This window comes from Haemaphysalis longicornis, unplaced genomic scaffold (assembly GCF_048455015.1).
Source record: "Haemaphysalis longicornis isolate Haplotype H1 unplaced genomic scaffold, Haemaphysalis longicornis Haplotype H1 scaffold_8, whole genome shotgun sequence".
Lineage (NCBI taxonomy): Eukaryota > Metazoa > Arthropoda > Arachnida > Ixodida > Ixodidae > Haemaphysalis > Haemaphysalis longicornis.
The window spans coordinates 148,280,542-148,424,720 of record NW_027526445.1 but is presented as its reverse complement, the minus strand read 5'-3'; the positions used below and the strand labels follow the sequence as shown (position 1 = coordinate 148,424,720).

The following is a 144,179-nucleotide window of genomic DNA, read 5'->3' as shown; positions in this document are numbered from 1 at the left end:
TGCACTGCGTAGGTTTCGGCTAGTGAATGCTACGATTCCAAGCCGTCCTAGGAGGCTTATCTTTATGCATTTTTACAGCTGACAACATGGCAGAAGCGCGGTACGATGACTACTGAGTTATTGAGAAGGCCCATCCAACAACGCCAACGGTTGTGTTTTACAGAACCGAAACCGAAACCGAAACTTGTTTGGTTGCTCACCTTGGGCATCGTCCAATCACGGTGCCCGCTCCTCCTAACGTCACAGCTTTAGTTGGTGCGGCCGCCGCAAACCGCGCAGGGTAGTTTTTCTTCTTTCGCGCTTTGTAAAATAATTACCGATTTGTCAATCGTAAAAACGATGAAAAGTGTGCTAATTTGAGCCAGTCTACGCAGTGCAAGCAAAAACGGGAGCTTGACAAATTCACTTCAGTGTCCCTTTAAGAATTCGGATGGACATACCTGGTGCCTCTCCTCTTCGCTTGCCGTGAAGTTCCCGAAGCTGGCTTAGGCTTCTCGCCCTTTGACTGATACGCCTTTGGCTGATAAGTCAGAGGTCAGAAACTATGAAAGCGCCAGTAAACGTAGAATTTGTTTCCTCACCTGCTTTCCCAGTTTCTGATCGTCTGCTACACCATTTGGCTCCTCCCTACCGTGAATCCTAAACGTGCGTTTCGTTCTGCATACCCCAGGTGGCGCCGTCATTCCAAGAACAACTTGCGCTGGCTGGCAAGTACGAATAGGCCGCCATTTTCCGATAAGCGGAAATCGTTTTTATTTATTTTTGGAATAAGCAGGTAAGTACCGTCGTTGTTCCCGGAGTCAAACAAAATATACCACGAAATTCGACCTTCGTGTGAAGTTTGTGCAAACAGAGGGCCGGTTCGCTCAGGAGAAAATTTTAAAGTGTTCCAAATATCATCGCACCATCCTTTAGAGTAGGACAGTATCTTCCACGCTGTAATTTATTAAGTCGGTCCGAGTTATCCAGTCAAAGCGTTTGCTTGTGTTGAAGGGAAGCGTAGGGAAGGAGACGCCAATATGCCTGGATGCTCGGTGATAGTGGTTCAGCGCACTGAACTAGGAGCTCATGCGAAGAAATAAGCTGTAGCAAATGCGCATCTGTCACGCTGCAACTGAAACCGAAACCAACACATCGGAAATACTTTGGCGCAGTAACACAAAGCAGTTATCCCCTCCCCCGCCCCCACCCCCGCCCCGTAGCTTTCTCTCCATTTCGGCGGAAAGTTGTCCTGGAGTTTATTTGTATAGGTGTTATTGTACGAAACTCTATGGTACCAAGGACTTTGGCGTGAAGTAGGGTGCCTTGATTCACTCGCTCCCCCTTGATTCACTCGCTCCAATCAGCGCTGGCATCGAGGCACCCAGCGTGGAGCAATGGGACGCGGCAAATGTAAAGTGGCTTGGGCAAACCTCTAGCGGGTTTTTTTTGGGGAGCTGGAGCGAGATGGAGAACAGCGACATGAGAGGTGAGCGGAAAGGAGGAGGGAGGCATTTACTTGGCAAAGGCGCCAGACGACGATCGTCTTTCGACGACATATGCAACAAAGTGAGCACATACGCGGCAGATTTCTTTAATTACGTACGACCATCTTTCCCACCTTCCCCCCGACCAAACGGATTGGTTTTAGTCTTATTAACTAATTAGGATGCCTAAAGTCCAGGCCAATCCCCCTATGTGGGTAGGAGCCTCTCCATTAAGAAGAAGAAGCATGCGACACGCTCTGTCGTAGCGCAGCCCGCAGTGGTCCACAGGCCGCCTCTGTTGGAGTTCAACGGGGTGGCCGAGCTAGAGCCGGAACAAATTCTAGGTGCTCTATGTTGCCCCTCGGAATGGCCCGCTACCGTGGCTCAAGTTATCTCTCGGCGGAAGAAGCCACGCTTGCTGGCCATCGCAAAAATACTCTGTAGTCCTTGGACGAGACCGACTGGGTTCGTACATGTTTTGCCCTCATAATTGAACGCGCGTCTTGCGTGTCGCACTTCCCATTGATGGCGTATTTTACGACACGACCTTTTGACCGCCACTGATAGGATTTCCGGACAGTACTTATGCAACTCGGATTACGGCGCAGTTATCTCGACCGTGGTGGTACTGCCGTATTCAGAACTCAAGCTCTACCGGTTTCCGTTCAGCTTTTTTTTTTTTTTTGAGGGGGGAGGGGGTTCGGTAAACTCGCGTTAAAATATTCAGGTTTATCTATCCGCCTATGGTATTTTACCGTCCTGCAGATATTTCCCTAAATGTACCCGCCGCTGTAGCTCAGTGGCCAAAGCGTTGTGCTGCTGGGCCGAAAAACTCGGGTTCGTTCCCGGCCGCGGTGGACGTTTCTGTGACGGAGGTGAAAAGCGAAAACGTCCGTGTGTCGAGATTTCGGCCGACGTTAGGGAACTCCAAGTAGTCAAAATTAATTCGGAGCCCTCCGCTACGGCACGCCTCATAGCAATCAATCGATTATTGATCGATATCACTAAATGAAGGAACGGAGACGTTGAACGTAACTAAATACTAAAAGGATGGCAGCCTCTATAAGAAGATAACGATGACAAGTTGCTTTTTTGGAACGTGCTAACCGAGGATAAAATGGAGCTACATTGAAGGCGCTCTTTCTGTCTGCCGATGCGTCATACACTGGCTTTACAAATAACCAAAAAGACAATATCATGCTATATAAACCCACACGGGGCATGACTACTTCGTTTATTGTTGTCAACAAAAGTTCACCTTAGTTAAATTACTGGGCTGTGAGACTGGTTATCGAAACAGCATCAACCGCACCAAACAAAGAACCCTACGTCAAACGATACCTTCAGTATTTGATGATTCTAAAGTGTTAACCGCAGCGTTGCGGAGACAGGCGTTGTTTACTTAGTTCCCCGCTTCCGACACTGGGATATTATCAAATCATCTTTTTATAGACCCAATTAGATATTAATTCTGGCCGATTACAATTTTTTATAGAGACATAGCCTTTGCTCTCAAGAGCAACAGGTGCATAAATACATGCTCCTATTTAAAGAAAAGGGTTGCTCTGGGACAAACCCATTTTGAGGTAGTGCCGCCAGAAATGATTGGACCAAAAAAAAAATTGCCAGGAAAATCCTGCTTCAACTGTCACTCCTTAACCGGGTGATTTTTTCAAGCAATAGTGGCATAATTCAATACTTCATGGCTTGACCTTCTTGTAAAGCGCAAGCATATCGCAAATGAATCACGCCGGGAGCGTCGATTTTTCAGTTATCATGACAGTATGTATGTTAAACGACGCTCAACGCCCGCACGCTAGCACTCAGGCACTCCCGCACTCGCACATTGATCTTAAAGGTGTTGTGCCACCAAATTTTAAGTCTGTAAAAAGCCTGCTGTAGGCTTCCTCTGCATGCAACGACCCTCAACACGAAGTGCTGGGTACAGCAAGCGCTTAATATATATTTTAATTCGCTTCTAAAAATTACCTAAATGCTCTTCTGGAAATCGGGACCCATCGCTAGCGCCACTAACCATGACGTCAGTGAATTGCCAGCGCAGCAAAGTTTGTGACGTCATACAACGCTAGCTACTCGAGCGACGTGAACGTGAACTCCAGTTACCACAGTTTGTTTGGTCGCTTGGTCGTATCGACGCACTATACCGATACGACGGCGACGACGACGCGACGCCGACGAGTCAACATCGGCCAACTGCCGAATTGCCAGACCGCGTTGTCACACCACGCCGACGGCGACACAAACACGTCGGCCGATGGAAAGTCGCCGTAGTGTGACTGACTCGCCGACCGAAGACGCGAACAAAACCGGTCGCCTGACTGGTCGCACGACGCGTCGTCAATCGACCGAGAAGCGAAAGCTGCGCCCCGACAACATTCGTGCCGCAATGAACGCGGCTCTATTTTGTTAGTTTCTGGAGGGTAATAAACTCAGTAAGTTCCATGAAGCCCATACAACTCAACACTAGCGCTAATGCGATCCGTATTTTGGCGTTCGACGCTTCGGCCGTGCTCTTCGGCGACGCCGCTACCCCGGAATCCGTGTGCGATCGGCTCGCCTGTAGAAAATATAAGGTCAGTTTCGTGCAGAAGAACAGTTACGTAGGGTAATTTGGGTAATAAGAGATCAGTATCGGCAAAGGTTTTTAACGTAAAACGTAAAACCAAAGTACGGCAAGCACTATCCCTTCAGTGCAAAATCGCAGTCGCAGCCGGGCACACTTATTTTTGCGAGCGCTTTCGCAGAAGAGCAGAGTTGATGGCGATAAGCTGTCGCGGGGGCTTCGCGGAACCTTGCTGCGCAAGCGCTATTTAAAAAATGTGAGTTTGCAAGCCAGGAATTCTGTAAACTAGCTAGTAAACACCGACGTAAGACTCCAAGGATGGGCCTCCATTTAGTACACGGGCTATGTCGCGGAGTGGAATCGTTTGTTCGCTGGCTCAGTGGTCTCGCGCGTTCCGCCCATCCGGTCAACGTTGCCGGTTCGATTCGCGGCGGGGGCACCTTTTTTTTTTTTTTTTTTTGAGCGTTTTTTTAGCATTTTTATGGTTTGCAAATCCATGGTTTTCATTTGTCTGCATCCGAGGATGCAGACACAGAATCCGCGTCGGAGCTGTCGCGGCTTGACGTGACGAGTCGGCGTGTTTACTTCCGTGGTGAAGCACGTATGTGGGGGAGCAGACGCCGCAGTAAAGTCGCAACGTACCGCAGCGCCGCATGGTAGACACGCGTGGCAGAGCGTCCGCGCAACCATAGCCTCCAATATAACCTACTAAAGGAGGCTATGGCGCAACGCTGTGACGTCACTGCTTGAATCGGCGCCCAGAAACCGAAACCGAATCCTGTTCACATGAATCGTGCGATAATAAATTCTTTACTCAGAATATGTGCATGTGAGAGCATGTATCATGCTTTCTAATGAAATATAAAACGTTTGCAACAAAGAATGCACAAGCAACAAATTTGGTGGCACAACACCTTTAAGAGCAACAATAACACAATGCGTCAGTAGGGGTGTGAGTCAGTGATTGATTGATTGTCGGGTTTAACGCGCCGACGCAACGCAGGCGATGAGGCGCGCCGTAGTGGAGGGCTCCGGATTAATTTTGACCACCTGTGGATCTTTATCGTGCGCCGAAATCTCGTACACACGGGCGTTTTTGCTTTTCGCCTCCATCAGAAAAGCGGCCGCCGCGGCCGGGAATCGAACCCGCGACCTCGTGCTCAGCAGGGCAACGCCTGCGTGAGTCAGTGAGAAGTTCATGTAATTTCCATTACGAACCCGCCACGGTGGCTCAATGGCTAAGGCGTTGCGCTGCTGGGCACGAGGTCGCGGGCTCGATTCCCGGCCGCGGAGGCCATTCTCCTGGTGGAGGCGAAAAACAAAAACACCCCTGTGTACGAGATTCGGCGCAGGTTAAAGATTCCCAAGTGGTCAAAATTAATCCGGAGCCCTCCACTGCGGAGCGCCTCCTCGCCTGCGTCACATCAGCACGTCAAACGCCCCAATCAATCAATTTCCATTACGAAACGCAGCAATACATGGGCGTGCCCTAGAGCCAACGTTGTGCTATCATTCCTTACAGCGAAGCACCCCCGGACCGCGAGCACTTCTACCATCACGGCCACGTAGGAGCGTGCTTGTTCAATATTCATCAGGAGTCATCAGGACCATATGGCCGCCAACCGCGCAAGGAGGAGCTCGCCCGGCGCCTACCGCGGGGGCAGGGGCCTCAACGCCGCTTCCGGCTTCTTCAACAGAGAATCCGCCAGGCCTCCCTACGTAGGCGACGCGGGGTATCCGAGTCGGAAGCGCTACGCCAACACGAAGCCGAGACTCCTCAAGCGGGAAGATATGAGGCAGCAGGAATTACGCGAGCAGCGGGCGTCAGGCTCCCTCTCCCCATCGGAGCTGACTCCGCTCAGCCGCGAAGGCGGAGGCCAGGTTCAGCACTGTGCCAGAGCCAGCGACGAAGCGAGAGGCGCAGACGGGCCGAGTGGCGGCGAGCAACCGGCCGCTACGCCGAGGAAGGAGGAGCGGTGGCCGCACTGTAGGCTGGTGCACGTGGATCTGACGGACTGCGACACCCTGTACCTTCTCAGCCAACGCGAACGCCTCGGCCGACTCGACCCGAAGAGGAAGAGCATTGCAATGAAGCGGATTCAAGAATTGATGCACGAAATTGAGTTCGACATGGCAGCCTCCTCGCCAACCTGGCATGCCGACGAAGAATAAAACATCACTGAAGCATGGGAGGTAATCAAATACGAATTAAAATATGCTCTGATTGGGTTGAGATTTTGCTATAAAATATGGGGGAATAAAAGGTGTGCGCAGCGTATAGCATTGCGCCGCAGTACCTGCGGTTTCCGAGCGATCACTTGACAACCATATTTTGTTCGCCTGTGAATTAGAAAATTGGGCGCTGAGAAGAACAATTAGGACTTATTTGTTATACGTTGTGGGCCCCACACATGCATCAAAGCAGGTATTGCTGAAAGTTAAAATTACCTAAACACTGTGGTGTGGGTCATACTCCGACGATCCTCCGCACGCGGCTGCCGTGTAGACGGCGCCGGCGTGAGAGGCAGGCAAGACACAAAGGCAACCGACGCCCCCCTCCAAGGGGGGTTTATTCCAAAAACCTCCCTTAGCTGGCCCCATCTTCTCGGTCATCGATGGGTCCCGCGTTGCTCGAGCGGCCGGAGTCGTTTGACTCCGCCGCTACCGGTGGACGATGGTCGGTCCAGGCTCGAAGGGGAAGTCGCCAGGTCGCTCCGCCGCCGCCGTCTCGTCCTCGCTCGGCGCGGCCGCCCGCCGCCGCCGTGCTCGCCGAGCGCCGCAGACCAAGTCACAGAACAGGGAGGATTTTAGAGAAGCAAAGGTCTAGCTTAGAGTTCCTGTATATAGCTCCCGCAGGGAGCTAAGAGTTGCGCGACCCTTTTCCACGCGCCGCCGTGATTGCGACACTCCGGTTATCCATGCCGCGCAGAGAAGCCCCCACTACGGCTGCGCCGCAGCCACCAACGCGGGCGGCACCGCGCCCCGGCGCCCCGCCCAGGAATCCAGCGTAGCCGCCGTAAGGCGACGCCGACCGAAGCGCCCCCACCGCGCGTCGGCCGCCGTCGGAAGCGTGGCGGCGAGGCTCCTTCACTCGCGACGGGCGGCTTTCCCGCAGCAATCCGGATAACAAAGATGGCGGTCGGTCGCGCAACTCTTAGCTCCCTGCGGGAGCTATATACAGGAACTCTAGTCTAGCTTTGCCTGTAGTGCCAGAAAAAGCATAGTGGCGGCGTCGTGAACTACCCAGTACGCCCGCTTGATGGCGCTGTAAACACGGCTTTGTAAACATGGCGGATGCTTTTTGCACAGGCCGCTTGAGCTCCTTAATAACATGGCTGCCCTCGCACGGCGGCCGCCGGCTCGCTGCTCCACGGCCGGACTCGACTCTCCTCCTCCCGCGCGCGAAAGGGGCGTCGAGTCCGGCCGTGGCTGCTCCTGCTGGCTCCTGGCTGGCACGCTGGTCGCGTGTTTACTTGCGCCGCGCTAGTGAAGTGATGTTACGCCAGGTGACCAGATGGCCTCGACTGGCACAGACCACAGTGAGCAGCAAGTGAGAACAAATCGTTTATTGACATCCGCAAGTTTACAGAGGCCAGGACATCATTTCATTTCGATCGCTGCAATTGTACGTCGCTTTCGTGACAACATTTTTTTTTTTTTTGCCATAACAACTCGTTCACTTGCGCTAAGATTTCGAACGAAGGGCACAAATGAAGTATTGACGGCGACAACGGTTTCCTTTGCACCGTCTTTCTAGCGGAGTGCATAACACTCACCTTCTGTTGGAAGAATCGAATATTCTGGCCTCGACAGCTGCCTTCCGATGCGGAATTTCCCACATTTGTCATTCCACAAGCACTCAATTCCCGTGTTTTGCCAGTCCTCTCAACAACTGATGGACGCAAAAGCACATAACAGCAATAACAGTCACGAAACCGGTGCTCCGCGCACATTGAAACGGTCGGCCGTTGCAGCGGTTTCAATTTGAATTGGCGGCTTTGTGGTTGCGAATTCAGAAACGAGGTGGTGCACCAGTCGGCTGTTCGTAAAAAGTTGCGTACATTTTTGCTCAACGGATGTTTGATGCGGAACTTGTTAATAGTATTTTTAAATAACACATTGTAAGCGAACTGTGTGGGCTCTTTGAGTCACGGAATGAATGTTTTGTATTCTATACCAAAAGTAACATTTTGCCTGCGCCGTCTGGTGGGCTTGATGGTCGAAAACAGCGCTTTAGGTTGATCACGTGGGGCGTTGATTTTTACGCCGCCTATTGGCGGGGAGCGCGACCACGGGTGGCGCTGCGAAGCGCGCCTCCGTGACGTCGGCTTAGGGATTCTCGTATTTGTCGTCTGCTTCACTCGGGCTCGCTATCCCTGCTGCTTCTTTGCGCTCGGTTGACGTGTGATGGTTGTCCGCGCAAGATTTTGCGTGTGCATAACTTTTTATCATAATGATAGCCTTAAAATCGCATACACTAGCTCAAAGCGTGACTTAAAGTATAGTTTTTGATTTTTGATGCCTCTACGGAAGAAACATTGACGGCGTCGCCCCGTTCCTTGCGAAGCGGGTGCTGTGTGGAGCTCGAAGAGTCGGAGCTAGGCGTCAGCTTCTGTATTAAGCAATCTTTCGAGCCAGCTGCTAGTAACCGACTACATAGAGAATACAAAACCAAAATCAATTCCCGGCCTTTGGAGCTGTCGGCTTTGCCAGAAGGCATTCCGATTCCCGGTTATCACATGTAAGGTAAAACAGTTTTTGCGACCTTGCCGAGCGCTCGAAAGTATTGTATCACATCAATTTACGTTGTCATGGCATGAAAGTGTGCCGTCATGCACTATAGGCTGCAGAAACTGTAGGTTGAGTTCCAAATAACCCACTGTGTGTATAGCTAGGCACGTGCTGGTTTTATACCACGCTTCTAACCACCATGGAGATATATTGAGCAAAACGAGCAACGTCTACGGTAAATATACGGTAACACTATGTTTGCTCAGACCTGGACGGATATTTCGGTACATTTTCCATAGCCAAATCTTCCCAATATGCAGATATGCGTTATAGGAAAACTGCACTAAAGAGGGGGAGGCGGAGGAGGAGGAAACTTTACTTAACAAAAAAATCGACGTGGTTTTTGGGCCGGCTCCTCAGAAGAGCAGTAATTTTCCTCAATTCATGGAATATTCCATCCCAAATAGACCAGGATTTGTTCTTTAAACCTGGAAGTGTTGGAAAACAATGAAAAGCATCTTATAAATATTCATCCGTTTCGATTCTACGAATATGCGGGCGTATACTATTTATTGCGTTCGTTGGCGAGTATATCAAGCCTTCAACACCGCAATCACGTTATAATTGTTCGGGTTGATAGTCAGTTCGTCATGATAACGATGGTTGCGATAGAAATACTGAGCACAAAAGCCGCCTTCGAGTACTGTGGACAACGTTGTTTTGGGTGCGATCGCGATGGCGTAGCACAAACCTTTTCATTGTATTTGGATGTAAATAAACAACGCACGCTGTGGATATGCCATACAGCCTGCAAAAAATACCCACACGATCTTTGTGAGCCTCCCAAACATCCCCAAACGTAGTAATAGGACGTTTGTGACGGTGCAGAAAAATCAATGCGTTGGGCACACACACACAAAAAAACATTCATTTGATACCAGTCAACAACAACGAAATAAAAGGAAGACATCTGCTTTTTTCCTGCTGTGCCATGTGCGCGTAGGGGCCCGCTGCTTGCTACGTAGCATGAGGATGTTGAGTCGCCATAAGAGCATCTCAAAAGTACGGTAGGGAAGCCTACGCATTTTGAACACTTATCTAGGAGCTCTGAGCGCTGAACCTCGCGAATAAGCTCGAAAGGACGATTTACACACAATCTTTTCACCGATGCTCTGAAGAAAGTTGTTCTCGCTCTTTTCGTGCGTTGCAAACTTGTAGGGGATACAGCTTGAAATTATTCAGATGTGTCAGAAGGTGGCAAAAATCACTGAAAATAACTGAATTACTATAAATGCGCTTTTTAATGCACTAGAGCATCAAAGCGGGCGATTTCTAGCACAGGCACTGCTGCCCTTCGCAAGCGCAGGGTAGCAGACGACAGCGGCGCGAGTCCCTAAGCCGACGTCAGAGCCAGGGGGCGCCACTCAAACATCTCACCGCCAATTGGCCGCGAGGCCCACCACTGGAGAGGCCGGCGCTGCGATCGTTTTGACGTCACTTGTAGGATCACCGTTTCTATCTAATTGCTGCGTAGTTGGCTTGCAGCGCGTGACGCTTCGCTTAGGAAGCGCGTTCTAAAAGTATTTTCGTGTTAATTTCCTTCGTTTGAAGTTAATTCTCAGTGCGTCAAGCGCAGTTCGACCTAATGTTGACTGTATAACCGTATCAACTGTGGTAGATTATCCGCAAACACCATCAGCGTGGTGGTGTATTACGCATGCGACCGAAGCGTAAGCAGCGCCTTGTTTCCCCGATCAACAATGTGGACTACGACGATCGCCCAGTGAAGTTTCTAGATTTGCTTTGTTTGCAAGAAATGTATAAAACAGGAAATCGTAAAGCGTTAACTGCTCGCAGAAGCACACGCACCCGCCGTGCCTGCCCGCACAGCCGACGGTGCGGCTCGAACCGAGGTCGCGGCAGCAACAACTTGTCGCCGCTTTTTAAAATCACACAAGTCGTGGAAAAGAAGTCCCAGATTGGTTCAAGTGGATGTTAGTGTGATGAAAAATTCTGATAGGTAGTGTCATCAGCTGTGGTTTTCAAAGCGATGCTCAAATATCTGCCGCGATTTACGCCGACCGGCCGCGGAGGTCGGTCCCGGCAGCGCCGGCCCGTTCACGCACGGTGCGGCGGGCGGCCGAAGGATGGCTATGCATGCGCGCAAGAATCGACCGAGGCCGTGCAGGTATCTTGATCGTCGATCGCTTTAACGGAAATCACCGCGCTTACAGAGTTCCCAGCGCGGTGAAACGTTCTGTTAGGGACTGTCACTCGCAACTCTAACGGCGATGAAATATCTGCTGCGACGCCAATCCTGAAGTTCCCAACATACGATTACGTGCATCCTAAGCCGGCTGCGAGCTGTTGGCGAAGGCCCTCTCGTCGCGCACTCGCGTGTTGCGTTTGGGTTCCTCTAACTTCTTGGGGGCCCCAAACGCTCGGTTCTCCTATTCTAAATATCCCCATTACCCGAAATCATTAACGACGTGTTTCGCCTCGTACGCAGCCTCGCCTTCTGTGAGAAGTCGTGAGTTTCGAAATTGATGCTTGAGAAATGCCGGCTTACTGTAAACATACAAAACACGCTGCAATTATAAATTACCACGCCGAACACCTAATGAAAACTAAATATAGCCTTGTCCGAACCCGCTCGAAGGTGTTAAAAACTCGCTTTCATACCGTTCATACATTGCGGACAAGTCGCGAAAAGTAAGCATCAGCCGTGCAGAGTACAGGCTACGGCAGTGATCGTTAAACAAATACGGGCATGACTATAAAAACATCGTAGGGGAAATGGGCACTGATTAAGCCAAACTGCAGACCATAACAATACTTTTAAGCATGTGCGGCGAAGCAATCTGGTCACCGTTCTCGCGTCATTCATTTACCAGGCAATACGAGCAGTTCGCGCGGTAAGATAAGTGATCGACGCGTTTCCGTCGCTGTTACAAGGTGTTTGCTTGCACACACATGTCCCGTCACCAGTATTTCATAATGAATTTACAGCGTACTTTTCTCGGCATCAGCTGCATCGTCCTTGGCGATAGCTGGCTGCGTATGTAAGAGCTGTGGGTCGCGATGGTAGCAACTACCTAAACGCGGTGGTGTCGCCGGGAACAAGCGAGTCGCTGATTGCTTGCCCGAATTGTATGGTTTACAGACAAATTTTTTGGTAATTTGCATCAAATCCACAAGGAGCGGGCGAGACGGTGGCCACAACAAAAAAACACGCTTCCGCATACGCACGGGAAATGTGTTGTAGCAGACGACAACACGATTCGGCGTCCTACAAGTGACGTCACTCGTAGGTGGCGCCACGGTATGTCCTCGAGGCCAATAGGGAAGACAGGGAACGTCCAAGCTTGAGAGGCCTGACCAAGTCCCCCGCTCTCCGCAGCCGCCTCTCCGCGCGCGCCGGTGGCGCCATCTCGCGACGCGCAAGCGAACCCCTCTATTCTTGCCGTGGCCGTGCCGAGCTTAGAGGTGCCGAGGCCACGTTCTTGCCGTCTTGTTGCGCAATCCCGCGCAAGCCGCGCGGCCCTTCGAGCGCTGCCGCGTACCGAGTCGGGATCGCGGGCAGCCACAATCCCCACACTCCTCCTCCCTAAATACTCGACGCCACTCGCATTGAAACGGCGCCGCGAAGCACAAGAGTCAATCCCAAAACCTCAAGTTACGAAATACGCCAACAAACGTCACCCCCATGCCAGTTCACCCCCAATGTTCGCCATATGATGCCGTAACCGCGAAGCTCGGCCTGATGAGCGTGCCACGCGTTGCACTGGTCCGAGTCTCTCACGGTTTGGAAGCACAGCAGGTTGGCAGGTCCAGAAGAAGCCGGCAGCCGCAGCCGAAGAATGCGGAGGTCGCTTGCTGACGCGACCTCTGCTCCCAGTGCAAGGCGTTCTCCCCAGTGGCGGGTCCCTCGGCCTCCTGGGCTCCGTGGCTGCTTCGGCGGCTGGTCCTCCCGAACGGCTGAATGGTTGCCCCGCAGGGCGCTCGCCCGGGGGGGCCGGAGCAGCAACTGGCGACAGCTCAACACGCTGCGCTCGGTGCCACCTTCACTGGCCGGCCCCGCCGGGTGGTTCAGCTGGTCCGCCCTCGCTGTCCATGGCGGTGGCGACTGGCAACTGGCGTGACTCCCGCCGCCGTCCGTGTGCCGAGGGCTCCGCTCTCACCCCTCAATGCGAGCGATTCCGACTACCGAGGAAGGGAGCAGCGGATTTCCGCCAACTCCTGTCACTGGCGAGACAGCCTACTCTGATACAGCTCGTCTGACATAACACGGGTGGTGGCTTAGAAATACCCGTTCAAGTTTTCTTTGCCTGGGTGCGTTACTCGGCAAAGCTGCGTTAGCGTCAAGCAGGCAGGGCTCCTACAACTCACTTGCAGCAATATCAGCTGCCGGCGCCAACCGCCATATTAGCGGCTTACAGGCGCGCACTCCCGCACGCATTCTCAAACACCCTAGGTCGCAACATTACCAGCTGCACTAGACCCAGCGCCCGCCGCAATCTGAGCGGCTTACGGGCGGTTGCACACACACGCACACATTCACTCCCACAGTAACGCTCGCCCACACACACGAACTATCCCCGATCGCAGCATACAGGCTGTCGTAACGCCAGCGCCCACCGCGTTACAAGCGGCTTACGGGCGCGGCTCTCCGGTGATAGTCGCCTGAGGTCCGTCTCTTACGAACACTGACGATCACCTCCCGAACAATAACGAGCCCCCTGCCGAGCCACGCGAAGTTCTTACTGCCTGAATGCAATCTCGGGCGGTACCTTCTCCACCTTTCCGACGAGACGCAAGCACCCACTAGCATGGAGACGGTTTCGTCTCCCTTCGCACCACCTGTAGCAAAAGGAAAAGACTGACCTTCAACGTCCTCCTCGCTCTTTGTCAACGTCGCATCGGCCAAGTCGAAGAAGCTGTAGTCACGGGTTTACGGTGCGCATTTGCGTACTCCCAACCGCTGCATCCTTGTAGGCTTAGTCCGCCGCACCATTCGGTGCTTGGGGGGTCAATTCATCGCTGCCGCCGGCGCGTGTGCGCGGGAACGGCGCGGCGGGGGAGCCAACCCGCCGCCATGTTGCCAGTAGGCCTACGTGCCTCCAGCCTCTTCCCGTCGCTCCGCTCGTTGCGTTGCTTGCCATCTTGCCTGCATGCGCCTCAACTGCGTTTGCAGTCGAGGCCCCACGTTGGTGCGCCAATTTGTGGTGTGGGTCATACTCCGACGATCCTCCGCACGCGGCTGCCGTGTAGACGGCGCCGGCGTGAGAGGCAGGCAAGACACAAAGGCAACCGACGCCAACCTCCAAGGGGGGGTTTATTCCCAAAGCCTCCCTTAGCTGGCTCCGTCTTCTCGGATCCCGCGTTGCTCGAGCGGCCGGAGTCGTTTGACTCCGCCGCTACCGGTGGACGATGGTCGGTCCAGGCTCGAAGGGGAAGTCGCCAGGTCGCTCCGCCGCCGCCGTCTCGTCCTCGCTCGGCGCGGCCGCCCGCCGCCGCCGTGCTCGCCGAGCGCCGCAGACCAAGTCCCCCGCTCTCCGCAGCCGCCTCTCCGCGCGCGCCGGTGGCGCCATCTCGCGACGCGCAAGCGAACCCCTCTATTCTTGCCGTGGCCGTGCCGAGCTTAGAGGTGCCGAGGCCACGTTCTTGCCGTCTTGTTGCGCAATCCCGCGCAAGCCGCGCGGCCCTTCGAGCGCTGCCGCGTACCGAGTCGGGATCGCGGGCAGCCACAATCCCCACAACACACAAGGCAAACGTGAAAGTTACTTCGCACAGGAGTCAAAGCAATACCTATAAGCGACCGGTTATCGGCTGTGTTACTCTCGACATCTTTACCCTAACACTAATTGCACAATTCTCCATAGACAGCAGATGTTGTGGTAAATTAGAACACGTGGTGCCGGGGCTTGCAGAGGGAACCATAAATTCTATTTATATAATGATGATGATAATCCCAGCATGCGCGGGAGTCGCAAAACTTCTGCTTTCACAACAGCCTCCCCGCCTCGATCGGGAGAGTAAACTATAGTTGGCAGATCCCCGTAGTCCGTTTCACAGTCACATTCACTTCCAAGTTTCATCCAACTCCGTTTTGGGACGGCTTGATCTTCCAGTGGTGTTTGTAGCGTCGATGGCACTTCCGGCAGACAGACTTGTGGACAACCACAGTTTGTTGGATGAAAGTAAGTTCCGTATGTTGTCCGCGGATTTCCTTCGGGATCAGTTGAAGCCATTGACCATGACACTTAGGTAGATTATGCCTGTTTAATTCACTGTCTTTTTCTGGCCTTGTGTGCTCGCAGAACAGACGACGAGGTTTCTGCCCAATTCCGAGGGTGCGTCTATTTGGTGCGCCTTATCAAAGGCTTGCCTGGACTCCGAAATTTTCCGCCTTCGTTTATTTCCCAATCTTTGGTACGCTTCCTCAGTTGGACTCTGAACATCGTCAACCGTCTATGAAAAGGCCTGGTAGTTGCACATGGCCTTTCTTGAAGGCCAAGGATTTGAGGCTGCTTATTGAGGCCTATGATTGTGGTGGTGGTGATGATTTTTATTAGCGGATGGATCTATCCTTGCGTGATATGCCGGCAATTGCACCCCCGATCTACACTTTTTTGCCGCTATGCGCGGGAAATCACCAGGAGTCACTGTGTCCCTTAAAAACCCGATGATCAGGCGCAAAATGTCTCTCCTGGTGATCCAATGGCCCATAGGAAAAATTATATCATCCAAAGAGGCATGCGGAGCGTCTAGCGTCACTAAATAAGCTACGCTGAAGAGTACCGCCACTTCGTGCACCCGGAAGCGTCTGGTGCATAGAGTTTCATACTAATATATACTAGAGGGAAATCTGGCGCCACTGTCTAGGGGAGCCGCGTTTCAGCGAGCGTGCCGTCATGTACCGGCACGCTCGTTCCACTTGTCCTTGGCATGGCTCATGAACAGGCTGAAACGTTGGCTTTGGCTGCAAAGATGCAACAATATTACTTCAAATAATGAATCAAATTTGTTCTGTTTATAAAACTAAAGCTCCCGAAAGATTTATTTGTCAGGGATTATTTAGAAGCTTCATGGAAGATGAACAAAAAAACGATATTACCCCTTTTGGCTTCAAGACGAAAAAGAAGCAATGTGGATAACCAAACCAAGGAGGCGAGGAACGTCGCAGCTGCAATGGCGCCGCCCACGGCGGCCCGCGAATGCAGCGCCAGATTTCCCTCTACACTCGGTGACAACTTAAAGGAGCCATGAAGACAAAATACAAGTTGGGTTTATTAGAAAGACTGCTTAGTCCCGATAACAATGATACCAATATCATCGCAATCTTCGAACAAATAACTGAGATATGAAAGAAAACGCGTGAAGCAGTCGCGACCCCCTAGCCAATTTCCCGCAACTTTTCTGTGACGTCACGGAACCTTGTTTGTGCGATTGGCGGCCACCTAACTGACCTGTCGCGACGACACATGACTGGACGTCTGTAATGGGGCCTCTAGTTCCATTTGACCGCATCACTTGAATGCTAACGGGCAGTTAACGCACTGAAAATTATGTTTTATTGTTGGCCCGTATGACGTCATTCTTGCTCATAACACGTCACTGTGGCGCGAAATTTGAAAGTTTTTAAATACTTCTTGCTTTTTTTTCGTTAAAAAAACATCTTTTGTGGCTGTAATGGAGCTGAGTGAGATACTGAATCCTAGTTCTTTCAAATGAAACGAAGTTGTATTTTCTCTTCATGGCTCCTTTAAGAACGGCACCGGAAGTTGCCGCTGTGCCTTATCACCGCAGCCGGATGTTCATCCGCGCGGCGAAAGTAGGGCGTTACTGGGAATATTTTGAACATGACGTGATCCGTTCCCGTGATTTTTTTGGACTTAATATGCTTATAAACGACTCCAGTGACGACAAACAAACTGCGTGAGACAAGGCAGACGATATCACGCATTAATAGCAAACCCCTTTCAAAACGCGCGCGCACTGACGTCACGGGTCCGGCGCTTTGGCGGAGTGATACACTACATGAGGTGGTGCCGTTCTTGAGTTGTAACCGGGTATAGTATATATTAGTATGAAACTCTATGATCTGGTGGCCATTTTTTTTTTTTTTTTTCTGGCTTGCAGTTTTGCCATTTCTCAAATGAAACCACCGCCGGTTGTGACGGGCAGAGTGCGACCGGCCACTCTAGCGTCCGCGAAGCAGAGAGAGAGAGAGAGAGAGAGAGAGAGGAGAGGCGCCCAGAAACAAAATGGCTCCGCACATATGTAAACAAATATCACGTGGCGCCGACCGATCCGTGAAAATCCTGGCGGCACATAAATATGAGAGAAGAGAGTGCCGACACTATAAAAGCCTTTTTAGCGACGCTAGGAGCGGCTCTCTTTCGAAGTTCTTTAGACAAAGCAAACCTCTCCGTGACATGCTCTCGTCAGGCCATAAGAAATGGTCCGATGTCACCTACTTGTAACACAACACGTTGCGCACAGAGGTGAGGAGATAATGTTCAGGTTATGAAGCCACGCTGGGGTCTGCGCTGAGTTTGTCCCCGGCGGCTTCATAAACTGAACCTTATCTCCTCACCTCTGTGCGCAGCGTGTTTGCCACGTGCAGGCTGAAGCGCGTCGCAATTCTTGTCCCGCGGCAGCTGCTTAAAGCGGACGTCTGGTGAAGGTGGCTCGCGTTCCGGTTGGTGGCTGTCATTAAGCGTCTTCTATAAGTGCTGCTGAAGAATGGATCCAGGCTTCACTGTTCGGAAATCGTCCGGTGAAGCTTCACCCCGGGTGGGCTTCATTAATGTAGCGTGCGATCAAATAAGGCGATGTCAGAATGGAATGATGTGGAGGCCACTTACCCATCAGTTCCTTCTCTGACTTCGGGATGACTGAAGAATCGGAGAGGTTGAATAAGACACAAATAGTACGCTGAGATTGTTCTCATTTTTTCTTCTAAAGCGCAGCGTAATCTGGCTCTGGTGCCGATAATTATCTCTTCCTATTCAAAGCATGTGGTAAATTCTTCAAGACATTCGGGGGCTACGTACGGCTCAAGCGTTTTGTCTAACTGCTTCAGCTTCGCTTCACGTTCTTGGAGTAGGTAAAGAAGGCTTTTGAGTCCCACGTAACTCGGATGCAGGCAGTTCACGGCGGAAAGAGCTTCGTCTCAAATTTTCTGTATTCACGCAGTGACTGTCGTTTTCTGGTAGTGTTTTGCCAGAGCGCCCGGCCCAAATTTGTTGCACGGGGCGACGCGCCGACAGCGGGGCCGATTCGCGCCTCGACCAAACCGACCAAACCGCTGCCTGGAGACGGCTTCTCTGAGGCGGCGACGGCGTCTTTCCCCATCATGGCGGCTCGGCTGATTCAAGCGCTTCGCCTTCATTCGTCGGATTCGAACTTCGGCCAGCGACAGTCCTAATTGGAGCGATTCAAACTTCTCGTGGCTGCAACGCGCTCCCGGGGGTATAAAACCCGCCCGGAAGCGCAGCGAGCCCGGCACTTTTCGGAGGCACCGAGTGGAGATGTGCTATCGCCTCTGTGTGAGCCATGTAACTCTTTTGTTACGCTTGTACATGCAGCATATAAATGTTGCTTCAGCTTTTCGTCGGCTCGGGAACTTCATCGTTCTGCTCTGCGCCACGTCGATAGCGGACTAAGCAAGGCAACGTCGTTACACCGGTGACTACGCTGGGATGGCTGATTCCCAGCACAGGTGACTGCGGTGGGATGCCCAGTCCCAACAGTAGACACTCTGATATCACGAAGATTCCATAAGCTGTTCTGTATTTCCGCGCCAGCCACCATATTTTTCCAAGGTGAAGATGTGGCTCTCGATTCACTCACCGGGATATCGCAGCGCGCGACGAGCGTATGCTGTGGTCAGCATTTTCATGGGCCCTTCAGTATGCAGGCACGTCCGTCGGCATCGGTGGGGGTGTCTGGCGTCCAACGTCTTTGAATCCAAGGTCACACACTCCCGAGTCGTCGAAAGGGTTTCGTTCCTGGGTTTCGACACCAATGCTGTGGAAATCCAGAAGAGTAGTAGTAGTAGTAGTAAACTTTATTTGGTGAAAAGGGGTGAGGGAAAAGGGGGAGAGATCAAGGGTGGGATCCAAATTCCAGGACCCCAGAAGCTATTTGGCCATCCCTGGCCCTACTAAGCAGCGCAAGCTGCTGTGCAGGGTCCGGGCTGGACAGGGCTTTCTCCCAGGACTCTAATGAGGTTTGGTGGGTATTTTTGTCCCAAGTAATTGGGCAATTCCAGACTGTGTGGAATAGATCGGCCTTCTGGTGACACTGCTTACAGTCCTCATTATACTTTTCTGGGAACATAAGTGATAGTCTGGAATCCAGAAGACAATGGGCCGGGACGTTGGTTGGTTGGTTGCCTCAGACCAAGGCACATACCCACGTGGGGGACTGGCCAAGAAGCTTTTTACCTAGTCAGGATGTGGCCTATAATATTTTAGATCCAGAAATTTAGAAAAGGAAATACAGAACAAAAAATGTGTTTTTATATATAATGTGAAAGTAGAGCCAGGAGACGTGCAGAGGGAACTGCGGATTCTTATTTACATAATGATGATGATAATGTCAGCATGCGCGGGAGTCGGGAAACTACTTCTTTCACTACGCCTGCACATACCACAAGAAAGACAACCGCAAAGACAGGCCTGAACAAACCACCCCAAGGCCTTTGTTTCCCGGAAAAGCCATGTGCATCAACAAGAAGGTTTCCCACGCGCTTTTTCGACGCGCGATAAAGATCCCCAGGAGGTCAAAATTAACTTGGAGCCCTACACTACGGCGCGCCTCATCGCCTGCGTTGCGTCGGCGCGTTAAACCTTGCAATCAATCATGCAATCCCACGCGCTTGACTCTTTTGACAGTCCAACCAAGCAAGTGCGTCGATCATTTAAACGTGCACGAAGAGTTTATCGAAACACTTAGGATACCACCGATGTCCTCGATTAGGAGCACCAAAAAGGCGCACTCTCGGAAGCGACAAAAACGCATCTGTTCAGCAAACACACAAGAGGACAAAAAGAGAGTGAACAGAACCGGTATGATCTACTCAAGCGTAATAAATGGTTTCAAGGTATTCCCAAGAAAATTGTCGCCCCTCAATGTACTTTCATTAAACAAGAAGTGGTTGTTGTTTGCAAGTCTGTATAACGGTACACAGGTCTGTCTGCCGGAAGCGCCATCGACGCGACAAACACCGCTGGAAGATCAAGCTGTCCCAAAACGGAGCTGGATGAAATCAGGAAGTGAATGTGCCAGTGAAACGGACAACAGTGGCGGGCCAACTTGTTTACTCACCCTATGGAGGCGGGAAGGGTGGTGTGAAAGAAGCTTCGCGACTCCCGCACTATCTCCCACTCTCCTACCGCTCTTCTCCTCCCCCTTCTCTCTTCCTATCCTTTGAAGCCCCAATCCCCTTCCCTGGACTGGGTCGTATGAGGGTGAACTCCCCGTTGAGTTCAACAATATCCCCAGGCCTTTTATCTTCCCTCCTTTGTTAATAAATCACCACCACCACCACCACCACCACCCACTCCCGCACGTTCTGACATTATCATCATCATTATGTAAATAGAATTCATGGCTCCCTCTGCAAGCCCCGGCCCTTTGGTTCCGATTTTCCACAACAGCTGCTATATATGGATAATTGTGCGATCCGTGTTAGTGTAAGGATGTCGACAGTAACAGCGGATAACGGATCACTTATAGGTATTGTTTTGGCTCTGGTGAGAAGCAACTTTCAGGTTTGGCTTGTGTGTTAAAGTAATTTTAACTTTCAGAGAAACCTGCATTGATACATCTGTGGCGCCCACAACGTATATTATTGCAAATAAGCCGTAATTGTTCTTCTCAGCACCCTATTTTCTAATTCACGGCGAACAAAATATGGTTGTAAAGTCATCTCTCGGAATTTGCTTTTGAAGGTAAGTTGCGCTTGTTGTGAACACAGAGACAGACACGGGAAAAAAAAGCGTACTTTCACGAGAAGGCGTCACAAGTTTTTTTTTTTTTTTTTTTTGGTGTCCGTCTCTGTGTTCACAACAAGCGCAACTTACCTAGCATGCTACACCAACTATCACGACATCAAGCTTTACTGATCGCTCGGAAACCACACGTAAAGCAGCGCAATGCTGCGCTGCTCAATCCTTTTATTCCCCCATATTTTATAGCAAAATCTCAACCCAATCAGCGTATATTTTAATTCGCATTTGATTACCCCATGCTTCAGTGATATTTTATTCTTCCCCGGCAGGCCAGGTTGGCGAGGAGGCTGCCATGTCGAACTCAATTTCGTGAATCAATTCTTGAATCCGCTTCATTGCAATGCTCTTCCTCTTCGGGTCGAGTCGGCCGAGGCGTTCGCGCTGGCTGAGAAGGTACAGGGTGTCGCAGTCCGTCAGATCCACGTGCACCAGCCTACAGTGCGGCCACTGCTCCTCCTCCTGTCTCGGCGTAGGGGCCGGTTGCTCGCCGCCACTCGGTCCGTCTGCGCTTCTCGCTTCGTCGCTGGCTCCGGCACAGTGCTGAACCTGGCCTCCGCCTTCGCGGCTGAGCGGAGGCACCTCCGAGGTGAAAAGGGAGGCTGACGCCCGCTGCTCGAGTAATTCCTGCTGCCTCATCTCTTCCCGCTTGAGCAGCCTCGGCTTCGTGTTGGCGTAGCGCTTCCGACTCGGATACCGCGCGTCGCCGTCGTGGGGAGGCCTGGTGGATTCTCTGTTGAAGAAGCCGGAAGCTGCGTTGAGGCCCCTGCCCCCGCGGTAGGCGCCGGGCGAGCGCCTCATGGCGCGGTTGGCGGCCATTTGGTCCTGATGACTCCGGATGAATATTGAAGAAGCACGCTCCTACGTGGCCGTGATGGTAGACGTGCTTCAGGTCCGGGGGTGCTTCGCTGTAAGGAATGATGGCACAACGTTTGCTGTAGGGCACCCCCATTTATTGCTGCGTTTCGTAATGAGCATTACACGAACTTCTCACTGACTCCCGCCCCCACTGACGCATTCTCTTATCGTTGCTCTTTAGATCAATGTGCGAGTCCGCGAGTGCCCCAGTCTTTTGGTGCCGGCGTTGAGCGTTGTTTCATATACATACGGTGATGATAACTGAAAAATCAGCGCTTCCGGCATGATTACTATTCGATATGCATGCGTCTTACAGGAAGCTCAAGCCATGAAGTTCTGAATTATTTCGAAGGTAACGTTAAGGCCGCTGTTTTAGACACTAAGGTTTGAAAACATCACCCGGTTGAGGAGTACAGTCAAGCAGGACTTCCTTCCAATTTTTGTTTTGTTTAACCATTTCGATGGCGACATCTCAACACCAGTTTGTCTGGGAGCAACGTTTTTTTTTTTCGTTTAATTAGGAGCAAGTATTTCTGCAGATGTTGCCACTGAGAGCAAAGATTATGGCTCCACAAAAAATAGTGTGCATGGCCAGAAGTGCTGTCTAGGCATGATGTTATAATTTACTCCCTGGTGTCCGTAGAGGCGAACTAAGTACATGTCTGTCTAGGCAGGGCTGCAATACATGTTGGAAATTGCCAAGTGGCCGAGGTTTCGTTTGGCGTAAGGTTTTTGCATTTGTGTTGTTGCGGCTGTTTTGATAGCCAGACTCACAGCCCAGGAATTGAACTAAGATTACCTGCAGCTGACAACAATATACTATTTAGCTTTAGACTCCCTGCGGGTATATATAGCATGATTTTGTCTCTTTGGACATTTGCGAAGTGGCTGTATGACGCATCGGTACACAAAACCAGCGCCTTCAATATAGGCGCCCTTTCGTCCCCCCTGTACGTGCAATAGCAACTTGCCGTGATCTTCTTATACAATCTGCAATTCTTGTGGTATTAGATTACGTTCAACGTTTCCGCTTCTTCATTTAGTCAAATTGATTGATCGATTGTAGTGTTTAACGCGCCGAAGCTACACCAGCTAGGGATATAAGGCGTGCCGTAGTGGCGGGCTCCGGATTAATTTTGACCCGTTGGAGTTCCCTAACGTCGGCCGAAATATGGACACACGTGCTAATTCGCTTATCGCCTCGATCAGAAAAGGCAGCCACTGCAGCCGGGATATCGAACCGGCGTCCTTGGGCTCAGCAGCACAACGCCTTAGCCACAGAGCCACCGCGGCGGGTAGATTTAGTCAAATCTCGGCAGGAGGTGGAAATACCATAGGTGATTAACAAACGTGAACATTTTAGGAACGGTTTCCTAAGAAACCAAAAAACCAAAAAAATGAAACGAGAGAAGAACTAAAGCCGGTGAAGAGTTCTGGACAGGACAGTTCCACCACGGTTGAGATAACAGTGCCGTAATCCGAGTGGCATAATTCCTGCGTGGCGATCCTACCACTTGCGGTAAAAAGATATTGTCGGTAAAATAAATCTTCAATGCAAAATACCACACGTAAGCCACGCGTTCGATTATGAGAGCAAACCACGTACTAACTCCGCCGGTCTTGTCCAAGGACTAAAGAGTCTTCTTGCTATGGCCAACTGGCGTATCTTCCCCCGACATGTAGTTTGAGCCACTGCAACGGGCCGTTCCGGAGGGCAACATACAGCTCCCAGAATTGTTCCGGTTCTTCTTCGGCCTCCCCGTTGTACTCCGTTAGAGGCGGCCTGTGGGCCGCTGCGGGCTGCGCTACCACAGAACGTGGTGCACTGCACGCTTCTTCTTCTTAAGGAGCTCATACCCACAACGGGGGATTGGCCGGGGCAGCCAGTGGACTACCAGGGTGACATAGTGGACACCGAGAGACGGGTCATGGGGACGAAATGGGGAATGGGGACGAAATAGGGAATTTCGGAGGCAAACAATGGACTCGAGCGGTACGTGGCAGGAGCGGTTGGAGGTCGGGGGGAAAGACCACCGGCCTGCAGTTGACCTATAGAGGCTATAGTTGACCTAGTGGGCTGTTGATGATGATGATGAGAAATAGAACCAATCACGAGGGGGGGGGGGTTGAGATGGCTGAGGAGTACGGTGGTGGGGGTGAACGTTTATTGGAGCAACAGGGGAAGGCGAAGGGGTGTGGGAGGCCTCCTTAGTCCAGAAGGCCTCGTGACCGCGCTGACTGGAGAGCGCGGGAGACCAGGGCCTGCTGGCGGGCTGGGTCCGGGCTGGTCAGCTCAGTCTCCCACTGCTCCAGGGAGGGTGAGGGGAGGGGGTTAGGTGAGTATGGGCAGGAGAATACTAGATGGTAAGTGGTGAGAGGGGTATTGCAGTGCTGGCAGTGGGAAGGGTAGATGGTGGGGGCGATATGGTGTACGATGGCGTAATAAGAAATTAAAGCCGTTCCACTTAACGTGAAAGCTGCCGGAAGTGCAGAGCAGTGATTCTCCACAATGGGCTGTAGCGCCGTTATCCTCTCACTACTACTCCCCCCCCCCCCCCCCCCCCCCCCAATGGAATTCAAATTTCTGGTCTCCGCAGTGCTCGCGCGCTCCCTGCCTGAAACTGCACCAGAGGGAGTTCTGCGTTTTTTGTAGCGTGAGCTACGCTGGCCGAGGTTGAGCACGTTTCGCGCGGCTCCTGGAGAACCGTACTGCGCATGCGCGAGGAGCAGTGACGCCTCACGGCGCACAGAACGTTGCTCGCTGCCCGGCGTCTCTCTCACACACCCCACGCGCCCAGCGTATTCGCCGACCTACATTCCGCACGTGGCGACCCGGTCCACTTGATGATCATGCGAGGGCTAGCTGGTTGTGGAATCGACGGCTTGCGCGTCGCAGCAACACCGCGTGCGCCTGTGGAACCATCTTACCTCTGGGGCGATTGGTGACGCTGCACCGGAGCCGCTCGATAAATATGCATGCGTCACTTAATGCAATTACCGTGTGTATGTCACTGAAGCAGCAGTAAGCATTATAAGCTAATTCCAGACAACCAAAGATTTTGGGCACGTGGGCTGACAACAGGAAGCAAAGCCTAGCCGTTAAAGCCCTGCTTACATTTCTTGGTGACTCCTCTTTGGAGTCTCGCCTCTAGGTCGCGACAAAATTGAACAGACTGCGAAATAATGTCTGAGCAGTTTCTCTTTTTTTATTTTCTTTTTCATGGATGATAGTCATGTGCTAAAAAGTGAACTGTAGTCATCTGAATCAGCGCTCCGTTGTACGTGAGACGTTTATTGGTTTTACTGCTTGTACTACATAGTTAATTTGTCGCTTTCATTGTCATTTCCCATACCTTCCATATTCATTCCTTTCTCTTTCTGTCCTCAGTACCCTCCCCCCAGAGGGAAGTAGCAGGCCCAAGATCAATTTCTCAGGCCGACCTCTTCTTTTCAATAAACATTTACTCTCTCTCTCTCTCTCTCTCTCTCTCTCTCTCTCTCTCTCTCTCTCTCTCTCTCTCTCTCTAGAATAACCAGATGAACCTTAGCTCACGCTACGTATATCCTGGCATAGCCGAGCTAACCCACTGCAAATTTTTTAACCTGCTTCCTTTAATAAACACAGAGGTAGCATTACCTCCAACAGAGCTTTTGTCTCAATTTCGGAGTGTCAGAATCTTAATGTCCACATGCTCTCATTCATTTGTTCGTTTTTCTCCTTTCAATCCCCCCCCACCCCCCATCCGGTCAATTCGAAACAAAATCCTGCGTGCGCCACTAGTACTTGCTCTTCGATTTTTGGGTTTAGCACTGATGCTACAAAGATGAGACACGCCGGGGTTCACGTGCCACCTGGGATTTTACCACCTGGGGATCACGTGCGCCGAGGAACACAGGTGTTTTTGCTTTTCACCTCCACCACAAAAGCGGCCGCCGCGGCCCGAAATCGAACCCGCGTGTTCGTGCTCAGCCTCAACCTCCTAGATTGAGTTTATTAGGTGGCCACCCTTTTTATTTACGGAAATAATACCCGCTACTCCTGAGACTCCGCTAAAACAAGCACGTGACACAGGGAGCCACTTACCCCAGTGAAACTTTATTACCAGTCCCAGTGTTCAAGACTCCGACAAGAACTCCACCTCGTGCAGTACCTCCTGCATCCTCACCATCATCATGCTCTTCTTCTTCGGAGAGAACCGGGCGATGCGCTCGCGAAGGCTCATCAAGTACATGGTCGCCGAGTCGGTGGGATCCACGTGCGGCAGCGGGCACTGGATCCACCGTTCAGCCTCAGCCTTTCTTCTCTCGCCGTCCACGGGCACGTTTCGGGGCAGGGGTACGGGAGGTTGCTCACGACGATCCGGGGCGCCGTCGCCGGGCGTCCCTGCGTTGCGGAACGCTCGTCTCGTGTTGGGCGTTTCGTCCGCGCCAGGTTTCCCTCCTTCTTGGTCCTCCTTAGTACTCCTGCGCCGTGCTCCTTTCTTCTGCGGGCTCCGCCTCGTCGAGCCGTTATCGGGGCCAAGCGAGTTGCCGCCGCTGCTTGCAATGCCACATGTCGCGGGGTTTCCGCCGGAGCGGTGAGCGACGCAGTCTTTCGGTCCTCGATCGGACGGCGCGAACACTCGGTCCCTTGCCCGCGGTGAGTACCTGGACAAGTTCGGCGTGCGGAACGGCGCCCATGATCGTGGCGGCGGCCGAGCTGGAGTGCCCCCGTTGCTTCCAGCAGGCTTCACAGAGGTGGAAGATGCTGCTTGTGCCGGTGAAGGTGGCTTCGGTGAAGTTCGGGGCCGAGCGCCACCGAATCGTCGCGGGTGGGCGGTCGGCTCTGACGACCTCGCTCGTCCCGGTGTGTTGTAGCTGGACGCCCCGATGGGCGCCGCTGAGGAGGGATTCAAAGGTTTTGACCTCTGCTCAGATGGGAAAGCAGCAGATTTCACTTGGTCGCCAGAAAGCTTTGAAGTGACATGGCAAGGTTGTGAAAAAAGCGCCTTAGCCTGTTCAACCTTGGATGAACCTTCCTCCGACGATGATGGCGACGTCGATTCAAAATGCGCTGTCGGTTCCGCGGGGCCAAGGCTGGTCGCATCGACTGAAGAAGGTGACTCAGGCTCCAATGCTGAAGGAAGTTGTGGTGAACCAGAGTGCGAGCTGTTTTCCAGGTCTTTAGAAGCACACTCAGCAGCTTCCACGAACTCTTCTTCCGACTGCTGGCTTGAGTAACGGTTGACCGTTGAAGACGTGTTGGCATCGTTGGTAAGCTCCAATGGCTTCGGCACTCCTAGTGCAGCAGCTTTGCATTCCGGTGGTTGTGTATCAACAGCAGTCGCTTCTTCCAGAGGTGAGGCACAACGAGGATCCTCCGGTTCCTCCTTCGACTGCAGATCTAAAGTGGTTGCTGGTTCCGACGGTTCGAAAGCGGCTGTGCTTCCTGTTGGCAGAGACGTTTGATGTGAGGGCAGTGTAGAACCCGGCGCTGTAAAGATACCCGCTGCCGCTGCTTCCTTCGACACAGGCTTCGAAGGCTCGGTCTCTTCCGGTGTTCCTGAAACAACCCCGTTTTCTGGCTCCGTTGTACCGAACTCTAAAGGCTTGGAGGGTGTTTCCTGTAAAGGGAAAAACAAGACATTGATTTACCGTCAAAGAAGGGTTGATTTCGTTAACGAATCACTGGTGGGTTTTTCGATCCATCAATAGATAAATTGACGAGGGGCCGTCGCATGTGTATAGGTAATTTGTTGGCTTTGATGACTTCGTGGTAGTGGCAAAATCACTCTGGTCATAGAAGTGGTCGTTTAAGGCAAAAATATTGGACAGCGAAGATTAGCGTATTCTGGTGTCTTTTGGTACCACTACACATTAGGACTCTGATTTCCGGTTGTTTTTTCCCGACGAAATTTACAAAGGTAAGTGAAGTATCTAACGGTTAAATATTGGTTAGTCCTTCGTGTAACAGCTTCGCGACTACATAAGGAGCTGTTATCCGCACAGTTATCGTGATATGACGAACGGGATACAAGCGAATAATGGGAATAGAACGCAGTGAAGATTTCCGCATGCCGCAAATCTGGTCTGAGTATCCCTGTATCGGTCAAAAACTCTGCTTTTCCTTGGGATGGCCGACGTGCCTTGTAAAGCCAATCCGCAGGTACTCGGAACCTCCGCCTTCACCTAATAATTTAACCCCTCCCCCCCTCAACCTTTCGGAAGAAGCCTGCAACATTCGTTATTTTACGCAATACTAGCCCCCCCCTTTCTCCTGCCCTTCAATCCTTACGCCGTATCGCTAAGCTCCGCGAGTATTCTTTCAGCTTAAGAGGTTGACGTAAGTAACTGTTTCTTACCCTTTTTTTCGAATTACATTATGCAAGAGTCATTCATATAAAGCAGCCTATTAGCTAACCCATGTGTTGGTGTCCGCTAAAACCAACCCAACAAGCATACGGAAAGAAAACCAAGGAAAGCGCCCTTCAGCGTTCACTGCCTGGCCGAAATTTGATGGTACTCGAAAGGAAATTACTGATATTCCGAAGAACTGACAAAATATTAAACAGCGCTTCATGCTTGCGGGCATATGAGTATGCTTTGAGCGGCGTCTCGCCTATGATGATAAACGTTTTCGTACCGATAATGGTGCATCGTATCGTTATCCTGTGCACTCTGCCAAAATGTCGGATCGTCGACACTTACTCAAGCGGCAATGCTCTCCGTTTTCCATATGTAAAAGCATCGCAAGCTTTGAACGGAACTATCTAAAACACCTCAACGCGCTTTCCATCGAACGCTGCATGCCGACATATTGCTCAGCCCCCCCACTATAGAGATGCCGGTCTCCCCTATACAGTTGCTTACTAATGTATACTAAAGGGAAGTCTGGCTTAAGCATGGGCGTGCCGTCATGTGCCGCAGGAAAGCGTTCCATTTTTATTTGGCGTGGCTCGCAAACAAGCTCAAATGTTGCCCCTAGCTGAGAAAACAATCATCGCTCTTCCAAGGACGCGGGTTCGATTTCCGGCCATGGTGGTCGCTACGTCAGTCTGCTCGAGATTTCGGCGCACATTAGAGATCCCCAAGCGGTCAAAATTGATCCGGGGCACTCCACTATACGGCGCACCTCATCGCCTGTGTAGCGTCGTGCGTTAAACCTCATCAATCAATCAATCAATCAATCAATCAATCAATCAATCAATCAATCAATCAATCAATCAATCAATCAATCAATCAATCAATCAATCAATCAATCAATCAATCAATCAATCAATCAATCAATCAATCAATCAATCAATTATTGCTCTTAGAGTACCCTTTGAAGTTTTTACGATAGTAAAAGCGCGGAGGATGGAGTATGAATTTAAAAGCTTCACGCAGCCTATACAAGAACAAATTTCGCCCCTGTTGCCGCTTTTGTCATTAGGGCACCTAAACAGTGTTGATGCAAGCCTGGTCGATTAGAAAGGAACGCTGCTATGGCGGCTTCCGTGATGTCACGTGACTGCATCGGCAGATTTGCTCATCGCTGTCCCACGGTCCATCCAAGGTCGCAAAAAAAATCGAAACAGGCTTTATGCTTAAACACACTTTAAAAGGAACCGATAACTACATAACTGCACGCGCGCACGCACACAGACACGCGCTCGCGCACACACGCGCACATCCCGTTGAGTGACCCTACAGCATTTCCCTGTCGTAACAGTTGATAACCTCGGATACCTGCGCACGTATTTAACTTTTTTTACACTTACAGGAGGAACACCTCTATAGTACTTCGTACTTTGACCACGACAGGCTTGGCAGCGGTGGTTTAGTGGCTACGGCGTTGCGCTTCTGCGCCCAAGGACACGGGTTTGATCGAGGTCGTGGTGGTCGCTTGTCGGAGTGAGGCGAAAAGCAACAACCCACTCGTCGCACTTTAGAGAACCCACGATGGTCAAAGCTAACCTCAACTACAAGGCGACATAGCCCAGGCGTATAGCTTCGGCACGATATACACCAAAATTTCATTTTGGACGACGGGCTCGCAACATACTACCCGAATCCAATCATAGGGACAGGGGATCGAGGTAGAAAGGTGATGTTTTGGGGGAAAAAAAATCGAAGGCAGGAAATACAGACTGATTCTCTGTGAATTTCGATAGCATTTAGTTGTGTGATAATCGCTTATCTAGGCATGCAGAGCATGTTTCCCTAAGCACATCCTGTGACTGCAAGGTATACACTAAGTATTTATTTTTCTCCACACACTATTTCGACGCTGTAGTTCAGCTCTATACCGCAGCGCACTCGAGTGCACCAAATCATGCTGCTGACAATGAAATTTCGGTGAATGACTGCGTTGAGCGCATGCTTTGCCCGAAAAATTCCGCTGCTCCGTGGCATCGCGTAATTCACGCACGACGTTCGGCAATGCATGGCGCAACGGCCCTCATGCTTTGCGCTGAAGCTGAACTACGCAATCGCCGATTGCAGCTCCAGTATTGAGCCCCGGGCACGGTGATTTTCAGAAACGTTGTAAACAACACACCCTCTGTTATTGTTCAATGCTTTGTGCCGGTTTGGTTGATACAGTCTCCGTCCTTCCTGTGGACGACATTGTAGACTTTCGCGCAGATGCTTTACACCCTGACGTAATCACTTGGTTCGTCTTCCCCACAGACCACTCCAGTGAGCAATCTATGCCGCGAACAAAGTAATTCTTCGACGGACGACCAAGCTCGTACTACTTTACTCAAAAAATATTCTCTGGTTATCCTGGCAATGCGTGATGTCACAGTACAAACAGAACCTCTGGAGTCAAATTGTGTTCTCGACATTATCATTCACCGAAATTTCGTTGTTGACTGCGTGAATCGATCAAGCAAGTACATTGCAGTGAACCTGAAACACGGAATTGTCCTAGAGAGCAGATGCTTACCGTTGATAGATGCACGACCGTAGGGCGGGCTTTATTTTTTTAATATTGAGAATAGTACGTCGGCGCGAGTAATCATTTCTTTTTCGACAGCAGTGAACACGCCTTATGTTTCTGAACCTCAAAAGTTCAACGCCAAAGACTAACCTTAGTGTTTAAGAGAAAGTGTGCCAGGAAGTTGGCGAAAGTATTTCTGATACTGGCATGAAAAATTTCACTTGCTGCGGAGACCTAAGCTTCTGCATTGAAACTCTTGCTGGCCTCGATATTTGTCTTCGGACAATGACTGTGCTTCTATGGAAAAAAACAGTTGCTATGAAGCAGGTTCGTAGCAGTTTATGTGAGCCCACACGTCGCGCTCATTATGCCCTGTCTGTTCTGTTGTGAATACAAACCTTCGTTTGCCGCTCGGTTTATTGTGCAATAGCAATTGTGCTCGGCTTCTCAATAGGCCTACGTTTGTGCAACGGAAGCAGGATACTAACTTAACATGCAGTAGTGACTGGCATAGGTGCGTGTCATCCCTGGTATTAAGCATGGACAAGACTGCAGCTTCATAGGCAGCACGGACCACGACCACAGTTAGACCGGTCGGCTCCAGGTAAGCGAAACCACAATCGCCTGACGATTACACCGCTCTTCGCTTTGTCAATCGCTGGCCTCGTTAAGATGTACTCGAAGATCTGGTCTCGAAGTGAACCACCTAGTTCACTTGCTATTGAGAAAGCCGATCTACTTGTTTTGGCAACAGAGCACATTGATGTTCCGTTTATCTGGCTTACGGAACGACGAGGAAGAGGAGGGGGTGGCAGGCGAGGACAAATTTAAGTTTAACTGCGCGGACGCCACCACTGCACACTCCCACTTTTTTTAACAGCAGAGATGTTTAAGTTTGAGTTTGGTCCGGTGGCGTTATACTCGGTGACAACTTAAGAACGGCACCGAAAGTTGCCGCTGTGCCTTATCACCGTAGCCGGATGTTTCTCCGCGCGGCGCAAGTAGGGCGTTACTGGGAATATTTTGAACATGGCGTGAGCCGTTCCCGTGATTTTGTGGACTTAATATGCTTCTAAACGACTCCAGTGACGACAAACAAACTGCGTGAGACAAGGCAGACGATATCACGCATTCATAGCAAACCCCCTTCAAAACGCGCGCGCACTGACGTGACTGGTCCGGCGCTTTGGCGGAGTGATACACTACATGAGGTGGTGCCGTTCTTGAGTTGTAACCGAGTATAGCAAGTAATACCAAGAAAAGATCTGCGCCGCTTGTGAAATGAGCACCACCGCAGATAGATTTTATAACAGGGAAGCCGACTTTCGCGCTTAATTGCTCGATGGTGAGCACAAGAGGCATTTTGGTGTGCTTTCACTACACCATTATAAAGGTGATAGTCTTTCTGGGCTACTCAAACGCAAAACATTTGGCTCAGCTTGTACTAGGGGTGCAAGGCTGGAGAAACAGCGGTGCTGGTGGTCGACCAAGCTTGTTTACCCCTGGGATCCGCTGTCAGTGTGGTGGACCGACTGGAACGGCTTTGTAAAATCCGGCTTAACTTCGGCTTTGTAAAATCCGGCTTAACTTGGCCTCACCCCTCAACACAGCCTAACAAAACTTTGCAAAACCGGAATAAGCTATGGGTCCACCCCCCCCCCCCCTTCCCTGTTTCTCCAGCCTTTTGCACCAGTAGTGCAAGCCGCGCCAATTTTTTTCGGCATGACGAAACGCTTCACGTAAAAATTGTCAGACATTGCATGTCAAGGAATATCCTCGGTACACCTAAGGGGGACAAAGACAAAATACAGCTGTGAGCAACTGGAAAGAACTACCCACTAAATCTGCCCGCCAGATACTGACTACACGATAATTATTTTTGCACCGCAAACTATGTCCCGCTGACAAGCGTCTTCGACGCACGCATGCTCTTACCACAACAATTAGCCATTTTAAAATTTTCCTGTGGAAAAATGAACAAAAGAAACGAAAAGTTATGGGGAATTAGGCATCGCCCCGAATTCTCTTTTGTTTAATTTCAATAATTTCTCAGCTTTCACCTTTTTTTTTCCGTTTGGTTTCTTAATTTGCATCCTTTCATTTCCTCCACCTTTTTCAGGTGCTTAGCTTTCGGAATTTTTTCGGTCATCGTGATTTTGTTAATGCTTTGTTTACTCTGGTTTTTCCTATATTTCAAGAGATCGACGCACAGTACTTCTAGAATGGGTTGAATTAGGTTTAATATAGGTTGTGCTCCGTGTCGTTGCGCTGGGTTAGACTAGGTTTGTTGTAGTTGGGCTGGATTTGGGTAAGTTTGAAGCGTTGGGTTAGGTTACGTTAGGTTCTGTGAGGTTATGCTACGTTAGGTTACATAGGGACGTAATAGTCAGCAAATGTTAGACCAGCCAGCTTTTATGGAAATTGCCGTGAGAATTTATCGAAGTTAATTCTCACGGCTGCCGTGAGATTAGACGCAACGTTTTTTTTTTTTTATATTAAGCAGTAGGCTACGCGGTAACACGTACCAAAAATTATCAATCACGTAAAAATAAAATTAATGCCTAATTGGCCTTCTGAGTCCCGAAGTCATTCTGCAGAAAAGAGCTCAATGGCCCGCACACGTTCGTCAAACGCCGGTTAAGACGCCGCTTTTAATATTCACCGGCCATCTCGTGCATTTAGCAGATTCATTTTTCTCCCTCGCGGTGCCCAGCACGAAAATCCTCGTGGGAAAACAAGCTTAACCAATTAAAAAAAAAAAAAAAAAAAAAAGACGCCGCTGTAAAAATGGGCCCACGGCCTCATGAATTTCGGCTTCTTTATTGTTTTGCACGGCTGCGTACAGCTTTAATGTTCGTGAACAATGCTCGAGCTAAGTAAAATCCCATACGGCACGCACGTGCCTTAACAAGCGCTCAAAATGGTGGTTCCAACGAAAACAAAACGCCGTTTTACTCAGCCGCGAGCCATCTCGTGCGTCTTGGCGTTTTACTTTTATTCATTCTCGATCGATGCGCCCTAGCACGCGCTCCAAACGTCGACTCTCACTTAAACGCGATCAACAAAAACACCGCTCCAAATATTCGCCGCCCGTCTCGTGCGCCTACGCATACTGGCTTCTTTTTCTTTCTGCGGCGGTGTTCATCGACTACCTTCGCGATCAACACTCGAAGTGAGTTAGCCGGATTCAGACTGTTGCCGCAACTGTCGTAATAACTTTAAAGAATGACGTCACTTCACATCTCAGCCAGCCGAACTGCGTGACGCGCCGTTTTTTTACGTTCATTGATCACGATATGCCTTTTACTTCGGTTGTCTAAACACGGCCTAAGGGTATGTTCAGACTACCGACGCAAAAGCCATATCGTGATCTACGGGCTTAAAAAACGGCGTGCCACGCAGTTCTGTTGGCTGACCCGTAAAATGACGTCATTCTTTAAAGTTGTTACGGCAGTTTCGGGAACAGTCTGAACCCGGCCTAACACGGCCCAACGAACGGAAAACAAACATTTAGAACACCGAAAACTAACCTAAGCTATGACAGGTAAACAAACCTCGATGTGCAAAAAAAAAAAAAACTAGAGAAAAGGCGGGCTCCAATCACCGCGCGCGATACCAGACAGTTAGGACATAGAGGTTAGGACGCAACCTTTACACCACAATGGCAGCTGCGCTGTGCCCTGTGCCAACCAAGGCTTGCAAATTCGAACGTCCTCGGACAGCAGCACTCTATAGCCACACCTTCCGCGCTGAGCAGGAACGCTGTGGGACGCCAGTCTAGAGCCTCCAGCCTCCGTTTGAAATAGAACTTGAGAACGCCGTCCGCACTCACCCCGCCCTCTGCGTTGTCGCGTGCCGGCGCCTCCTTCAGCAGCGGCTTGTCTGGGCCGTCGCCACGGGCTCCGTCATCGGCTCGCTGCGGTGGCTGTTCGCCTTCCATGTCCAGCTGGTAAGGACGTCCCAAGCAAACGCGGTTCTCGTAAGCAAGCGACGCAGCAGAGGCAGCAGCAGCAGCAGTCCGCGGCGAGAACTCGACGCCAGGCCCTTCACAACAGGCACGCCGAAGTGGACACTTCGGAACGACAGCCGCGACCAGCCACGACCTGCTTACTCCACACGCTGCTGACGTGTCCCCACGCGCTGGTTTGGTGATGATGATAGCGGCCCCCTTGGTCGTGTGAGCCACCTACGAAGAAGGAAATCGCTGAGAGCTCGATTTTCTTCATTCTGTCCTTCTTCGTCTTCCAGCTTCGATTTATTCTTGTCGCTGGCGGCTGGGCTCATTCTGACGGCTAGATTTGAGAAATAGATATCTTTCAAGTTCTACAAGGTTGTGGGAATTAGAAGGCGCGTGGTTATAGAGGAAGAGGAGAACGAAGCGTTGCTCGTCGGCTCAGAGCTTGCTTGTCACGTGACTGCCGCTGGAAGTCGGAAGTCACGAGAGAGAGAGAGAGAGTGGTGGCACGTGCTTGGCGGGCTGGAACCGGTTGCTCGCGCTATGGGCTTGAGAGCTGCTGGCACCGCTAGCCAGGACAGGCGCCGCCGGTAAACGGAGGCCGCGTGTCATATGCCGTTTCCTTCAGTTACGGCGTCCGGGCGTCAGAATTCCGGCCAGCCGTATGCAACGTTTATGGAACCAGAGGTGATGGATGGATGGAAAACTTTGTTTGGTCCAGCAAGTAGTGATTATTAAACACTAAGCGGGCCACGTCGGGACCGGAAGCCCAAGCCCCACAGCCACGTCGTGAGCCTTCTGGACAGCCCAGAGTCGATCGTCAAGGACCGGACTGCGAAGTGAAGCCTCCCACCTGGCCGCGTCCCTGATCGCCGAGTTTTCGATTCGGTCGCAAGACCAGAGCATGCGTTCGAGTGCGGCTAAAGCACCACAATTCTAGCAATAGGGCTCCGTATACGTTATCAGGATAAAACATGTTCAGCTTCCGCGAGCAAGGATAAGTACCAGTCTGCAGTAAGCGTAACGTAAGTGCCTGAGCCCTGTTTAGAATAGGATGCGGCAAACCGTAAACCCTGCGGCTAAAAAGATTATACATCGTGATCTCTTTGTATGTGAAAGAGAAGCCTCCTGACACGGGAGGTGGAGACGATGCACCCGGACCCAAGAGTCATCCGCGGCCAGGTTTCACAGGTCTGCCTGGCCGCATCAGCAGGGACGCCCGCTCCTTACTCCTCCGCATGCTGCTCGATTGCCGCAATGTGGCAGCCGGCTTGCACCGTCAAGGTTGCCGGTCGTCGCCCACATGGGTTGACTGCCCAGAACCCGAGACCCTGGAGCACCTGCTCTGCTCCTGCCGCAAGCACGACGCCCTGAGAGCAGAGCTTCGGTCCGCACTCCAGCGTCTCGGGCTGCCCAGCCACACACTGATGAACCTACTTTTCCCGACGGGCCCCAATTCCATCCGGCGGGAAGCCTTCCGACTTGTCCTGGCCTTCCTCGAGGAGACCAACTTCCTCCATCGGTTGTAGCCCAATGCCTGCCGGTCCGGCTTACGCACTCCTTATCTCTTTCTCTCCCTCTTTCTCTGTCCCCATTTTTTCTCACCTATCCCCCTTCATTCCCCTCTCCCCTTCTCCCGGACTGGGTTGTATGCTGGTGAACTCCCAAATGAGTTCACAATATCCCCAGTGCACTTATTTTCGACTTTATATTTCAATAAAGCACTTACCACTACTTACCATCTGTTTTCAGGGAGTACCACCACGCCCTGGTGCGGGGCGGAGCGGTGGGTAAGGGATCGCGCTGCCTCACTGAGATTCATAGGGGCTCCCTCTATCACCGCAAGATGAACAGGAAAACAACATAAGTACTGCTGAGAGATCTCACAGGCATGCATAATTCTGAAAGCAACCTTAGCCACCGAGCCCTTCTCGAAAGCCCTAACAGCCGACTTTGAATCAATATAGACAAACGTCATGCGCCTGTCAACCAGGGCGAGCGCAATAGCTGCCCTCTCCGCGACGTCCGGCCCATCAGTCCGAACGGAAGCAGCTTTGACGACCCTGCCCTCATAGTCCACGATAACTACAACGAACACCTTTCTCTCCTCGTTAAAAGAAGCATCGACGAAGCTGACCTTCTGATTATCATCGCCAATGAGCCTAAGCAGGAAAGCCCCTTCTTCTACCCACATTTCGCTCCGGATGCATGTTCCTGGGAACAAGCTTGACTTGATCCCGCTTACGGGCCTTCAAGGGAACATCCACGTGAAGCTGCCAAATCCTCTCCTGAGGTACACCTAACTCCTCAGAAGCTTCCAACACGTGCTAGTCGTAGAGAGACGCACCGTGCATCTGCGCCCACCTGAACCTGGGCTATCTCATCCAAGGTATTATGTAGGCCCATCTGGAGAAGCCGGTCATTGCTGGTGCACATCGGCACTCCCAACACCTTCTTGGTGATCTTCCAAATCTTCGTGTTAAGCTTCTCTTTCTCTGAAAACTTCCACTTGTGCATGGTCGCCACATGCGTGAAGTTTCACAACACAAAGGCCTGCATAAGCCTAATCAGACTATCCCCCTTCGCCCCCCCCCCCCCCCCCTCTGGATGTTGGACACCCTCTTAACCGCATTCTCTGTCTAGGCAATAATTTTCACGATTATCAGCGTGTTGGCGCCGTTCGACTCAATCGGCATCCCTAAAAACCCTGATCTTATCTACCCTAGGTATGAGATCACCATTCCTCGTGCGAAGATGAAGGCTCAGCGTGTCCACAGGAACCCACCCCCTGAGCTTGGCTACCCTTCTAGGGGGACTATACAGCAACAGCACCGACCTAGCTGGGGTGGACCTTAACCCCATTGGGACCAAAAAAAGTCTCAATTACACCTATTGGCTCCTAAAGAGCGTTCTCAATATAGCCCTCACTACCGCAGGACACCATATGGTCCCGTCATCTGCTTACATGGTGTGTTTAATCCCCTCAGTCTCCAAGAACTTCCTTGTGAATCCGACCATATCCAGATTGAACAATGTGGGCGAGATGACGGCCCCTTGAGGTTTGCTTCTGTACCCAAGATCCAGCGCCTTAGACTCGAGCTCCGCAACCCTCAGGGTAGCTTTCCCACCTGACAGGAAGTACCTGACATAGTCGTGAAAGCGCGCACCCAGCCCAAGATCCGAAATGAACTTAAAAGCAAAGCATACGAGTGTCGAACGTTGTCAAAAGCCTTCTGCATGTGCAGCCCTAGAGTGGCCTGATGCTTTATGAGCTTCATTGAGTCTTGAGTCGACAGCCCGGCCCGAATACCAATCGTAGTGTGGGGGTACACCTCATTCTCCTCAAGGTACCTCGTCAGCCAATTTCGCCCCGCATGCTCCGCCTCCTTGCCCACACGCGAAGTGAGCGAAACGGGCCTGCGACTGCAAGCCTGTGAAGGGAGCTGCGACTGCGATTTCTCATGGCCGGAATAGTGTTTGCCGCACTTTTATTCTACGCTTTGCGCCAAAAACTTTGACCGGTATTGACTCCTTATTACCTGAATGACCTTCCGTAACTCTTCATCGGCACTTAAGCGACCTCATATTTTCTACAAACGTGCCGGTTGCACACGCATATGCAGTTTTAAACGAATTAATCGCCGAAACGCACGGTCGAAGCATTGTAAGCCAAATACGCATCGCATTGGCGCTAGTGCTGAGTTGCATGGGCTTCATGGACCTTAGTAAGTTTATGGACCTTAGTATAGTTAGTAACTAACAAAACACAGCGGTATTCATTACGACATGAATGTTGCCTGAGCGTAGTTTTCGCTTCTCGATCGATTCCTGACGACCTGTAGGCCATCCGGTCCGCCGACCGGTTTCGTCTGCGTCTTCGGTAGGCGAGCCAGTCACACTACACCGACTTTCCATCCGTCGACGTGTTTGTGTCGCCATCGGCGTCGACAACGCTGTTTACCAACTCGGAAGTCGGCGTCGTCGTCGTGTCGGCCTAGTGCCGGCCTAGTGTGAGCGTGCCTCAACGAGGAACGTGGTGATAGAGTAAAAATGAAGGAAGCGCACACTAATGCGTGATACTTGAAGGTAGCGGAGCTGTACGCAATAGTAGCGCTTTAAATGCGGAGCATTTCTTAGGCTCGCGATGTCACTCGTCGATGTTGTCGGCACCGTCCACACGCTCATTGCGCATGCGCGTCGCGTCGAGGCGCAGGTGCGCGTCTCTCGCCCGTACCCTCCTCGCTCTCAACAACAGGTGCGGCAGTGCGGGAGGAGCGCGTGTACCCCGTGCGCTCCGTCGCTCTCAACAACAGCTGCGGCGGTGCGGGGTGAGCGCGTCTGTGCGCGCATGCGTCGTAGCTACCCGTGCGCTGCGTCGCGCTCAACAGTAACGGCGGCAGGGCGTGTACACGTGATAAAGGCGTGGTGGCTGCGTGGAAAGTTCGCGCGCTTGTGTACGGAAGTGTGCGCATGCGCGTCTCTCCTCCGTACTCATTTCCCTCGAACGCGGGCGGTGTGTATATAAGCGGCGGAGCGCGCGTTCGGAATTCAGTCAAGGGCGTCTTTGCTTGGCTTTCGCTTGACTTGACGCTTTGCTTGAGGGCACCAAGCAATAAAGACAGACTTTAACTTTACACTCCTTGCCTTCGCTTCTCCTTCATTCAATAAATAAGAATAATAAAGACGAAATAACAATTAAGCATTCCCAAACCATACCCAATTACGCAACATTCACGCAATACCCGCACCACTCTGCGACGCATTTACTCGAGTTCCCCCCGTGGGAAGATGCGGGCGGGTTTTTTTTTCCTCTTTTTCGCCTCACGTCGTTGACATGAAGACAAAATACAAGTTTGTTTTATCCGAAAGGTTTCGTGTTTTATAGCGTCCCCAGCACTTGCGCGGCAGCAAATGATGCCGTATTCACTGAGCAATTAATCAATTTAGGTTAAAATTTTGATTCTCCCGCCAAATCGAGTGTTTTGGTGACGTCTACAATAAGTTCATAACGGCGCGTATACAAACGACCTTCTACTGCGCCATCGACTCTGCAGCCGTGCTTGCCGTCAAACCTCCCAGATGGCGCTAGCATAGTCAGCCCTTCGCCGTTGCTTTGTTTTTGACAGTATTTACACCTGGCTTGTTTTTTGTTACGGTAGAAAGCAATCGCTTCGTGAAACATAGAGTATGCCTGACAAACAGGGTCACGTAAGGCGACGTTGCTTACGCCAATCGGCCAGCGTCGCTTAAGACAACTTAAAGAGTCGGACTGCTATTCAGCTAAAACAAGCATAGTGCGCCCACTACCAACAGCAGTGCGCATCGGTACTTCTATGTTTACGTGTATTTTCGTAACTTTTGTTATTTACCGCACCATTCTTACTGCTGTAACATGGATATGCATTGCATTCAGGAGTAAATAGCTCGTTCGGCAAGCTTATAAGCTCTGCCTAAATTGCGTTTGCTTTTGCCGGCTTCAGCCAATCGCACAGCTGGGCTCATATGACTTCATAGGTTCTGTTGCGGGAAAAGAGCTAGTGGGTCGCATGGCCATTCCCTTTTTTCCCAATTTTATAGCTTATTTGAGCGAAGAGTACGTTAAAAGTGGTGTCAGTATCATTCTAACGAGGCAACCTTTCGAATGAACCAAACTTGTGTTTTGTCTTCACGGCTCCTTTAAGCCTCGCATCTGTACGAGGGACCACAGCTTCGCCGCACGTGGCCTCGTGGCCTTCCTTCGTGGCGCGCGCTTATCGCTGCGGTGGCGGCCTCCTCGCCTTCCTCCGTTACGTCCCGCGCATGTCTCCTTTCCCTCATCGCCTATCTTTCCCCGCCATCGGGCCGCTTCTCCGTGCCGGGCGCTTGCGGAAGGGGGTGTGGTTTGACCTCTAGCGCTCTAGGGCAAAACTGGTCACCCCGCGAAGACTGCCCGAGGTAGCGTAGTGTAACTTGCACTACAAAAAGGTGAGTAAGACGAACACGATAGCTTGTACGCGGGCAGCAGGAACCGCTATTTAACCAAAGGTGCCGCTGCGACCTCTCGACGCTGAGCAGACGACGCTTCTCTTCGCCGTAAGTGCAAGAAAAAGCCGTTCAATAGCAGGATCTCTGCTACGTGACGCACGTGCGAGAAGGAATGATGTGCATGAGTTTTGATGGCGGTGTCCAAAAACACGCAGGAAAGGGTAGGATAGCGGCGACAAATTTTCCAACAAAAGTGAGCTTTTCGCTGCACGTAAAAAGTTATGCTTGGCACAGATGATGTGGACCACCCCACCTAACGACTGCGCTTGTTCTTTTAGTGAGCACAAAGTGCCTTTGAGGACCTGTTTAAATGCATGTAAGGCGCACCCGACGGTGCACTCCGGAAGTCGTATACCCTTTATAACTTAACACAACGCCACTTCATCTAGCCTGGAGGAATGCAATGATAAGGAATGTCGACTGTTAAAAGATCTTTGACGAGTGAAACGGGCGTGCAATGCCCCCTATAGTCCAACACGCAACCACATGGGCCTGGAGGCAATAGGGGGTGTCGATAAAGATAGGTCAGTTGGTCTGCTGCATTGGACGAATACTTTTTATACGCCCTAGAGGCCCGCTGTCGGTGGCATGTGGACGGTGCCGTATGGTGGTGGCTCAGCTGGACGTGATATTAGATGTGATGCGTGGTCATAGTTGCGCGCTAGTGCAGCCGTGGCAGGAATGGATTTCATTTTTAGAAGACAAGCCGATCGACGCTAGTGTATACAGTTCGTCCCATGTGTGAATTTGTGCCTCAGCTTGAAGGATCGGAATACAGGCCATGATGCGAGGAGGGCCGGTGATCACTATTGCTTCCCTGCTCACGGTTTCCAAACTATCACAGTAGCGCAAAGTTAGATGCAGGAACTGAGCTTGATACACGGTACGGGGCTGAAAGACCGCCCGCAGCAGTACACGCAGGACTCCAGAACGCGCCCCCTGACTTCTGGCCCATGCGGCGGAACAAGTGCATGCTGGAAGCCTTTTGTTGAGTTGAACGAAACCATGAAGCTGTGCTTATTTCCAACCTTAATAAATGCATATGAGCAGCAGCATCCAGGGGCTCACCATTCAAAGACAGGCGTATTGGTGTCTGCGACAACCGGCGTTGGCCCCTACGATTGGTGATTGACAGACTTCGTAGGTGACAGCTTCAATTCAACAATTGAGCACCATTGTGAAGTAATTTCCAAGGCAGCCTGCAGACTTGCTTGTTCCCGGTACAGTTTATGTGTACAGGCCACACAGTCACATCGACTGCATAGACGAGGAAGAAAGTGCCCGGTATTTCAGCCAGCTTCCATGTCCAAGGCCACATTGTCACGTTGAATAGCACCGGAGACAGCACAGAGCCCTAAGTCACACCTCGCTCCGAAACAAGGTGTCCCACACGTTCCTTTCCCATGCGGATGGAGAAAGAGCGGCTTTGCAAAAAAGACCCCACGAAGCGGCATACTGGTGGGGGAGGGTGGGGGAGGGAGGAAGAACTGCAGAATCCAGTTATCGCAAAGTGGCTCACGTTGTCATAGGCCTTTTTGGACATCCATAGCCAGGATCGTGCGGATTTCGTTGGATCTGCCACGCAAGAGATGAGTGGTGGTCTACGCCGTCTTCTGTACCCCTGCAGGTCCGTACGAAGCCCAGTCTAAGCCGGGTGGTGTCATCAGTAACGTCCCAGCCACGATGTAAGGCGCCTGGCTAACATCCGTTCTAGGAGCTTGCAGAGGGTCAATGTTAGTGCGACCGGGTGAAGATTGCTCAGGCGGTCAGGAGGCTGCCCAGGTTTTTGGGTAGGCGCAACTTCTGCTTCAATGTCGCCGGAACGTTACCAAAGGTCCAGAAGCGTTCAGCCAGTCGAATAGCCGCTGTAAACTGGGACCATCGATGTTTATGAACACATCGTAAGTCACACCGTCCGGGCATGGTGCTGTGCGTAATTTCGCCTTGTCAATCGCCGCCAGGGACTCAGCCATGTAAATGGTGCCAGAATCCCGTCCACCTCTTCCTGACTGGGAGGCGAACCAGCCTGTGGTGGTAGAGTGTACGTGAGCAGGCAAATGGTAGTGAAGCTTGGTAATACTTGGAAAAGAGCTCCTTAGCCACTTTTGGAGCGAAGGCACGGGGTACATCAAGACGTGAGGTATGCAGTAGCCGCCGGTTCTTGGGGGCGTCCACCGAGCTCCATACAACGCAAAGTGCGCCAGATAGGCGCAGTGGTAGAGGATGGCCTTAGTGAGGCACATTAATCCAGTCACCGTTGCCGAGATAGAGACTTCTTTCTCATGGCGGCGAACTGCAGCCTTAAGACGCTGCAACGAGATGCGTAATTCCGGATTTGATGGATCTCCATTGGCCGCCAGCTCTGCTCGGCGACAAGTTATAGCCCACAGATTTAATATGATTGATTGTAGGGTTTAACGCACCGCCGCAACGCAGGCGATGAGGCGCGCCGCAGTGGAGGGTTACGGATTAATTTTGACCACCGTGGGGCTCTTTAACGTGCGCCGAAATCTCGTACAGACGGGGGTTTTCGCTTTTCGCCTCCATCAGAAAAGCGGCCGCCGTGGCCGAGAAATTTAATATGAGATGTAGGTCTGTTGTTCGTTTGTTTTCTTCTACCCACGTCCGCGTGGCACCCTGAAGGGCGGCACGTAGCACATTCAGGGGAGCATGAACTGAGGTGTTCAGACCTTCTCGAAACAAGTCCCAGTCTGCGACACACCACCGGCGTCACTGCGGACTTTTTACAACGAAAGCCGAGCCGGTGCGGATGGGATAGTGATCACTGCCCCAGCAGTCCGGCTCCCGGTCCCAAGACGCACGCTGCGCTCCAAGCCACCCCGAAAGGACCGGGGAGTATGATGGGCTATTAAGATTGCGTAAGGCAGTGGGCAACCTGTCACCTTGTTGCTTTGCGCCGTGCAGGAAGGGCCGCCTCTATACGGCAGACGAAATGGTATGTCGCGTCTGGCATCGAAAATCGGAAAAGGGAAACAGCAGTTCGGGAGGAGTGTCGGTCGAGGGCTCTGAGGGAGGGTGACGCAGCGCGCACCAGAAATATCGATGGCTAGCGACCGGAACAAGCTTCGGCGATCTGGGTCCCGCCAACTCCTTCCCCTGAACGAGTCATGTATAATGGGGTTCTCTCTCGTTCTTTCTCAGACGGCGTTGTCTAGAAGACTGGTCAGGAGGTGTGGCGCGCTTCCGCCAAGTTCAACGGAAAGTTCAGCAGCGGGTCAACGGGTGGCTCCTGGTGATGACGAGCTAGCGGAGCAAGCTTCGGAGGGTGCTGTTTAGACCCGGGATGGTCAATTAATGACAAGCGTGGCCGCAAAGTACAACAGAAAGTTCTACAGAAGATCGACAAATGATCAACAGGAGGTCTAACCAGGCATTTACCTTCCGATTCTAAGAAAGTTTTAAGGATCCCTTCATCCCTTCAGATCGAGACAAGACGTTTTAATGGGACAGTAAGATCAATTTTTTTCTGGTCGAGGGAACGGCGAAATTCAAAAGACGTTGTGCGCTAGGAACTATACTTGGTTGGAAGTCATGCAAGCGTCTGCTGATTGCGATTCACACCTGCTTAAATACAAGTTTAATTTAGGAAGGCGGCATCGCTGGGCTGTCAGAGGCACTTCACAATAGCGGGAAAATAAAGGGGATGAGTTGCGTTTAAATTTTAAGTACCCATACCCCGCTCTATCCAGGATAGCGTCGGATTGGCCACTAACAAGACGTAATCGGGTCGAAGTAACTAGGTCAGATTTTGGCAGACATGAAATGCTGGGTCACGTAAAGCGAAACCAGCTAAAGAGCCGGCAATCTCATTGAGTACAAAATCCCCATGTCTAGGGACCCATAAATGGCCTCAGAGATTGTGTGATTTGGAAAAACTGCCGAAAAGGTTTTATATGAATAGATTTCTCAGGTTCATCACACCAAGTTCAAAGAGACAGGCAGTCTGTTCTGAAAATTACGTTTGAGGCGGAGCTAGGAATTATTTTCGTAACGAGAGCAATGACCAGAGGTACTGCTTCGAGGACTGGTGTATAGCCTGGTACAATCTAAAGTAGAAGATCCAATCCAGGTCCCAAGAGCACATTCTCCAGCAGCCTTAGGTTCTCTTTGCGAACCATCAGTGGCAATAAGAACATTACCAAGAAACTGCACAAGATGTTCATCTAATATACTCTGTACCATGCGTCCAGAAAGCAGCTTGGAATTCTCCAAAAATACGGCACCTGGGCCAACATTAGTGACACCCTGATTGTAATGGTTCTATAAAGAAAAGGTCAACGCCAATTCGGCAAAAGATCGAGTTCGCCCAACAAAACTGAGGGAGGTAGAACCGAGGCTAAAGAGGCGTCATGAACCCGAGGAGTCGTTGTAAGAATATAACCTGCAACAACCAACGTTGGCGTCGTCAGCTGCTGAAACACTGTCGCTAGTGATGGAATTTGTGCCTCGAGGTATACAGTACCGTGTCAGCAACAAACTTTGGTAACTCAAGGAGTAATCGAAGAGCACGCTTTCTGAGCACAAAAAGTACGAAGAGCACGCTTTTTGAGCCGCAGTTTCTAAGCGACGGTGCTTGAGAACAGTGCAGACGGAAACTCCAGGACGGGGCAAACATAAGCCTTGTGCAAGTTCAACAGATCGAGTCTCTCGGTGCATTTCTGATCTGCGGTGAGCGACTTTACTGAGCCGATCTAGCCTGTATGTTTGCAAGACAAGTCCCATCCCGTCCGTCCTGATGTCTGGCGTTAAGTTCTAGTCAGAGCTGAAAGTACAATCTTCCGACACACACTGAATAAGGAAGGATTGACTGTATATACGCTATGTACCGGAAGCACTTTCAATCTTCCGACATACATTGAATAAGGAAGGATTGACTGTATATTCGCTGTGCACCGGAAGCAAATGTCATGCAGAAAACAAAAAAAAAGAACGTATGCATTGTCCTGATAATTTATTCAATGCAAAAGGATCGTCGGCAACTGAACCACAACGCCAAAAAAGCGCAAACAAAAATTCTAGTAAGGTATATGGCATACTTTCAGCCAGACATGGAATCGCTCAACACCAGGCAGCATAAAATGAAGGTGTATACTGTGCCTAAATAAACATTTTAAATAGATTTCTAAGCTTCTAAACACACAAATGATTGATGTCAATGATAAGAAAAGACGCATAAACTTACGCACCCAACAGAAGAAAGTCAATATACAGGCATACGTTTTTCCCTTATGGACAGATTGCAAAGATAAAAGCAGTCAAACCTAGAGAAAATGGTTGCTGGTCCCTGCTGGTTTATGGCCAAATTCCCTGCTGGGCGCTGCTGGTCCCAGCTGGTCCCAACTGGACCAGCAGCGCTCAGTTGGGAATTTGGCCATAAACCAGCAAGGACCAGCAACCATTCGATTTCCCATTCTAGACGGATGACAGAGATAGCAGCTATCAGCTGTTCCCACCATGAGCAAATCGCTCCACTACACTATTTATGTAGTCCAAAATGTCCCGATGCGTATAGATACTAAAGCAAGTCCTAGCAATCTATCTTCGCACATGGTGGACCGAATCCACGTCTTCAGTCTGCGAAGACTTGAAAAGCGCCCTGCTGCTGTCCCAACGCTGTTCGGCAGCGTCACCAGGACCTGTAGGAGTGTGTGAGAACGGTCAGAAAAATGTCCCTGTCGCAAGCGCCGAAGGCCTCAATGGCTGTCGATGGAATGCACGCACCACATTCCTTTTCTCGGCGCCACTTCGCAAACCACAAGTCGTACTCAACGTGCAATTAACTCCGCTTCAGGATTAATCGGTGTCATGCGAGTGATTGAGCCGTACTTCATTGCAAGGCTACTGCAAATCGGGCTAGCTCCGAAAGCGCATCTAGTATGTTCTAAATTATAAGGCAACAAAGAAAAGAGCTGGAATATATCCAGCGTCTCAGATGGACATCTTTGGATGATGTACAGGATCACGTTCTCCAACAGAGGCATGTAGACAGTTTGTCTGAAGTAAGTGGCAACGTCACTCGTGGGCACATTTTGGGAGCAAGCCTGTTTTTTCCGTGCGTGCTTCAGGCGAAGATCTGTCCAGACCTCAGCAAGTGCAGTGGCCTCGTTAAAAATGTTAGAAAATCCACTTTTGCTAGAAAGTCGCTTTCCCCGCAGTACTGTGACGTGTCCTGTACAGCGTCTTGAGCCGTACGCGTTTTGACGTCTGTCGACGGCTTTCAAACACCTTGGAGAACGGATGCGTGTGTGTCGAGAGATCATTTAGGACCACCAAAGCAACAACAAAGTGGCTATCAGATATCGCAGCGAGAAGTATATATCGCCTCCAATGGGCAATTTTATCTAACGTTTCGGCAATCTTCGGGAGAGGGCTGCGGCACTGCTGAACACTTTCATGGCGGTCGACCCATTGGGGTTGGCAAAATCCTGTGAGTTGCCCTTTAAACATCTGCTTAAAAACTCCAACCCTCTAAGTCGAAGCTGTGAGGAATGGAGTTACTGCCTTTATCACACCGACAGCGTTACGGATCATCATCATCATCAGCAGCAGCAGCAGCCTATCTACGCCCACTGCAGGGAAAAGGGCTCTCCCATGGATCTCCATTTATGCCGGTCCTGTGCTAACTGCGTCCAAGTTATCCCCGCAAACTTCTTGATCTCATCTGCCCATCTAACTTTCTGCCGCCCCCTGCAACGCTTGCCTTCTCTCGGGAGCCACCCTGTTACCCTTAATGACCAACGGTTATCTTGCCTTCGCATTACATGCCCTGCCCATACCCATTTCTTCTTCTTAATTTCTACTATTATGTCCTTAACACGCGTCTGTACCCTGACCCACTCCGCTCTCTTATCATCTATTGCTCGCTGAGTCGTTCTCAATTGAAGTTGAGCCTCCAAGTTTCTGCCCCGTAGGTGCAGTACCGGTAACGTGCAGCTATCATACACTTTCTTATTCAAGTACATTGGTGGGCTGCCATTCATTATCTGAGAGTGCCTGCCGAATGCACCCCATCCCATTCTCATCCTTGTAATTATTTCTGTCTCATGGTTGGGATCCGGGGTCACTACTTGGCCTAAGCGTTCCGGATATCTTGCACTTGATTGAACTCGAAATTGATAAATTAAGCACGTTGTAGCATGAATACGGCGCCCTTCCTTCAATCTGTGCTACCATCCCCTTCATTTAAGACACCATAGATAGTGCTACCACCTCTCTCCTACTCCGACACAGTTCTTTAAATTCAGTCCATGCCTGTGCGCAATATATCTCTACCTGTAATTATTGGCTCGTAGACACTTTTGTTCATTGTCTCAGAGTTCTCGGCGAATTGCTATTTCAAAGATATAAATTCAAGGAAGTTCTCGCGGAGTACGCCATTGCGCTCGTAGCTAAACACCAGCACTAGTTGGGATTCACAGGCGCTATACGGAGTGACATCAAACATATGGCACTGTGTAAACCGCAGTGTTAGGTATTTCTGCGATGATAGAGTTCGTTCTGAATGGTCTTGCTGACGTACGTTTCCCGGCGTGACGATCGAGTAAGGTTTTTAGCGAGCTCCTTGTCTCCGCTTTCAATCCGGAAACGTAAAAGTTCCCTGAAATTTCCTTCGTTCGCAAAAGAATAAAAGTTCATTTCACCGTCCTTCAAAAGCACCCTATCACCTTTGTGTCCCCGTAGAGAAATATTGTGCCCCTCCTCTGGACCCGCCACTGCTTACAGCGCAGGAAAAAAGTTGTCTGAAGTCCCTATGCAGCTGATGAAGGAGCTGTTAATTTGTTCGCGTACAACAGCAGCGGGAATACTTAACCCGGAATTTTTAAAGCAACCGAGTCTCAGCGTCAACAGCTTTTGCCACAATCTATGTTTCCCGCGTCGGGCTGTGGGTTTTTGCCTACACATGCCTACACCACTCAATCGTTGCCGTCCGCGGCGCCGTCTATGTTTATAAAATTACGTTTGCAACTTATGTAAAATTGTAATCATACAAACAATAGTGTACACCTCTGTAAAATACTTTAAATATAAAGATTTTTTTAAAAATGAGTGTTACAGAAGATGAGAGAACATTTGTCTTAAAAGCTTTCGTACTTCGGAGCTTTGGAGTTGTCTGCATCTGCAGCAGTCTGTTTCCCGTGTTTCTCCCGTTCCGTGTGATCCAGCGTGCATCAGAGAAATTCGTGTGGACGTTGCAGTGGTTGCAGCGTCTAACCGACGCACGCAGCATCATGGACGAGTTTTTCAAGAATTTGTCTTTCAAAGTTTCAAAAGATGACGTTGAGGTCGAATGTGGGCAACCGTTTGATATCTTTGACACGCCGGTAAGTGGGACCATCTAGAGACGCGCTAAGGAATGCTCTGCGGTGGCAAGTTCGAACGAAACCACGCCTCTTCGATACAAAAATCGGGCCGAATCGTCAAAATGATGCCGATCGACATTGCCACAACTTTACTGCGAGTTTGGGGCAACCACCAACTACTTTTTCTCGCCTTGAAAACTTCGCGATAAAAGTAAAACGTAGTATCGATCTTGCAGGCGTCAACAAAACATTCGCTTCGGCCGTCCATAGCGGGATCCCTTGTGCAATTTTGCAGTGTGATGTTACCTTAAAAAGGACCTTGTTTCTTCAAGGAACTGATCGGCGTCGGTTACCCATGTGCGATTTCTGTAACATTTGGTCACTTCTATTTTCCTTTCTGTCCAGAACAGTTCACGGGCAGCCATAATCTGTTTTCGTAACAGAAATTTTATGGGCACATACAATACAGAGCTGCTGTGGAATAAAGAGGCACTGCACGTTTTGGCTCGTGCATTCGCATTTGTATGGCCCTTATTGCTGCATTGCCTCGTCAAGCAAACACTTCGCCTACTTGTGTATAGTAAAGCTGTCAAAGTGTGAACTTTCTCTTCCTTAATGCAGTTTCCGTTCGGAGTGCCGCCGTTACATAAGACGCCGAATGAAATACTCGACGAAATTTGGCTGGAGACTCTGGATGTCCATCCTTCTAAAAGGTAAAGTGTCTTTGGTTAAGGTATAGCACAACTTCTCAGTTTATAAAGCTTTCATTGACTTGTGCCGTGTTCAGCCAAGGGAGGTGCTTGATGTGAACTCGTTCCACGACTCCTTCACCTACCTTACGTAGTGTGTGCCTTGAACGACGTGAGCACCGTTTCATTCATTGATAAAATGTACACAAATGGCAATACAGGAGGAGGTCCCAAAGCCGGGTGGTCAAAGGGAACCTCCTGTAAGTAATGACATACACAATCCTACTCGAAGTATTGGCATAACATGGGCAAAAAAGTCAACAAAATTAAGCACATAGTTGTGGGTAACGAGGGAAAAGCTGTTACATATATGTATTAACAATAACTAGGGCAAATGTGGTTATGACTGTACAAGAAATGCAAGACTTTTTTAAATGCGTATAACGATGAAGGGTGTTTTAACGTTAGTTGGCAGAGAATTTTAAGACGTAAGAGTGGCAAAGTGTGGCAAGGTTTGTTTTCCATATTGTGAGCGTTAGTTTGGTAGTGGCAAATTATGAATAAAGGCAAACGTGGTAAAATTTGAGTTAGTGAGACTTGAGCTATTAAAAGCATATGAAGTTCTCTTTGAGTGTCGGCTTATGTACCGGGATCGGTGATGCTCTGAGTCAGTGGCTTTCAGTGCACCTTGTTCTTGCCACACTGATTTCATTTGGGTGTGCATACTTACAAGACGCGACCACTGTTTTGCCTAGCACCACTTGCCTCTGCTGAGCGGAGCCTGGTTGTAACCGGTTCCAACTGGTCTGAGTGGCATGCTGGGAAGGCTTTCACTGATGTCGTGTGCTCTCTGTTTTCAAAATATGTCAATAAACTCTGATCGTCTAGGCAGACGACGAGCGAGAACCTTTCTCAGAAGCCTGTTGTGTGTGCGGGCTTAAAGGGGCCATGCAGACAAAGCACAAGTTTGGTTAATTCGATAAATTGCCTCGTTAGAATCATACTGACACCACTTTTAATGCACACTCTTCTCAAATAAGCTATATAATTAGGAAAAAAGGGGTTGGCCATGCGACCGAGTAGCTCACTTCCTGCAACAGAACCTATGATATCATATGGCTATCTGTGCGTTTGGTTGAGGCCGGCAAAAGCGAATGCAAATTAGGCAGGGCTTATAAGCTTGCTGAATGAGCTATTTGCGCTTAAATGTAATGCTTATCCATTTTACAGCACTAAGAATGGTGGGGTAAACACTGAAAAATATGAAAATAGACGTAAAAATAGAAGTGCCGATGCACACTGCTGTTGGTACCGGGCGCTCTATGCTGTTTTAAGCTGCACAGCAGTCCGACGCTTTGGAGTTGTCTTATACGACGCTGGCCGATTGGAGTAAACGACGTTGCCTTACGTGACCTTGTTTGTCAAGCATACCCATGTTTAACAAAGCAATTACTTTCTGCCGTAACAAAAACAAGCCAGGTATAAATATGGTCAAAAACAAAGCAACGGTAGACAACGGTCTACGGGTGACTTTGGTAGCGCCATCTGGGAAGACTGACGGTAATCAAGGCTGAAGAGCCTAATGATCCACTGGGAGCTCGTTTGAATACCCGCCCTCATGACTTCATGGCAAACATCACGACAACACACAATTTGGGGGGAGAATGAAAATTTTAACCCAAATTTACTAATTTCTCATTGAAATATGGCATCGTTTGCTGCCGGACAAGCGCTAGGGGCACTACAAAACACGGAATCTTTTGAATAAACCAAACATGTATATTGTCTGCATGGCCCCTTAAAGGAGCCATGAAGACAAAATACAAGTTGTGTTTTTTAGAAAGACTGCTTAGTCCCGATAACAATGATACTAATACCATCGCAATCTTCGAACAAATAACGGAGATATTGTAACGTAGCGGCAGATGACACGAACCATGAGGCGATGAAGCGATGTATTTACACGACTATTTACAGGCAGCTATTCCGAGCCAGGGCTCACTGCGCCCTGCACCCATCTTCTTTCTTGTCGCCATTAGTGGTGGGCTATGCCGGCGCAGGTATTGTCCTGTCCCGTGACAGTATTAAAGAAAACGTGTGAAGCAGTCGCGGCCCCCTAGCCCATTTCCCGCAACTTTTCTATGACGTCACGGAACCTTTTTTGTGCGATTGGCGGCCGCCTAGGAGACCTGTCGCGACGACACATGACTGGACGTCTGTAATGGGGCCTCTAGTTCCATTTGACCGCATCACTTGAATGCTAACGTGCAGTTAACACACTGAAAATTATGTTTTATTGTTGGCCCGTATGACGTCATTCTTGCTCATAACACGTCACTGTGGCGCAAAATTTGAAAGTTTTTTAATAATTCTTGCTTTTTTTCCGTTAAAAAAACATCTTTTGTGGCTGTAATGGAGCGGAGTGAGATACCGAATCCTAGTTCTTTCAGATTAAATGAAGTTGTATTTTCTCTTCATGGCTCCTTTAAGGCATTTTTGCCATAGCATTAACTTTAGACCTGTGACACGTACTGCCTTGGTTTTAGTGCGCGAGGAAATGCCCCATGGTTTTTGCACAGAAATTGTAGTGTCTCTTTGTAATAGCATGGCAATGATGTGACGACTTCTCCAACACGTGTGCAGAGGTTGTGCAAATTAAACAGCGTATTATTTCTTTCATAGTCTGTGCCAAACTTTTTTAATTGTCAGAGATAACAGTGTTGCTCAATTATGCCTTCGTTGATGAAGGCAAGCCGTTAATTATCGAAAGACTATTTAAAAATTGGGTTTCTCCACTTTGCCCATACGAAAGTACATGATTCTCACGGCTGAATGCTATGCTGTGTGCATTCCTTTTCTGATTCGGTGGTTCCGCACTCAGCGTCTACAACCTGTGTGCTGTTCACTTAATGCAAAACAAGTGCCTCTTGTCATTGAATAGCATCGAGTTTTAACAGCATCTCTCTTCTTCAGGTGCTTTTCAGCCCCCCTGGATCCGATCCGCTTGTTTTCCATCGATGTTACGGAGGAGGACTTTGCCGTGCTGGAGATGCCTTCTTTTTCACAAACGACCAAAGTGCCCAACAGTAAAGGAATCCGAGAGGTAATTACCCATGCTTTTTTTTCTTTCTTTGTTCTTTTTCAACTTCCACAGTACCGTATTTTCCGGTCTATAAGTCGCACCTTTGTATAAGTCGCACCCCCCTCAAAATGTCAGTTTTTCTGAAAGAAAACGTATATAAGTCGCACCGGTGTATAAGACGCACCGGTATATAAGACGCACTTGTTAATTAGGTAAACTCACAGTGAATCAGATCGTTAAAAAGTGCGGCGAAAGTACATGGTTGCGGCAGCCGCTGCCTGTGAACGCATCCCCCGGTAAGGAGGGCTAGACACGGGCATATAACACCCAAAGTCTACACAGAACCAACTTCTCAAAAATGGTTTATTGATACACACAGATGGCATGTACTGACGGACAGGGTTTAGGCAAAACCATCGGAGTCTTTTTCCTCAGACTCACTAACAAATAATTCAGTATGTCTTCAGTGGGAGTTCCGCGTGCACATCACTGTCGTCCTCCGGCTCTCTGATGTCTTCTTCGGCAACATCGTTACCACTCGCGGACCGGATTACTCCGGCCTTTATCAACCCGGCTACAACTGCTTTTGTAGAAATGGACTCCCAAGAGTTGGAGACCCATTTGGCTACCTCTCCAAACATTGCGTGTATCTTGCATGCTGTCATAAATCAGCGCAATAAAGGTGTCATGGCGGATGGAAGTGACGCAACCGGAAGCGGCCCGAAAATCGAAACTTATCAGTAAGCTGTCATTTTAAAAATTAGCAGCACGTTTACCTCCTTCAGAGTAACTCTCTGTAATAATTCATAAGCTGCATTTTGTTTTTGCAACCCAGTGTGATGTTACTTTGAATTTATTCTGAACTGTAGTTACTGTGCATGGCATGAAGTGGCGCGCGGTTGTCGCAGGCCATTTATCATTGTTTTTGACTAGATAAAGCTGCAAATTGTTAGGTGTAACGTCCTGTAGCGACATATGGGCTATGAGAAACGCCGTAGCGGTGGGCTTGGGATTAATTTACATTATAGAGCTGTGTCTCAACGTGCGCTGGCAACGCGCGGCCGCCGCGAACTGGAATTATTCCATACATAAGTCGCACCGGTGGATAAGACGCACCAACGAAAATTTTTTTTACTGAAAAACTGCAAGAAATATTGACAAACTTTTAAAGGGACCATGTGGACAGAATACAAGTTTGTTTTATTCGAAAGATTTTGTGTTTTATAGTGCCCCTCTAGCCCTTGTCCAGCGGCAAATGATCCTGTATTCACTGAGAAATTAATCAATTACGGTACAATTTTAATTATCCCACCAAATAGTGTGTTCTCGGGATGTCAGCAATGAAGTCATAAGTGCGCGGATTCAAGCGAACTTACACTGTGTCATTCGGCTTTGAGCTTTGCTTGTCGTCAGTCCTCCCAAATGGTGCTACCATACTCAGCCACAGACCGTTGTCCGCCGTTGCTTTGTTTTTGACCGTATTTTCACTTGGCTTGTTTTTGTTACGGTAGAAAGTAATCGTTTCATGAAACATGGGGTACCCTCGACAAGCAGGGTCACGTGAGACAGCGTCGCTTACGCCAGTCGGCCAGTGCCGTGTAAGACAACTGCAAAGCGGCGGACTGCTGTGCAGCTAATACAAGCATAGTACGCCCAGTACCAACAACAGTGCGCATCGGTACTTCTATGTTTAGGTGTATTTTTTTTGCGACTTTAATTGTTTATCCCACCATTCAGGCTGCTGTAAAAGGGGTATTACTGCTCCAAAGTGAATGGGCATTACATTTAAGCATGAATAGCTTGTTCAGAAAGCTTGTAAGCTCAGCCTAATTTGCGTTTGCTTTTGCCGGCCTCAGCCAATCTCAGAGCTGCCTGGTATGACATCATAGGTTCTGTTGCGGGAAATGAGCTAGTGGGTCGCATGGCCATTCCCTTTTTTCCTAATTATATAGCTTATTCGAGCGAAGGGTGCGTTAAATGTAAAGTGGTGTCAGTATGATTCTAACGAGGCAGTCTTTCGAATCAACCAAACTGGTGTATGGCCCCTTTAAACTGGTACAATAGTTTAAGGACGCACTTACATGGAATAGAGTAGGAACAACTGTGCATCTTTGTGAGAGGCCAGAGGGCCTGTAGGGGAGACATCAGTAGGTCGACAAAGATGACAGTGATGGTGATAATGGTTTTGTAAGCTTCTTATCACGAATCGTTATCACTCATTATGTTTTTTCTAGTTGAGTCCTGCATGAGCACAAAACGGTTTTTTTTTTCCTAAATGTTTATGTAGGAAAATTTGTAAATTTCTTGCACAGCAGGTTCTACAATCTTCCTGCCTGCTTCAGTATTTGAGTTGGATATACAGTTGAGTCACTTATAACGATACTGTTTATAACAATATATCGGATATAACGATGAACAGCTATAGCACCGTCAACTTTTGTATTCTTTCTATGGTGAAATAAACCGCTTATTACAATGCTCCAGTGCCACGATATCGGATATAACGATTGAATCCGGTAACATTGTGCACCAAAAGTGCAACAGTGACGACTCTAATGACGTGGTTGCGCAGCCTACTGCGTGACACAGTCCCTCGGGGACTTTGTTTCCACCAAGGACATTTACCTCAGCTAGGTGAAGCACCCATAGATGCTATTGGAACAGATTTGCGCTAGCTTCACACGCGGCAAACAAAGGGGACCGACTGTGGCTTCTTTTCTGCAAATTAGTAGTAGTGCCACTTTGCTGGCATGCGAATAAAATGTTTTGAGATCTTTTCCATCTTTTTATGTCGCAACCCGCTTATAACAATTATCGGTTATAACGATGGGATTTCTCTGGCACTTGGATATTGTTATGTGGACTAGACTGTAGTCGCTTTTTACTTGCACTCAAATTGCATAACTTTTACCATGTTTGAGGGACCAGCATTTCAAAATGGCTTTTAGTTGCCTCACTTTCAGCCTGTGGTACATTTTCCTCCTTCCCGTCCCACCAGATTTTCTTGGAGAAAGAGGCGCCAGAAGACGTGTCTGGGGAAGACCTCTTCAAAGGTCAGTGGGATTTTTTTTTCCTTGTGCCTTTTATTCCTTACTTTCCGTTTGCAATGTTTACACCATCCTCACCTGACTTCTCCTTCTAGTGCTATTCTTGCTTCACTGCGTGCACATTCTTTTGTTCAACCTTTGAAATTCCCAACTCAAGACTTGCCCTGTGTGCTGATAGCCGGTCGTAACACTTAAAATGAAGCTTTCACACACATGCACACATTATCTGTATACATGTGTGGTAAAATATCACTTCCTGTAGTGCAAGTAATACCCGTGCTACACTTGTGTCTGAATGTCATTTGAACCAAATGTTATTTTACTCAAATGAAGGGCTTTGAATGCCATTCAGAATCCACCGTGCTCTCCACTACGATTTCGATAGCGTTTGAAAGCTTTCACAATCGCTCACCGTGCTGCATGGCACTGCTGCTGTCGAGTTCTGTTTTTACACAATAATGCACAGTCAAATTTAAAAGCAGTCTTTGGCATTAAAATGATATGAAAGTATAAATAACGTAAGCTTTGACGCGGTTTTTGCTTAATTCTGAATCGCAATCGAGGTTTTTGTGCTGTCTGGCCACACTGGTTTGTCACATGCTCACACTTGTGTTGAGAGTTTGAAATTATTACATCTTGATATCACGATTTAGGTGAACGAGAAGTAAACAAAGTCCTACAATTAAGAATATTTTGTTTATTTTAAGTACGCCAGTAATGTATTTGTTAGTGCTGACTTGGAATGCTTAGCATCCGAATGTCATTTGAACCAAATGTCATTTGACTCAAACGTGAAGTTCTGCTGCTCCACTGGGTTTTAAAATGCCATTTGGCTCAAATGACATTTGAGCCAAATGAGCACCGAGAGAGACATTTGGGGCTCTCGAATGCCATTTCTAGAACTCTCGCACGCAGCGTCTTCGATCAACAATAAAAAAATATAATACCGTACTTGCGTACGTAAAACAAACAAAATATTTTTGTTTGTGGAACTTTGTTCACTGTTAATTTACTTAAAATATGAAATCAACTATTTAAATTTCATACTCCAAAACCCCGGTGGGTCAGTTGCAAAACAAGAAAATAACACTACGCAAGACAGCCACCACATTAGAGTCAAAACTGGTGCATCTTCCAATTTGATATCATTCTACTCCCTTAGACTGCTTCTAGATTCGATTGTTGTTGTATTATTGTACGAAAACAGAACAGGGCGACAACAGTGCCACTATACAGCACGGCGAGCAATTGTGAAACCTTTCAAATGCCGTCGAAATTGTAGTGTAGCACGGCGGATTCTGAATGGCATTCGAAGCACCCCATTTGAGTCAGATGACATTTGCTTCAAATGACATGCGGATGCTAGTGTAGAAGGGGTATAACTCGACTCGCACTCATTGTTCTTTTTTCTTGTGCAGACCTACTCACTGTGCCTCCTGGGTTCGAGGAAGGCGCCGATTTCGGCAAGCCTCCCGCGGATGACACTCCTGCACGCCACGTGCTGAACTTTGCCGACTTGCTGTCCGGGGACCCGTTCCTCTTGGAAACCACGCCAGAGAGCAAGGTCTCCGCTTCCTCTTTGTCTCGCGGGCTGCGGTGTTATCTTATCGTATTCATATCGTATCATATTTCGTACCGTATTCATGTTATTACATCGTATTTTTCTTATCGTATTCATATCGTATCAAATTACTGTATCATAGTTCGTACCGTATTCATGTTATTACATCGTATTTTTCTTATCGTATTCATATCGTATCAAATTACTGTATCATATTTCATACCGTATTCAGGTTGTTACATCGTATTTTTCTTATCGTATTCAGTGTTGACCAAGGTGAGAGCGAATGGGGATTGTTCCCGTAGTAAAAGTTCAGTGCGTAGTAAAAGTTCTGAAGAAGGGTGGCCAGCGAAGCTGGGCGCTGTCTAAGCAGTGCACGAAACAAAACACGCTTGTTCGAATTTGCAATTGAGCGTAATTACTGGCTAATTGGCTAGAAAGGAGACTAGGAAGGACTAGTCTTTATTCAAGTCTTATTACTCATTAAACGTGGTGGCACCAGCAGCAACGAACCATTTCAAACGCCAATTAAAACACCAGAGCTTCATGAGTGGTAAAATTAGTTCCAAGCAGTGCATCGAAGAACCGATTCTCTTATTTCATTCACCAGGGTTCATAGCATTAGAAAACACGAAGATTACAGTTCTATGACTAACACTGTTCTGTCTATTGTTCCTTCAGAAATCGCTAATCACCTCTCATTATCTTGGGAACTAATTGACCGACTCAAAAAGTAACGGCATATTTGAAATCATGGGGGGAAAAGCAGCAAGTCTAACCAATGTCACAAAGTTTACCTAAAAATCAAAATAAATCGTGTTACAATTCATGTGCCCGCTTCCACCTGTCTGTGGATTGCTATTATGGCACTTTATGTGCCCCTGATGCTTGGCTTTCTGTTGCTCTCATTTTACACAGCCGGACAATGAGGAGGACCTGGCCACAACCACGGACGTCGCCAAACTTGCGGGGCAACGCTTCTCGGTGCGTTGGTATCGCCTCATTGCGGGAAAACATTGGGCTACCGTGGCTCTTGCTTTGAAGCTGGGCAGCTATTCTACCTTTTTCACCAGCATCTCTTTGGAGGTTCATTAAAGTCCTCCATGTGTGGGCTCAGATCATTTTTAGAAGAGCTCGTTTATTTGAGGTGTTTTTATGCTGCAGCATACATTTTTCAGGCTTGAGGACTACCCTTTCATGTGGTTGTATACTGTTCTTGGGGGCCACCATAAGGGAATGCTGGCGGCAGATATTCTTGTTTTCTGCGAGAACATTATCAACTGTAGGAAGGGGGAGCAAGGCCAAAAACCTGGTACAGCAAAACCTCGTCACAAGAGACGCTCAAGGGACCTGGAAAACATTTGTCTTTAAGCCGAGGCCTCTTGTATCTGAAAGTTCTAAAAACAATGAGCAGTAAGAATAGATTAACAGTATTATATGTCAGGTTCAAAGTGGGCTTAACTGCATTGACAGAGCATTACTCAGGATGGCTCAAGGAAGTCGTTCGTAGTAGTTTCAGTGACTACAGACTGTACTGGCTTCTTCGTAACACTTTGTAGGTAAAGCTGTTCACTTTGCAAGCCACCCTCTCACTGTAAAATGCTCTTAGAGGCTTGTCAGCCTCAACTGCTTACAATTTCTGCCCTGAAATGTCCTCGTTGTCATCCTCCTCCTCTGATTCATCCTCTGGGGCATCATTTACTTTTGCAAAGATTGCATGATCTGTAAGCTTTTTGGAGCATGCGTGGTCCACATCTGCAAGCACAAACTCCTCAATATGTTCTGAAACCCTTGTGGTCTTGTGAATGCAGGCCCAAGCTTTGTTTTTAGGGCTGTTTTTCACAGGACCTTGCATATAAGCCCCCTCTTCTATCATGTTTCTTCTAATCTACATAGTGAAGAAGTAAAAGAGCTGCCCTTTGTAACAGAGTGTCTCTTGTAACCATGTCTCCTGTGAGCAATGTTGCTAACATGGAAAACATAGTTAAGAGCCGTTTTTTTCTGAAGTGCGTTTTACGAGTTCATTGCTTGTGGAAAGGATAGCATGGCAACCACTGGGCGGATTTTGACCCTCTATATTTTGTTTCAATCCTTGAAGAGTTCTGCAGGTTGTGACATTCTAGGATTTTCATTTTAAGGCCTAGTTATTTTTTTATGTGATATTTACGGCCGTGTCAGTTGTATACTACCAGATATGAGTGAAAATAATGTTCTCTGTAAAAAAAAATGAAGGGGGTAAAAAAAAATTCTAAGAATGTCATACCCTGTAGTGTTCTTTTGACTCCTGTTGAAAAGTATTCAGAACTTCCTACCATGTGTCAATACCTTGCTAGGCTTTCCACAAGCAGGCAACATGTGAACCTCTATAACACAAAAACTACCAAAGGTATCATCATGAAATTTTAAATTTCACCGTTTGGAGTGTTTTCCAATGTGCCTACCAAATTTCAAATCACTCTACACCAAAAGACAAAAAGTTTGCGCCGATCCCCCCCCCCCCCCTTAAACCAGCCAAACTGTTTCCACGTCTCTCTTGCAAGTGAATGTCTCTTGTAGCAAGATTTTGCCGTATCACCAATCACAGGCCTTGCAGGAGAGGTGCATGCAAGCAGTGAAGGAGGTGTTTTGCAAAGCTGTCCTACAATGCCCCAGCCACTTTGCATGGTGCCAAATGTGGTCATTCAGTGTTCTCTGATATTCCCCCTCTTGGTGTGTGCTGTGCCATCCCTGTTCCATCTATATAGGATGTGCTGCACATCAGCGAAGTAGAGGATGGTTGCATCGAGCGGCTGGAATGGGCCGAGCAGGAGGACGTGACCAAGCCCATGCCCGACTTCGAGGACCGGGTGCCTTGCCCCGCACTCACGGTACGTGGCGTCCATGATTGTGTTCTTATTAAGTGCAGAGCCCTTTCGGGGCTCGCCTCGTCGTCGTAGCTCGCTCGCTGGACCCAAGTAACCACACGGCGTCTCATCATTGCGGTGTCCCATCGTAGCGGCGTCCCACAGAGGCTTCAAAAGCCAAGTGGTTTATATAGCCATAAGCGTTCGAAACTCGTGCATCGCTTGCACTTGTCATACATGTTCCCATTGTTTAGCGCAGAGAAAACTGCAGGTACATTTGAGGCAAAGTATACGTAATTAACCGGCAGTGCCCGTGTTCATTTAGTTAAGGACGCCGTTGGGTTGGTTTTTACGACAGTAAGCGAAAAAAAAAGGTGGTGGTGCAATGGCAGCACGTGTGGGAGGAAAATCAAGCAAAAAAAAAAAAAAAAAAACTCCCGCTGGTGTAGTTTCAGGCTGGGGGCCGCGCTAGCACTGTGGAGGCAGGAAATTTGAAATGCGTTGGACAAACCTCCGTTGAATTCATCGAGAGAGGAATGAGACAGGGCGGCGAAGAGCGTGATGGGTGGTAAGTGTAAGCGGATAACGGCGCCACCGCCCAGTATGGCGAATCACTTGCTCTGCACTTCCGACAGCTTTTTTCCCCTCTCACGCGGGCACTTTCAATCGCAATTGAGTCGGCACGGATTGAGCTCAATCCGGATTGGGTGCTGCTACACGGCCAGCTTCAATTGCGATCGAGCCCGATCCCGCTCGAACTCAGTCCTGGTTCCCAAAGCGCGATTGAGGCTTCCAAGCGCGATCGGACGAAAGCAGCGAGAGTAATGGCACCGAAGGTGACAACTTCAACTAACGCCACAAATTGTACCAAATAACTTGACTCAAATAAACGTGCGATAACATTTATATAGTTGTGTATACCTACGACCATGCAAAGTTATCGGGCGCCGGCCGCAAAATACATTTTCGGCACCATCTGGTGTAGGTGAGTGCAACGGGTGCAACTTCTCAATCGTGATTGTGCAGTGTAGCAGCGGTGATGCGTCTAGTGTGTTTGGAAAGTCAATCGTGCTTCGCTTCAATCCGGATTGAGAGTGCCCGTGTGGCAGGGGAATGTTAAACATAGCGTCTCTGTGCTGCGACGTGATCCTGTGTTCCGTGGCATCGCGTCTGTGCCCTGCCCTGCCTTTAACAGCCGATAAACTTCATTTTCCGAAAAGGTAAAGAGAGACTGGCACCACCAATTCCCCCCCGCGTTCGCAGGAATGTCAAGTTTGTGTTTCTGCAAAGGGCATTTCGTGTCAATGGTGAAGGCGAGAGAATAGTATGCATTGTCTTGCCAGTGTCAAAAGTGGACTGTAATTTCGCGCATCTTTTTCGTCCCACGCGCAAATCGGGGGGACGTGTTTTGGGACTCGTAGAGCCTTCTGCTGCTCCACTGGTCTCCAAAACTGGGGAATATGTGCGCTTATGTGCCAATGCCGCGTCATTTTTGAGTGACAGACGTTGTTCTGTAGAATTCAGCCACGGGAGTATGAAGCGAGGCAAGATTGCCGTTTTTCTAACATCGTGTATGGAAGAAAAAGGAACATTACGGGTAAAGAAAACATGAGATATTCCCTTTGGGCGTCACTAGATTTGAAAACTGGGGACTGTGCCAGTACAACGCTGGCTTTCTTGTCTAGGGAGTGTTGACTGGGATTGCCTGAGTGGACACCACATTACAAGGATGGGGAACGTGTTGTTCTCATGATTTTTAGGGCTTAATTTGCTTCGAAACTAATGCAGCAACAGCAAACAAAACACGCACGCCTGATGACATTCGGTAACGTCGCTTTGGTGGAGTGATACGCCACTTGAGCTGTTGCCATTCTCAATTTGTACCCAAGTATATTATTCACAGTTTTGCCAAACGAACACGATATTGCGTTATATTTGGTCGCACGAAAATTAATGAGAGAGAGGAAGGGGGGAAGGGGAGGGGGGCAGTAGGACAGACTGTCTAAATCTCGACTGTGCCACTCGAATATGCCTGTTTTGCGGAATCCCTGTTGCTAGTGAGAGATCGGGATGGGAGATTCATTGTGCTTAAGCAGGACGATTAACCAGCTGCGCTCTGTCCCTCCTTGCGTGTTCCAGTGGCCCTTTGAGCTGGACACCTTCCAGAAGAAGGCCATCATCCACATCGAAGCCGGGGACTCGGTGTTTGTGTCGGCGCACACCTCGGCGGGCAAGACGGTGGTCGCCGAATACGCTATCGCCCACGCGCGACAGCAGATGGGAAGGTTGGTATCACTGGCATCGGAATGGTCGTAACTGCAGTGCAGTCCATTTGTAGTGGTGTATGTGAAGCCGTAAAATCGATCATTGTAACCGATTGTTGTCTTAACTGCTGTGGCATAGCAAAAGAGCTTTCTGAAAATACTTTAATCATTTCAGGCCTACATTTGTTACACGAGTGCTGTACAAGCAATGTGAAAGGTAGTCTGTTAAATTTGGAGCTGAAAGTGTTCCTTTACTTCCAACAAAGGATGAATCAAGCAGCACGTTAGGCGACATTCTAAGACCTTCGCTGAAACTTTTGTGGCAGTTGTAGTCTTGAAGTTGCCACACGGTGGCCTGTTCCACAGCATTCGCACCACTGTACCTCTTCATCTTATCCCTCCTGGGATGTAGAGCAGTCTAGGGGCACATTTGACAGCAGATACCCACATAGCACTGTTTGAAAGCATCCTAAGTGAAATATGTGACAGGCAAAATGAACCCAGAGTTGGGAAAACAACCCTGATTGCGAAAGAGATGGAGGAACACGTTTTGTAGCTAGCAAAAGGACAGTTAAAACTGACCTAAAGAAGACAAAAACCATACAACCTCCGCGAAATTGTTTAACCAAAGCCAACTCAGAATGAATGAAATTGCGCTAATGTGCAAAGCAATCTAAAAAAAGAAGGCGAGACAAACATACAAGGAACAAAACTGCCCCCCAAAAAACAAAAACAAGCTAAAAAGACCTGAAGGGAACAAAGTGACCCAGAATTTTGTTCACAATGCACAGTGTCAGAAAAAGATTTCGCACAGGATAAAAAGAAGTGACTTCCAAGTAAAACAAATAATTAAAAAAAAAAAGAAGATGCCAGAAGTGGACTTGCACACCACAAGACCCACTGGCTCAGTTTGCTTAGACAAACGAAGCAAGAAAAATTAGGCCTTGCCTTCCCTCGGTGCATTTGGAGAAGTGTGGAGGAGAATTTGTGCTGCTTTTTTATGCTCCAAAGAGGTCACTGGCAACAGCATCGTATTAATGGCGGCCAAAGGCCGGCCCACCGGGGCCTCATGGCACAGCCCAGCCGATATCCAGTGGTCGACAGGTGCAGGCAGTCATAGAGTTTCATACTAATATACACTAGAGGGAAATCTGGCGCCACTGTCTAGGGGAGCCACGCTTTGGCGAGCGTTCCGTCATGTACCGAACAGGCACGTTCCACTTGTCCTTGGCATGGCTCACGAACAGGCTGGAAAGTTGCCTCTGGCTGCAAAAATGCAACAATATTACTGCAAGGAATTAATCGAATTTGTTTTGTTATTATAAAATTAAAGCTACAGAAAGATGGATCTGTCGGGTATTATTTAGAAGCTTCATGCAGGATGAACAAAAAAACAATGTTACCCGTTTTTATTAATTTTGGCATCAAGACGAAAAAGAGGCAATGTGGCTAACCAAGCCAAGGAGGCGAGGAACGTCACTAGCTGCAATGGCGCCGCGCACGGCGACCCACGAATGCAGTGCCATATTTCCCTCTGGTATATATTAGTATGAAACTCGATGCAGACAGTGGAGTGGGTGAAATGCAGAGGAAGGAGGTGGCAAGCGCACGCAAAATACAGGCAAAAAAAGAGGCCACTGAAAATGGTGTTTGTTGCTTCAGCAGAGGGGATGTCAGGGTCTCTCCTAAGCTTTTCGTTCCTCCATGGCTTAAACCAAGTGTCAGAGCACGTGGACAGGTGTTAAGGAGTAAATTACTCCACCTTGGAGTAAGTTAGTCCACCTTGGGGATTTCCCCTAAATCTTGTCAATTAATACCTGTACTTCTTTTCGAGTTCTTGATTAATTCGCTCTCATGCTACAAACTGCTAGCCTCCTGGTTAGCTCAGTTGGTAGAGCGACTGCTCCGGTTAAGTGGCATTTGTAGGTTCCAATCCTGTACCAGGACGAATTTTTCTTCAACTGCGATGTTTCTGAGAAAGCTGTACAGCTTCCCTTTGTAGCCGTACGGCTGCATTGAGGTGGATGTCAAACTTTCCTTCACAACTACAAATATTGTTGGTGAAACACAATTCTACAGTGATTAGTCTCTGTAATAGAAAAATTCATGCGTGCAAATAGTCAGAAATAACTGTGGTGACCGGTAGGCTCGTCTTTCTGTCAAATTTTCTTTGAGGGAAAAATGAACATTTCCGAGTGTTTGTGCAAGCTAACAACCGTGGATCTGATGTGGTGTTACATGTGGCATACATAGTAATAAGTGGATTGTGTAGTACTTGGCCGAGTTCTTCCCCAAGAAAGCCCCTTTTTGCCATGGGTCGCATCTCTCTCTCACGTGTCTGCCATGCCTCATGCCGAGTGTCCCTTGTGCACAGGGCCATCTACACATCCCCGGTGAAAGCGCTGTCCAACGAGAAGTACCGCGACTTCAAAGAGATCTTTGGAGATGTGGGCATCGTTACTGGTGACGTCCAAATCAACCAGAAGGCCCAGTGCGTCATCATGACCACCGAGATCCTCAGGTATTTCCCATGCATTTCATCTTTGTACGTAACTGCGCTTTTTTTTTCTTTTTAAGGGGGACTTACCTGATTGTGGGCTCGAGAACCATGGAGAACTGATAGGAAAACTTTTACAAACCCATAGAAATGTTCCTAATGGCCCAGTGTGCTTCTGTTCAAAATTTTATATCAGGTCTTTCATGAAATACAAAATAAACGAGAAACAACATTTTGGTTTGTCTAGCTTTACCAGATGGTGCTACCGGTCTAGCAAGTGCGAGTTCATTTCACTACATAAGGGACACATTTCTCAGAATAACCAAACTGGGCTGTTGTGAACATATCCAAGTATTTGTAAAACTTTTCGTAGTGGTTCCCGATGGTTCTTCAGCCCCTGGGTCATTAAGAAATAAGTTTTTACTATAAGTGCTGCGTGCACGATTTTTCATATTTCGCCTTAAACTGGAAAGGTGCTAACGATTAAGATCTGTTCAACTAGTCACCTCCTTTTGCCACCCTGACCTTTTTTTTTTCATTTTGGTGCCCTTTTGCAGGAATATGCTGTATGGCCAGTCGGATGTTCTGGAGAATCTCAGATGGGTCATATTCGATGAATGCCACTACATCAACGACCCTGAAGTGAGTTTTGCGTGTGTCTTACTTTTTCCAGAGTTGCTACTGCTAGTTTGAAAAAAAATTTGAAAAAATAACTTGCAATTTTGAAAAAAAAAAAAAAAAAAACGAATCTAGATTTTGGTTACCTGTGGGTGAGAAACGGCTTTTTTTGGCTTGTGTTCAGTATTATCGTGCTGCTTAGCATTTGCGTGCACTCAATTGTTGCTCTGGTTTGTCTGTTATTTGTTACTGAAAAGCCCAAAACAGTGAATGCTTAGTAAAGCGGTCATGAAAAGATTTGTAAAGAAGTTGTGTTATGTGGGTATTTAGAACTGTTGAACCTTGATAAACAAGCTATGCACACCATTCCATTGCGCGATGTCCGCAAATAGGTTAAAAAATGCAGTTTTGGTTTCATCGAGCCTTTTCTTCTCAACTCGTGAAGTGACGTCGTGTTAAATTCAAAGGCCTGGTATTTATATCGTTTTTTTTTTTTTTTTTCACATCAGCTGCTGCTGCAGGCTCTTACAGCGAGCACGGCTTTAACTTGCGTTGTGTTTGTGTTTCGGAGGATCGTGGCTGCGTCAGCTGCGTTTTTATCGTCTATGAACAGATGCCGCGGAACGTGATAAGAACGCCAGCGGGATTTTTTTTTTTTTTGCCCCACCTTGTGTTCACGATGCCGAAGGCGGCTGCTTATCAGCGCAACATAGTGGTGGTGGAAATCTTCGGCTTCACGCGGCTCGCTTGTTCGGAAAGGGAAAGAGCGGTGGCTAATCTGCACAACGTTCTAAAGCGTGAACCGCATGGAGCGATTTCTTCTCGCGAACCGCAGGCGCGGCGACGCCGGCCTGCTTGCAACTGTGTAGTGTGCGGCGCGGTAAGAGGCGGCAACATGGCGTCGGCCCTGGCCTTGAAGTGGTGCAGGCAGCTCCAGCGACTGCTTCTAACTGCTCGCTGAAATGCCGCACGAGGCGCAAGCGAGGATGCTCACGCAAGAAAAGAGCTGATAATATGGGCAAAAAGATATAAACTGCCATCCACATTGCGCCCATCAAAAAACACCGCGGTGGTAGGCCTAAACATCTCTGGCGCGGTCAGCCGGCTGGTCAGAGCGTTTCGGATCTCCCGTCATTAGGCGAGTGTCTCGCCATTGGTGCAAGTACTCAGGCTCCTCCCACTGCCACGCGAACAAGCCACCACGAGCGCAAAATCGTCGGCACGAGCGTGAAAAAAACACGCGCAATGCCGATGTTCACGAATCGTGTGCGAAAACGGGCCATGCGGTTCACGCTTAATAGAAACAACTTACCGCACGAGGACGGGGACGGGGGTCGCTATCTTCCGGGGTGCGTCAAGCAAGGTCAGTTGTGGTCATCACGTATGCGCGCATGAAAGTGTGGCTATTTTCTTGTGTGTCGAAGTTAAAGGAGAGCAAGGGGTGCGCGCAGCGTCAGATGGCCGATTTCATCCATTCTTTTTTCTTTTGCTACCCTAAAACGATTCCCCTGCGGCGCCGGCCGATCAGCAGTCCCGCCAGAAAACCGCACTATAAACGGTATTGTGCTTCGGCCAACCACATTCTAAGCGGTGTGCTTATGCATTGAATTCTATGGGAGGTGAACTGGTGGTCACAAAAAAAACGCGTTATATCCGGTCCCGCACTATAAGCGGTTACGTTATAAATGGTCTACACTGTATTTTCGAATCCCTTGAATCAATGCACGGCGCTGATGTAGGCACAGTCATATCACGTTCAGTACACTTCCGAACGTGCTGGTTCCCGCCGCGGTGGCTAAGGCGTTACGCTGCTGAGCTTGAGGTCGCGGGCTCGATTACCGGCCACGGTGGCCGCTTTTCTGATGGAGGCGAAAAGCAAAAACGCTTGTGTGTTGTACGAGATTTCGCTGCACGTTATACATCCCCAGGTGGTCAAAATTAATCCGGAGCCCTCTACTACGGCGCGCCTCATCGCCTGCGTTGCGTCGGCGCGTTAAACCCTATAATCAATCAATCAATCAACATGCTGGTGGAAGGTTAGCCGCTCTAGGTACGGTGGACATAGGGCACAGATCGGGAACGCCAACTTTCAATCGGCATCAGCTTTATTGCATTGTACGCAATGGTAAAGGCTACGCTTCGACCATAACCATAGAAATGAGGGTGTTACACTTTCCCCAGTTCGTAGCACCCCTTATTTCTCATTTCTCTTGCCGTAACAAGCAGCACAAAGTTTAATTTCGATTCAAAGTCAACCCCCCCCAACATTGGATTGTCAAACTTGAAAAAAAAAAAAAAAGGGTCGACCTATAATCGTGTAAATACGGTATTGCTAAAATATCTTGTTTACAGCTTTAGAAAATAATATGCACAAAGAGCGTTTAACTCATGAATGTTGGTAAAATGACGTCACTGCTAGTTGTGCTGCCAGACGACGACATCGCAGTATTGGCGCTTGCGATGCGCCCCAAAACAAGCCTTTCAGAGGCTTGTTTTGGGGCGAATCGCAATCTCAGAAACAATGTATTGTGAAACTGTCTTGGATTTATGTTCCTAGAAGGTTGTCCAGTCAGATAAAATTATGGAAAGGCAAATGTATTTTCTCCTTACGACCCCTTTAAATTTATTTGAAAGGTTCAGTAGTTCACAGTGCCAGCAACTGTGTGCAATGGGAAACAATGGTTCCCCTACGTGGGAATCTGCATTTGTGAGGACAGATTTCATATTGACGGCCTCTTTTCTGTTTCTTTGGCTCTGTCCTCTGAGCTGCTTTAGTTAAGAGGGGACACTGGTCTTGAAGACATTTTTGTTATTTTTGAACCAGTCTCCTTTAAATTTGCACATTTAGTGTGTTGTTTACCCTGGGTACGAAATATGTAGCGAGTTTTCGTCTAATATAGTCTAAGTTCAGAGTTGTGCAACATGTTATGTCATTCCACTTTGGGCAATCTTTTAATTATCTGCTTATGATATACTTCAATAATTTTTGTTCGTCTGTGCTCTTGAAGGACCGGGGAGTGCAACTATACCACAGCCGTAATTTTATCACTGTTTCTGCGATTGCTGTGAACTTATAAATGTCAGGTCATCAATTATCGGTTTTCCTAAAACAAAATGCATAGAAAATTGTACTAGTACAAAGAAATCTTATATTTTTCTGGTTTTATTGCACTGTTCAGTTCTTAAGCTTTCAAATGCAGCAAGAATGGCGCAAATCTGACTAGTACATCCCAAGATACCTACTGTACCCGACAGTTGACCTCATGGGAAAAAAAACTGGTTTTGAGAGAACAAGGCACAAAGTTTGGAGGAAATCCAGGGGAAAATGGCCATTTATTTAGCCAACTTCAAATGGTGAAAGTTTTGTAAATACTTATGGTACAGCTACAATATTTTGCAGATACATTTTCTGGGACGTATAGACTGCAAATAAAATTAATTCAGAAAATTGATTTTTTTGGCAAATTTTTTGGTCCTCAAGACCAGTGTCCCCCCTTAACCTCAGATTTACTACTACTATAAATGCTTCATCAGCCGATGCTATCGAGCAGGGTTCGCAAAGGTCCTTGAAAACCCTTGAATCTAGAAGTGCCAATTTCAAGGCCTGAAAAGTCCTGAAATTTTAAATGGTCCTTGAAAACCCTTGATTTTTCCAGAGAGGATCAATGGCCCTGTCTTTTCACAGGAATGGGGGGACGAGGGTCTTAAAACTAACTTTTTTATTTATGGGTAGAAACTTATGAAAATTTGCACACGGATGTGCTTTTCTCTGTAGATTTCAAATGTGCAATTATATTTGAGCTGGTGCTGTTAGTTCAAAAGTTATCATACTAAGTCTAAACCACAATTAGGTAATTTCTTACGCAGCTTTAATGAACTTTCGCATTGCATTTTGTCGCTTTTAATTACATGAATGGATAGCCAGAGAGTTCCCATACCCGATGACATTCTTCGTTTTTCTCTAGAGTCACGGCATCCTAAAAAAATATGTCAAGTACAAAAAATGGCAGTATTGGATATTTTGGCTCATCAAAATAACTGCAAGTCATTATTTATGCGTAGCCTAAACAGAAAAACTAAGAATGTCATCGGCTGCCTCAGGCTCTACTGAAAAAAAATGGTACCAAGATTGACCTTACGAAGCAAAAAGAAGTTTCCAAAAAGCTGCATAAGGCTGAGGGAAGTGACCAAAAATATGAAACTGAGAAAACTGCATTTGAAGTTTGGCCATGTGTTATGAGATGAACCGTCAGTAGTGTAGCTTCAAAATTTCCCAGTAACAAAGACATGTTCTTCCCATTTTCAAATCTGTCTTTGGATTCCAAAAATGCCAACTAGAACTGGAGATACAAAAGGCCAAGTAACGGACCCCATCAGGAATTTAGCAAAATTTATCGACTTCGAATCGGTTGGCATTTTGTTAGCGTTGTGAAATCTGGTGGCGTCTTGCTGGCGTCGTGAAAACTGCAACAGTCCTTCATGAAGTGCCATCATCTATTACAGTGCACTGTGGTACCCAGAATATTGTGTACGGCAAAAGTGTGAGGGTGAAACTTGCTTTAGGTGCCCCCCTTTTTTTTGTTCTTTGGTGAGGCTATTTCATTCGCGGTTTTTATGCTGGAAGTTTGAGAGGATACAGTGGTGGGACACTGCGCAGTGTGTTTTCCGCAAATGCATCATGTTGTTGGCCTCAAAAGGGTCTTTTGGGGAAAATAAATGTAGCCGAAAGGCAAACTTTCTTGGCCTATGGGGATAAACCCATAGACGCCTTTTTCCTTCAAGCCGTGCATGGTGCGGCTATCTCCATCGGACATCATGGTTGTGTACCGCAGCCCATTCTTGGAGAGCGAGCGCTTGAACATTATCAGGGCTGCCTCTACCTCCATGCGTCCTGCACCACAGTCAATGTTTCGCTGACACTCATGGTCTGCCAGCCACTCTTCGTAGCCCTCATCTGAAGCTTTGGGTCCGATGGCGCAACCTAAGCAAAAGTTAGAGAGGACTACATGATCAATCACCAAGCCGGTGTACACTTCAATGATGCAGCCCACTCCAATGTGTGACAACCATCCCCTTGTCATCCACGTGCCATCAAACATCACATCTATGTTGTTTGGCGGCTGACCAAGGTCCGAGTACAAGTCCTTGATGGCACGCACACTATCAGCTTCAGAGGCTGCTGCAGTGTCCTCGCAAACCTGAACCACTTTCCTCAAGCGCGCTTGGAATGAATGTCTTGTGGTGCAGGCCTCTGTGGGACAAGTTCATACCAGCACAAAAATCTGACAGAGCAGTCACCCCCTTCCCGATGCTTTGAATACTTTTCAAAGCCCTCATATTCACTTCAAAAAGAGTGATATTGCCAGATCCTTCGGTCGTTGGCGAGGAAAAACGTTCTACACGGTGTTCACAAACCGAGCACGTCACCTCGAGCTTCACGGCGAGGCCGTACTGCCGGTCAGGCTTCCTCAAATCCGGCGCCGCCAGCCCGCACTTGCCGCACCTGACGTGCGCAAAAAGGTCCTTCAGCATTGCAAAATCCACTAAGACAAAATCTGCGCCGGATTCTTCCTATGAGTGCGCCAAATCCACTTCAAGGAGGTAGAATTTCCGCTGCGTTGCTGACTTGGTCTCCATTCCGCGCTTGACCTCGTCCGCTTGTTCCGTACGCGCGGCGATCTCCTCCGCCGTGTAATACCTCGTGTCAAGCCGGCAGGACGTGCTTGGACCAGGTATGGATTCCGGAGGTGGTTGGTCAGGCGATGGGGCAGGCGAGGCAATACGAGGCGGCGAACGATTCTCATCCGGCGGAGTCGAGCGGCCCGAAGTCGCACCACGCGACCTTGGGATAGGCGGACGACGCTTTCGCTTCCCGTGTGCATGACGGGTCGTCTTCTTCAAACGTACGTCTCCTGGCATCATTCACGAAAGTACGCGATGGAAGAATTAGAGGAAACTGTAAAAAAAAAACTGCTCTAAGCGAGCGCTGCGCCAGCAGAGCGGACTCCGTCAGACGAGCGTAGCAGACGCCATGATGGCGACCGCCATGACAGCAGTCGCGCCGACCAATGGGAGGGGTCGTACGGCGAACTCAAACCGCGCGCGCCCGCTCTAGCCAATCGGCGGCCGAGAAGGTGCCTTCGGAAAACTGGCAAGGGCGGTCGTTCTACTCAAGCGACGCCATTTTGAGATATCGCAAAATGCGCACAAAGAAACAAGCTTCAAAACAAGACCAAGATGGCGGCGATCGGTCGGCTGCTTCGCCCGCGGGGCGCGCGGGAATTTGAAGCAACTTTTGCCCAATTCGGGGCATTTCGTGGCCCTCGAGGCGTTTCAAAACATGATTTTAGAGTATTTCCCGATGGAATTTCGCGTTGATATTTTGAAGGCAGGTGCTTGAAGGTACAATAATTCCAAAAATTGGATTTTCTCAAAATCGATATTTTGGCCATTTTTGACCATTCTAAGACCCGCGTCCCCCCTTAAAGTGTTTGTCGTGGATTTTAGGTGCTAACAAATGTAAAGAAACATTGTAACAATCAAGATTAAGTGTATTGCGTGAAATGGCAAGTTTGGTGGATTTTTTTTTATTACAAGGTAACAATGAGAGCAGGCACTTGTCAATCCAATCCATGTCACTATGCAATCCAGTGAAAGCCGGCTTCTGTTCTCTATCTTGCATCTTCCATCTAGTCTGTGGACGCTCGCTCCTTGCATGTTTGCTGTGCTTCATACGCTCCATCTGCATTTGCTTTTACGTGCAAATGGTGGACGTGCACATTGTTCATCCTGCCTTGCAGCAACACTTGCGGATTTAATTTCAACTGATACTTTGCTGACAAAGCAGGAGATGCAGGCAACATTAACGAACTTTTGAAATCAAACAGCCTGAGCAAAACACCAAGAAAAAAGAAAAACCTTTAACTACCAACTATGAAATAAAAAATAGAGCTGGGGGAGCATTCACAAACCCATTAGCGCCTATCTAAATGTGCACTAATGTGCTTAGGTATTGTGCAATAAAAAACTTTGGCATTGTGTTGGAAAAGTTATAAAATAATCCCTGATAAAACATTAGACGGGGACCTTGAAAATTTGTTTTCTGGTCCTTGAAAGTCCTTGAAAACCCGTGAATTTTTGCTTTTGAAGCCTGTACTAACCCTGTCGAGGCACGCGTGGTTCCAAACTGAACAGTGGCACCACGCACGTTCCTTCTTCCGCAGCGAGGAGTCGTGTGGGAGGAAGTGTTGATCATGCTCCCACGCCACGTGGGATTCGTCCTGCTCAGCGCTACTGTCCCACATGCATTGCGCCTGGCTGACTGGATCGGGTGCGTACTGGTGGGGTTCATTTCCATTTGCAGTACTACATTAGTGCTTTTCGTGACAGAAAGGACACTACATAGCTCCTGCCAGTGCGCAGCAGGTCTTCAGGACCCGGTTGTACTAGTCATTATTTTTCATCACTGCTGCTGACGAGTGCGCAAGTCTTGAAACCAAAAATGAAACTCTGAAACATGTTCTAGTTTATGCACCGCTTGATGAGTCACCGCTCGGTTTTTGCGTTCTTGCCAGCTGTTTGTTGTCCCACTGTTTTGGGCCAGCTGGAATCGGGGACGTGTGCTGACCAGTTCGTAAAGCATTTTTTCTTGTCGTACTGACTTGTCGTCTTTTTGTCGTACTGATTTGTCGTACTGACTTTTCTTGTCGTACTGACTTTTCTTGTCGTTCGGGTAACAGGGTCACTACCAAGAGATGGGACTAGAAGAAGTAGGGAAAGACAGATCACCCAATGGAGAGATGAAATAAAAAATTTGGGGGGCAAACAGAGGGATTCGGACATCGCAGTGTGGGAGCAGCTGTAATACCGCTGCTAAACAGGGGCATTTGAAAAAACACTCGGGTCAAGTGGCCTTTGTATTTGAAAATGGTGTTCGATCTGAAAGGAGTTCCGCCAATCTACCCAAGAGTTCTCCAAGGTTGTTGAAAGCTTCCACGTTTGCTTGCCTTGTTTTGGTGTCGCCAATGAAGCCCAGGTTCATTCTCGTAACTTGACGAGAAATTTAATTTTAGAGTTAAACTGGCCGAAAAAACACAATTGTGGGTTATAAGATTGATTGTAACCTACAAAAATATGTAAAACATACTTAAAATAGAATGGGCAGTATGGCTTCCGGAGGCTTTTTTTTTTGTTTTTGCACAGCCGGTGTAGAAAGCACAAAGTTACCTCGTCATCGTAGATTGAGCAATAGAGAAAAAAAAAGTGGAGGAATAATCAGATCATGCTCTTTAAAAGCCAAGTTCTACTGGTAAATAATTCATTTTGTAAGTACAGCATGCAGATGCTGTGGATGAGAGTGTGAACGCGTTTCAAAGGCCTTTGAGAATTGTTGTAGACGATGCGTCTACTTTTGCGCTTCGTCTTCAAGAATGCCTCACCAACAAGCTCAACTTCACACTCTCGCCTTTGAAAACTTCAAAGGTTAGTAGTGGTGGTGCTGCTTTGACTCAAATGGCATTTACACCCAATGCCTTTGAAAATTTTCTGTAGAAGCTCAAAGGTGGAATTTGAGTCATACGGCATTCAATTCAAAGGCCTTCTTCTCTGAACACACTGAACACTCTGAACACTGAACATTACTGAAATCTATAAGTCGAAGACTCTGCAAAAGTCTATTGAAGACTACTGATAAGTTTATTGAAGACTCCAAGGAAAGTCAAATACTCTCCAATAAGTCTGTTGGAGGCTACTCAACTTCAATACGTCTATTGAAGACTACTTATTGGAGAGTCGAGGACTCTCCAATAAGTCTTTTGGAGAGTCTTCGACAATGATGAAGAGTCATCATCATCGTCGAAATAAATGGGTCGACGACAATGATGAGGATGATAATGAGTGCACCATCTTCCCCTTGGAGGTAATGATGGCACTTTTCCCTCTCGCCCAGGCGCATCAAGCAGAGGAAGCTGTACGTCTTCACCACGTCGAAACGGCCTGTTCCACTCGTTCACGAGCTGTACGTGCACGGTCACCTGTACCGCTTGATGAACAGGGAGATCATCAGCACCGAGAGGTATTCATTCTACGCTCTTTGTTTTGGCCGATCTCTCTCTCTCTCTCTCTCTTTCTCAGCTTATGTTGTACATGCGGCGTTGCGGTGCTTCTCTAATTACAGCTACACCGACGCCTGTCTGCAAATGAAGAAAGCGGCTGCTGAGTGGAAGAACACCGAGGTGAGTTGTGGTGGGCCTTGTCTTGTTGGCTCTTCTACTGTTATTTTGTTTTTTTACTGGAGTTAGTAACAGAAATAAGGAACGAAAAACAATTGAACCTTTTATTGTAATGCGTAAAACCAAGGTACGGGAAGTACTTTTTTCGGCAGGGTGAGATAAAAAGCCGGTCTGCAGCACGACCATGAATCGCTTTGGCTGCCTTAGGAATGCAGTTGCCAGTGGTGTAATGCAGTTTAATGAAAAGGACACTGAAGGCAACCAGCAAGTTAGTTTCGAATGAAAGTCTGACCTTCCCATAGCCATTTTAGCGTCAACTCGGTGCAGAAAGATGCCTTAATTGCTGAGAAATCAATAATCAAATGCTGATAAAACGGGATGTGAACAGTGACTGCCGCCACTGTTTGCATCCTGGTAAACTGGAAGTGAGCGAGGCAGGGGTGATTTATATAGTGGCGTAGAATCAACCGAATACAGCGCTACCACATACCGGGCAGTCTGGTCAGTTTCGCTTAAATCAGTCGGGTTTTCCTGAACTCCCATGTCTTTTGCAGCTCTGGATCACTAAGCGAAATGTTTTTTTAACCCATTCCTACAACTCATGCCAGTACTGACGCTTTGTTAAAGAAAAATTTAGCGTCCTTTTGAGGCTCGCGATTTTTGGCGTCGAACCAACCGCTTGTGTGCAGCTCACACGCTTTCTCAACAAGCGGTACCGCCGCCCCAAGAATGATTGATTAGCACCATTCAGCGGCAGCCAGGAAAGCCATTGCGCATGCCAGATGTTTTAACCACTTCTGGTGCAAGTTGCATGGTATAAGTGGCGGTGGCACTTGTCTTTACGTTTCTGCTATGTTCTACCTCATTTTAAAAAAATAGCGAAGTGTAAAAGTGGTATATTTGTGTTCTTGGTGAGCTAATCCATTGATGTACAGCAACTGGGCTTTTGACTACAGTGTCTCGTATTGTATTGATTCCCAAAGTATTGATGCAGGTTGTGCCCTTCAGAAATGTTCAGAATGCTCATATATTCGCCTTTATTTGGTTAAGGGTCATAAACCAGTTATCACACCGGGATGACACGTTATTAAAGTCACACTGTAGTGAAGAGTTGTCATCAGGGTTAATTATTTTATGATGGATAACAGAGCCATGTACAAAAATCTGAATTGATGACACACCGTGGTCAGCTGGGTCAGTCATACAAATAAGAAAAGCAAAGGTCCCAAGACAGAACCTTGGGGAAGCCCAGATAATACGTCGCGCGTAAGTGAATTGCAGTCATCGGCAGTGATGTACTGCATTTGGTTTGCTAGAAAACCTATCCATTTTGGTAGGCTGCGCTTGAAGTTCAGTTTGTTCAGTTTATGATGAAGAAGGTTTATGAAATTGCCTCATGCCTGAGGCTCCCTGTACTACACTGTGCCATGCTGTGGCGTTGAAAGCGGTGCTCACTATGCCTGCTACATGTTTATAGAAGTTTTGATGCCACTAAAGGGGACACTATCTTAATTACATGAAATAAAATCTGACAACCATCTCCAAAGGTAAAAAACACTTAGAATGGGCTTCATTGCTCTGTAAATTGCCACAAGTACTCTTGGCTGGTGCCAGCAGGTGTGGATGTCAGTGGGTGATGATTTGCCCTCTCCCTGTTTTGCCCTTCATACAGGACAGCGCCCTGTACGAGAAGCTGATCGGGCACCTGCGGCAGAAGGGCCAGCTGCCAGTGATCTGCTTCGTGTTCTCGCGCTTCCGGTGCGACAAGCAGGCAGCGCACATGGGCCGGCTGCAGCTGAACTCGGCCAAGGAGGAGAAGGCGGTGATGGCCTTTGTGCGGCAGCGGGTGCTGTCGCAGCTGAGCGAGTCGGACCGGCAGCTGCCACAGGTGCTGGCCCTGCCGCGTCTCCTCCAGACCGGCGTGGGCGTGCACCATTCGGGTGTGCTGCCCATCCTCAAGGAGGCCGTTGAGATGCTGTTCCAGCAGGGGCTCATCAAGGCAAGAAGAGCCTCCCTCCCTCCCTCCCGCCCTCCCTCCCTCCCTTTCTCCTTCTGTCTCTCCCCCTGTCTCTCTCTCCCTCTGTCTGCGTGTCTCTTCCTTGGTCTTGCTACCTTCTCCTTCCCCTGTCTCCCCTCTCTCTCTTTGTCTGTCTTATCTCTCTCTCTCTCTCTTCTGTCCCTCTTCTTTCTCTCTCTCTTCCTCTGCCTCTCTCTGCCCTCTTTCCCTCTTTGTCTATGTTTGTCCTCTCCCTCCCCTCTTTCTGTTCTTATCACTCTTCCTGTGCATCTTCTTTGTCCCTCTTTCTTGCTTGTTCTCCTTCTTCCTCTCTCTCTCCCCCTGTCTCTCTCTCTCTCCCCCTCTGTCTGTCTGTCTTTCCGTCTCTTTCCCTCTGTCTTGCTTCCTTCTCCTTCTCTCTCCCTCCCCCTCTGTCTCTCATGCCACTTGTGTATAGGGTGTGCGGTCTGTTGCAACCAGCGGTTCCCCTTCAACTGCCCTCCCAAGTTTGCTTGAGTGACTCTCGCAGTAGGTTGGCAAAAGATGGGCCCCTGTTCACATCTCTCCCCAGGTGCTGTTTGCCACGGAGACGTTTTCCATGGGCGTCAACATGCCTGCCCGGACGGTGGTTTTTGATGACCACCTGAAGCACGATGGCGGTGGAAGGCGGCCCCTGAAGCCGTCCGAGTACATCCAGATGGCCGGCAGGTGGGTGTGATGGTGGTTCCGGAGTTTGTGCACCCTCAGTTCATAAAAAGGTATTTTAAACTTGTCTGTATGGGCTGCCTTGTTTATCCTGTTTCATGGGCACTGTAAAGAGGTGTGCCTAAAATCACAGAGCACCCCTCATACGCAACAGTAGTTACAGGAGGAGCACTTTGTTACGCTGTTCGTCAACAAGGCAATCTTTCATCTGTGACATCTGCAGGATCACTCTGTGTGCATCCCCAGCCACTGCCACAATAGCTTCCACGACGTTTTGAAGGGTGTAATCGAGATTGGCAGAAATTGTGCAAAATTTGACAAGCGCTAACTCCATTAGTAGGGATAACATCAACAGAATTCTTGGAGTCCCGTAGATTACCCTATAGCATGGAACAAGGGTAGGTATATTTAGGTGGTCGAAAGATCACAATGAACGCTAACGCAGACTACAAAGCTTGCCAGCCAGGAAGTGCAGTTTCCCCTCCTGTCTTGTTTCTTACTCGGTGCCACAAAGCGACAGGGCTTCAGAACTGCTGTAACCTTGCACAAGTTTCACGGTGCCAGCGCTGTGTTTTTAAAGTGAAAGCTTTTTTAGCAGGACCAATGGTGTCCTGTCAAAAAAACTAATGCATTTACCCATAGAGCAGTTGGTCGACCGAAAGGCTCTCATAGGGTCTGGACACACGACGCGTGTGTGAGATCGGGCTTCCACTGTGCCAAAACGCTCGCTTGAAAATTGTGAGAGAGGAGTGGTTTTAGATAACACAATACACGCATCAATCATGAAAAAGGAGCACAATAATGTACCTTTTTCTCATGAACTACGTATCGGTATATATTCAGATCGTTCGCAAGATGCATTTACCTAGTGCGCGAAAAATCGTCCATGGGTTTGTTCTTCTTTTGAAATTGGGGTCTTTGAAGGTGTGACGATCGATTGGATACTTTTTCAGCGAAGGTTGGATGCAACTTGTAGCTTTCGGGCTTCTGTCAACTTTCTTTGGGAAGGGGTGGTAAAAAATTAAAGCCCGTTCCACTCAATGTGAAAGCTGTCGGAAGTGCAGAGCAGTGATTTGCCATAATGGGCTGCGGCGCCGTTATCCGCTCACTGCTATACTCGGTTACAACTCAAGAACGGCACCACCTCATGTAGTGTATCACTCCGCCAAAGCGCCAAACCCGTGACGTCAGTGCGCGCGCATTTTGAAAGGGGTTTGCTACGAATGCGTGATATCGTCTGCCTTGTCTCACGCAGTTTGTTTGTCGTCACTGGAGTCGTTTATAAGCATATTAAGTCCAAAAAATCATGGGAACGGCTCACGCCATGTTGAAAATATTCCCAGTAACGCCCTACTTGCGCCGCACGGAGAAACATCCGGCTACGGTGATGAGGCACAGCGGCAACTTCCGGTGCTGTTCTTAATTGTCACTGAGTATACCACCCAGTGCAATACAGATTTCCCGCCTTCACAGTGCTCGTGCGCCCCCTGCTTGAAACAGTGCCAGCAGGAGTTGTGTTCTTTTTGTGCTTGCTTTTCCTCCTGCACATGCCGGCATTGCACTGCCACTTTTTTTCACTTACTATCGTAAAAACCAGCCCAATGAGCGTTCCAAACTAAATGAACGCGCAGGCGCTGCCGGTTAATTACACATGTTTTGCCTCAAATGTACCCGCAGTTTTCTTTGCTCTAAACAACGGGGAGATGCATGACAAGTGCCAACGGTTCCTGAGTTTCGAACGCTTATGACTGTATAAACCGCTTGGCTTTGGAAGCCTCTGTGGGACGCCGCGACAACAGCTGCTACAACGGAACGTTGTGTGGCTCTGCTTGAGTCCAGCGAGCGAGTTATTACGATAAGGCGGGCCCCTAAAGTGCTATGCACTTAATATTTCTAGGGATGGGCGAATATAGATTTTGAGGTTCGAAGCGAATTTGAAGCGAATAGTGATTTGGTCGAATAATTTCAAATCGAATAGTTCGAATAGTGCACATTGCAAATCACAAAGACAAATGAGCAACTTGTGACCTGACTAATGTACACCATTTTTTCTAAAATTAGAACTCACGTAGGCAGAGCATTGTGTAAAACTATTAACAGTTGAACATTTATTGCAAAATCTTACACGCAGCTTTCCTTTGCTGTATTCACAAGTTTTCATGAAGAAATGCCTGTTGCGCCACATGCTCTTGGTGCAGCAGTTTCCGCCGGCTGCTCATTCACAAGTTTAAGCGCCGCCTAGAAGCTCCGCTAAAAAAAGAAGTATTGGAGCCACTAGTATCCTCGGCCGTAGCCAAGCAAAGCGCAAGTGGCTGGCCGCCATTTTGAATAGGCTCGCTTAGTGCGGCGTACTGCCGCACTGAGCGAGCCTATTCAAAATGGCGGCATGCCTATTCAAAATGGCGGCCTGTACAAGTCTGCTGGCTTGGTGCCGCTATGTTCGGAGCGGTGTCGTTTCAGTGCCGCCTTTTTTTTTTAACCTAAAGTGTACTGGCGGCCGAGAGCTTCATCGAACCTCTAGGCAAGGCAGCAACTCGGCAGTGCCGGCACTGATAATAGAAATGTCCGCGTTGGTGGGTCTGAGCCAAGCCTGGGGTAACTCTCGGAAAGCTTGACCGGAAAGCTTGGCTTTTAGCTGACTATTCGGGAGCATCGAATAATTCGAAAATATCGAATACCTGCATTCGGATCGAACCGAATAACGAATAGAGAGCTATTCGATCGAATATTCGACAATACCGAATATTCGCCCATCCCTAAATATTTGTTCATTCAAAGTGGCCCGTCGGCTGCGCATGGTTGTCTGGTGGAGTCGCTTGCCCTAGTCAATGGCTGCATACGCATGGTGGCTCCGTACCCACGGTACCCACGGCTGCGTACCCACAGTGGCTGTGCTTGACTGACCGACCCGCCGTCCCGGTGGTGTATGCAGGGCGGGCCGTCGAGGCAAGGACCCGGACGGCCTGGTGATCATGATGTGCAAGCGGGAGGTGCCCCCACTGCCCCTGCTGCACAGCATGCTGCTGGGAAGGGCCGCTGAGCTGGAGTCGCGCTTCCGGGTCACCTACTCCATGATCCTGAACCTCAAGGACAGCGCCGAGCGACGCGTCGAGGACATCATGCGCGACTCCTTCCTCGAGAACTTCCGACAGGCAAGGGCCCCCGTTCTCGCATGCTTCTTTTCCTCGCCAACGTTTAGGTTGGGGGCACGGTAAAGCTCCATTGCCAGTGCCCTCGGACCTTCTGAGAAAAGTGAAAAGGCGTAGGGCAGACTTGTCATTAGGATTGTGAAGCTTTTTTTTTTCCTGATGACAGAAAAGCTAGTGCAGATGATGTTAGAAAAGAACGATGAAGAGCTATGGCCGTTAGGGGTCATGTTTTGCCTCTAATACAATGTAAATGCATTTCCTTTCCTCTAACAAATGCGTTGTAATTGCAATGAGGATTGCCGTATTTGCACGATTTTTGAAGCAAGCGGGCATCCTGTGTAGAGCACCTTGTGCTTGCATCGTTGCACACTGACAACAAGAGAGGCATTACCGTATTTACTCGATTGTAATGTGACTGCCATTGTAACGCAAGGGGCTTTTTATTGCATCCAGAAAGGAAAAATAAAACCACGAGTGTAATGTGAGGGGCGACTTTTTTTGTCACGCTAAGCAAAAAAAAAAAAAAAAAAACACGGCTTTCGTGCTGTCAAGCACAGTTGAGACCAAAAACTTCTTGAAGTCACGAACTGCCACGTTACTTGGGAGGTTGTAAGGACATGGTCTTCACAAATTCAGTCATTTTAGAGCTTGCGCATTGTCCTTAATGAATGGTTTGCTTAAGCACACGTGGACTGGTTGCAGAATCGACATCATCCCGCCAGAAATGACGGCAAGGTGCGTATAGTCTCGGGTAGCTTTGTGACCTCGGAGGTGAGGTGACCGCGAAAGGAATTCAATTCAAGGATTGATGATCGGTGAAGAAGAATGCCTGGTCGCCGGCACCACACTGTGTGAATCCAGTACAGGACTAATACCCCTGTCACATTTGCTCTCAACGTCATTAGTTCAGCGCTACATGAGAATACTGAACAATATTCGAGGTGAATGGCGTTTAGTAGCTAAATGAGGCTGGGGATATCACTCAGTGACCGAATGAGTAGCCTCGACAGCAGTAGTGCATTGTTAGACAAGAAATTTCAGTGGTAAACCAAGGAGTACTGTTTCTGAAAACTTTCAGAAACTTGTATTTTCCCCTTCATATTGTTTTTCAAGTAAAGAAAGATGAACAGATACAAGCGAAGCTCCGCCGTTTTCGCTGCTACCCTGATACGGATTTCCTGCGGACTTGTCTCGGCTTGTGATGTCACCTAAAACAATGATTTTCTTCTTTTTGATTTAAAAAAGAGTGATTTGTTTTGTTAAAAAAAAATTTTATGTGACAACCTTTCAGATGCACTTAAACTGTAGCTTTGCGATTTTGTGAGCTTGCTAATCGTCACCGCCGTCACTGTCAAATAACATTTGTTTTAAACTTTGGTGTTTCAAATGGGCGTTCAAAATGGGTCCTTGTGACTGGTGCCACCAAAGTTTAATGAGCTGTAAAATTAGTTACAGGTGGTGCATCAAAGAAAAGATTCTCTTATTGCACCCACCAGGGTTCATAGTATTGGAAAATGTAAAGGTGACATTTTTATGACCAAGACTGTTTTGCCTATTGTTCCTCCAAAAAGTGACTAATTATCCATAATTATCTTGGTGACTAATTGACCGACCAAAAAAAATAATGCTGTATTTGAAATCAGTGGGAAAAGCAGCAAGACTGGCAAGTTTCACAGAGTTCGCTTAAACATTAAAAGTAGCTGTTTTAAGTGAGGTTTAAGACGTTTTTCCTGCCTTGGCTGCGCGCAGAGTGAGACCAAGCAGCGCATCGAGCAGTGCCAGCGGCTGGAGACGGAGCTCTCCCGGCTGGGGCCCCTGGGCTGCGCCTCGTGCGAGGGCAACGTGCCGCTGTCCCTGCTGGAGGAGGCGGCCGCCAAGCGGCGCCTCGCCTGGCAGGGGGTGCTGGCCAAGGCCCACGGCCACCGGCTCTTCTCCCCCGGCCGCCTGCTGCTGGCCGACCATCCACCGGGGCCAGAGGAGGGCAAGGACGGAGGGGGGCCACCCCTGCTGGGCGTCCTCGACTCCGTGTTGGTGCGGGAGCAGAAGCTCTCCCTCTGGGCACTGACCGATGCACAGCAGCAGGCACGTACCACTAACTCCGCTGCCCATGCAACTTCTCTCTCTTCTGCATTCTTTCATTTGGTCAAAGATACAGAATGTTAGAACATCAGGCCATCTATTGACATGTGCATTCAACACAAGTTCACTCCTTCAGTCTCGTAGCTCAAGGATGTGGGTTTTATTCCCAACCTTAGCTACCAGCTCAAACACATACCGCGGTGGCTCAGTGGCTATGGCAGTGTGCTGCTGAACCCAAGGATGCGGGTTCGACTCCCGGCCGCAGCAGCCGCTTTTCTGATGGAGGTGAAAAGCAAAAACGCCCGTGTGTTCAAGATTTCGGCACGCATTAAAGATCTCCAGGTGGTCTAAATTAATCCAAAGCCCTCCACTACGGCGGGCCTCATCACCTGGGTAACGTCAATGCGTTAAACCCCACAATCAATCACATAAACCAAAAAGACCTCAAATGACATGGACAAAGAAACATAATTAAACTAGACAAACGCTTGTCCCGTCTAATTGTGTTTCTTTGTTCACGTCCTTTGCACTGTTTTTTATTTTTTGAAATTGTCAACCGAATCGTCCAACCAGGCATTTTATTAGGTTATCTTTCTTCTACACTGGGCCCTAATTTCTCCATTCCTTCACACATAAGTGATCCAGCCATTTTGAGTGCTCCTCCAATCTTATTGTGTTTTTTTTTGCCCATTTTTATTTTTTGAAGCCATAAACCAACTCGCCCAACAAAGCATTTTACTTAGCAGCCACTTCTGACATGGAGGCGAAAAGGGCACGTTTCAAGATTTTAGCCCACATTCAAGATCCCTGTGGCCATTATTAATCTTGAACACTCCACTACAGCGTCCCTTGTAACTCAGGTGTACCTTAGGTGGAATAATCCCCCGAAATTTGTAAAAACAAAATTTTTTGCCTTGTGTATTAGGGGCGAAGCTCCTAAAGCCATGGGTCTGTCCATCCCTTGTGTCTCGTGGTACGTGGCCGCCGCATGCTTTGGGAGATGTCGCAAAGTGGGCCGCGTTGCACGCGCAAGAACCGGCTGCAACCGGCAGCGCAAACTCGGCACCGGGAGCGCGAGCTTGTCTGTGTTCGCCAACGGAGGCGCGAGCACACGTGCACTGCGAGGGGGAGATCACGCAAGAGATCACGCCACGAACGCAGGCAGTCGTTCTCGGAGATCGAACGAGACGCAAGGACCTTTGCTCGTTTCCTCTCGTCTTGTTCGGGCACAAGTTCGCCCTAAATAAAAGGTGCGGGGTAGTCCTCGATGGCGCGGGGTCTTTCACCAGGTCTGGGCCTAGGAGCATTGACTCCGAAAATAAAAGTTGATTTGTACAATGTACACACACAGTCTTATGTCTTTCTTAATGATGTAATGGGCAAACTTTCACGGGAGAGTTACGGTTACCGATGATCTCCCCCTCTCGAGCTTCGCCCCACTTATCATCATTCATTCCGTGGATATGGCGTGAGTTTTTGGGTTGTGTTGCAGTCCTGACAAATTAGCTTTTCTTGTCAACTGTTCGCTGGTGGGCGAGATTTTTTTGTAAGGTACTTATGTAATGTATGTTAGCTGTTGTTCTTATTTTCTGGTTGACTTTCTTCAGAAACCTGTCAGTGTTTCCGTTCTGTGACACAAAGCACTCCATATTATGGTTGTGCGAATATTTGAAACTTGCATATGCGGAAGCGAGTAGCGCAGTATTCGATTCAGCTTCAAATCGCATATCGGGATTAGGTAATTTAGCTTATCTTTAAAGCTACGAATTCCACGCATGGGGATTGTTATGTGGGGAAGGTCTTTGGGCTATATGGTGGCTATCCAGTGATAGGGGTGGTGGTTAAACTAGCGCCAGTTGCACTTTCACATGCTGAGGAAAGCACTCGAGTGCAGTCTGTGCTGAGCATGTTGTTGCCATCTTTCTACAATTCTTTTCTCCTTTTAGGAAACGAGCATCAGGTTATGGACCAAGAAGATCACAATGAATGAGTAATTTTACATTTTTGTGCCAGTGTGGCAGTGGTCGCAAGTTGGTATGGCCCTGTGAAAGAAAGAAGGGCCTAAGGAGTATGAAGACATGAGTAAAGACAGAGAAGACATCCTAGTGTTGTGCGTCTTCATACAATTTCTATTTCTCCTGGTGTTCTGAATTTAATGTGAGTCGAGGCACACATTCAAGGTTCGCCTTTTCATGGTCAGCCCAGGACGATGTAGGTTCAGTTAAACCCTGTATTGATTCCGGGTTTCTGGACCACCGATTGCCCTCATGCGTACCATTTGTAGAACAGGTGTGGACTTTTTGGTCTGCGTCCAGCTGTACGCTGACGATGGGTTCTCACTCCGTTTGTGCAGGCACCGAGAGCAGGCGGAGGCGAGGATGGAACAGGAAGACCCCCAGAAGTCTCAGCTGCTCAACCTCAGGTGTGCATTTGAATCTTCGAGGGGGAGAGAGTTTATTTGAACGACTCAAATCCCATGGTCTTCTGTGCCGTGAAGCTGCATGCCTGCGGTTTTGTGCTTCAAACGCACACACTTCAATCCGTGAGTGTACGGTGGGATAATTTGTAGTGTGGACGCATTAAGGGGGGCATGGCTCTTAAAACAGCTCCTTTTAATTTTCAAGTAAACTCTGAAACTTGCCAGTATTGCTGCTTTCCCCCCAGATTTCAAATATGTCGGTCTTTTTATAGTCGGCCAATTAGTTCCCAAGATAATTAGAGGTGATTAGCCATTATTGGAGGAACAATGGACGAAACAGTGCTAGTCACAGAACTGTAATCCTTACATTTTCCAGTGCTATGAACCCTCATGAGTTTTGATGCACGGCTTGGAACTAATTTTACAGCTAATTGAACCTTGGTGGCACCACTGGCGAGGAACCACTTTGAATGCCCATTTCAAAAACCAAAGGTGAATGAGCTGTAAAGTTAGTTCCCAGCGGAGCATCAAAAAACCGATTCTCTTATTGCACTCAGCAGGGTTCATAGTGGTGGAAAGTGTAAGGATTATGGTTCAGTGACTAGCACTGTTTCGTCCATTGTTTCACCAATAATGGCTAATCATCTCTAATTACCTTGGGAACAATTTGACTTACTGAAAAACTAATGGCATATTTGAAATTAGTGGGGGAAAAGCAGCAAGACTGGCAAGTTTCAGAGAGTTTGTCGGGAACCGCGGGGTCGCAGCGCAGCGCAAGAGAGAAAGTACCAGCGCGGCAGGCTTTCGGAATCGAACTGCCCGTGCCGTGCTGGCGCACCAAGCACGCGCCGCTCGTCTCTTTATTCTCGTCTTTTCTAGCCGGCGCCAAGGCGCCGGCTAAGAGCGCCAACCAGAGGGCGCTACAGGGCCCCCCGCCCAGACGGAATGTCGAACGTGACGCGACGGCGAGGCTGGCGGGCGTTGGTTTTGGGGGCGAGCAGTGGAGTGTTTAGGCCTGCGATGTCTGCGCGGAGTTCGTTGGGTGGCGTCTCGAGGTAGGCCGGTTTGAGGCGGTCCAACGAGACGACTTCTTCGCGGCCATTCAAGAGGATGGTGGCGGACTTGTGGGTCTTGTTAAGGACACGGTACGGCCCATCGTAGGAGGGGGTAAGAGGCGCCTTTACGGCGTCCCGCCTGAGGAAAACGTGTGTCGAAGATGCCAGGTCGGGATGCACAAAGATGCGGTGGTCTGAAGACCGAGGTGGGACCGGTCGCAGGTGCTGCATGCAGTCCTGCAGGCATTGGAGGTACTCAAGCGGCTGGGGCGAGGAGGCTGTAGGGACGAACAAATCGCCAGGAAGCCGCAGGGGTGCGCCGTAGACAAGTTCAGCAGTTGAACAGCCGAGGTCGCGACGAAGGACGGCACGCAGGCCAAGAAGCACTACAGGCAGGTGATCAACCCAGTGCTCTCTATCCAAGCGCGCAGTGAGAGCACTTTTTAGCTGGCGATGGAGCCGCTCAACGATGCCGTTGGCACAGGGATGGTATGCTGTGGTGCGGCAGTGTTTAGTGCCAAGCAAGCGGCTGAGGGAAGTGAACAGGGTGCATTCAAACTGCCTGCCTCGATCCGTGGTAACAATGCCGGGGCAGCCGAAACGGCAAACCCATGTCGAAACGAAGGCTTTTGCGACCGTTTCTGCCGTAATGTCCGGAATTGGTACGGCTTCGGGCCAACGGTTGAAGCGGTCAATCATTGTGAGAATGTACCGGCAGTCACGGGAGGGAGGAAATGGTCCGACCAAATCAAGATGGACGTGGTCAAAGCGACAGCTAGGTGGCAAAAAAGGCTGCGTTGGGGTCTTCGTGTGGCGGGTCACCTTGGCTATCTGACAAGCGAGGCACGAACGGGCCCACTGGCGGACATCAGCGTTGATGCTCGGCCAGACGTACCGCTGTGTGATGAGGCGCTGCGTGGCTCGGATGCTGGGGTGGCAGATGTCGTGGAGCGAGTGAAACACAGCACGACGAAAGGCAGCCGGAACGAAGGGTCGAGGCGCCGCCGCTGACATGTCACACCACAGTGAGCCAGGCACGAACGGATGAGGCACAAGTTGTAGACGAAGGGAACCCGGGTGGTCCCGCAGTGCTTGCAGCTCAGGGTCTTGAATCTGCGCCTGAGCTAGGCGTTCCCAGTCCACAGCAGATGCAGCACTGCCGATGGAGGTAATGCGTGAAAGCGCGTCAGCCGCCTCGTTGTCGGTGCCTTTGATGTGCCGAATGTCCGTCGTGAATTCCGATATATAGGCGAGCTGACGGAGTTCCCGTGCAACGTACTTGGAGGAGTTCGTACGGAAAACGTACGCCAGAGGCTTATGGTCCGTAAGAACGTGAAAGGACTGGCCCTCCAAAAAGTGCCGGAAGTGCTGGATGGTGGCGTAAATGGCGAGCAGCTCACGACCAAAAACGCTGTAGCGCGTCTCGGCAGGTTGGAGCTTCCGAGAGAAGAAACCCAGCGGGTGCCACTCGGAGTCGATTCTCTGCTGGAGAACAGCGCCTATTGCAACGCTGGATGCATTTACCATGATGCGAGTGGGCGCGTCGGTTCTCGGGTGGATGAGAAGCACCGAGTCGGCGACGGCTTGTTTAGCAGCGTTGAAAGCGGCTTGAGCTTCGGGAGACCAGGAAATCGCGGATGAGGAGCTCTTGGTTGTGCGAAGAAGCTCAGTCAGTGGATGCAGAAGCTCGGCGCAGTGGGGTATAAAGCGTCGCGAGAAATTCACCAGGCCCAGGAATTCACGAAGCTGGCGGAGGCTGGTAGGTTCGGGGAAGTCCTTCACGGCTTGAACGTGAGAGGGTAAAGGACGTATTCCCTGCGCCGAGATGTGATGGCCCAGGAACTCGAGCTCGGACGTCCCGAAGACGCATTTCTGGGCGTTGACAACCAGGCCAAATTGTTGAAGGCGTTCAAAGAGTTCTCGGAGGTGACGCTCGTTATCTTGTGGAGTAGGACTCGCGACTAGGATGCCGTCGATGTACGCAAATACAGCCGGAAGGCCGCGCGTCACCTCGGCAATGAACCTTTGAAATGTTTGAGCGCGTTGCGTAGCCCAAAGGGCATGCGCACATACTCAAACAAGCCGAAGGGTGTAGTGATGGCCGTCTTCGGGATATCGGCAGGCTCGACAGGGATTTGGTGATACGCTTTGACAAGGTCCACTTTGCTAAAGATTGTGCACCCTTCCAAGTGGCTTGTGAAATCCTGGATGTGGGGTAGGGGATAGCTGTCGTGGACAGTCTGAGCGTTGAGCGCTCGGTAATCACCGCACGGACGCCAGTCTCCACTTTTCTTAGGAACCATATGCAGTGGAGACGCGTGGTTGCTGGACGATGGGCGGATAATACCGAGTTCCAGCATGTGCTCGAATTCACGTTTAGCAGTCGCCAGACGCTCACCGAAGAGGCGGCGCGGCCGAGCTGCGACTGGTGGACCACGCGTGACGATGTGGTGGGTAACGCTATGCTTGGGCGGCTGCTTTAAGTTGCAGGGTCTCGTGACCTCAGGGAAGTCTTCGAGGATTCTTGCGTACGGGCATGAGGGAAGCAGCGTGCGGATGCCAGTTGGAGCGACAGTAGACAGTATGCCCAGGATGGAAAGACGCGTCTTGCTGTCAATCAGGCGATGGTGACGCATGCTGACATCTAGGTCAAAGTGGGTGAGGAAATCGGAGCCGAGGATGGGCTGATTGACGTCGGCTACTACGAAGACCCACCGGAAGGCGCGTCGCAAACCAAGGTCGAGGGTGAGGGACCGCAGACCATACGTGGCGATAGAGGTAGAGTTCGCTGCACGAAGTGTAGGTCCAGGTGACTTAGAAGTACGCTCATCCTTGGTGGCCGGTAGTACACTGACTTCAGCACCCGTGTCTACCAGGAAGCGCAAACCAGAAATGCGATCCATGACCAGGAAAAGGCGGCCAGGTTGTAAGGCGAGGTCACTTGCCGCCATTAGTGATCTCGCGGCGCGTTTCCCGACCAGCTGCATGGGGAAGTGCAGTGACGGGCGCGGTGCTGGAAAGTGCGATGGTACCAGCAGATAGCCGAGCTTCGAGGGCTGTGCGAACAAGAACCACCCGGGGAAGACGAACGGCGGCTAGGACGTGGGGAGGAGCCGCATCGGCGATCAGAGGACGTCCGAAGCGCTTCAATGGAAGCGGCGAGTTGATCGATCCGAGTCTCTAAGCGGGAAACGGCCGATGACTCTGCTGTCGAAGCGAGGGGGGTGACTGAGGGAGAAGTCGCGTCGTGAACTTTATCAGCAAGCTCGGCGGTGCGGTCAAGGGTCAAGTCCCCTGCAGCAGCTAAAACGATGCGAGTGGACTGTGGCAAGCGCTGCAGAAAGAGTTCTTTTAAAAGTGCACCGTTGGAGTCCACGTTGCTCGCGCCCACAAGCTGTCGCATGGTGTTGAGCAGCTGGGAAGGGCGGCGATCTCCAAGCTCTTCGTGGGTGAGCAGGTGCCGGAGGCGCGCGCTCTCAGACGCCGTGGTTCGGTCCAGAATACTCTGCTTGAGCCGCTGGTACGGAGCATCGTTCAAAGGTGCACCGATGACGTCTGCCACTTCATCAGCCACCTCCGGAGGCAGGTTGCAAAGCAAGTGGCGAAACCGAGTAGTCTCCGAGGTGACGCGGTGCAGATCGAAGACGGCTTCGACCTGGGCGAACCAGACGTGTGGGTTCTTGCGCACGAAGGTGGGCAGACGGAGCTGTATGACTGCGACGTCCGGCGGCCGCGAGGAAACGTCAGGCAAAAGAGGGCCCGAGGGCGCGAGGTTGCTGGGGTCGGTCATGTTTTAGTCCGGAGTCACCACTGTCGGGAACCGCGGGGTCGCAGCGCAGCGCAAGAGAGAAAGTACGAGCGTGGCAGGCTTTCGGAATCGAACTGCCCGTGCCGTGCTGGCGCACCAAGCACGCGCCGCTCGTCTCTTTATTCTCGTCTTTTCTAGCCGGCACCAAGGCGCCGGCTAAGAGCGCCAACCAGAGGGCGCTACAAGTTTACTTGAAAATTAAAGAAGCTTTTTTAAGAGCAGTGTCCCCCCTTAACTGGGTAGGTGGAAAATCCTGCATCCCTGGAACTCACAGGCGGTGCACAAAGCAGTTGACGGCCCAAGAAACAAACAACAGTTCGAAGTATGTTTGGAGTGACGCCGTGTTTCTCAGGGAAGCTTCTGCAAACATTGATTGAGTTGAAAAGAAAGTTGGGTGTGTTTGGGTATGGGTGGTATTCAAAACAGAGGCTTCTGGAATGTGAGGCAAACACGTATCCCCAACACCCCCACAGCTTGATGGCTGTAGGTGACTAAAGGTGAACCCAGTGTGTGTAGCCTTGGACTTCTGCGTGAGCAATTCCAACATGGTAATTGTGGAAGCAGCGGTTGAGGGAGTAGCAATGTCCTGCGAAGTCCTCTTGGCTGGGTGATGCGAATGGGGGTGTGTTCCAAGTCCACAGTTGCTCAATAGACACCACCAGTTGTGAAGCTCCCCTACGCCCCATGTGCCAAAAGCTGGTCTGCGATTGGGCCCCCTTGTTGGGGGGGGACGGAGACAAGCAAGGGGCAAGTTGACTAGACTGCCATCTCTCAGTAAAGGCTGATTGATCTAGTACGTACTCGAGTGCATGTGGCTGCTGCCGTGAGTCGTAGAAGATAAAACCATGGAAACATAAGTGAGCATTACCCAGTCTAATGTTCCCTCATTTGAGAAGCAAGCCTTGTTAACTTGTGCTCTTGAGTAAATCTCTGGCGAAGTACAGTTTTTGTCCTCTAGTTGTGCCGCGCCAATGCACTTGCCCCTTGGCTTCAACAAGCAAGCAAGGGTGCTTGTTGTGCCAGCCAGATTCTGAAGAACTCTGTGCCGAGTCGTCATAGCAGAGAGAAGAAAAACATCTTTAAGGAAAAGACGGTGATACTAAGGAGAGGACACATTTGGCCATTGGGCACTAATGCTTTATTTAAGGGGGCCATGCAGACAAAATACAAGTTTGTTTTATTCGAAAGAGTTCATGTTTTATAGTGCCCCCAGCACTTGTCCGGAAGCAAACGATGCCATATTTACTGAGACATTAATCACTTTAGGTTAAAACTTTGATTCTGCTGCCAAATTGTGTGTTTCCGGGACGTCTGCCATGAAGACACAAGGAAGGGTCTTCAAGCGAAATTCAAGTGCGTTATTCGGTCCGCAGCGGACTCCAGAGCCTTTTTTGCCGTCATTCCTCCTAGATGGCACTGCTTTTCGCCTTTGCTTTTTTTCTGACCGTATTTGCACCTGGCTTGTTTTTGTTATGGTAGGTAGTAATTGTTTCGCGAAACATAAGGTACGCTCAACAAGCAGGGTCACGTAAGACAACTCGAAAGCGGTGGAATGCTGTGCCGCCAAAACAAACATAGTGCGCCCAGTACCAACAGCAGTGGGCATCGGCACTTCAGTGTTAACATGTGTTTTCGTAACTTTAATTGTTAACTCCATCATTCTTGCTGCTATGAAATGAATACGCATTACATTTAAGCGCAAACAGCTCCTTTGGCAAGCTTATAAGCCCTGCCTTACAATTTGCATTTGCTTTTCATAAGCTCTGTTGTGGGAAATGGGCTACTGGGTCGCATGGCCATTCCCTTTTTTTCTAATTATGTAGCTTATTTGAGCGAAGTGTGCGTTAAAAGTGGTGTCAGTATGATTGTAACGAGGCAATGTTTCGAATGAACTAAACTTGTGTTTTGTGTGCACGGCCACTTTAAGGAAAAGATGGTGATACTAAGCAGGGGACACGTTTGGCCATTGGACACTAATGCTTTCAAACCCACTGCATCACAGTAGGATTCCTCGTAACCTCTCGCAATCGCGACGCTGTGCAGGCCAGTGGTGCCCCCCCGCCGCTCCCCTGGCCCCTGTCCAAGAAGATCTCGCTACCCCAGGGGGCCGTGAGCATCAAGCGCCTCACCGTCTCCTTCTCCGACGTCCTCTGCGTCTACTCCAAGACCGTGCAGGTCGATGGCAAGCAGACCATGTGAGTGGCTGGCGGGTCGGGGGCATTCAAGGACCTGTGGTTAGTGTGGTCACTTGTGTCTAAGGCTAGCTGTTGCCATTTACATATGAAGTGACAGCCTTGCAGAGTGTGTGGGAAATTTAGGAAAAAGACATGGCTGGATTTGTTTGAAAGAGTTACTCCTCCACAATGCTCAGGGACTATATTCTCATAAGCTTCCATTTTGAGAACGTCCGTTTTGCGTCCCTTTCATCGTGACGAGCTTCCGGTTAAGCAGAGGGCCTTCAATAATACTGTAACTGTTTTTGCAAACGCATTTTAACGAACTGAAACCATATAAAACTATCTTCTATGTGTTTATTTGAACGTGTTTTGAAAATGTAATTGCGATTAGATTTTTTTGTGACGACGTTGAAAGTTTTAACTGCAAGGGGACGAACGTCCAGAAATGCCAGAGTCGGCCAGCTGTTCCCTGCGATAGTGAAGTGTAAATGCTACGGCTACTCAGTTTTCTTTTCTTTCTCTTTTTTTTTTTTTTTTTGTGCTTGCTTTTCGTTTTGAGGTTGATGACAATTACCGTGCATCTAGATAACCCTCTCGTGACGTATTTCGGCTACGACGCACTTTCAGCGTGCTGATGGAAGCTTTTCCAAGTGCCTTGAATGGTGCGGTACGCCGTTGACATTTTCATTGTGCTCTACAAGTGAAAAAATGTGTAAGTGCAGAGGATTTTCGTTTCTTGACGACGTACCTGTTTCGCGTGAAGCCTACGAACGTTGGTATGTGTAATCGTCAAGTACCTACAGTTAAACCTCGTTATAACGAGACGGGCTATAACGAAATAATGGATATAACGAGCAAATCGTAATTCCCCTTGAAAGTCCCCATAGAAGCCAATGTATTTAAAACCTCGTTTTAACGAGGTAAAATTTCCCCGTTACGGGATATAACAAACAAATTTCGTTGAGAAATCAAATTTTTAGCTAATTTTACAACAGTGCGCAACGCGGATTTGAGACAGTGCGTGACGCAGCAACTGTATTAGCAGTTCAAAACTCCCACCACGCGCGCGAAGCTGGCTGGCGCGCCATGCGGACGCTGCGCCCGCGAAGCCCGCCTCTTCCCTCCCTTCCCCCCCTCTCCCTGCGCACGCCATGCGGACAATGGGGCCCTTCGATTTACATTGTCGGACTCACCGCGGGCTCCCCGAGAAGCAGTCCGACGTTCGATTTTCCCACGTATCCCTATGGCTTCGGGGAATCCGCGGACTATCCGTGGTGAGCCCGAGAAAAACCCCAATGCACACGGCGCGCGCGGTTGCGTCGCCTTCCTCCCCCACCCCTCCTCCCCTGTTTGTATCGCCGACGTCGCTGCATAGTTGTGTGCGCGTGGGTTTTGGCAGTCTTCAGCCTTATCTTTTATCGTACTGCCGGCGTGATTCCAACAGCACTAGTGCGACAGGCGGGGAGCGAAAGCGAAAGACTATCACTCTTGAACAGAAGACGGCTATGATAGAAGCCGTCACATCGGGCGCGAAGGAAGGTAAGGTGCACTCCGTGGTAAGGTGGCAAGAGACTGACGTGTGGACGAGTACGCTGTCCACCATCGTGAGCAACTGAGATTACATCGTCAGCGCTGTTGCACATGGCTTGAAAAGAAGCGCTAAGGACGGCGTCGGAGGGACTAGATGCGGCGGACGTGCTGCGTCGCTACTTCGGCGCGCATGAGGGCGGCGAAGATGGAAGCCATCGCTCGCATCAGGAAGGTGCATCAATGTCCAATTACGGACTTCGTAGCCAAGTCTGTTTGAAATACGAGTTTTGAACTGCAATAAGGTAGGTTCGTGACTTTTCCTTTTTACCTCCGGAATGTGTTTATTTTACCGACTATCGCCGTGCAGCAAGATGCTATTTCGCCCGCTTTTTGTTTTAGGTAACTAGAATGCATAATATCTGCAGTAAATGTCGGCTACGGCTATAACGAAATATTGGCTATAACGAGCAAATGGCGGCGCCCCTTCAATTTCGTTATAACGAGGTTTAACTGTATAAACATGATAAATTTTATGCCAAGGGCTTGTGTAATTGTGGTCGTCTGCTAGACAGCTATCGAGCTCGCAGACGATCGTGTATTTCATGCGTGCCTATGATCGTGCGTGGTGGCGACAGCGTGGATACACTGGCTCACGGAAGGAGCTGCGACAGCGATATCGTCTCTTCACTAGCGACCGCTGAATGAAAGGCACCGGTAGCGAAGAAAGAAAGGGCGCATATCACTTGGTCCTCGACACTGAGCCCATGCTGCAGCTGACAAAGTTTGTCCCAGAGCTCAAAACAAAGACACCGCACAGTCCTCTTCGAGAGGCGGAAGTGCTTCTGCAGGCATTCCAAATGCGTCTACATTACTTCTCCACCGTTTTTGTTGTTGGTTGTTGTTGTTGGTTATAGCCTTGTTGTTTATTTTAGCCAACAACAAGGTGAGAACAAGAAAATTTATGATTGACCTTCGTCTTTTTCAAATTCAAATCGTCTGCTCCAAGAAGTTGCGAACTAGCTCTGCCGCGCTCGCATTACGTCACATATGATTGTTTCGTGTAACCAATCAGGACTTGCTCAAAACAAACTTTTGAAACAGACACAAAACAGACAAAACACAAGAATACCGCCCCATATTTCCAAACGTATGAGCTTATAGAGGTGGAAATGTTTTCTCAGACCTTCGTCGGCAAGCGTGGCTATTCAGATGTTCTCTCTCTCTCTCTCCAGTGCCATTTTTTGGGAGCAAAGACAAAGTTTCAGTTTTTGTATGCAGCATCAATGCTGAGCTGCGCCAACAAGTGTTTTTGGCTATGTGGGGGCTACAAAGGATCTTTTTTTTTTTTGTTCTTTTTTAGAGGGAAGGCTATCCGAGTTTTGTCAGTCTCAAACTTGTAAACAGTCTGCAGGAAATTTAATGAGGTCATTTTTACTAGATCCTGTTATAGACGTACCACAGTTTTGAAGGAACCGTATTGGTGACAGGAGGGACTTTTGAGTGGGATGTCAGCTAGCATGGGGGGGAGAAAAACCAATAGTTTAGTTATACCATATTTACTCTCGTAATGAACCCACTTTTTTTCTGGAAAATTTAGCATGAATTTGGGGCAGGGTTCATTATGTGGGAAAAAAATTGCGAGAGATTTTTAAAAGTTGAAATCTCATACAATAAAGTTGCTAAAAGAAGCACTGTCAGATTCTTACCATTTTCATAAAAAACATGTAGGTAATTATGTAATGAAATTTATATTTTATTCGCCACTCACGATCGTCCCCCTTCGCCATGGAGCTTCCCTCCGCACTGAAGTCGCTTGCGGCCGCACTTTTCTTGTCGGCACCGTCTTCCATGCCGTCAAGGCACTTAAAAATTTCTTTTCTGACACCGGCAAACCTCCTTCGGGCCCACGAAACACACGGCGACCCCTGTTCACCGCCCGAAAACCTCTCGTTTTCACCCGTAGCCTACACGCACTGGGTCAACACTGAAGTGCCACACAGCTGCGCCATTTCCATGCACAATGCATGCTCCACCATCGTAGTTTAAAACGCTGCGCAGCAGGACTACAAAAAAAGGTTTGAACACAGCTGAGCAACAAAACCACGGAGCATAATGGCGAAGTCGTGTAACAGTAGGAGCAGATAAGTGCGGAGTACGTTTAGTGCTTTGTTCGCATGGCAGCGGAACCAGCCTAAACTTTAAATATTGGTGCTTTGTACGCACGCCGCAACATTTTTATGGCGCAAGGTTTGTTTTGCATTCAACTGGTGGCGCACCACAAACGCGCAATTTTTGAATTGTAAGCCACGGCATTCACGCTCACGTATCCGGCTACTGATGAGATTTCTCTTTCTTGGAATGAATTTTTAGCCTTTCTGCGCATACTGTAGCATGATATCAAGTTACTGCTATCGCCTACAGCATGAGCAACCATGCTTAAAATAAATACTTAAAATAAATACATATCCGCTGCATTTTTTATTCAGTGAGAAAAAAGTAAATTCTCAACAAGAAAAGTGGGGGGAAGGTTCATTATGCGAGTGTGTTCATTATGCGAGTAAATACGGTATTTGCTTTTAGGGTGAACAGGAAGTGGAATATGATTTCGATTGAATATTTTTCTAAAATTAAAGTGTGTAGCGTTAGCGTTGCCAGTACAAAAACTGAAATTTCAACTTTTTCGCAGACTTCAACTTGCAATCAAAAATCAAATAAAAATAAAAAAAGACTTGTCTAAGGGTACCATAAAAACACTTTTACTGCATTATGCTGCAAACATGTAAAAGGAAACGAACCTGTTTGTACCTTTGATGACAATATGAAGTGCAGACCGCTTTAGGGCCGCGCCTTGTCATCGTAGCTCGCTCGGAGGGCCCAAGTAAAGCCCCACGGCGTTCCGTCATCGCAGCGTAATCCAGAGGCTTCGAAAGCCAAGCAGTTTATACAGTCATAAGCGTTCGAAACTTAGGAACCGCTGGCGCCTGTCATACATCTCCCCGTTATTTAGTGCAAAGAAAACTGTAGGTGCATTTGAGGCAAAATATACGTAAATAACTGCGAACGCCCACGTTCATTTAGTTGGGAACGCACGTTGGGTTGGTTTTTACGATAGTAAGCGAAGAAAAGTGGCAGTGCAATGCCGGCACGTGTGGGAGGAAAGGCAAGCACAAAAAGAACAGAACTCCTGCTCGCGCAGTTTCAGGCAGGGGGTGCGCGAGCACTGCGAAGGCGGGAAATCTGAATTGCACTGGGTGGTAGCCGTGAGCGGATAACGGCACCGCAGCCCATTATGGCAAATCACTGCTCTGCACCTCCTACAGCTTTCACATTGAGTGGAACGGCTCTAATTTTTCCCATTTGAGCAAACTCGCATTGTCTTTGTGGCCCGTTCCGTTGAGAGCCCCGCTGGAAGAAGGGCGGGACGATGCGGTGACGTTCCTCTCTTCCCCCGCGTCCCCTGCAAACACAGGAGCGCCCACCAACAGAAGGTGCTGGCGCAGCAGCTGCTTGACCTGGTGGAGCGGCACCCGGCCGGCCTGCCCAGCATCAACGTGGTCAAGGACCTGCGCCTCTCCCACTTCGACCTGGTGGACGCGGTCAAGCAGGCGCAGGCGCTCGAGACCAAGCTGCTGGCCAGCCCCTGCCTCAAGTGCCCGCTCTTTGCCAGCCACGTGAGTGTAGCCCTTTGCGACACGGCGTGTACAATTGTACACGCGGCTTTTAAGAGCTTCTTTGTGAGTTACAGTTGTCGTCATCCCCACTTGAACTGCTCAGCCAGCATTCGCATTTCAAATGGGAATGCGGGCTGAGCGGTTCAAGTAGGGTTCAAGCAGTTCAAGAACACTTACTTGACATGTCAAACGCTCGGTGCATGAAGTGGGTGTTCTGGGTTTTCCGTTTTCTATCTGTAGTTAAAACGTTTGTTATTGCAAAATTGAAGGTGTTAACTTAATTTATGAGGGCTACAAATCACAACAATGTGTATGCGTTTTCTGTTGTTCCAGTGGCTAAGAAACGGTGGTCACGTTTACAATTAGGATGCGACCAAATTTATTAACTAGTTACAAGATCGAGTTTTTTTGTTTTTTAAGTGAAATTTTGGTTATCAAAAACATACAAAGGCAGTTTCAGATTTTTCTGACGACTACATCCTATTGCGTGTTGTAAAAGGATAATGAGGGCGCTGGTGAAGGGCTGTTCGGTAGTGGTTTCTGAGCACCTCAACACAGGCACATCAAGAAGGAAGTCGTCTGTCTACTTGGCTCTTCATGAGCCCGTGTCGAGTTTGCACCACTTTGTGAGGTGTTCAAGTTTTGCCGCTGCTTTTAAAGCGAGGCTTTCGATGTGTCGCCGGTTGCGTCTGTAGTCCACCTCAAAACCCACTGCAGGAAAGCCAACTTCCACCTATAAAGCATGCTCTGCCTCAAGTATACTCCTTCGCAGGTGAAGCCTGATTTAGGTTTTCTGTACCAACACAGGAATCCCTCACGAGAAAGCTCCGCGTTCAACCATCGCCGTCGGTAGACGGAGGGGTGCTTGCTTGTTCCTCTGCCCTGTTTGCGTGGCCCTTGTCACACGAAACTGTCTGCAGAGAATGTTCTGAGCAAACAGACATGAGCAAAGCCTCGAGCTTTACAGCTGGAAAGGGAAGTTGCCCGTTTTGTGGGACTTCTGAGTGAGTGCAGAAGTTGTCCTGGTCTGGGGTTTCTTTGGTGCAGGGACCGAGGTCGTCTAGGGCAGTCTACCAACTGAGTAGAATGGACAATTGGGCTAGTTGGTAGCAGTTCATCTTGAAGGTGGAAGCGCTAGCACAACAGGGACAAAGGGACCTTTTGTCCCTGTTGTGCGAGCGCTTCCACCTTCAAGATGAACAGCTACCAACTGAGCTACTGGGGGGGCTGGGTGCTCGTAGTGTAAGAGCGGATCAGTCAGCCAAGTACAACCTGTCCTCTCCGTCACTGCTGTGTACGTCTGCTTTCTGCTGGATCGATGTCAGTTTACTCTTTTGTGGAAACATCCCTGGGAAGGTTCTCTCTGTCGTGCAGGAAGCAATACATGGGTCGAACTGGCTGAAGTCTGAACGATTGGTTGAGATGTGGCAAATCATCAAGTGATAGCAACTACAGTCATTTGTCTGATCAGTGCCACAACTGTGGCTGTATGGCATTGTTTGGTTCACTTACTGTGTGAACTAGACATTGAGAACTAAACGTTAGGAGATAACTGAGGCAGGTTTGATTACTAGAGCTGAGTCGTCTTGCATGAGTCCGATGGATGAAGAGTTAACATGTGTGGCTTCAACATGACGGCTGTGGTGGGGAGAGTGCTGTAACGCTGCCTTATGAAAAAAACTTTACTTGGGTACAAGTTGAGAGTGGCAATAGCTTGCGTATCGTATCACTCCACCGAAGTGACGGACCCGGATGTCAATGTGCGCTTACGTTTTGAAAGGAGATTGCGTCGAATGTGTGACCACCATCTGCTTTTTCTCACCTAGTTTGTTTGTCATCGCTGCAGTGATTTATAAGCAGATGAAGTCCAAAAAATCACAAAAACGACCCTTGTGGCATTCAAAATACGTGCAGTAATGCACTCTGCACCACGCGAAGAAACATCCGGCTACCGTGATGAAGTGAAGGAGCAACTCCTGTTGTAGTTTTTCAGTTGTATTTTAGTATAGTTCGGTAGACTCACGATAATTCGAACTCGAAGGGACCCCAGAATTTTGGTTGAGTTATTAGAAGCCTCAATTATCAGAAGTTCTCATAAATATGACCCGGGCAGTATACCGACTTGTGTTGTAATGAAACGTCACATAAAGTGAAGCCTTGATGTAACGAACTTCAATGTAATGAAACCCCTGATGTAACAAACCACGGAATTTTTTAACTTCAAGTGTATGCGCACCATGTATTTTATTTAACCCTGTGTGTAACAACGTCTCGTTTGACGAAATTTCAATGTAAAGAAGTGTTATGGACAACTAGGCACGAACTTTTGGTTGTAGAAGTAGATTTTGGGCGACGCAAGTACCAAAACGAGTCTCAATAAAACACGAATGGCGACACTGGCTGCCCAATGCCACAGGTGCAGCGTGCCATTGAGTCCGTCAACGAGCTCGTTGCCTACAAGCTCCTTGCCTACAAACTGCGTATGGCGCTGCCGCCGCTGCACGCCACTGCTTTGCCCTTTGTTCGAGTTTGCTCAGGCTTGTTCTTTCTTTATTCTTTATTCAGAGATTACCCCGCATTGCCCGAAGGCGCTACAGCAGGGGGGTTACAGCATGGACATTAACAAATCTTCATTTTTACAGCACACTTGCGCTTCAGACAACCTGTTCCACTCTTTAATGGTTCTTACAAGAAATGGCTTAGTGAGTAGGTCCGTCCTGGTATGCCATTCCCTTATTTTGAAGACATGGTCAGTTCTATGTAAACAGTAATGAGGTTCTTTGAAGTATTTTTCTTTGTTAATTCCTGTTTCATTGCGAAATGTCTGAAAAAACAACTACCCGAAATTTTCGTCGTCGCGAGGAAAGCAGCTCCCACCCTAGTTCGTTTTTCATCTGAGTGCAACTATCTTCCCTCTTGTACCGTCTCAAGATGAACCTAGCCGCTCGGTTTTGGATTTTCTCTAGTCCATCTGACAGTGTGACTTGGGAGGGATCCCATACAGCACAGGCATAATCTAGAATAGGTCTTACACATGTAAACTAAGCCATCTTCTTTAGGCTTTGCTCTGAAGTTTTTAAGTTGCGTTGCATGAAATTCAGCGCCCTTCCAGCTTTCCCCACTACGTCGCTCACATGTGCATTCCATGAGCAATCGGAAGAGAACACTACATCTAGATATTTATAAGTAGCAGCTTTTTTTACAGGATCATTGTAAAAAGGTACCCAGTCTCAATTGGCTTCCGTTTCCTTGTAAAAGAAACATGAACACACTTTCTATTATTTAAATTCATTTTCCACGTAGAGCACCAATCCCGGACACGTTCCAAGTCAATTTGCAGTAGGGTAGAGTCACTCTCACTTCTGACGTTTTTGTCTGCAAACAGTCTGACACTTGAATGAATACCTACTGAATTATCATTAATATAAACTAAAACCAAAAGTGGCCCCAATACAGAGCTCTGCGGGACTCCCGACGTCACATCATCGTACTTGGAGCTTTTGCCGTTTAAACTGACACATTGTCGACGTTGACACAATAATTTTCTGTCCACTTAAGCACAACGGGATCTATGTTTAGTAATTTAAGTTTGTTACAAAGAAACGAATGTGTTACCGTATCGAAGGCTTTACGAAAATCTAAGAAAATACAGTCAGTTTGTCCCCCTGAATCAATGTCAGATGCCAGATCATGGTAAAATTCAACCCGTTGCGTGGTGCATGTGAACCCCTTGTGGAACCCGTGTGGGTTTCATAGGTCCGGCAAGTGTGCGGCAAAGCATTTGTGGGTCTTTATGAGCCTTGCACACACGTATTTTTCACGCCCGTTTCTGCGATTGCGCGCACGAGTGGTGGCTTCTGCCTCGGCCAGAAAGCAACTCACACCGCGCTCAGTGGAGGGAGGAGAATTGGTTTTTTGATGCGAGAGAAGTGGTTTTTTGGTGCACCGCTTGGAACCAATTTTAGAGCTCGATAAACTTTGCTGGTACCAGTGGCAAGGAACCATTTCGAATGCCCATTTCGAACACCAAAGTTTAATAAGCTGTAAAATTAGTTCCAGTCCGTGAATCAAAAAACATCGATTCTCTTATTGCATTCACCGGAGTTCATAGCACCGGAAAATATAAAGATTACAGTTTTATTACCAGTGCTGTTTTGTCTCTTGTTCCTCCTAAAATGGCTGATCATCTCTAATTACCTTGGTAGCTAATCGACAAACTAAAAGAATAATGGCATATTTGAAATCAGCGGGAAAAAAGTAGCAAGACTGGCAAATTTCTCGAAGTTTGCTTAACAATTAAAGGGAGTTGTTTTTAGAGCAGTGCCCGGAGCAAAGAGCAGGAGCAAAGCCCCGAAATGTGCGTTTGAATTCAAGCCCCCCTTGGGTGCGTGCAGTTTGTGCAGGAGTGCCGGAGAGGCCGGCTGGCAGCGGAGCTGGAGCAGGCGCAGAGCCTTCTGTCGGAGGAGAGCCTGGTGTCGATGGCGGAGTACCGGCGGCACGTGCGGGCCCTGCAGCGGCTGGGCTTCATGGACGGGGACCAGGCGCTGACCATCAAGGGCCGCCTGGCACGCACCCTGCACACCCACGAGGTCATGCTCACCGAGGTGCTGCTCGAGGACTCCCTCATGGCGCTGGGCCACGCCGAGCTGGCCGGGCTGCTGTCCAGCTTCGTGTGCGAGCAGCGCTCGCGCAAGTACACGCCCGTCATCCCCAAGCCCCTCAAGGAGGTGAGATGAGAGCCCACTGCCACCTGAGTGCATCGTCCTTACTGTCATGTACAGAACTGCAAGACGGAATCTGGGAGCACAGGCCGTCAGATGCTCCATAGAGCATTGTACTAATGAGGGGTGTGTGAATATTTGAATACAAATCGAATAGCACCTTTACTGATAATTCGATTGAATCAAGTAGTATCTACCGTATTTATTCGAAAATAGGTCGAGCACGAATATAGGTCGACCCCCTAAAAATTGAAGTCGCCGGGAAAAAAAATAATATATTCGATTATAGGTCGACCCATACTTTTAAGAAAAAACTTGAGGAAACTTTTTAAAACTCCCATTTATTTACAATGCGGTCACCTCACTGGTCGGAGCCACACACTGCGTCGTCGTCGGAACTTGCGCCGCATGCGCTGCAGTTCATTACCCACTCCCGCCCCCGACTGGCTTTGAAGGCTCAACGGCCAATCCCGCCTCGCAGCGCTAACTGTGTAGTTTTGGTCCTTCGCAGGACACTCGGTGTCCTTTCGCACGCTCCTTTTCCATGTGCAGCCGGAGTTTTTTCTCGAGAGCATCGTGCCTCCCAATTGTAGGGCCACGAAACGCACGACGCAGTCCCCTACAAGCAAAAAGTTCGTCCCGCTGTTTCCGCCATCCCCTGATCAGCTTTTCATTAACGACTAACTCTCGCTGAGCGGCGCGTTGTTCAAGTTCTCAGCAAACAGGATCACCCGCCGCTTAAAGTCCGACGTGACATCGCGAAATGCGCACGAGAAACACGTTGTATGCGCAAATCACAACGAAGCAAACACAAAGAAAGCGCATGAAACGGAGAACGGGAGATAGTAGAGACAGCGGAGACAGCGAGCGAAGCAGGCAACGCCGTTCCGTTCACGAGGTGGCTACGCTAGGTGGCGAAAGTCACCTTTACCCCCACCTCGCGCTAGCCGCTACCGCGGCTCCGACGACACCAAGCCAAGCCAATCTGGCTCTCTAGCCAGTACGTCAGCTCGCTCGTGTCCGGTTCGGCCGCAGGTAATGCGCGATAGCCGGCAGTCACTGTGGGTGGTTTTCTTACGCTGATTGTTTTGTTATTTTTTCCTTTATTTTCTTGCCTGTCTTTGTTCTAGATGCTCCGCGCTGCCGCCTCAAATTGAGGAGCGCCGGGCGTGACGGAGAAACGGATTGCTCGGTGCGCTCGCCATTTTTGATCACGACTATAGGTCGAGGTTCTTCGGTCACGATTATAGGTCGACCCTCAATTTTTAAGCACATTTTCGGAAAAAAAAGGTCGACCTATATTCGAATAAATACGGTACTATTCGATTTTCCAAATAGTCGCGTAGATTTTCTGAATAGAACCTGCTCTGCAAAACAGAGAGATGTCGGTGCACACTGACACACTGATGCTACACCATCTGCTCATTTTCAGTGTACTCAGCAAGCCTTATCCAAGCTGCGCTTTTGACGAGCGCACCTTGGAGGCTGTAAATTTTATCGTGCAGTTTGCGATTACGTCGATGAGACCTGCCGCCGGCTCTGGTTGTCATTTTGAATCCTGCGACCAGATGTTTACATGTTAGGGCAGCTTCCGGTAAAGCAATCACCGCCACTTTTCTTCTGCCTTTGGCAGCGCCTCCGTTAGTTTAAAAACAAAAGAGGTTGTGGCGTTTTTGCATGCAGTTTGTGTATGCTCGTTGCATTTTTTTGTTTGCGTTCCAGACCACAGGCACAGCTACAGGGGACAGATTGGTGGTTTCGCTGCCTTTTTATTGAACCGATGAGCGGTCAGGGCTCATCGGTTAGTGCCAGCCACCTCTGTGTCACATATCCTTGATGTTCGCCACGGGCTTCCATGGCAAAAATTGTGTTGCTTATCGTGGTACCATAGCAAGCTGCCCTTGCACGGCATAGTGCAGGCTTGTGCACAGTGACTCTGCCGCAACATATCATTCATGCTTCTGATTTTTGACGAAGTGCATTATCGGGGCCATTGTTTATGACTTGGAAGGTGCCCGCTTCGGAGTTGCAAAGCGCTGACTATTCATTCCCTGTGGTAGCAGTGCAGCTACCCTAGAACAAGTTGTTCTTTGATGTGTATTGTGCCTGCTCCGGGTTCCTGAAGTACCGCCTCGTAATGGTTTGCCGGCTGGACTGCTGTAAATGAGAGGTGAAAAGTGTGTCCTTTGGATTGTAAAGAGAATGCCATGACAACCGAACACGCAAAGTAGCTGCTTTTTTTGCACAGAAACTTGTTGAAAATCGCGTCTGTAAAGGATTTTTGATATTCGATATTCGATCCGAAAGCTTCGGTATTCGATTCGGTATTCGATTCGGTATTCGCGCACTCCTAGTACTAATATATGCCAGAGGGAAATCTGGTGCTAGTGTATTGGCAAGCTGCACTTCAGTGAGTGGGCAGTCATGTACACCCCTTTGTCAAAATTTTGTGGGCCAATATACTAAGCCTTCTCGACCGCGAAGAACTCAAAGAACCAGCTTTAACTATGTGACAAAAATATATAATGACAGTAGGATAGAAAGGTGTTTTTTCAAGCTTTCCTGCATAAGAAGTTTCAGCCTCACTCGGTACGTAAGCTTGTTCATTGAATTGTTTTAGGCCTGTGCGTTTCCGTCTTGGCCTAGAAAATTTTGACAAGGACTGTACATACCGGGCAGGTTAACGTCCCACTCGTTCTCGGCATAGTTTGCCAACAATTTTCGAAGTTGCCTGCGGTTGAAAAAAAGACAATGTTATTGTAAAAGATCGGGGCTCTTCGATGTAGTCGCAGATTCATTGCAGATAGTCTGCAGAGATGTCCGAGGATTCTTCACTCACTAGCACGGGAGTGATACCCGGGAAAGCTTTCGTAGGGTCCGCCAACACGCATTCACAGTAGAAATCACCCACAAGCAAAGGCAGTGCCACACAGGAAAACTATAAGCAGAGTTGGCCACGCTGCACGCTTTTTCATTTGTGCTGGGAAGAAAAAAAAAAGGACGCTTGCTCTGTGGCACCGTGAAGCAAGTGTGACTTGGCATGTGATCAAACACATGTGGTAAGAGCACGTATGGCGCTGCTGAGCACGAGGTCGCAGGTTCGATTCCCGGCCGCGGCGGCCGCTTTTCTGATGGAGGCGAAAAGCAAAAACGCCCGTGTGTACGACATTTCGGCGCACGATAAAGATCCCCAGGTGGTCAAAATTAATCCGGAGCCCTCCACTACGGCGCGCCTCATCGCCTGCGTTGCGTCGGCGCGTTAAACCCCACAATCAATCAATCAATCAGAGCACGTATGGATAGCAAGGGAAAAAATGGGAAGGGGAATGCCTTCGTCTAACACGAGAAAACAAAATTGTGCAGTTGAAGGATTAGTTGCAGTAGCATGGGGGTGATTTTTGAGAGGCTAAAGGGTTTGGGTGAGAGTGAATGCTGCAAAGTTCATGTGATGCCAAAGTACGCATGTGCATTTTTTCCAGAACAAATGATTTTTGTTTTAGACATGTTCAAATCTCAAATTTGTGACTGTGAATCAAATGTGGATAGTAAAAACTAACTGCGAATCGAATATTTTTGAATGCCAATAGTTAATAATGAGTGAGTATTGAATCTAATATCTTCGATACGGATAGTGTGTACAGAACATATGAAACATAGCTACCAAAAGTGAAAAGATAACTCAGGCAGTCACGACTTCACACATCTGGGTGTTCATGTGGTAGTGCTGGGTGAAAACATTGTGCGAAAAGCTAATAACGAAGGATTAAGCTGAGATGACTAAGCAGAGCAAAAACAACTTGGCCTATGTTTTTATAACGAAATATAGGTTGCTCAACATGCCATCCATAGAAGAGAGTGTATATTTTACTGATCCCTCCAGTCGCTGAAAAGAGGCTGCGCATGGTATACCCAGTTACAACAGAAGAGCAACAGCAGAAGTTGCCCATGCAAAAAGTGCATTACTTCGAGCACTTTCAACACGAGTCGAGTCATTCCTGCAATTTTTTAGACATAACGTACTTATAAATTACTGCAGCAACGACAAACAATATCAGAAAAACAATGTTTCCATCTTTCAAACCCAAACTTTTAACGGTTGTAACTTGTGCTACAGACCAGATAGAATGATACTGTTAGTCTTGTTGCGCTCCTTGATGTGTGCACAGTTCACTGGTACCTTGTTCAGCTGCATCCCTCCAGCAGTTTTTTTTATAAAGGCTATCAAAAGATCAAATATAAAATTCCAAATAAGTGTGAATGTAGTCGTTTCACACAAAAACAAATTTTATATCTACAACCAGAATGTAAAACTACATACGCCCCCCAATTTTCATTATCATAACTGTAAAAATAAACTTTTTGGTTTAAGACCAGCCCCTTAATTTAAGCACAATCTTTTTTCAAAACGCGTTTACATCCGGGTCTCTCTGTCGCTTTGATGGAGTGACGCCCTATACGAACCATTGCCGTTCTCAACTTTCACCGGAGTATAGTGGCTGGTTATAACTAGTACCCTACTGGAAGTAATACTGACACTTGATTCTGTGCTCATGCCACCGTAGGGTTAACGGGAAACTGCTCTTGGGCTTCCCCGTTCTTGCTGCAGGCTGTGGAGAAGTTCCGGCTGATGGCGCGACACATCGGGGACGTGGAGCATGAGTGCGAGTTCAAGAGCCCTCCTGGGGATTACGTGGAGCAGTTCAGCTTCAGTCTCTGTGAGGCTGTGTACGAGTGGGCCAAGAAAACGGTACGGGAAAAGATCGCCCCCCATCTCTCTCTCTTTCTCTCTTTATCTTGCTCTCTCTCCCCCTCTTTTTCTCTCCTCTTTTTCTTTCTCTTTTTCTCTATCTCTTTTCCCTCTATCTCCCTCTCTCTCTTTCTATATCTTTTTCTCTTCATCTCTCTCTCTCTCACTCTCTCTCTTGCTCGTTCGCTTGCTTCATCGGGGTTTCAGCTCTCCACACTTTCCTTGCCGCGGGCACAACAAAACTCTCAAGAATAGCTTTTGTGTCAAAAAAGCTTCGCTCAATCCGTTTCGATGCGCAGTGAAAAAGAAAATATTCCAACAGCTTCCTTGCACATAGTAGTACCTTAAGTTCGCATTGATGTAAGAATCGCAGAGTTCTTACCTAATTAATGAATTGATTGAATTAACCCAGGGATGATTTTGTGAAGGTGATTAGTCTTGTGACTCAAACAGTGTAAACGATATCCTTAAACGGTTTCCCGCCACGGTGGCTGCTTTTCTGATGGAGGCAGAAAGCGAATACGCCGGCATGTTCGAGATTTGAGCGTGCATTAGATCTCCAGGTAGTGAAAATTAATCCGGAGCACTCCACTACGGTGCACCTCATCAGCTGTGTAGCATCGGCACGTTAAACCTCATGATTAATTGAATTGATATGCTTAAGCCCATTGAACTTCATGCCCATAATAAATTTCATGCAAACTATATCAATCAAGGTTTGCACAGGTCCTTGAAAACATTGAAAACCCTTGATTTTTCTGGAGAGAACCAATGGCCCTATCTTTTCACAAGAATTTAAAGAGTTTGTCGTGAATTTTAGGTGTTAAAAATGTAAAGAAACATTGTAACAATCAAGTTTCAGTGTATTGCGTGAAATTACGAGTTGTGGATTCTCATTATTACGAGGCAACAGTGGGAGCAGCACTCCTCAATAGAATTCATGTCACGATACAATCCCGTGAAAGCCAGCTTCTGTTCTCTATCTTGCATGTTCCATCTAGTCTGTGGACGGCCTTGCGTTGCATGTTTGCTGTGCCTCATACGCTCCATCTGCGTTTGCTTTTTCGTGCAAATGGTGGTCGTGTACATAGTTCATCCTGCCTTGCAGCAACACTTGCTGAGTTAATTTCAGCTGATACTCTTGCTGACAAAGCAGGAGATGCAGGCAACATTAACTAAGTTTCGAAATCAAACAGCCTCACCAAAACACCAAGAAAAAAGAAAAACCTCTAAATACAAACTATGAAATAAAAAATAAAGCTGGGGGAGCATTCATGAACCCATAGCGTCTATCTAAATGTGCATTAATGTTCTTAGGTATGAGGCAATATCAAAATTTTGCATTGTGTTGAAAAAGGTATACCGTATTTACACGATTGTAAGACGACCCTTTTTTTCAAATTTGACAATCCAATGTTGGGGGGTCGTCTTAGAATCGAAATCGAACCATGTACCGCTTGCAACGACAAGAGAGACAAGAAATCAGGGGTGCTTCGAGGTGTGAACGGCTTTGCACGCTTATTTCATACATTCTGGCGTCAATAGAAATGATGCACCTTTTGTAAGTTGGACCTAGAGCGACTAAACTCTCACTATCGCTTTCGGAAGTGTACTAAGCAACGTGATATGATAGTGGCTACGTTTGCACCGTGCATTGAATAAAGGGATTCGCTAATACTCATTTTGTTTATTAGAGACCCCCACGATAAAGCCGGTCGTGTTAGAGACGAACAAAATGCTTCGTGAAAGCGAGTAACGCGCTCACGGAAATTGCGTGCGGCCTCCATGGCGAGCGGCTGCTTCCGTCAGCCGCCATGTTGTTTTAATCACGATCGCGCGTGGCTGCTGCCGATTGCTTCGATTGTCATCTCGAATAGTTTCCCGCTCAAGCCAAAGCGAATAGTTTTCCGCGTGCTTATACAAAAGCTTTTCTTTTTTTAGCATCTACTGCGCGCATTACGAGTGCCTTTATGACGAGCGCACGGCTCTTGAGGGAGCACCGATAATCGATGGAAGAGCTGCCGTAGGGGGGTATTGGTAGTTGACGGAAGAGCTTCTCTTTGTGATACAATTTTCTAAGCGGGCGCGTAAGTTCGCGGCTTCTAAGGAAGCCGCGAACTTACGCCAAGCGGGCGTGTGAGGAGAGCCTCCCTACTGTGTGCGGGTGGGTCCTCTCCGCATGGGCGGCCGTACCACGTGATGCCGTGGTGCGGTCGTTCGCGAAGTGTGGACTCACACTTGACGACGACGTGCTGTGGGACTGCAGCAGCAATGACGGCAGCAGCACCAGTGAGGACGACTCCAGCGACGATGAGTAATCCTCCGCAACCACGTGAATAAATTTCCCTTGTGTAAAATGCGCACTTTTTTTTTTTTTTGAGATGCGATTTTGGGGGGGTCGTCTTACATTCGAGTCGTCTTACAATCGTGTAAATACGGTAAATAACCCCAGATAAAACATAAGATGGGGACTTTGAAAATGTGTTTTCTGGTCCTTGAAAGCCCTTGAAAACCCTTGAATTTTTGCTTTTGAAGCTTGATTTGACTCAGTTTGGTTGTTACGTGAGAATAAATAATTAATACGAAAATAACAAACAATGCAGAGCTTTGTGGAGATCATGAGGGTGGCCAGCAAGCAGGAGGTCCAGGAGGGCACCATCGTGCGGTGCGTGCAACGGCTGTACGACCTGCTCAAGGACGCCGCGGCCGCCGCCAAGCTGGTGGGTAACGACGAGATCTGTGACAAGATGAAGGAGACCCTCCGGCTGCTGCAGCGTGACATCGTCTACCCGGGGAGCCTCTACCTCAACTGACCAGGTATACTGTACCCCCCTCCCCTGTGCTAGTGGCGGAGGAGGGACTGCTCTTAAAACAGCTTCCTTGAATTGTTAAGTAAACTCTGTGAAACTTGTCAGTTCTGCCGCTTTTCTTACACTGATCTCAAAATGGCATTATTTTTTGAGTCAGTCAATTAGTTACCAAGATAATGAGAGATGATTAGTCATTTTTGGAGGAACAATAGGAAAAAAAGTGTTTGCTATAAAACTGTAACCTTTCCAGTACTATCAGCCACGGTGAATTCAATGAGAGAACTGTTTTTTTTTTCTTTTTGGTGCACTGCGTGGAATTAATTTACAGCTAATTTTAATTTTAAATAAATAGTTTTCTTGGGTGACTTTTTTTTTTTTTGCAGCCCTTTTGGGGAGCGAAGTTGCAATCCAACCTTTTCAGCCCAGGAATTCATATTTTTTTAAGCAAAAATTCTGCGTGTTTTCGTAGAGTTTTGGACCTCGGAAGCATAGAAACAAAACATTGAGCTAATAGGCAAGTATTTATAACTTACATGCATGACTGTCAATTAGGTCATGAGGCAATAAAAATTTTCTTTCGAGTAGAAAAGGTCTTTTTCTTGTTTTCCTAAAAAGTGTGACATTCTAGCTCGTGGGGGAAAAAAAACAAAGGTGGTAGGGTAAGAATTTGCAGATTTATGAACATTTCCACAATCCTGGATTTCAGTTTCCTTACCCGCCCTGTCATCACATCCTGTGTCCACTGGAGCTTCTTCTTTTTCATAACGTCCATTTTTGTGAAAGCAGAGAAGTGGTGATGTCTATTGCAAGAGGCATCCTTGAAGAACTCTTGCCCAGAAAACAAGCAGTTTTTGTTTTGTTCTCGATGTTCTAGAGTGTATTTTCTAGAGTGACACCAGGATGTTCTAGAGTGACACCAGGACTGAAAGTGCTAACTTCCGTATTCTTAATCCCTCCTCCACTTGAGCCTCTAGTGGAGGAGATCACAGAGAGCGATTTTCTAATGTAAAAACATTGCTTTATCTTCCACTTAGCCGAGTCCAGGGAAGGAACGCATGGAGTGAAGGACAGACTCAGGATACGGCCATAAGAGCGACATGTCCGGCAGTAGCATGCAGAATGGATCGGTGTTCACTCGTTCACAACTGTTCAGACGGGACATTTTTCTCGCAGCTGGAAACAACCTGCCTGGCTTTGGTTGCCCAGGCGTGGACTGTGATTCTGCCGGTGCACTGGCCTCTACGGACCCTCGGTGAAGTCACCAGATGCCTTCCTTGTAGCTCCATGTTGCGTGCATTTGTTATGCGAATAAAGCCTTGCATTTTTCGAGGCACTAGCTATGTCAAAAAGGTAGGCTACAAGTGAGGGGGGTTACATTTAGCTGCATAGTACAGCAGTCTTCCAGCCTTGCAAGTGAGGTTTCTGCTAAGCACACCTCTACTCTTTGCACTTTTCTGTGCTATAATTCGCGCACAGATTTCCCGGTTTGTTGCTGGAATTGTACTATCTATTCACGTGTCACTGGGGTGAACTTTCTGGGCACTTCTGCGTTTTTTCCCCTCCCTTTTGTTGTCTACAACTGAGTAAAACATCTGGATTCAAAAAGGTTTCTTTTTCTTTTCGTTTGCTGTGATACTGCCATGTTACGTGTGGTACTTGTCACTGAGAGGGAGCAGTGTGTGCTTACGTTCACTTATGTGTTTGCTGATGCTCGCATGTGTCTCGATTGCGTGAAGTGTGTCTTGCACGAGGAATTTGTTTCTTTCTATTTATTTCTTTTACACTCCTGCCAATAAAAACTGCCAGCTGCATATTCTTGCGTAGTCTCCATTCCTGAAACCACACTTACTTCTATGCTGTGCTAGCTGATAGGAAAGCTTGTAGCATTCCTAAGGAATGGGCAGACATTCACAAGTTAATACTAATAACGAAACAAATGTATTATGACATTTGATTGTCATGGAAATTGAATACTAATAATTAAAAGCACTACATTAGTGAAGTATTTCTAAGATTTGGTACCCTACTCATAGTCGTAAATGTTTCAGAAAATTCAGGTACCAGAGATTATGTTGTAAAGCAGAACCCTACTTATACGTTCCTCACTAGTACTATTACGTTTTCTGGCTATGACGTGGGGGTAACGTAGTCCCACTAAAATATTCATGCACATCTATGTACAGTTGATCCCGGATATATTGAACTCCAAGGGGATTGCGAAGTGGGTAGTTTCATATATGGATCATTCAAAATATAAAATATACCCATATGAAGCTCATCTGAAAACTCCGCACATCACTGAGAGCTTTCCTATATCGCGTTAACGGTAGCTTCCCAGTTTGTAAATCAAAATCATGGAGAATCTGAAACATGGCACGATGACCACCACACTTTATTAGGCACGAAACGAGTCTGTGAGCTTTCCTTTATCGTCTGCGTCATGGAGTTCACCAAATTGTTTTCAAGCTTGCGCATTCCACTCAAACAAGAAAGCCCAGCACTGTCCACGGCTCAATGCCGATGCAAGCTCGGCTGCCGTAGGCAGCTGGAAACGTCATTAGGGTTGCCAACAAGGTCTTTTATGGTGATGGCGATCACCATATCGTGGCAGCGCATTGTCCTGAGCACTTGCGAACTTGCGTGCTGTTGCGACATCTGGAATTTCGCATGGGAGTGGTGACGCCTCTCTGATTCACTCTCAAGGCACTCAACGCCGTTGTCCTCTCTGTCCGAATGCCTCTCGCCTGGAGGTGCTACGAAGCTGCTTTGCTGAACCAACTGCAGGACCACGCACACGACATGCTCCATAATGGCCGGGCCGCATTGCCTTCGCCTTAAGGGGGGACGCGGCTTTCAACTTCGGAAAAATGACCAAAACATCGTTTTTTTGAAACCCGCATATTCGGCTTCTATGTTTCCTATTCTGTGCGTCTGCAAAGTTTTTACGCTGAAAAGCGTCGCAAAGTGGCATAAAAAAATACTTTTGTCAGGCTCGGTGACAAACTATCAGCGCAAAAGGGCGAAAAAACGGCAATTTTCGGAGCGCTCTATCTCCGCAACGGTGCCACCGGGCGCGGCCATTTTGATATGGTTAGATCGGCCGAGCGATCGTCTTTCCGGTTCCGCTCGTCTCTTTTATCTTCGTTCATTCACAAACGCACAAACGGCAGAAAAGAAACGACGCACGAACGAAGCTAGAAATAGATGCTGAAGCGCTATTGGTCCTCCGGTCGGGGCGCAGAACGACGACCCTCCTGATTGGATGTCGCGGGCGCAACGCAAGATGGCGGCCGCCTGAGCTGCGTAGCGAGCGGATTGAGTTCATTTTCGCCGCTTCGCTCGGCCGAGTTTCTGTTCAATCTGTGGTATTCAACACGGACGTTATCGCGATGGGAATGCCAGAGATAACGAGCCAGATTACGGGAAGTTGTGTGGCTCGAAAGGCGGAAGTCACCGAACGCTTCGTGGTGCGCGTGACTCCACCGTCGCCAGACCCCGGAGGGTGACGCGGTGTGCGCGCTTGCGATAGCGGTTCGTGAAGTGAACTTTTAGTCGGATTTGCAATGTTTACACGCTTAGTTATTGCTGTGTTTTGACTGTGGGCTCGCTAGCCTTGAGAAAGAAACGGTCGACGCGTCAAACGCTGCGGCGCGCACGGCATAGCCGACGCGCATTGGAGCATCACATGACTGGGCAACCGGTTACGATTGAACGCCAGTAGTTGTAATTAATGCCTGCGACGTTAGTTTTAATCTTAAAAGCGACCTGACCAGCCATATCAGGTATAATCAAAGCTCGATATGTCGCGGTAAGCGTGCGCTGCGATGCGCGCGAGCCATATCGCCTTTCTTGCGCAACGTTTCCCGTGCACTTGTAATTTTCATGCAAACAGCTTTGAGTTAGTAATATAGGAATAAAAATATGCTCTCTGCGTTAAAAATGTACGTTACTGTGGCAGCATTTAACTGATTTTTTTAGGGAAATTATTGATACCATTGCTCGGGGCATACTGGCTGTGCTGCGAGAAATATTGGATGCCTTGAATGTCAAAAGTAGTAAAAAAAATATGCTCTTGCATTGAAGTTGGGAGTTATGCAGAATACTCTACCAAGCTTCAAAGTAGCTCATTTTCAACCTTGTGGTATGCGAACTTTTGGCAATGAACACCTGCACTATGAGTACTAAGTTGCTGGGCCAGGCAAGATAAAACATGAAAAAAAAAGCCAAAAATGTTAAAATTTAAGTTTAAAAAATGCTTAACTTGTTGCCATGGTGACAACACTGCAAAAGGAGGTTGTCCAGTGCATACCTCGGCAAAGTTGGCGCGGCTCACTCAAACTCACTCACAATTTTTTTTTTCGAATCACCACTCACTCAAACTCAGACTCAATGCTGAGCAGCACATCTGCGCTCACTCAAACTCAGACTCAATGCTGAGCAGCACATCTGCGCTCACTCAAACTCAAACTCACATTGAGCTCAAAACTCAGAACTCACTCGGACTCAAAACTCAAAATGTACTCAGAACTCAAAATGTACTCAAACTCAAAATGTAATCAAAACTCAAAATGCACTCAAACTCAAAATGTACTCAAACTCAATTTGGACTCAAAACTCAAAATGTACTCAAAACTCAAAATGTACTCAAACTCAAAGTGTATTCAAACTCAAAATGGACTCAAAACTCAAAATGCACTCAAACTCAAAATGAACTCAAAACTCAAAATGGACTCAAAACTCAAAATGTACTCAGACTCAAAGTGAACTCAAACTCAAAATGGACTCAAAACTCAAAGTGAACTCAAACTCAAAATGGACTCAAAACTCAAAATGTACTCAAACTCAAAATGAACTCAAGCTCAAAATGGACTCAAAACTCAAAATGTACTCAAACTCAAAGTGAACTCAATACTCAAGATGTACTCAAACCTCAAAATGTACTCAAACTCAAAATGTACTCAAAACTCAAAATGTACTCAACCTCAAAATGGACTCAAAACTCAAAATGTACTCAAAACTCAAAATGAACTCAGAACTCAAAATGGGCTGAGAACTCAAAATGAATTCAGAACTCACATGGCCTCACAGAGATTGAGACAGTCAGAGAGTGAGAGTTTGAGAGTGTGAGATTGAGAGTGTGAGTGTGAGTGAGAGACGAGAGTGTGAGTGTGAGTGAGAGTGTAAGTGTGAGTGTGACTGAGTGAGAGTGAGGGTGAGAGTGGGAGTGTGAATGTGAGTGAGAGTGAGAGTGAGAGTGAGAGTGTGAGTGAGAGTGAGAGTAAGAGTGTGAGTGTGTGTGAGTGAGTGAGAGTGAGAGTGACAGTGTGAGTGTGAGTGAGAGTGAGAATGAGAGTGAGAGTGAAAGTGTGAGTGAGAGTGTGAGTGAGAGTGAGAGTGTGAGTGTGTGTGTGTGTGTGAGTGAGTGAGTGTGTGTGTGTGTGTGTGTGTGTGTGTACCTTTTGCTATATCCTCATAATTATAACCAGAAAGCATTTTTATATTTGTCCCACGTGATCCCCCTCGACGAGACCTTTAAATTGATACCCCACACACCTTAGGAGAGTCATACAAAATTCATACAAGTCAAACTAACGATGCCTCTCATGACTGTAACCAGGACGCATTATTTAGGTGTCCGACATGATTCCCCTAACTGGAACCTTCAATTTGACGCCCCACATGCTTCAGCGGCCTCACCTTGAATTTATTCCAATCTATGACTCATAATGACCATCTCATGATTCGAACTACGAAGCCTTTTTTTTATTTGTACCACGTGATTCCCCTCGTCAAGACCGCAAATTTCATACCCTACACGCCCTAGCGGGGTCACTTCGAATTTTACCCCAATATAAGACTCGCCATGACAATCTAATGGTTATAACGAGGAAGCATTTTTGTATTTCTCCCACGTGATTCGGCTCATCAAGACCATTGATTTGATACCCATCCCATCCTAGCGGAATCAATTTGAACGTTAAACCAATCAATGACTAACCATGGCTATCTCATGATATAGCCCTACCACATTTTTGTCCCACGTGATTTTCCTTATCGGAACCTTCAATTTGATGCGCCGGACACCCAGTGGCATCATTGTGAATTTTAACCTAATTTATGACCCATTTTGACTGTCATGATAATAATCAGGAAGCACGTGATTACCCTCATCGAGACCTTTAATTTGATACGCCCTAGCGTCATGAACGTGAATTTTAACCGAATCTTTGACTTACCATGACTACGTCATGATATATCCATATCTCATGTTCGTCCCGAATGATTCCCCACATCGAGACCTTGAATTTGATTCCCCACATGCCCTCGCAGCGTCATTTTGAATTTTAACCCAATCTATGACTCATTATGACTGCCTGATGACTACAATCAGGAAACATTTGTTTTATTTACCCCGCGTGATTCCGTTAATCCGGACCTTTCATTTGATACCTTACACGCCTTAGCCTCATGAGTTTCACTTTTCACCCAATCTAATGTGGTCTATATTCTGTCTTAAGGGGCGCTGCCCAGTCAATTCAGCTAATTCATTTGAAACAGTAGGAAGGACAGCGCCCGCCCCCATTTCCCCCCGGCTCTCACCTCTTCCTTTGTGACCCCTACTATATCAAGCCATTAACAGTAGCAGGCGAACAACCAGCACGCCAGCGCCGCCGTGTGCTTTCCCACCACCCTTTCCCACGCTCTAAGTGGATCCGTCAGGAGGAAAAGTTAAGACAACCCTTTTTTATGACCTCACCAGTCAATTATCACTCACGCGCCCAGCCGCGATAATTAGGTATACAGCAAGTGCTTATGGCCATGAAAATTCAACAAGACACTAAAAAAATCAGACACCACCTCCCTCCCAACCGATCATGCAGATCGCGATTGGTGCCATACCCGCAGGTTACCTGAATTCCGAGCCCACAGTGACGCATGAAACTTAACAGCCAACCATAGCTGCCTGCTAGGCTACTCATATGTACTCAAACTCCAACTTAAAACTCCTGTGTACTCAAACTCAAAATGTACTCAAAACTCAATATGTAATCAAACTCAAAATGTACTCAAACTCAAAATGTACTCAGAACTCAAAATGGACTCAAACTCAAAATGGACTCAAACTCAAAATGAACTCAAACTCAAAATGGACTCAAACTCAAAATGTACTCAGAACTCAAAATGGGCTCAAACTCAAATTGTACTCAGAACTCAAAATGGACTCAAACTCAAAATGTACTCAGAACTCAAAATGGACTCAAACTCAAAGTGTACTCAGAACTCAAAATGAACTCAAACTCAAAATGTACTCAGAACTCAAAATGGACTCAAACTCAAAATGTACTCAGACCTCAAATGGACTCAAACTCAAATTGTACTCAGAACTCAAAATGGACTCAAACTCAAAATGTACTCAGACCTCAAATGGACTCAAACTCAAATTGTACTCAGAACTCAAAATGGACTCAAACTCAATCGGACTCAAACTCAGTCGTGATCACTCGGCTCAAACTCACTCAAGCTCAAACTCACCATGCCACACTAGCCTCGCGCTCACTCAAACTCAAACTCACGCGTGAGTTTGAGTCCAAATGAGTCTGAGTGAGTGGACTCATGAGTGAGTTCGCCGACCTCTGGTCCAGTGCGATACAGCCAACCAACTAACCTACTTTGCATTGAAAGCCCATTGAAACCCATCTCCCCTCCGTTTGGTTTGCAAAGGGGGGTATGTACTCTTCACGGAGGAGCTGAAAATGATGTTTTCTGGAAAGAGAAAGGCTGAAAAGGCACTCAAATTTCAAGGCAAGGCCTTCCAGAAGCCCCATGTTCAAAAGGACATGAAAGGCTACAACCGTGACGACTTTTGATATGTGAAACCTATGTTGCAACTTCGGAAGCCGTTTTCTCAAAACAGTTTTTTTTGCCACCTGTGTCGCTTGTCCCAGGGATTTCTTCGTGACTGCTGGGTCTATTTTGATTCCGTTTCTTGCATTACATTCCTTGATGAACTGTTCAGGTCGTGACACTTTTAGTTTTCCAGATTTGTTTTTTGTGATTTTTTTATTCAAATAATCGTTCACAGTTGACATGCCTGTTGCACATTAACCTCTAAAAAAATGAAAACTAAAAAACATTGTGTTGTAAAAAAAATTCTAAAACTGTCACGACCTCGTCCATTCATTTGGGAATGCAAAGCACTTCGAACAAGTTTTCTATCGTGTTTTATAAGCCGCTCAAGCTCGGTACAAGCGGAACAGAAAGAAAATTTCATACAAAAAAAAGTTATCAAAATATTAACTTCAAATTTTTATGGTGTTATCACAGAAGCATTTCCAGTTGCTGTGCTAATTTTCATCAAAATCCACAAAGAAATAAAAAAGTTGATTTTGAAAGCCACGTCCCCCCTTAAGTCGGCTTACTGTGTGGTGTTGTGCTCAAACAAGCTGTGATAAACTTCGAAAACTTCGATGACTACTTTTCACTCGCCTCCACCCATCTTATGAGGTTTGCCTTCGTCGGTAAATCGAAATTCTTCTGTTCTTTCTGCGACCAAGGCTCTGAAGACAGGTCGCCACGAGCAAAACAAACGCACCGCACCTCACACACCTGCCGCTGGGTCACAGTCTCCTGCCTGTTTCCCCTTTTCAATCCCCTTTCGCGTCCAATCACGGCCTGCGTTCTCCTTTTTATGAGGCTATCCCCGTGCTAGCGCATCAAGCAAGTTCGGAATGGCAGGTGTTGAGCATAGAGTTCCTTAGTAACAACTAAAGGCTACCGAAGCAATGCGGTGCACGAGAAGTCATTACCACTATCCAGAACTCCATCAGGAGAAGTGCACTTGCAGGTGCCCTTGCGGCGCGGTGTTCAATATATCGAATGGGACAAAGGACGAGAGTTCGATAAACGCATACAAAAAGTGCTTTACTTTTGTATAGGAACTTCGAGGGTATGTTTAAGGCTGTTCAATATATGCAATAATTCGGTATATCCGTGTTCAATATATCCAGGATTTACTGCATTACAAAATTTACAAACCCACATAATCCGTCGTAATACGACAACATTCCTTTTTTATAGGTTGCAACTACCGGGGAGATATATTAAAAATGTAGCTAAAGTGATAAAAGTGCCTGGAAAACACAGAACTGTGTAGCCCCCAGCAACCCGTGTTGGCGCACCACAGAAATCCCGGAAATAAGAGGGCACAGTACAGCACCTGTAGGCATCATCATCATTGTCACCGTCATAGTTGTCACTACCTTATTCACACAGGAACGGGAACTCGCGACCGCACCTGTACACATTGTTGCACGTGTTTTCTGCCAGAGAGTTTACTATTTTTCAGACTTTGTTTGCCTTTGCTACAGCCATTGGTGGCCGGCGTCAAGAAAACAGAACGTCCTCTCACTTAAAGACAACCTGGACTTTCTTAAGCTAATCAGCAATGAACCGACCTGGGAAAAAAATTTCATTAAAGAGTTTTGACCGCCACTGTCAACTTTGAACTGAATTGTAGAATCCAATAAAACTAAACGTTGTACGGAGATACGTGAGCCACTTCGGCGATGTGGATGGCCACAAGGCGATCTGGCAATTGCGGAATGGTAACATAGTTCCACAGACCCGGAAGGAGTGCAAACCTTGTATCAGGGATGGTTTTAAACATTGAAAGTGCCAATTAAGTAAATTTATTTTGTTTGGAACCGCAATTTGTCTTCTTCATAACGTTGAAGAGCATGTTTTGCCATTAAACACTAACCATCATCATCATGAAGAGCACGTTTTTGCCGTGCTTAATGGCAAGTTATACGTTTCCCAACCACTACGTTTTTTCCCCGCAAACTGGTGAAAAACAAAAACATGGGGTTTTACTGTATATATTCCTACAATAAATGCTCTTCTCAAATTTTGGCCACTACAAATACTTTGCAATGAACTAGAAATTGAATGTACCAGAATCTCGCCTACACAACCGTTGATTTAGCACCAGGCTTCTCTGCACTGTACCTGTGCTGTCAAATGTGCTTGCAGCTTCATATGCACCTCGATGCTGCTCGCAGATGCAACGATGCATGGTTTCAAAATGTGGGCTATAGGGCAGCTTTACCTGCAACATTTTCAAGCCAACATTACGATTTGATAATGTGGTTGCAGACCTTGTTTATGCGCTGTTGGTAAGAAAGCCCATGCACTGCCTAATAAAAATCATATATAAAATTAAACAATGGGTGTTGGTTGAAGGCACGGAGAAAGAAGTGTTTCCTGCTCCGTGGTTGAAGGTACAGGCATAATTTAAACTTGAGGCGTATATACATGAACGGAACTGTAACAGCTAAAAAATTAACAACTGAAATGATCTGAGATTAACTGCTTGAATTTTAAGTGGTTATGCTCATTGGTTATACATTTCGGGCGGGCTATTCCAATCACCAATGCTGCAGGAAAACGGGATTTGTTGAAAGCGTTAGTTGACCTATGTGAATGCTCTAAACTTTTTAAAGAGGCGACACGATGAATGTGCGAGACAAAGAACTGCACTGTGTTGTGAAGGAAGACTATAGAATACTTTGTGGGAAAGGCAGAGTTGAGAAACTTTTCGGCAGGTTTCGGGGAGGGAACGTTCAGAGATAATTTTAGAGCGCGGGTTTTGTTGTGGAGGGATAAACCTAGTGGCACGATTCTGATAGCCTATTTATATTCAAGTTTAGTATGCATGAAAGTTGTATAAGCCAGTTTTTGGATTTGGGGGGGACAGGAGGTTAGAGATCTTGGTATAGCCTAGGGATTTTGCCAAGGAGGCAGTTAGATGCATGCGATCAAACCATGTTAGCTTGATATATGACCATGGCAAGATACCAGTACGAATTGGTCTTGGTTATTTGGAGTTTACCGATCACTGAAAGGAAATTTTGTTGCTGCGCTTGCGTGAAACTTGCATGAATTTACATTTGTGCATGTTAAATTTCATCAGCCATTGTGAAGCCCATTTTAAAGCAAAGCTTTCTTTCTCTACCAGCCAACGGTTCTTTCGTGGCGTGCGAAACAAGAAACTCTCAACACGGCTGCGGAGGGAAGGACAATTTTCACTCACGAACGAAGCACGGTGTAGATGGCGCGGCGAGTTTACCCAGCGTTCCCCGCGTGATCACACCGGCGGGCGCATCGGCGCGACCCGGCTTTGTCATCGACGGTTGTTTTGGGCTTGTTTTGACGCAGCTTCACGTCCATTGTGTGCTTTCTTCGCACATCTTGATTAAATTGTTCGACAGCACCTTCTGGGTAACCCGCACTAGGCGAAATGAAGTGGTCGCACGGCAAAGATACGTTAAAGATTGGTTTGCCGGTCACGAAAACAAAATGCACAAACCACATAGCCACATTTGGCCGCTAGAGAAACGCTACCTTTTGCGCACTGCTTACCACGAATGGGACTCTGTTTTCTAAATTAACGAATACCAATTCGGTTGTGTTTTAAGAGGTATTACAAAAGGTGAAAGGAGCAACTGGTTCTGATAAATAACGATTAAAAGAGTTCCCTTAGCCTTTTTGCAATTCTCAAACTTGCTAAACTAACTAGTTTAAATCGGTATAAATTGAAATCACTAAGCTCATGTGCAGAATTGTATCGGTGTCCGCACCTGTGTCGCGCGGTGATGTAGCCCCGAGAGAGAGAGAGAGAGAGAGAGAGAGAGAGAGAGAGAGAGAGAGAGAGAGAGAGAGAGAGAGAGAGAGAGAGAGAGAGAGAGAGAGAGAACCACTTTATTTTACAACTCAGGATGGCTATGTTCCGCTCTCTCACCCTTTGAAAGACGCTGCTCTCCGTTTTTTATCTGTCAACGCACGGCCGGGCTACGGTGGCGGCGTCCACCGCTTTAGAGCCCAGCCATGGCCGACGCTGCTGCGTTTGGGACGCCGCCCCCGTGAATTCCTAGCGACAGAATCTCTCGTTTCACCCTTTGTAGATCCACGTGTGTGAATTCGAGTGACGCCGCATGGGCAATTGTGGCTGCAGCTTTCTAACCACGTTCACAGCGTGGAACGCAGTCAGTTTTTTCTGCTTGTCAATTTTTTTATCTTTTTATCATTTAGTTATTATCTGTTTACTTTTAATATTTTTCGTGTGTTTGGGACATTCACAGAAATGATCAATTTCTCTATGTGCTTGTGTATGACATCACAGGGATCGAAGCTCCTTTCTTTCTGATAGTACCGAGACAGCAAATGATTAGTACCCAGTGCATAGAACTTTCTTAGGTCTTATGTGCCGCTAGTGGAATTCATCTTCAAGTTTAGACATCAACTGCCCTGAATAAAACTTGTCCAGAAATACCACATATTTGAGCCTGTAAAGTGGCAACCACATGCAGCGTTTTGCTCGCCTCTGGCGGTCGTTGGCGTCTCCTGATGGCGACGCGAAAACGTTGGAGGGCACAATTTACCCCACCAACATCTGCCAGATTGCTTTGTTAGGTAAAAACCGCCTAATTGGTCATATTGGCTCTATCTTTTTTTTAATTTGGTCCTCTCCAACGTCCATTTTACGTCGCCGCTAGGGGACGCCGACGGGCGCCAGACGCGAGAAAAACGCTCCTTGTGGTTGCCGCTTAACGTTAAACGTGAATGGCAGAAATGCAGTGTCGTTGGTGGGCTTTATTTTAGATGCGACGCATCTCTTGCTCTGAGGCATGTCCCCCCTGCGTCGGCGTCGGCGGCGTCCGCACGCCACCTGCGCATGCACGACTCTCCTCCGCTCTTCTCTCCGACATCTGTGCGCAACACTCTCACTCCGCCTCATTATCATAAACAACAGCTGCGTGCGCGCGCTTCGCTCGCTTCCCTTCGCTCCGCTCCTGTCGCGCAAGTGCGCGCATGCAGCTCCTTCAGGCGCTGTGAATATAAAGCGGGTAGCCCGCTCCGGCGGTTCAGTCAGCGCTCGCTCTCGTTCGACTTCGCGTCACAACACGTTTCACCCGATTCAACCCAACGGAAACACCAATTGAACCCCCCGATGCGTCGCATCACACCAGGGTTCCCTCGCGGGAAGATGGGCGTGATTTTTCGCGTAAGTGGGCTCTTGTTAGGGATGAAATCCTTGCGTTCTCAGTACACGACGTACGTAGGATGTTGGTTTTGATTGTTGAATGCAAGCTCCTCTTTGAAATCGACTTTGACACCGACTATCGGTCTGCATCGCCGATTCGAACACCAAATAATAGCACGTCTTGGATGTGGAAAAGTGAAAAAGACCAAGGAAGAAAATACGCGCCAATCCACCCTGTAAAGGTGGTTGGAAAGCGAAGCTGTAAACGACACCCACAGCGATTACTCATGCGACGTCACTTAAAATTCCCATGCGTGGCTCTACAAAGAGTAAAACCAGAGGCAAGTGAAATGCACTTGACCACACATTTTATTACTTCAAATAGATATCCTTTAAATCAATGCATGATTCATGAACGGTGGCTAGTTGAGTTGTATTAGTAAAGCACATGAGTGGAAACTTTTTTGGGAAAAATTAAAGGAAGCTGAAACCCGGTGTTTGTCGATCTCACTTCTGCTCTGTCTCTGCCGCCGCCGACGGAGGCGGCGAGATTGGCGGCAGAGACAGAGAAGTGAAATGCCATGCGTGGGTGCGAGCTTTTTTTTTTAATTTTTGTGACGCCTATAGCATGCGCAAGGCGCGCACACGGCCGCTACATGCACCGTGGGTGGAGCGCAGAGTGGCGCGAGAGGCTATCACGTGGAATTCAGGGAGAATTCAGGGAATAAACCCGTAGATGTGCTAGGTGAGTGCACCGTCTGTCAACCCCGTCTCCGTGCCAGCTCCTAGCTCAATAGGTAAGGCAACGGGCTTTCGCTCCGTTCCTCTATTCGTTCCAGCTTCGATTCCTGGCGGTGCCAAGTTACTTGTTATTTGTTCGCGGGGGTTTTCTGTTTTAACGAAAGGTCGCGACAGAACCCTTGGCGGGTAGAGGTAAAAAGCTTCGCTTTAAAAACCTGGGACGAAGTGGGTAGAAACGGGATGAATATTTTGAGGTTCAGCTGATGTTTGGTGCAGAGGTGTTCTTACGTGGCCGGTGTGCACAGCATGCGACTTGCACAGTTTTTTTCACCTGGATGTAGTTGTCGCAGAGAGAGAATGAAATGCATTCGTAGTGTGTTGGGGAAGTCGGAAAAAATGTTATAACATTGAGTGCGCAGTTGCTAAAATGAAAAACAAAGAAACAGGGCTCATATATAGAACACATCTCACAACTAGCTCATATTCCTTCGGTTTTTTAAATGGCTATCTATCGCATGCGGATCGCAACGCAGCACTCTAAGATGTTGTTACATGGTGCCAGAACAAAAGAGGCAAACCATTTTAATTAGGTTGGTGAAACAATGTATTTACGAAGTAAGCAAGCTGCTACTGAGAACCTGACAAGGAAAATCTCTTCAAATGTGAATTTGTCTTACGTCAGAAAAGTTCTTCGGCAAGCTCAGTATGAAAAGCAACTTTATTGTCAAAGACGAAAGCCAAGAAGACTGTGATCGGGCAGACTTAAAATGTAGCGTTTAATGTTCACCTATAATTTCCTCTGAAGGCTATGTCCCCTTCTACTGAAGGGACCACGGTAACGGCTGGAAACGTTCGCTTGCACTTTCAGGGTAATAACCTAACTAACGGACAAGATACCAGGACCGCTGAGGATGGTTCGAACCGCAACGCGTTCAGATGTTTACAGTCGGCCGGAGTGTGCACGTCTTCAAGAAGCAGGCATCTCCGCACTCGTCGCCAGCAGTACGCGTCCAGACTGTCCAACTGCATGTGGACGACCATCCCGGCGGGGGAGACAGCTAGACGACCCGATCCCTCACCACGCCGCAGATTCTCATAAAGCCGTCAACGATGGTCTGCAGCGCTCGTCGGACCATCGAAGCCGCCTCGTTGCTTCCTACGGACGCCTGTTGCATGACTGCCTCCAATAGTGTGGTAGGGCAGTAGAGCCGTTCCAGGGCTTGTGCTCCGCGCCTGCAGAAGAAAATTTCACGTGGAATATGAGGAGCTGGCCAAGGCAAGAACACGTACAAACTATAGGCGAACGGGCAAACGAAATTGGAGACGGAAGCGAAGGTCGAGCAATGGTGAAAGCTTTTTCAACGCATTTATGTTAAGATAGCTTCAGAAAAATCCATCACCTAAAAAAAAAGGCTCCCAATAGTTTGTAGCGCGTAGTCGATGCGGGATAAAAAAATTTATCACCAGAGTAAATTGTTAATTTAGGACTAAGAAACAGGGGCTTTAGTTTCTCTGCTTTCGTGGAGTGGTGATAACGTAGTTGGAGAAGTTACGAATTGCATGTGCGGAAAAATAGATGATATATTTCAAGAATGGAAATAATGTAGGTGTAACAACCACACATCATTTGCATAAATCTCGTACGCTAATGCTGCCACTTCCCATTATGACGGCGGAAGTTTTCATAATTAGCGGCAAAAAAAACTTTTTCAAGTTGAATACCTGGCAATGGAAGACTCGCCACATCGTAGTGTCAACGCTACCTCGTATATGTATACGTTGATATTCATTGAGTGCTCTCCCCATGCCTCTGCCGCTATTGCACACATTGAAGACATCATCACTGGGCGACGTGGGCGTGTAGTGTTCAAATCTGCGAGATTAATTCTGTGATTCATAAATCTCATGGTGCAACTGTTACGGATGCAATAGCAATTTAAATGGGTGCCAAATAACAAGGATTCTACATCGCAACGTAGTTTGCAATGAGCAGTGATACTGATGGCGTCCTCCACCTTGAATTGCCTATTTGCTTGGAGGCGCTGCAATGAAAACTGCTGTGAGCAAAGAGGACAACGTCAATTCTGCAGTCACCTTAGATTTGTTATGCGCAGCTTTGTAGTTTCTTTTATTTTAAAGCGACAGCTCTATTACTGCATGTACAAACTGAGAAAACAGCTCCCTCCGTCAACCTTGTCTTCAAGCTCAGCCACAGCCATATCTCGGCAAAGTTGGCGCGGCTCACTCAAACTCACTCACAAATTTTTTTTTCGAATCACCACTCACTCAAACTCAGACTCAATGCTGAGCAGCGCATCTGCGCTCACTCAAACACAAACTCACAGTGAGCGCAAAACTCAGAACTCACTCGGACTCAAAACTCAACATGTACTCAGAACTGAAAATGCACTCAAACTCAAAATGTACTGAAACTCAATATGTTCTCAAAACTCAAAATGTACTCAAAACTCTAAATGGACTCAGAACTCACTCGGTCTCCGGCATACTCAAACTCAGTCGGGCTCAAACTCACTCAAGCTCAAACTCACCATGCCACACTAGCCTTGCGCTCACTCAAACTCAAACTCACGTGTGAGTTTGAGTCCAAATGAGTCTGAGTGAGTGGACTGATGAGTGATTCCGCCGACCTCTGGCCACAGTATCGTGCGCTTGAAGGGATTGAAGGTATGTGTTGGCTCGTTTTTCTACGGAGATGAAGTGAAGGACGCATTCCTTCAAAAAAAAATATCGATGACGATGATAAATGCACGCCACGCATTCGCGCTTTAATGTTCAGAATGATCCTCATTTTAGTATACCGCTATTTGCACATTGTAGCATGTATTACGTATCAGCTTCCGCACTTATAACGACCTGTATTTTCGGATGCGGCTGTAAACTTGAGACACCGAGAAAAACAGCCGCCAAGACGCATACAGCCCCAGTGCCGCGCCTTGAAATTGCAGTATACTTTTACATTTTACGTCCCAAAATATTTTGGATTTCACCCGATTTATTCAAGATATCTCGAGGTTTACTGTTCTCAACCGACAGGAGTCAAGGCGACCTAAATGGGCTACCGTACATGCGGCCGGAAGCGAATAACTATGGGGTTTGACGGAGGTGAATATATTGGTGTACCCGGGCTAAAACGGGAAATACATCGCGACCCTCAGCCGCAGTAACCAATAATAGAACACTAGCCCAGAATTAATGGGTGATATTACGGTTTCCCGTTCATGTATTATCAATAGGCTTTTATAATCACAGTAACAGCGCTAACAAGACGAGACAGAGAAGAGGGCATGTGATAGCATGGCAACCAAATCGTGCGAGAAATCTTAGAGGCCACGGAAATTAACAAGTTAGGTGACCAATGCGTAAGCACCCCTTCTATAACCCTCACAGACAAAGAGTGTAGATTCTTGGCGCAGCGAGTTCCACCCTGTTACTCTTTGTTTAGTTTCCAAACTGCTCTTGCGATTTAAAAAAAAAGGATTGCGGGTTGTGTCGATTGTATATCTTGCCCCGTAAGTAGATTAACGTGGAAAGAAATGCCAAGTCAGTATGATGCGACGCTCACACCCTATCAAATGTTCACATGTTAATTTAGTGTTTCCTTCTTTTTTCCTTTTTGTTGTTTTTCGCCCATGTGTGTATAAAAACCGCTGGCATAAGCAATAAAACTCAGTTGTTAGTCAGCGCTGTGTTTGTGACCTCTTCTCTTTGACTCGTGTTGTTAGCGCTGTTACTATGAATATGTACCAACTCGCCCAATCTTCCGTTTTGGCTTTTATAAGCATACCTTTCGTGCGAAATTCCAGTCGCAAAGAGAGCAGCTCTTGAAAGCAGCCCAGAGTTTCGGCTGACCGTCTCGTTTAGGAGGAGCCAATACTCCAAATCTTGAGTGTAAAAGAACTCGGGCAAGGTGACGTTGATGAGGGTGCCCACCGACAAACGCCAAATGAATGCGTCTACAACCAACGATGAAGAATTGAACGTCACTCTGCAAGTTATGCCTCTGGACTTGAGTATGTCCGCCAGGAGCTCTGCGCTGCTGAACGTCAAGTCGTATGACTTTATTCCTACATGCATAATACTGGTGTTATGAGATAGAGAGCGGCTAAAGATAGCCCAGAAAGCAGGGTCATTTTCAGCTCAACAGATGATATGTGCCTGCATACAACTAGCTGGTGGAAGATGGCCAGTGTTCAGTGCTCCCTGCCAAAGACACGGAGACGCGCGAGATGGCTTTGCACTTGAGTACTTCAACGTCTTTCACGCACATACGGTGTGGGAAGGAAACTCGGTCGCCTATGCAATTGTCGGTGAGTGCCTTGCAGAATTCAACCATGCCATCTTGAGAATCAGAGTCGGCTTCAAAATTGATCTTAGTCGTGTTTGGGTTTGACGCTAACGTCTCCAAAAACAGCCCCCACAGTGGTGCGCTGCAGGTGTGCATAGAGAATGTGACTTCTTTGGGAGTGTTACTGCGGGCCACGGCGAAAATCCAGTTGCTGTGATTATTTTCCTGTTCACAGCATTGTGGCCCAAAATTTTCTTTCGTTGAAATCAGCTTGAACCGATGCAGGCATTCAGTTGCTTCAAGAAACTTGGTTATAAGGTTGCCACTTTCACCGTTTAAGGCGAAATCTGCGAGTCCCAGCTGGCGGAAGGTCTTGTTTTTGAGCAGACTGTCAAGGACACCTTTTAAAGTGGACCCCCTGGATGGGCTGTATTGTCCGAAATAGTTGAATGTTGTTAACGCAACGGATTCTTCCAGGTATTTCTCGAACGTGTGACGGTACTGTGTACTCGCACTGGTTGTAAATATTTCGCTGATTGAGAGCTCCTTCAGAGTCGAAGTTGTAGACAGCCCCCCAATCAACAATGATGCATCCCCATCCATTTGCAATCTGTGGATACTGAGAGATCTTAGCGATGTGGTGGTGCGCAGAAGCTTAGAAAGGTTCACCAGAAGCTGCGAACTGCCTCCTCCGTATCCAAACTCAAGTTTTTCCAGACGTTCCATGGATAAGAGAACTGCTGACAACTGTTCAGCGCAGCCTGAACTGTAGTTGCCAATCTTCAAACTCTCTACAGAGGAGTTTCCTTTCAGGGCTTCGAAGAGTAAGTCTTTCCATTCTTCTATACTGTATAAGGACAGGTCAATGTCCACTATGCATTGATGTGACTTCAGCAAACAGTGAGCAAGTGTCCATGCATTCTGCACCAGTTTCAAGGGCAGGTATTGAAAGTCTGGCATGACAAAGTTGACAAGAGACAGCCGTGAACGCCAATCCAAGATTTCCCGAACCTGCAGATGAGCCGGGAACAAGACCTCATTCCACAAAGGCAAGTGCTTGAAGCGTTCACGCGTCTGTCCATCAGCAGCGGTGCAGGACGTGTTGAAGTTGACGGCGAAGCCCGTCAGGCATCCTCTCACTGCCTGAATGTCACCCAGCGAAGGGTGCGATGTGTGCCCTTGTTCCATTTCGCCTGGAGAATCCAATTGGTTTTCAGGCCCTATCACCCCATCTGCGAAACAAAATAAACAATGCGTTTCGTTGATAAATAGAGCGAACAGACCTGAAAGGTTTGCGTGTTAATGTGCGTGTGTGTGAACATTGTAGGCGGGATTTTGAAGTGAAAGCTTCCTTATTGAAACAGATTGCGTCCTGTCGAAAAACTAATTCATTTTCCCTTAGACTGGTTGGTCTACTGAAAATGTCTGATAAGGTCTGGGCACCGGGCTTTCATTGGGTCAAAACCTAATTGAAAATCAAGAAAAAGGGACGGTTATCGATAAGGAATTACCTGCACTGACCATGACAAAGGAGTACAATAGTATACCTTTATCTCATAAACCACGTATTGGTGCACATTTGGATACTGCGTAGATGTGCTTACTTAATGCGCAAACAATCCTTGCATGGGTTCTTTGTTTACGATTTGGGTTTTTGAAAGTTTTACGATCAACCGGATGCACTTTCCTTGGATTGGGAAAAGCTTTCACATTGTTGTCATCGTTCTTTACGAAGGGATGGTCTTAAGAAAGACCTTGCTCGTTCAGCGGTTATAACAGCTAGGGACCCCCATTCCCGCAATCGTAACTGTGCTACTACTGTTAGTTGTGCAATAAACGGCCACCGGATGGTGCCAGGGGTACTGCAGCGCGTATGCCTGCTCTCCATGCCTACTCAAGAGACTCCGTGACTCACCGCAGATATAGCGCGCACCGTCCTGCGCTTTTGTGACTTTTGTATCTTCGTTTGTACGGGCGCATTGTCTTATTACGTTTCAATAAACAAGATGGCAGCTTGACGGCCGCTCGTCGTTTCTTTCGGCTCCTCGCGAAGCTGCCGCAATCTGCGCCCTTCGCATTGTGGTCATGCTGCACACACCACAAAAACTAACAACTACTACTTCCAGTTCGGTGTTTCTATTATTGTGTTCTACATAGTTGTTTCATAGCCTGTTAAAGATACTTCGAAGTGAGTTTTAAATTTGTGTAGTAACATTATCAGAATAAATTCTACAATGCGTATGCAAGGCGAATGCGATGTTCGCACATTTTACTTTTGGGAACAATTTGTCTGGGGAAACGTTCGCTCACAGCAGGCACTTCCCACTCCTATCTTCCCCATCTTTGATCAGATCAACACGATACCGCGCGCCTGGAAGTACGGAGGTCGCTATTTAGTCAACGCGACCAAATAAATGTGCGAACTGGGCTGTGACGAGTTCCAGCGCGCGATTTGAGTGAAAAATGGTGTCAGCACCGAAACAACAGCGCATGGCGCGTGTTTGCGCTGTTGTCCCGGCGCGATTCCATTTGTACAGCGAAGATTGCTATGGCTATGATTAAGGAGATCGTCTCCGGCGACAGACCAATCGTAGGCAAAGCATTTTCATCGTATTAGAATTTGCTAGGAGTTTGGCCCCCTCACCGCCAAGCCCTTGTCACACAGGCCTGGAAGCAGTTATTCTCGCTGCAGCACATACAGGCAAACTACGGCGCCAATGAGGACCGGCAGTTTACAATATTCATGGACAGCCACGAAGCTCTGGGTCGCTTTAGCCAGGCGCCTTACTTCAGAACGGCATGTGTTCTCATAAAGGCCATTTGCAGTATACTATAGAGTGCAGGATCCCAGACTGGGTACCCAAACACGAAGGCTGGATCGGCAACGAGACCTGTTACGCGTGCGCGGAGCGAGGCAGTAGAACTCCACTCCAACCTGGTATAACCCGTCCAATTCGCACAATACGACACTGACCCCACAGAAGCGAAGGATGCAGCCAACTAGCACGCGTCCAAGCAGTCGCAGCGGAAATGGGTACCACCAGATACCGCTCCACTACTACCCGTTGGATTGCCCCATGGCGCGGAAGTGCTTCTGTGCAAAGCACGGGCTGGTGTCGCCCTCGCCGAGGACGTGCCATGGCCTAGGCGTGCCTATGGTCCAAAGCGTCACCGGCATTCCGTCCAGGATTGGCGACCTGCGGTGGCTGTTGCCTGTAGTACACCTCCTGCTCCACTGGAGCCTTGCCCAGTGTACAACATTCGCTGTGGGAGCGTCCCGGCCTCCAAAAGCACCGTCGTACAGCTTTCCTTTGTAGCCGTACGGCTGCACTGAGGTGGATGCCAAACATTCCTTCGCAGAAACTTACTCCACCTTGGGGATTTTTTGTAAATCTGGTCGGTTAACACCGTCTGAAGTATCATCCCGCCCGAGTTCACCAATTAACTTCACGACTGGACAACACCGACGCAAACCGGCAATACACTGCAGACGCTGCTTTCTCTGTGGGAGTTCACGCGCCCCTCAGGCGTCGATCGCGGAATGTAACCTATAAACCTTCACCCGCCGTCCTCCCCTCAATCCTCACTCCAACCGATGTGTACACCCTCTCTAGTAAAGTTTCCTTGTGTTAACTTGGCATAAGAAAAAAATTCATTGAACATAAAAGTATGCCCTACGGCCTCTTGATTTTGATACAACAGGGTTTAAATTCCACTGAAAATTACTTTCGAGCAGTGCGTCTGTGTTTAGACGTCAAATCAATTGTACGGGGATTCGATTAACCTTGGTCTTTCTTTGTAAGCTGTATCTTCCGCAATGTACATTGCACAGGAAAGCACAGATCTCTACGGAGAGAGTGAGTTTAGATCCCCACCACGGAGCAAGATCTTGCTCCGTGATCCCCACTTTATTCTGCTGTCCATCGCCACCGGCTCTTTCGCGAGTCGTGCTATGCACGTCCGCACTGTCATTCCGCAATGAGCACGCTCTTCGGCGGCCACCTGTGGGAAGACTGCGTAACGTTGTTATCGATTACGGTTCAAGCCAGAGCGCGAGCTACGTTGCACTTCCATTTTCACAGGGTGCATAGGCTAAATTTTGACTCAAACCGCATGCTCGGTCTCGTCACTCGACAAATTCTTGCATTCGGTCTCGCTGCATCGGTAACGGCGCCGCCCATGACACGGCGAGCGAGCTTGTATACGCTTCCGCTCGTCCCCCCTTGACGTAGTCCCTCAGGCTCCGCTGCTCCTTGACCCGCATGAGGAACGCGAGTGGATAAAATGCAAGCTAAACTTGAACTATGGACGCAGGTGCCGGACAATCCCCACCCACTTCCAAAAGGGCTTCCGCGCGGTGCTTAATTGCTATTCTACAAGGCTGGGACAGGTGTTGCCCTTACGAAAGATGTTCTGGCAAAGTGGCAAGCACACGCCGCATCCAGCAGAACTCGTGGCGCTGACCCGACACCACAGGCGGACAACATCGGTCAAAACGAGGAGGGTGACCACGCAGCCACTGCGACGTGCTGCACGTGCTGCACGTTCTAGAGGCACATACTGTGGAACTGCCCGGCTTTTCTCCGCTGTGGTACAGGCACAAGGGTGCCGGCGGTACCTCATTGGAGAAATGGACAACCCCACCCCCTCACTTGAACGCAGCGAGCCCAATTCTTTCCGTGCGGGAGTTGGTGTGAGCGGCAGACCTGACCGGACGACTCTGACGGCCATCCCAATCTCTGTCCCTCCTTCCCTCTTCCCCAACTAGGCTACCAAGCCCCCGAATCGTCGATAAAGTTTCATTCATTCATTATCGCTTAATTGGCGTTCTGGAGCGCAGTGGTGAAACCGTATTGCGCATATTTCTTAGAGTATGAAATTTCGCTTAGAGACCCCAGGTCTGTTCTTTAGTATTTCCAGCCAGCTTCAATAAAAAAACCTACAGTGCGATAACGAATCTTCCGCACGCGAGCACGTAAAGCCGTGATCCCGAAATTCATTCCCTTTGGTTCTTGGTTTGATTCATATAATCACTAAAATATTGCGAAAAAAAGGCCAATCCCTCTACATTAATGCACGAACACAAGGAACTCTACGATAAAGATTCCTGCACACTTAAACGCCTAGCCAACAAAGGGAAAAAACATTGATCTTTTGAGCTATGCGAGTGCTCTGTGCTGAATGGCTAACTTTAAAACAAAGACTGTGTACGAGAAAAAAGACTTAGATATGATTTTAGTAAGTGAGAACATTCGAAGAGAGGTAGCATTACAGCGCCACGATCATCAGGTTAAAAGGCAAAAGATGTAGCCGGCCGTATTGTTACACTTTTTGTGAGGGTTACAATTGCATTTAAATCTAGAGTTACAGCCTCTGGCACATCTATCCGTGAAAGGTGTCTCTGGCTACAGCTGCAGTAATGCCCTTGTCATGCGCAAATATAATGTCATTCAAAGTGAATGAAGTTAGCTGTTAATGACCTTCGGTTTGGCCGTGCGGGTCTACACGGCGAAAAAAATGTCATTTGATAGCGATAGCGGTGAAGAATAGAGACTTCGCAAAATCACAAAATTATATTTCAGGTGCATCTAGAATGTTTTCATACATAATATTTTTTAAAACAAGACAAAGAATTATTCCTTTTAAACCGAAATAAGAAAATCACCGTTTTAGGTGACACCAGTAGACACCAAAAGCTGGGACAGATCCGCCAAAAAATGCGTATTAGGGACCGGTAGCGCGTGCACTGGGGACGACATTTTATTTTTCTGTTACTACTTGTTTGTCTTTCTTTATTTGAAAAACAACATGGAGGGGGAAATACAAGTTTACTAACAGTTTTTAGAAACAGTATTCTTTGGAACCCCGGCGGAAACGGAAAGAGCATTTCTAGGAAGAAATCATGACTCCAGTTTCATCTCTGAATAGATTTATGGATTCTAGCTGGAATTCACAGCTTCTAACTCGAAAAATTCTTAGTCTAGCTAGAGATGATTATTTCAAGCTTGCAGGTTTTTTTTCCTTTTAGCTGGCCTGGCAAATGCCAGCTGGAAGTAATAGCTGCCAGCCGGAACATAATCTCAATCCAGCTAGATATTAGCTAAAAATTGAATTTGTAACTAGAAGTTCTACGTATTTCTAGCAAGACATTTTTCTAGCTGGAAGAAATTTCTGGTTCAATAATCCAGCTAGAAAAATGATATTTTCACCTGGGATGGTATTACTGAACTTTATTCTCACGTGACGCGCCACTGCTGTCGAGGCTACTCATTTGGCTGCTGAATGAGCTCCCGAACCCCAGTTATCCGATAAATGTCATTCGCCTCAAATGTGATCCGGTATTCTCATCTAGCGCCGAATTAATGACATTTAGAGCGAATGACATTAGCTCTAAATATCGTTAGATCGGCCGTCTGATAGGGACAACATGGTATTTTGTGTGGCCTGTTGAGCAAGCCCTTGGGAGATTATGCTTCGCCATGCTTGCAAACCCCAAATCCCCGTATCTGAGGTTATATCTTGCCCTTACCACTCGACGGCGAGTGAGTCATCACAGTGACGAGTGAGAAACGAGTGAGTTAGTGGACAGGTGCGTATTTGTTCCGCGGGGACGAGCGGCCCGCCTTGTCCAGCCTACGCATTCGTTCCGGTGTAAGGTGGTCACTGGCCAGTCCTCGCTGTGCCCGCGCGCGCGTGCTTAGTCGAGTGCTGGTACACGCCGACACTAGCGTAGCGTGTGCTAATCGCTATGACTACACACACTACCACGTCGGCCATAGAGTTTCATACTAATATACACTAGACGGAAATCTGGCACCACTGTCTAGGAGAGCCGCGCTTCAGCGAGCGTTCCGTGATGTTCCATCCAGGCACGTTCCACTTGTCCTTGGCATGGGTCATGAACAGGCTGAAAAGTTGGCTCTTGCTGCAAAAAAACAAAAATATTACTGCGGAAGGTTCATGAAATTTGTTTTGTAATTAAAAAATGTAACCTCCAGAAAAATTAATTTGTCACTGATTATGTAGAAGCTTCATGCGAGATAAACTAGAAAAAAAAGTTACCCTTTTTTGCTATTATCTCTATGCTTTTTTGTTGATTTTGGCTTCGACACAAAAAAAGGAGCCGTATGGCTAGCTAACCCAAGTAGGCGAGGAACATCGCTAGCGGCAATGGCGCCGCCCACAGCGGCCCGCGAGTGCAGCGACAGATTTCCCTCTACATTCGTAAAACTCTATGAAAAAAGGTTTTGTTTATTCACAGGCTCGACTAAATAGGAAATTGACAGCGGTTGAAAATACTTTTTGAAAGTAAAATTAAAGATACGAAAACTGTGTTTAATTCCTCTGTCACAGGAATCAGTAAAACGCGAAAGTGAAATTTGCAGCGAAATGTGCGGCTGAGCATTATTTGTGGATCGGTGGCTGTCTTGTGGGTGGCCTTTGCGAGCGACGTCCTGCTGGCGGGTCGCTTCGGCAAAGGTGTACTGGCGTCATTTCCGTGACGGGTATAACGTCAGTGAAATCTTGGGTTATCGCAGCATAAAACACTTCCGTGTTAAAATATAAAACCCGAAAGCGAGCAACCCAAAGTATAACGCACTCGTTAGCTAGCTTTCCCGCAGGAAGACCCTGTGTGCAGGGGTGCACCCTTTACGCCGCTTGCTTCGTTGTACTGGCGTCACTTCCGTGCCGGATATGACGTCACTGAAATCTTGGTGTATCCGGAAATAAAACACTTTCGTGTTAAAAAAGAATTGGGAAGACCTCAAAGCAATTAAGTTGCCAGCGTAAAGGAATCCAATCAGAGCGAGAATCGATTAGTTTTCTACGAAGCTCAGAAGGGCTGAGCACACTTCCCGGCGGCAGAACCCCGTCTCGGATGCCTCCAGCGAAAGGAGACTCGGCACAGATAATGCGATGCCCAGGCTGAGAAGCGGCACCTCAAGAATCTGAAATCTGATTCTGGAAAAACTTCCGCAGTCTATCAGGTAATGGTCGACGGACTCATCTTCATTACGCGAGTTACAAAGAGGGGATTGCGTTAAACGTGACCTATACAGATACCACCAAGATCGAAGACCGCACGTTTATTGTGGAGCCGGCACAGACGAAGAAACGTGTGTTCGACAAGTCCCGAGACAGCGGCACCTTTAATTCCTACGTACAAGTACGTAGCTGGAGAGAGAGACTGCGCCTTTTCGAGTCCCACACGCACTACAGACTGCGCATGCTGACGTGATTTATTCGATTTTGATCAAATTTCAAGGTTATAAGTACGCAGTTAGCCCGAGACTAACAATTGGGTGGACCCACTGGTTGAAAGATTCGATACCCTCGTAACTTTGGCCGCGGATAAAAATAGTAGTTTTTTATTGGAAACAAGTCAGGAAAGATTGTCATAATGCTGGCTTATTGAGCAGATGTCGTGGTTAACGTCGCGGTTGACGCCGCCGTTTCCGCGGCAGGAATGATGGGAGCCTCCCCGCCATCAGCAGCGCCCTGTTTCCTAGGGTAGCACCAGCAACAAGCCCATCCTGCTAAAGGAACCATAACGCCAAGAAGGAATGGGAACACAAAGCCCATCCAGGAGGTAGAGGCCGCGGTGGAGCTGTCGTCGGGATCTCCAACACCGCCACCGTCGTGACCTTCACCACCGCCATCGTCATGACGTTTACCACCGCCATCGTCGTGACGTTTACCACCGCCATCGCCGTGGCCCCTACCGCCGCCATCACCGTGGCCCCTACCACCGCCATTGCCGTGGCCCCTACCACCGCCGTGGCCCCTACCACCGCCATCGCCGTGGCCCCTACCGCCGCCATCGCCGTGGCCCCTACCACCGCCATTGCCATGGCCCCTACCACCGCCGTGGTCCCTACCACCGCCATCGCCGTGGCCCCTACCACCGCCATCGCCGTGGCCGCTACCGCCGCCATCGCCGTGGCCCCAATCGCCGCCTGCACCGCTTGTCGTCCCGTCGCTGCAGAGGCCGGTGGCGCTGTTGCAACTGGTGCCAGCTGGACACGCAGTGCATGTGCGGCCCTCCTGGTACACCGGCTGCCCTCGGTAGTTTCCGGATGGACCATAGTTGCATGTATAAAGCTGCTTGTAGGGATACCCTACATGCCCCACATAGTGGTAGTAGGTGAAGCCGCAGCCCACGTAGCGACTCTTGGCCCAGATGACCTGCGTAAAGTGGCCAACCATCCCCCCTCTGAGTCCTCCACTCCGGAACGCCTTCACCCGACTTGATGGGTATTCCCAGGATTCGTTGAACCAATCGAAGATCGGTTGCGGCCAGACCGGCGCCCCCAAGGGGGCCGTGCTGGTGTAAATGGCGATGTTCTGTCCCGCGACGTCAAAGCGCCTAGTACACCGGTTATTGGTATCGTCGTGCGCAAACGTGCACAGTTCTGCATGGGCCTGTTGTGGGAAAGAAGAAATGTGAGAAACATGTCAGGCGTGCCTATGATGGTCATTACTATAACGCTTGTCACACGTGGACAGCACAGCGTGTTTCAGGAGACGTCCACTGTGGATCTAACACGTTTGCACACACACAACTTGCGCTGAAGACAGGGCACCTGCTGCCGCAGTATAAAAAACAAAGCCCCGAGAAAGATGGTTAAAACACGAATCTTTCTCCCGTGAAGCCCGAGTCGAAGTCAAAGTCCAAAATCCAAATTGCTTCGGCCGTTACGGAGGGGCGCAATCGGTTAGACGTCGGCTTCATGACGCGAGAGACCCATCGTTCGCTTCCGACCACCACGGGAGGTGTTTCTTTTTTGAGGCGCTTGATGTGCCTTCGCTTATCATCATCGTCTTGTGAAACACATTGCGTAAAGTTGGCTTTCCCGCTATGCGTTTTACTTATACGAATGACGCCATCAGTAAGGCACAGAAAGCTTCGCTTTAAAACCACGGAATCCGCCGCGGGCCCAGTTAATGAGGCCTTGTGTTTCTGAGCCTAATGACGCGAGTTCGAAACCGGCCGCGGCGGCCCTTTTGTGCCCAGGTGGTGGAAATCGATCAGGACCCCTCGACTTCGGCATGACGTAGCCCACCACTAGAATTTGAACTTGAACACATCGTACACGAGGACCCGGTTCTATTTTTTGCGGCGTGAGCGGCCCCCTTGGGAGGTACGCAACCACCACAAGGTATCGGAGTCGTTCACACACCTGCACACACCATAACGATACCTCATGGCGGGTACACAATACATAATGGACTCGGCCTTGTGTTCTAAGTATGCAAATTATAAGGGGAAACCCAAGCCCGAATCGCTCACTGAGACACGTTATACGTCTTTATAAAGCCTTAAAATAAGTTCTCACGACATAGATACGTACATGTGCGTTACGTCACCTCGCCAGACATCGCGGGTAGAGGCGCATAGCACCACACTTAGACCTGCATTGCGCCCAGATAGGCAACTGCTCAAAGCTAACTTTAGTAAAGACAGTCGTTGGTGTTAGCTGCCTAGAAAATGTTCAAATGTAATTGTTACGGCCGCCCTCAAATGAGACAGCGCCAAAAGCAATGAGCACTCCCCGAGGTGCTCATCACGGTCGAACCAAGCGTCCCTAAATAAATGCTTTTAGAGTATAGGCCCTCTTTTCTGTCATTGTTATTTGCCGCCAGGATTTTCATTGGTCGGTCGGCACCACGTGATATTTGTTTACATATGGGCGCAGCCATTTTGTTTCTGGGCGCTTCTCCTCCCCTCCCTCCCTCCCTCCCTCCCTCCCTCCCTCTCTCTCTCTCTCTCTCTCTCTCTCTCTTTCTCTCTCTCTCTCTCTCTCTCTCTCTGCTGCGCGGACGCTAGAGAGCCGCCGGTCACACTCTGTCTGCACAACCGGCGGCGGTTTTGTTGGCAGAGATGGCAACAGTGCAAGCCAGCAATAAAATGGCCCCCAGACACTTCTGGGTGCACGAAGTGGCGGTACTCTTAAGCGTAGCTTATTTAGATATGTTAGTCAAACCCGTGAAAGAAAACTGCCGGGGACGGTGGTATACCTGCGCCCCTCTGGCGAGACCGTCGTCCCAGAGGAGCTCCTGCATGTCGGCGGCCGGATGGAACCCTGGCAGGTTTCCTAGGGCCACCTGGCTGCGGTGGTCGTTGTGCGCCTTGAGGATCGCAGAGCGTGAGGCCGCGTCCACGCCTCTGCTTTGAGGACGGCACCAGGCGGGAGCTGGTGCGCAGGTCGTGTGATCCGGATTCTTTTGGCAGTTCATCTCGCACACCGTCTGGCATGGGGACGCCAGAGACAAGGCGATCGCCGAGAGCAAGACTCGCCGTAGAGGGGTTGTTGTTGTTGTTGTTGTTGTTCCTTCACAAAATGGCGCATACCCAATCAGGGGATCGGCCAAACATCAGTTGCTAATTCGAATGAGATTGCTGCCTAGGTGGATGATTCAAGGAAAGTTAGAAAATTTTGGAAGCTTTTTCTTCTTGTTTTTGAGGAATCGAGATTGGAAATTAGTCAAAATTGAAACAAAATAAATAGAGAAAGAAAGAAAGAAAGACGAAGAAGAAGAAGAAGAAGAAGAAGAAGAAGAAGAAGAAGAAGAAGGAGGAGGAGGAGGAGGAGGAGGAGAAGGAAAATAATAATTATTTAAAAAAAAAAAAAAAAAAAAAAAAAGGCAATGGAAACGTTTGGAGGGCTCTGGTGAGGTTCCAGAATGAGATACGAATTAGGTTGTGAATCTTTTGGAATTTTCTATCATCCTCCTTCTTCGTCTTCTTCTACCTCATGTAGGGGCTCGTGCCCACAGAGGGGCATTGCTGTGGTTGTTATTTCCCTGTTAATGGCGCATAGCCAAGCAGGGGTTCGGCCGAACATCTGTCCTTTCATATAAGAAAAGGATTCTTATATAATTACGGTACTCGAGGAAAATTATTTAGAGGGATTTGAAGGTTGTTTTGACACGAAAGTGTTTTGCCCGGCTGCACAAATATTTTGGTGGCGGGATATCCGGGACGGAAGTGACCTCGCCAGAAAAAGTGCCATTGACGCGGCGGCGCCGATCCCACGACTTTCTGGCCGCAACGGGAGGTACGTGGCGCTCTTCCCACTGCGCTACTAACCGAGACGTAAGCAATGCTACGAACGCGCCTTATGTCCTTTCCTATGACTCTTTGAGATAGTGCGCGCCGTCTAGAAGAAGCGCATCATGATGCTAATGAGTGCCGACAGGAGGAGGAGGAGGAATAAACGTCCCTATAAAGCAGTTCGCCTTGGGGAAGAGTCCTTATTCCAGGACCCCTTGAGACCGTCCGGCTTCTTGAGCCCTCTTCACCAGCCAAAGCTGGTCATCAGGGTCCGAGCTGGACAGTGCTCTCTCCCAGTGCTCAGGGGAGGGGAAGGGCAGGGGGGGAAGGTTGGGGTTCTTCTCGCACCCCCACACAATGTGGTAAAGCGTGCCCGGAGCCTCACAGAAGCGACATTCCGAGGAGTAGAGGGTGGGGGCCAGAATGTGGGCACTAGTTGGGTGGGGAAAGGTGTTGGTTTCGATGCATCGAAGGTGGTGTTCTTGCTCTTTTGTGAGGTTTTTGTGTGGAGGAGGGTACATTGTTCGCTGCAGGAGGTAGTGCTGCATCATTTCTGTGTATGACAAAAGGGGACAGACACGCCACTGCTCGCCGAACTCTTGACTAGCCCGGAGTGTCAAATTTCGGGCATGCTGGTGGGCAGCCTCGTTGCCGGGGACGTCGGCATGGGCGGGAGCCCAAATAATCCTTACACGGTGTTGTGGAGGATGCTGCAGTAGAATTTGTGTGGCGCAGGGTGAGAGGAAGCCGCTCGAGAATGTTCTGCATGCTTGTTGGCAGTCCGTAATGATGATGTTTGCAGGGGTTTGAGCAATTGCTAGGGCTATGGCCACTTCTTCTGCCTGTAGTGCATGGGTGGTAGGAATTGATCCACTTGTGAGGAGGGCTTGAGCTGTAGTCACAACAGCGGTCATAGCTCTCCTCCCGGGATAGGATGCTGCGTCCGTGTATACTGTGGTGGAGTTTTGGCCGTACCGTTTGAAGATTGCTTTCGCTCTGACATCTCTGCCATCCTGGTGGTGTGTTGGATGCATGTTCCGGGGCAGTGGGGCCACATCAATAAATTGGCGAATCTCATGCGGAAGCTGAGTCGCATCGGCCTGTGGGTGTTGAATCGCCTCGATGCCGGCGCCTTCGTTTACGGGTGACGCGCGTGAATTGGGGCACCGTCCTCTGCTTTTTTGTTTCTTGCGTGTTCAGTGTCACTTCGTCTGGCGGGTCAGGCTCGCGAACCTTTCGAACAAGAAGGAAATTCCTTTAACATTCAGCTGCTCCCGTGAAGGCCCCTTTCACTTTCGTGTTTGCCGATTCCTATGAAAGAGGGGTCAACCACAATTTTCTTCTCCAGGTGAGGAATCGAGATAATGTAATGAATGAATGAATCAATCAATCAATGTTTATTAATGTGCCCAGGAACAGCCGGAGGGCCTTTGTGCTGGCGCACGAGAAAAAAACAAAAACAAAAGGAAACAGGCGACGCAAGATGTGCACATCTCGCACAATGAAAGAAAATAGCATTGGTTACACTGAACGAAAATTACACGCTTTGACACACACACACACACACACACACACACACACACACATATATATATATATATATATATATATATATATATATATATATATATATATATATATATATATATATATATATATATATATATATATATATATACCCGCTCACCCGCTACAAAGGGGAAACCAATAGCAATCATCATCAGTACGTTACAATTAGGTTAATCGTTTTCGGGTTTTATATTTTAACACCAAAGTGTTTTATGCCGGGATACACCACGATTTCACGGACGTTATACCCGTCACAGAAATGACGACAATACAGCTTTGCCGAAGCCACCCGCCAGCAGGACGTCGCTCGTCAAGCACACCCACAAGACAGCCGCCGATCCGCGAATTATGCCCAGCTTCAGATTTCGCTGCACATTTCACTTTCGTGTTTTACCGATTTATATGACACAGAAACCAGCCAAACTTTTTTAATGCCTTTTTAGATGTTGCCGAAAATGCTTCATCCGGCAAATCATTGAAGAAACGAGGGTCATAATCGCAGCGCCTGGCTTCCCCGTACGTTGCTGAGGAACGCGGTACCACAAAGCGAACAGTGCTACGTAGGCTACGAAATGCTGTATAACGTATTTTCAAATCACTGTCCCAAAAATGCCGTACCACCGCCGCCCGTACAAAATGTCCTAAAGCAGGGAAGGCCGCGGGCAGTGAACATATTATCGGTAGTAGGGAAGGGGGCATTATAGGCCACATTTTTTAGTAATTTTTTAGTAAAATTTTTAATAAATTCAGAGGACTTAGTAGACCTCGAGTGTTTTGATAGTAGATGTCGATACTATCGTACTTACTGATCATTTTCAGTTATTTCACAGCTGTGCAGCATATCAGGGGGGAACTTGCCTTGTAATGGCTTGAAGAGGCAGCCCCTTGGCCACATAGACGGGTCGCCCAAGCGCCTAACACACTCCTCGTTAACAGCTACGCAAAAAGAAGAATAGGAGTCGTCATTGGTCCTAAGGCGTTTGCACGACAATGGAGTAACTTGCACAGTTGACAAGTGGGCCAACAGTTGAGTAGATGTGGTGTTAGCCGACAGTTTCGAAACAAAGATGGCCCTGGAGCTGGGTGGTCGGTGTACCACAACCAACTGAGAAGCTTCCGACGCACCCACGCGGGGAGGGCTCGTTTTCTTCTGCAAGTTCGTCGGCGGGCCATTAATCGCAGTGTCGGACCTTGAAGGCGGGGACAGAGGGTAGACCGAAGGGGAAACAAGGCCGTAGCAGGTTGACTGCTGGTGGGTTCAACGAACGCCGACGCGGTCGTCGAGGACAGGAGGAGGCCGCTTTCGCCAGCTGCACCAGCGGCGGCTGCGGCGAACGACAACCTCGTATGAATGCCAGACTGCGGTGACGTCACCGGCGGCATGAAAGGATTAACAGGCTTCGGGGAAGCAGGCGGGGGACGCGCGAGCTCCCCTCGCAGGCTGCAAACCTCCTGACGCAGGGAACGCAGGGAAGCGACGATTGCAGCCTGCTGGGCAAGCCCAGCCACATTGTCCCGTCGCAGAAGCCGGTTCTCCTCGCGCAGCTCGGTGACTACATCGGCGAGAAAGGAAAGGCTGGCGCAGGCTTCAGAGAGAAGATTCCTCAGGGCAGCGACCTCTGCGCATAGGTCCGCAGAAGGGACGAAGCTTGCGCCGACAGGGGACGCCACTCGTTCGACCGGGATGTTCGCTGGCTGACCGTCGTCGCTGGTTTGCTCACCGCGGTCGCTAGGCCTAGCGGGTGACGCCGCAGCCGCACACAGATTATGCACGAACGATTGCTCACCGGAGATCAAACACTGCAGTTCTTCGTCCGGAAGTACAATGCACTTTCCGTGCGCACGGCGTTTACACGCAGAACATCGAAAAAACTCCTGCCTACCGAAGAAAGCGAGGCAGCAGAGGAGACACTTATCCTTACTTGGCGCCATCATGCGCCGCAATTATGCGGCGCCAATAATAATAATAATAATAATCATTCAACCTTTATTTTCGGTGCCCAGGAACAACCCTAGGGTCTTGGTGCTGGTACACCATACAAAACGAAACAAAAACACTAAAATTAAGACGAGACAACACACAAAAACAATATTTATGACAGAAACAACAAAGTAAAAAATAGTTACAGAAATCTTAGAAAGCAAAAAAGAAAAAAATACAAAAGGTCAAAAAAGAAAAGACAGGCCTAGTGTTGCAAGCCAAGACACGCGGCCAGCGAAACGTTCAAGAGACGTGAAAAATAGGAACTATACCTGCAAATATTGAACGAACATGACATAGAGTATACGTATAAAACCGAAGTTTTCTAACAAAATGTTAGGAAAAAAAAGCTTCAGCGTTACCAACACTGACAGTAAAACACACAGATACTCAAGCAACACAAAACACGGAAAAGTGAAAAACAAGCAAGAACACAGTTTGCATATAATAAATACGGTACATAAATTTGGAATGACATAAAGAACTTAAGCTACAACAGTTTTCAACTCATTAGAGAACAAAGTAAAAGAGCTCTGGAATATATCAAGACGAACGGAATATTCATTTTATGCTTATTGTATTCTGCAGATGGACGAGCGTCGGCTATTTGAAGCAACTGGTCTGAAGGCTGGAAATTTTCTGAAAAGTTTGTTTGGCAAGTTGCATAGATAAGTGTAACGAAATCGTCACACAAAATATTACCATGGAGAAGTTTATAAATAAAGATAATATCACCTCGCTTTCGTCGACACCAAAGGGAAGAAATACTTACATGCTGCCGTCGTTTGCGTCTCCTTGCACATGACAGAAACGGTGCTTAAAGATTGATAGGAACTTATTTTGAACCCTTTCGATACGGGCATTGTTGGACTTGCAAATTCCATTCCACACAACAGAACCATATTTGAGAAGAGGTAAGCAGAGAG

General features: G+C 48.3%; 2 protein-coding genes across 2 annotated transcripts; one reads left to right on the top strand and one right to left on the bottom strand.

Moving 5' to 3' along the window:
* Positions 1-25,740: 25,740 nt before the first annotated feature.
* LOC144148670 (uncharacterized) lies at positions 25,741-34,708 on the bottom strand. Its single transcript, XM_077680188.1, has 2 exons — positions 34,394-34,708; positions 25,741-27,262 (listed from the first exon to the last, which is right to left on the bottom strand). Exons 1-2 carry the CDS (start codon positions 34,499-34,501, stop codon positions 25,775-25,777), a joined length of 1,596 nt encoding a protein of 531 aa, XP_077536314.1. The 5' UTR covers positions 34,502-34,708; the 3' UTR covers positions 25,741-25,774.
* A 13,961-nt stretch (positions 34,709-48,669) lies between these two features.
* Positions 48,670-111,366, top strand: LOC144150198 (superkiller complex protein 2-like). Its single transcript, XM_077682047.1, has 23 exons — positions 48,670-48,882; positions 49,483-49,574; positions 52,524-52,653; positions 55,631-55,685; positions 57,098-57,243; positions 58,159-58,224; positions 59,985-60,107; positions 62,223-62,368; positions 64,722-64,868; positions 65,402-65,486; positions 72,686-72,792; positions 74,410-74,535; positions 74,638-74,695; positions 76,365-76,691; positions 77,260-77,396; positions 80,326-80,545; positions 82,292-82,624; positions 91,947-92,098; positions 97,080-97,281; positions 101,676-102,008; positions 106,609-106,749; positions 109,353-109,566; positions 110,733-111,366. Exons 1-22 carry the CDS (start codon positions 48,790-48,792, stop codon positions 109,560-109,562), a joined length of 3,429 nt encoding a protein of 1,142 aa, XP_077538173.1. The 5' UTR covers positions 48,670-48,789; the 3' UTR covers positions 109,563-109,566; positions 110,733-111,366.
* Positions 111,367-144,179: the final 32,813 nt, after the last annotated feature.

Bases quoted from the DNA above. Each gene is read 5' to 3' on its own strand.
- LOC144148670 (XM_077680188.1), bottom strand. From the start codon at position 34,501: ATGGAAGGCGAACAGCCACCGCAGCGAGCCGATGACGGAGCCCGTGGC. The intron at 27,263-34,393 runs GTGAGTGCGGAC...TTCCCTTTACAG, and splicing joins GCGACAACGCAGAGGGCGGG to GAAACACCCTCCAAGCCTTT.
- LOC144150198 (XM_077682047.1), top strand. From the start codon at position 48,790: ATGGACGAGTTTTTCAAGAATTTGTCTTTCAAAGTTTCAAAAGATGAC. The intron at 65,487-72,685 runs GTGAGTTTTGCG...CTTCTTCCGCAG, and splicing joins ACTACATCAACGACCCTGAA to CGAGGAGTCGTGTGGGAGGA. The intron at 72,793-74,409 runs GTGCGTACTGGT...CCTCTCGCCCAG, and splicing joins CGCCTGGCTGACTGGATCGG to GCGCATCAAGCAGAGGAAGC.